This window comes from Centropristis striata, chromosome 3, assembly GCF_030273125.1.
Source record: "Centropristis striata isolate RG_2023a ecotype Rhode Island chromosome 3, C.striata_1.0, whole genome shotgun sequence".
NCBI lineage: Eukaryota > Metazoa > Chordata > Actinopteri > Perciformes > Serranidae > Centropristis > Centropristis striata.
Window position 1 is genome coordinate 20,895,158 of NC_081519.1, and position 121,896 is coordinate 21,017,053.

Genomic DNA, 121,896 nt, shown 5'->3' on the forward strand with positions numbered 1-121,896 from the left:
TTAAATTCCCATTATCTCCCAAGGATTCTGATGATGTTTGACAAAGTAGACTGCTCAACAATAATCCCTGAGCACATCACTGATCTTGTCACTGATGCAAGGTCATACTGTGACACAAATTATTGGCACAGGGCGAATACAGATCTACTTATCAAAGGCTGCAACTTGTTAAAGCAGCCAGTCAACTATTCAACACAGCAGCGTACGTGTCAGGGTGAAAAAGCAGCACAAAGGTTTAACAAGAGCAAGAAAAAAGTATTTTTTTTGTTTTGAGAATAACTTAAAGCCCAACATTGAGGAGAACCAAAATCTTCAATATCAAATGATTGATAAAAAGAAAGATGGATGAAGGAAATAAATAGTAATTTGATCATCAGCAGTTATATTGCAGTTCAGTTTAATTTGCTTTTCTGCAGTTTTTACATCAAAATGCTCTTTATGAAAGTCTTTTATTTTATAATGCCATTTTACATGTTACATTATTTCATGTCGCAGATGGAAATATGCAAAATAAAAGCAGCAAAAACATTTGCAATGCTGATTTTTTTTTTAAAGTTTAAAAATGGAAATGAAACACAATGCAATATTTTGCTCATCCTTTTTGACATTTATTCGACGAAATGTTCTACTAAGATATATCTTATATTAAAACAGACTTTTGTTTTTGTAAATATACACTATTTTGTACAATACACTATTTAATACATTCAGGGTTTGTTTTTGATATGATATGACATATAGACATAATATGAACAACTCAACTAATTTGAATGTTATTGAACCATTCAATGGGCTTTATCAGTGGTTATCAGCCTATAAATATGGACAAGTAGGGGTCTGCTCCACCTGCTGATGCCAGTAGGCCATTATCAGTCCATTGAATAGGCTGTCATAATACCTTGTGTTCTTTAGCCTGGGCCTCTCCTGGCCATAGTAATTATGAATGAAACCATAGTGAGTGTGAAAGCAAGGGGGAAGCAAGGAAACAGAGTATAAATCACAATAAGTCACCCCTAGTCATTTACATGCATACATTTTTAATTTTTAAACTTGCTTTTATAATGCCTAACCATGAGTTTCTAGCCCTAACCTCAGAGAAGTGGTTTTGTAGTGTATTTGTTGGGAAACTTCAGCATTTAAACAAAGCATAACCATTTTGTTTTCAGTGAGCGACCATTGAATGGGCTGGCAAACTTCTCAGCCTGCCAGCAGGTGGACCAGGCCTCTACTGCCCATTCAGATTGGGCACTGAAAACGCCCTATTCAATCCCAGAAAACATTCAGAACAGGTTAGAACTAGATGAGAGAGAGAGTCATACTTTTGACTGACAGAAACATTTAGGTTACCTAAACCCTTTAGCAAATGAAATGAACATATTTTGAATTCATTATTCAAAATTGACGTGCTTTTATTAGAACAATGCTCCAACCAGCGTCTCAATATAAGCGCTCTAACTTCCAAGTTTTGTAATAAATATTCATTATGTGTGCTGAAGTGGGAAATAAGTAGACACAAACACATTTGGGGTGGTATTCTATACGGAGAAGGGGGTGGGGGGAGGTTTTGTGGAGGGGAGACTTCATCAGATCTTCATCTGAACACAAAGAGGCGAGACAGAAACTCAATTACTGGGAAATGGAAGTCTCCTGTCGTGTGACAGTGACAGTGTGGGGGGGCCGCGACTCCGAGATGATACCATCAAAGTCCTCCTTTATTTTGCTCGAAAGAGGAAGAGATGCTGCATCCCCAGTGCTGCCCGAGGGCATGCTGATGTCATCTGCCTGTCACACACAATGACAGGAAGCGACGCTGCTGCCGGGACGCAAATGAGCAAATGAATGGACTGGTGGATTCATCAGGTTCCTACAATGAAGCTGGTCAAGGCAGCGATAATGGACAGAGAGTGCATTAGCATTTTCCCGCACACTTGTGACCTGATATGTGCTATGATATATCCTGTGCTCAGGATAAGCACTGCAGAGCCTTTGGTGAATCCATATTGCTTTTCATTAGTGCTGCTGTGATGCTGTTTGGAATTCACAGTGCAATATCAGACGCCAATGTATCTGGGGGTTGGTTGGGGTGGTGTTGCTCGCTGCTCATGCTCCACCCTTGATCCTCAGAGACACAATAGAGCTGCGAGACAGAAAAGCAACTTCTTCTTCGGAGTGTTTTTTGGAGGCTCATGCAAATCAGGCTAATCGTGTGTGTCTTTAGAGGACTTTGTTGTGAAGACAGATTTATCAGCAGGGCCTTTTGTGAGTGTCCCCCAGCCTCCAGCACCTTTTGGCTCCAGCACAGGGAGCAGAGACAAACATGTGGACTATCCAGATTATACCTCATTTGAGATCAACAATAGCCACATTAAAGCATTTAAATGGAGCCCTGAGTCGTCAACCTTCACACTGGTGACAGGTCACAGATGCACGGATTGTTAACTGACCGCTGCTCGTTGAAGCAAACCGCAGGATAAGACGTTATAAGAGTGATTCTCCCTGATAAAAATAAATCCCTACCACTGCCAGACAACATTTAATGAGATGCAGCCAGATTGCTAATTGACTTCCTGAATTCCACGTAGCTTATATCTCCATGGCAACTAAACCCGCCATCTCTTTTCATACATGCAGGACAAGAAGAAAAGTTTTTTTTTTAAAGCCTCCATTCACTCTGTTCTCTTTTCTTCTCTGAATAATACATCGGTGATTACATTTCAACTCCAAACTATGAACTGCTAATGTTATTAGAGGAATAATGAGGTTTAATCAATGCAACACATGATTACGCAGATTTTATCAGTTAGGAGCGTGAGTATTAATGACTGAGATGTACACGGCAGGATTATTAAGGGAAAGAGTGTGAGGTGAGGCTATTATAAGAGGGAGGGGGAGGGAGGAGGAGCAGGAGTGTCTGGCTCCCTGCTGACACCAACATGGCCCTCTCTGTTCTCTGTCAAAGTGACATCAACCAGGCCTGAATCACTGACGCTGCCTCTGTGAATCCCTCTCCCTCACTGACACACTGACCCCCCCTCCCATAGATCAGATCATGTGTCCACGTCAGACAGAAACAGGATCCAGGATGTCTCGTCCTGCTCGGGCGACACAGGAAACTAGCTTCGCAGGAACATGCTGTAAATTGCACGAGAACACGCTGCAGACATTAGTTCCTCTAAACAAACGCTTGATTTTTGCTTTGCTCCACTTAGCTTCCTCTGCTCATGTTTACATCAGGACAAACCTGGGTTTTAAAAAATACATATTATATTTCATGCAGAAGTTTTCAACCCCGGTGTCAGGACTCCATATAGGGTCAAAAATATGTATAAGCAGCTGTGTTTGTGCATTCCATAGATTTATATGATTTATTTATTTAAAGGGGCCATTCAAGACCTTAGACATAACATACTTTAAGATACAACAAACACATTTTGTTGACAACAATCAACCCAGTAGCAACAGATAAAATTAAAAACAACTAGATAGGAGATTTTTTTAAAAAGAACACACCTTATTTAAAATTGTCAATATAAATAAAATAACATAAAATGGTATTGCACGGAGGATATTGCAGCAGAATTAAACTGCAGATAGTGCTACATTATATGGCATAGTCTTCTGCAACTTATTGGAAGTAATTTCATTTTGCAATTACAGATAGTTGGGGGACTGAAAAGCTAAAAATTAAACATACAGTTATCAGTACTGAAGCAGAAAAGGTCAAGATATCCTGACATTAGTGCCCGGGGGCCAGTTGCAAATACATGGAACTATTCACTGTCTTAAATGTAACTTTAAGTCAGATTTGAGGTTGTTGTATCCTGTTCAGACTGTAAAGCCTTTAAGGCAAATTTATGATTTTGAATTCTGGACTATATAAATAAAATTGACCAAAAAAATGACCTTGGTAAAGACATCCAAAAGGAGCTGTTGTATAATTCTTCCCTGTTAGTGACAGATATATCTTATCCTCTTGCACAATGCATTAAAATTAGATACTTCATGGAAAAATGGAAAAGCAACAGCAACACATAGTGGTGCAACATCCATCCTTGTGCAAGGTCAACACGCCCTCTGAAAACTTTTTTTCCTTCCTGGTGAAAAGTATCTGCTGGAGAAATACAATGCAGAAAATAGTGTGTATCTTTATTTGTTTGTCTTCAAGCAACCACCTTATCAGGCTGCTCCAGTCTGTTGCAACCTAGATAAATAATAACAGAGACAAACGCTACAGAACCTCAATGGAACCAAACTGAGATTGAGCCAGACCGTCTGAGCCGAGGGCTCTGCCATGAACGATCAGTACCACCAGGAGGCCCGGGAGGGCTACCTGAACATGCTGAAGGAGACCAAACGGACAAGCGGAACACACCGGATAAGTTTAGAATGACGTGCACCACGGAAACCTGGAGCCATACCAGGTTATCATGGTGAGAGGCCAGGCATCCATCCCTCATCTTAGCAGAGAGTCACTTTTTATTTCAGCAGCTGAACAAGGCTTCCAGAGAGGGAACAATCATTTCACTTGTCACTACTACCTGACTATCTTTTTCACTTGTTTTAATAAGAGGACTTTGAATGTGAAACTTTTATAAATGAGACTACTCTGTAGAATAACTTCTGCCATCTTCAGTACGGAGCAAGTTGATGGTGTAACAGATTGTTGCAGTAGAGCAGGCTCTCCGCTCAGGCTTTAGCCAGGGGGAGAGGTGGCAAATGAGGTCAATCTTAAAATTAAAATTAAAATTAACAGACAGGCTTACTAAGACTGGTCTAACCTGACAATCAAAGACCAGTCTAAATCAAAGACTAGTTTCAAGACTACTTTGGATGTTCTACATTTCCTATACATCTTATTATTAAGTAGCATCTTGACATTAAACATCTTTTAAACTGACGCCTCCAGTTTGCTGCCTTAAAATGAAGCTCATGAATAGTTTCAATACGGAAGTCATGATAAGCTTGACCTAAAAGTGGTCATGAGAACACCACTGCTCGGCAAAGGCAACATGGATGCCACCAAGGCTAACAATTTAGCAAGCTAGCGAGCAGGAAACGTGTTGAGGAAATACATCAGGAAAGAGTTGAGGCCAATGGGAACATCAACTTTTTGCTCAGACAACATTTTCCATAACCCATTTAGCACATCAACTCATTTCTGACAAAGGCAAAAACCACCTCAAGTGAGCGTAAGGACAGTTTTGCACAGTTGAGGATCTAATTTAATTTGGCCTTTTTTTATTCAGCTTTTCTAATAAGCTACTCTGAAATGTGCATAAAATGAATGAACACTTGAAGCACATAACTGAATTCATAGGAGCTGTTAGGTGGCTGCTTGTTTCAAGTTAAACCCAGAGATTTCAGTGACTGCTGGTAACCATGCTAACTGTACATATCAAAGATGGTGACCACTGTAGTCTCAGAATATGAAGAACACAGACATTTAAATGCTTACAAATATTAGACTAAACTTTCACTGATACAACATGTACTTGAATTTGTATAACAACTGCTTAACTGCTTTGATTTGGCAGATTTGGGGGCCTAATGACAGGGTCACAGTCCAGAATCACTGCTGCAATGTCTTCATTATTAAAATGATTTTTTTCAGCCACTGCCTGAAAATGTCACATTTAATAATGTCATGACAGCTCAGTGTTCATAATGTCATGTGCAATATCTTATGCAAATGTCCTTTTGTACCATACAGGCAGTTATTTGTGCTTACACATTTTGTTTTCATCATCTTATCAGATAATAAGAGTGTGTGAATTTTCACTCTGACTAATGCTCCGCATATTAAAGAAAAAGTGTGAAGACACTGAAGCAAATGTGAAGGATTATTTCTATCAATTCCCATTGTTTCTTTTTTAATCAGCCCCAGGGCTTAAGACTTGATTAGATGGGGCTCTGGATCTAAAGTTATTGATTTGTTGGTAGACTCCCTTACAGCCACTTTGTTGGTTATTACCACCCCCACCTCTCTCTGCTCCCCTGTGGGCAGCGTTTGCCCCTCTTCCAAACATGTTGTCACCCCCTCCAATGGATCCCGAAGACATTTAATTGAAACGGACAAAATAACACCCCTGTTATCCCGTGGGCCCAATTCTATTAGCTTCTTATGCACCTCCCCTGAGAGCGGTGTGCAGCCGCAAACCAAGTGTAGCACGGGGGCATCATTCACACCTTCAGATCTCATCTGAGAATGCTCATACAGCCTGCAGGCCCGGTCATGTTTTCCTATTGTAATCCGGCTGCTGTATGACATCTTCCTTATCGGAAACCTGATGATGTTGTTTATCCCCAGCATCCATTCACACAATAATGAATTAATATACAAACATCGCTGTGTGTAAATTTGAGCTCCCGCTTGTGCTCCCGGAGATCTGATATGGCGATGCCTGTCGACCTATCAGCCCGAGTACAAGCGGAAAGGCAATTATTTGCATGATCACACAGTCATTGTGTTGCATCCAACCACAGAGAAATTTAATTATCTAATGGTGAATTCTTACACAAGAGAAGTGCAGCAGCTCAGGCCCGTTGTTTCTTCCTGCAGTGCTCATTCGCCACACAACATGGTCAGCTGCCCTTTCAAGTCTTGTGTAGAAGATAAACTCCTCAACATGTGATTCAGACTCAGCTCTTAGCTTGGTGGTCAAGCAGCATTACAAGTATTTTACCTATAAAATAACGGCTTAGAAATCGTATTAATGCCACACCGACTTGTAATAGGGAGAATGGTGATTCTGTAATTCCCACTCTATGCACCATATATATAACGCCTGTTTGCACACTATGAAGGGAGTGGCTTAACAGCACTAACACCAGCAGCTACCACCAGTCACTGAAAGTGGATCCTATTTTATATAGAAAATGCTTTCCTGTTTTCCCTCAGATGTCCTCCAGGTGCTCTTCCTTGACTATCTGTGATTTACTGAGTTTCAAGATGGACAAAAAAAAACTTGGGCCTGCATGAGTAGCATCACAGAGTATTGTGTCATTTTTATCGTTCTGTTTCCACGATTAAAGGCCAGAACTATGCCAGTACCTGGGAATATTTCAGAATAAAACCCTTACATTAACAAATGAAGGGATTCTGTTCACAGAAATGCAAAGGGTTTTTGTTTTGAAACAGAAACACGAAGTGTTGAGTAAGAAAAGGAAGTACTGGTACCTGAGGAAGCTGAGATCCTTCAATGTGCGCAGCAAGATGTTGGAGATCTTCTACCAGTCTGTTGTTGCCAGCGCCATTTTCTTTGCTGCTGTGTGTTGGGGCAGCAGCATCAGAGCCAGCGACACCAACAGACTTGATAAAATTATCAAGAAGGCTGGCTCTGTACTCGGTCTCAGGCTGGAGACTTTTGAGACTGTGGTGGAGAGGAGAACACTAAACAAACTGCTGGCCATCATGGACAATGATCAGCACCCTCTCCATCACACAGTAGAAAGACAGTGGAGCACCTTCTTTCACAGGCTGCTCCAGCTCCGCTGTCATAGGGACAGATACAAAAAATCTTTCCTGCCACATGCCATCACACTGTACAATAACAAATAGCCTGGTTCATTACATACTGTCTATGCACTTTATGTGTTTTTTATGCACACTGTTCATTGCACCTTATTTGTTTCATAGCACCAACATTTTTATACTGTATATTAATATTTATTCTGCACTGGAATTCTATTCTACTCCTTAATACATACTCCTTCTTTAGACACTTTATATTTTATTGTATTTTTATATTTTTATTGCTTGAAGTATGCCTAGGTTGTTCTTTTTATTTAATTGTCATTGTCTATGTGTGTAATGCTGCTGCTACACTGTAATTTCCCAGCTTGGGATAAATAAAGTCTATCTATCTATCTATCTATCTATCTATCTATCTATCTATCTATCTATCTATCTACTGCCTGAAATACATATTCTGTATCAATATGACTGTCAAAACATCATGTCACTGTCATTTCATTTTTGCAGAGAAGTGTGCCACACGGAAAAAATTGGCAAGGCCCCGATAGATGTTTTACAGCAGCTCGGTCGGAATGTGTTCCTGGTACAACCTGTTGACATGAAAAGAGAAAGAAATAAAAGAAACAAGTTCTGCCATGCAAAGTAGATAGTGACACAGTTGTGGATTTTCACTCCTGTCCCACCCCAATAGTAACAAAAATTCCTGTCCTGTCTGAATCCCAAAAGATCAACTCCTGTCCCATCCCATTCCAGTGTTAAGACCCAAAATGCTCTTGCAAGGGCACAAAAACATAAAAATAAAAATAAAGGTACCTATACTTTTTCTAATGAGGGCCAGCTCTTGTCTGTTAGTTGTAGTATTTGCTATAGAGCTTCCACTGACAATTAGTCAAACTTCCTCCCATCCCCTAGCCTGGCTAACACCAGACCAAATCTCATTGGAGATTAGGTCTGGACACCTTCAATGTATTTCTCCGTAGAGGAGGTGTGGTTTACGATCCTCCGGAGCCGTTTATTGGACGCTTAGAATGTCTATCAAAGCGTCTGTAGGTAGCTCTTAGCCAATCAGATCAGTTATACCAGATGACGTAGTAGAGCAACAGAGAAGGATGTTTGTTGTGTGTGTGTCTGTGAGAGAGTGTTGCTTGCTGCTTTGCTTCTCCAGTTCTCGCTTTCTGCAAGATTATTTATTTTCACGCTTTATTCCCCCTCATGTCATTCTGCCACACACATCCACTGATTTTATGGGCAATAAACAAGCTGCTGCGGGTCTCTGGGGGCTCCGCTGTCCCCCGATTCGGAGCGAGATCACCGGCGGTGACCGGCGGTCTCACGGGCTCGGCGCAACGAGCCGCAGAAACCGCCCGTGCGGCGCTAATAGCCCCGCTACCGGTGATCTGGCTACCAGCCGAGGGACAGCAGAGCTGCCGAGAGACCTTTCGCCTTTCAACTTTCGCTCTAAACTATTTAAAACACCATCTACAGCTAAAGAGAGTTTCGCGTCTGCAGCAGCCATGTTGGATCCGGAAAGCTTCCAAGTGCCGAGTAGTACGCGTCATCGTCTCACCGTCCCTCCCCGCTCTGTGATTGGATCCCTAAAACAGGGCTAAGATAATCGCCTAGTTGCCAGACCGCCTGGAGGTTCGAAATCAAATTCGAGCACGCAAGGCAGTCTGGGTATACCCAGGCTACCCATCCCCCGGGATCCCTCAGGAATCCTGTGACCCACAGCATTCAAGAAAAAAAGTCAGTCTCTTATGCACATACCTGGCAGTGTGTCCCCAGCATTACTTGTTTCTAACGTAATGCCAATCACTCATTGCTGCTAACTGTAACTGCTGTTAGCTGTATTGCCGAGCTGCCAGGGCAGGGAGCTTGGAGTACAGGGGTAGTGTTGGTGTTTACACGGCTAGCACGGCAACTTTGGACCGCTGGCGGGAGTAGGAGGAGGTGGGGAGCCTCACTGGTGTCATGCCAAAACTGGTACCAGGTCTAGTAGCATCTACAGACATCATGGCAAATGTGACAAGACCAAAAAGGCATTTACAGAGGAAGCTGGGAAGAGAAAAGTTGAGGGTGACCGAGCAAGAGGCCGCCAGATAAAAGCAAGACTGGGACTGGCTTTTAGAACATCACAAAATGCTTCAGATGGGCACTGAGCTGGTCTTCTTGCGATTAGACTAATGATAATATTTGCTGACCTACTCTTGTGTTGCACTTGCTTTATGTTTGACTGTAAGCAAAGTTGTCGACTAGTATTTGTTCATAAGTAATGTGATCATAACAAATGCAGGGGTGCCAAATTGCAAAAAGTAACAATTCTATGTAATGTTGCTTTAAATTGTGGTAATGTTTAGTGCACAGGTGTGGAGTGCACAGACTCATCTGTGCCTCTGGTTGTCATCAATAAAGGATAATACATTTTGTAATACATTTAGACTACAGTGTTCTCATCTCTGTGGTCACAAAACACTAAGCTGCAACACACAGCAAAGCTCATGCACGCTTGTAAAAGCCACACATGCTCTCATCTAATGATAACACTCCATCTTTATCAAGTGGTCCAGCAGTAATATTACTGTAGGCAGAGAGGGAAAGCTTATTCCCCATTTCCTCCTTTGTTAAATGATTGACGGCCGTTTGGCACCAGTCTCCCATCTCAGCTCAAATCTCATAGCTGCAATATTTGGATTGCTATGGAAACAGCTTTCATACTGTGAGCGCCCCCCCCTACTGCCTTCATCCAGACACTACGGTATCTCCCAGCCTTTATTGGGTGAGAGGATGCTCCTTGTCACTCTCATAAAGAGTAAATGATTCCACGAAGGCATATGATGAAGCTCTGGGAGCAGAGCGATGCGCTGTCTCTAGGGGGGAGCGCCTACGCACAGAGCAATCTGCCACAGGAAAACGCCCTCTCCAAACCTGCTGCTGATATTAATTACGAATCCAAAGCTTCGGCTGTGCCTCCAGCGCTTCCTGTGTGATGCTGGGAGGGGCTACCAGACTGGCTCGACAGCAGCCACGGGGAAGCTACAGATGTTGCTCACACATTCTTGTAGTAAAAAGCGGGAGAGGCTCTGGCTTTATTCTGATCTCTTTGCTGCAGGTGGATTGGTAAGAGCCCAGCCAGTGGATGTCTGAACAGAAAGCTTTCATGCAATAAATCACTTTCGATCATCGTGCAGCATGTACTCAGCCAAAGATTCTTCTGTGTCAACTCTCATGATGTATTCCTGCAATATAGCCTGCAGTATATTATAAATAAAAAAATATTCTCAGAATCCTTATCGGTTGTATGACTGGTTCCTGTAGGAGGATCTTTATGTGTGCAATAGCACTATTTCATTCAATAATCTAATGCCTTCAGGGTTAAAATAATACATTAATAAATTATATTTGTAAGAGCATATGCCAAAGCAGTGCAATCTGTATTCTGAGAGATCTGCCATGCAGGGACTTAGTGGTATTATCGGATTTTAGGGTTCAGTACCTCCTCATTACTAAAATAATGTTTTGGACTACAAAACACTGAATTTAAATAGAGTTCAGCCTTTTGGGAAATACACATAATGTGCTTTTTCTGAGAGTAAGATGAGACTGTGATACCACTCCCATGTCTGTGCTTTAGCATATGAGGGCAAGACACTAATATTTCAGGGGTTTCTAGGTAATGTATATCTGGATAAAACCAGAAATATCTCTTCCATGTGCTGGTCATTGAATACAGTATGATAAGCAACTTGAGACGTGATAATGGAGTTGGAGTTCAGAGGTGACGTCTATGACTGGATTTTTTTCTCTTAGGCTGTCCTCATGAATGTTTCATAAGATTTCCTATGAAAAGTAGTGCACTGAAATTTGTAGGTGAAGTTTGATCGTTGATTAAGAAATCTAAAGTTAAAAGCATCAAAGGTCACCTTTAGGCTGGGTGTTAGGGTTGGTTGATGTGTCAGCCCTTTGATAGTCTGGAGACCTGTCCAGGGTGTACCCCACCTCCAGCCCCCCCCTCGACCTAAGTTTGAATAAGCAGTAAAGGAGAATGAATGAATGAATAATACGAACTCCCTCATTGGAATATGATGTTTCTCTGCATATGAATGCAGCACGACACAGCTAGCTGCTGGAAGTTCAAAATACATGCCTCGAAAGCAGACCTGGGCATTGGGCGGCCCGCGGGCACATTTCTGATGTTACTCAGAAATTAGAAATCAATGTAACCGCATTGCTTATATTTTGAAAAAAATAGCAAACATTAGCATTAGCACTAGAGCTAACAAGTACTTTTATTATAGTTAAGACAACAAATATAGCCACTAATATATATGACAGAAGATAAAAAACTTTAACAAACCTTGTTCTTGTCACCCAGCCACTATAGAAGCCTTTTGATACTTTATATCAACTTTATATGGATTACTACGCACTCGTTATTATTTACCGTTCGTTTTTCATTTAACCTTTCCACCGGTTATTTCCTGTCACTACCTTTCAAAATGAAAGCACCCATTTCACACTGGACGGCACCTTTTCAAAATAAAAGCATCACAACATTGTAAAAAACCTAGAAAATGTACAAACATGAAAAACAAGCTATATAATACAAAAACACCAATAGGAACCTTGCTAAAGGTAATTTACAGTTGAGTTTAAAATAAATGGAATAGTGATATAGTGATTGGAGTATTTACTACTTTTTACTGCTATATTTGATTTACTCCACATTAACAGTCTTATCATAACATGTATTCCTATCAGTAGCAGCTCAAAACCAGATAATTTACTGTAATTTATAAAGCGATTACATTAATATTGAGCAGAATTTAGTTCAGAGTTTTAGTCCGGCCCCTGCGACCTCCGTGGTATTGGTCATGTGGCCCCTTGGGAAAATGAATTGCCCACCCCTGATCTAAAGTGAATTTAAGTGATGAGCGTACTGATTCTCTTCACAGTTCCTTCAAGTTGATATATGTAAATGCAACGAACCATTCAAGTTTTGATACTGGTTACGGTTTCAGAAGCTCTGCGATACTTGGATAAAGTCACTGGAAATCTTCAGTGCATTACCAGTCGTCAGTTACAAATTTACATTAAGAAAGATGAATCAGATGAAGATGATCATTTAAATGCAAAGACTCAGCATCTCACTTGTAGCCTATGTAGGTAGGTTACGTAAGCGCAATGTAATGTTACAGAAAGGTCACTGACCAATGATGTAGCAAGGAGCACCGTCAAGAGAAGCGTTAATTTGATCTTGTTCAGTGAGCAGCTGTCAGGCTGTCTCGACTCATGTCACTCATTGTTGTCCTGGTTTGAGAAAATTATTCCTGCTCATTGACTGGTTTTCCTGCTTCCTTGGTTTTGAGGCACTACACCAACGTAGGCCGCGTGAGTCAAGGACGCATGAGCACTCGGTACATTTGATAGGTTCTCCCAGTACATTGCTGAAAATTTAAAAAGATGTGTTTAGAAAGATTTGTTCATTCGTCTCACCTCTCACTAGCTGACTTATTAACAGGGTGCATGTTTGTTTGTATAATCTTTACACACACATAAATTGGGTGGAGTTGTTACATTTTAACGGCAGTACAGTTCTTCTTCGTGCCTTTTCTGGTCACAGTGTTGATTTCCAGATATGATCAGGGAGCACAGGTTTTGTAGAGGTCCCTGTATCGGCATAATGCCGTGCTACACTTGCAACCTAACTGTGTCACAAGAATTTTGGAATGCTGCGCAAAATCATTGCACCCAGCTGTTGTCCACTTATTATTTGTTCCAGCTTGTAAAACAAACACAATACAGTAAGTCAGTTAGGAAGCTTTAGTGCTTCAGAGAGCATGCACAATACCAGGACCTTGAAACTAATGAATCTAAATGGAATTCAGCCATCATTCATTTGATTATTTATACTTTTTTTTCTTACTTTGAGATGTTTAAAAGTGGTGGTAAGCATACTGCTTCATGATGAATTGCAGACAGGTTTTACTTCACAGCTATTTTTTTTTTAATTATTGAATTGTTTGAATAGTTGTTTTTTTTCCCACCCAATAAGGGCATACAATATCAATGTCTATCTTATACCTTAACCTAACTAATATTATATGATATTTCCTGCATCGTCTTATGTGTGCAGTATATATATATATATATATACATATATGTATATTTGCGGACCAGCATCTGTGGATGAACATCTTCCAGGTTGAAACGCACACATTCGATAGCATACTGCTTAAAAGGGATTGTGTTTTCTCTCCATTCACTTCAAAGCTGACAAGCAGCACTTTAATCCACCCTGACAACGTATTGTTTGTTTACATCACATGCCGAGTTTTAGCCTGTGCTTTATTCATGTTTGTAGTCAGACTAACAGAACAACTCATCTAATGTCATAACTCAGTGTTATTTAGGAATATTTCAAAGTGTGGGGTCCTGCGCTGCATTTACTGTATATATAGGGTTCAGATATCTCTGTTTTTTATTAATTTTCATAAATTAGGTTTTCTAATTATTGTGCACACCATTGTGTTGGTTTATCTGTTTCATTTAAGAATGGCTTCTGCAAATAAACTCTTGATATTTTCCCTTTTTTAATTTAATCATTTCAGGATGGCCTTTAAAAGACTTCTGTGGAACAAACTGCCTATAATAAGAGCCCATCCCTGCACGTACAGTATGTGTGGAGGCTGTAGTGGAGCAGCACATGGCGGTGTTCTGGGACTTCGACAATAGTGTTGCAAGGCCAGCCACAGCAGAACAGAATAGAGTTGTTTCCAATGGAAACACCTAAACCAAAGCTACCTTTTATGAGGATACTAGCCCAAGCATAACTGAAGGCAGCATCTACATTATCAGAGGCCACTCACTGAAGGGACAGTCTCCTCTTATTCTATTAATATTAAAAAAGACACAATGTTCTTCAGAAGTGCTCCTCTGTAAATTTCATAGAGAATGTTGAGGCACTTTGGAAGTTTTCAACAGTTAGCAAATGTTCGCTTCATTTTAAGGTTTTAAAATGGCACCTCCCACACTCCCAGACTTTCTATTGGATTAATCATTTAAATTCCAGTTTGTTTACAGAACAACAAGGACTCCAACCTAAATGTGAGACTAGATCGTTTGTCAATACCACCCATAACAACACATATGAGCATTCATGGTACTACGCAGCATTCTTAAAATAGCACACGCATCATTATACATACACGTACGGTTCACCGTTGTAAAAAGGCTGCAGTTTCTGTGATTTTAGGCTACAAAACCACTGAGCTAGGTTTAGTGCAAAAATCTTCCTGGTTAGGCGTTATAAAACATTAAATGAATGTACTTAAATGCCGGAAGTGAAGTAGTTACGTGAGCATCAGAAGTTACGTAAAAAACGAAAATTACGCGAAAAAAGCGCGTTTCACAAACCGTGAGTCACATAAGTTATGTCAAAAGCATAAGTTAAGTAAAAATTGTTCACTTTTGTTTTCACACAGGACACGAATCCCATTCTTCTGGGTGAAAGTCCTCCGTTAGTTCTTCTTGTTTTTTCACAGTCCGGGACAGTGATAACTGTTAACATTGATTTTGATCTATTGTAATTTTTCAGGTATTTTTTTTAATGACTCTCTTGGAGGCTCAGCCAATAAAACTGCTACTAACACTGCTATAGAATAATTTATATTAATATAATTTTCCATTTTCACTGAGTACAATTTTTAACCAACATCAGTCCTGATCATAACTACCAAATAGTAATTTTTTCTCAAAATTTCAACCATTAAAATGCCAGCCACTTTGTTTACATAATGCCATTGTTGTGAAATAAAACATACACATTGTTAATCTGTTGCTCTCCCTGGGGTTTCTTCTTTTTTTCCCCTCTTTTTTTATTTTTTCCTCAGAGGGTCAAAGGACAGAGGGTGTCGTACCCTGTGCAGTCTGTAGAGCCCTTTGAGGCAAATCTGTTGTTAGTGTTTATGGGCTGTATAAATGAAATTGAATTCAATTGAATAGAATTAGGCTTTTTTTTTGACAGTCTTGGATATGTCAGCAATTTCCAACAGCATTGATTTTGATGTCTTGCATAAAACACTGCAGTGCTCCATAATACAGCACCAATAACCCTGTTTGAAACCAGGGAAATAGTGAAAAATACAGTTTTTAAGCCAAGATTTTAATGGGTTTTTTTTTTTTATATTTTTGTCCCAAGGGTCTGAGTTTATGTATTTTGGATACACTGTTTATTATTCAAGTATTACAGGAGCTCAGGTTGTACTTTTAAAGTAAAAATTAAAAACATAAATAAATAAAACCCTTAAAAAGTAGTCAAAATGTGTGCCATGTATATACACAGCCAAAACTATTTTTAAAAAATGAAAAAGCAAATCATACATAAGTAATGCAATCATAAGTAATCATATTACCTCACATCACATATTGTCTTGTATCGTATTGTGTTGTACTGTAGTGCTGGCTCAAGTATTGGATTCATAACATTTGAGTCATTAATCTGTAATAACTTGCCCAGGGACAACAGCTGAAAATGAGCTCATTAACTAACTCTGGCACAAGAAACTGGGGGAGGGTTGGTTCGAGGTATGTCAAATGTTGGCTGACAGGACCGCAGATTTAAAAATAAATGTATTGTGGTACGAAAGAAAATAAAATTTTCAGTTCTTTAGTATGGCTATAAAATGTGGAATAAACCCCCATCCTTGTGAGGAGAAACTGCTTTAAGTGGTGAATTAAAAAGTGTCTGTGCAGCCTGTATTGCATATAATAATAATGAAGCCACCAACTGTGCTACAAGAGGCTGGGGGAGGAGCAGCTGAAGGAGGTGGTTATTCACATCAGTGGACCACCACAGCTCCCTTACTGTGATAAAAAACACATGTTAACTGTTTGTTTGTGTAAGTGTGAAATGACACTGCAAATGCACTTTAACATATTGGATCATCACCGTGCTATTCAGTTAAAATAAACATCAGTAACAAGGTTATAATGATATAAACAAAATGTTCCAAATGGGAATGAACATACATGTTAAATCCTTTGAAACGCCTTTGAATTTCGCTTTAGATAAATAAAACACTGCGCAGCATTGTTATGGGCTTTTGGCAACACAATCCATCTTAATTTCTGGTGAAAGCCTATGGGCTGGCTGGAATAGAGCGGCAAACAGCACACAGCCTGCATATTTACTTCCAGCTCATTTATTCTCATTATGCAGCCCTGCAGACGTCAATGAGGGGATTTCTGCCCCACAGTGATATTCCATGATACAGAAGGAGAGAGATGGGGGAACACGTCAGGAAAAACAAGACGGAAGCGGGCCGACGGGGGGTGCATTCATTCATGCTCTGCCCGTGAACTTTGACACCTTTGACAACGTAGGGACTGTTTTCAGAGCCTACGTTGACGGCACCAGCTCATTCTTTTCCCCTCGCTCAGTCTCCATTGGAAATTTCACATTGGCTGTCACGTAATGAGGCCCTGCCCTGTCTAGCTGGTGAGGTGCCATGATTTCATATCTGGGGTTTACTTTCCTCCAGTAATTATGGTTTATGTGGTCAACAACATGTCACCTGAGATATAATGAAGTCAGAACATATTATTTCTAAAGGAGGGAAAATACTGGAAATAAAAAACTGAATTAAAGGGGATTTTAGAACAAGCATTACAAAAGTGTGGGTTGCAATCTAACCATTGTGTGAACAGCAATTTATAGGTTAGTGAAAAACTGAAGGATAATTACCTGGGAAACATTTTTTTATGCTAGTGCTTGCTGAAAAATAGGCCGTGTTTTAATTAAAGGGGACATGTTTCGTTAATTTTCAGGTTCATACGAGTATTTTGGGTTTCTGTCAGAAAATGTTTACATGCTTTAATGTTCCCAAAAACAATTTTTCTCATACTCCCTATGGCTGCAGCACCTCTATTCACCCTCTGTCTGAGACACTCCGTTTCTTTATGCCCCCTGTTATGTACACATCATAGTAATGTGCCAGGGACAAATGACCATGATGAGATACCCAGCACAAACTGACATCAGTTTAGGTTGAAAGTAGAAAAAACTTTTAGAAACAGAGTGTTCAGAAATCTCAGGGTTTTGCTTACATAGATTACTTTTATACACATTATCTGCTTCATTTGAAACTTTGGTTATGTTACTTTAAAGTGAACATCAGACATTACCATATATTTAGCATAAAATAAGAAAAAGAATGTAGTCCCAAAAGCTAATTAAAAAAAATAAAAAAATATCCTAATTCTTTTTTGTTTGTTTTTTATCACTTTACGAGACAACATAGAATAGCATAATAGGTCCCTTTATGGTTTTGTTTTGGGATCATTATTTTTCCTCAACAATGGCAGCATTTGCACCCTGAACAGAAATGTGGTTTGTCATAAAGCCCCTGAAAATGTCATTAAAATCTCTAGTATCTTTCTGCTTACAGCTGTTAAAGCGTTGGGATCACCTGTTTCACGTCTTTATCTACAACAGCTGCTGTGTGTTCTGATTCTCCCTCAGCTTCAAAAGTAATCCACTGACTTTTCTTTCCATTTTGCTGTGTTTGGGATGTTTTTTAGGCAACACCGTTTAAGCAGAAAGCAATAAAAATAATCAACACATTGCCAAAAAAACCCCTCAAATGTAGGGAGGCCAATGTCAAGCAGACAAAAGTTGTTCCTAAATGAGGGTGAGTCTGGGGTTTGCTTGCACTTTTGTTGAGCCAGGGAGGAGGGGAAAAGTTTGAATGTTGTGTTTACAAACAGAAAGCAACAATGCCTGCATACTATGCCTTTGAGAATTCTAACTTTTTGTTTGTAAAAAGTCTTCTTGGTCATTATTTGTCGAGAGGTTAACACTCCAAGCAGTCAGTTAACTTGCTCAGTCAAGAGGTGTAGTTCAGTTGGATTTGATTGACAGGGGTCAGGCCACTTTAGCAACAATTCAATTGTCATCAGATTCTGATTTGAATTGCTAAATCCTGATTGATAAAAGGAAGTATGTGACATCACACCTTTTCAATAGAGCCCCACCCACTTCAAACACGTGAGTGCAGACCAAGATAAAAATATAAAATATAGAAATCTCGTATTTATTTTATTTTATTTATTTATTTATTGGTTTTGTTTGACAGGGACCATGCATAGAATAGCTTCTATACCAGGGTTAGCTAAATAGCTAATTTTCACCTGTAGTCCCTGGGCAGGATGTTCAAGCACAGTAAAAACACAGACAAGATGAAAAGACAACAGGATTAACATTACAGGTAAAAGAAAAAAAAAAAAAAAGAAACTTAGTGAAAAACAAAGATCAATGATCACAAGCTTGATTGTCTTTCAGCCATGTTTTTCCATATTCCATATTTTTGGTATGAAATACCAAAAATAACTACATTGTGTGTTTATGAATTATAAACCATTATAAACACCACATAAAGGGTTTTCAGGGCCTCTTGGAATGGCACCATCTGTAAAATAGAAACATAGTGAATTAACTTACACATAATTCCACCTTTTAACCTGGGCCCCTGTAGGGTCAGCTGAGAACTGGGCCTTGAGCTACTGCAACACATTTAACACTTATAGATGAGGCAGTTCCTGCTGAAAAAAGGAAGCAGATGTTCCACCAAATCTAATTAGATTTGATAAGAGCACTCACTGTAACATGGAGCACCTCACAAAGATATCTTGTTACATTTATTGCTCAGTCAAGCCATTGTGTAATCCATTCACTGTGATTATGATACCCTAAATCAGGTTATTTGGATTCAAGTCAATCTGTTCATTTCCCTTCTTTGTGTAACAGAGAGGTCCTAGTCTTCCCTTTGTGTTGCCAGTTGGATGAAGATAAAACCACTTTGGACAGAAAGAACAAACGTCCTGGCTCACAACTCTGTGTTCTGAACCTGGTTAACTTTTGACCTCTCCATGTTCAGGTGTCTTCCACATGTGAACCAGTTAGCCATGGAAGAATCCCTATGGCTCTTACTTAAACAGATAGATAGGGAATATGTTAGAATGAACGCTGGTACATAGATTCTGTGCTTTGGGCTGTAGTAATCACAATACTGATACTGAGGTCATAGGTTTTGAAATATCCTCAATATTTAAAAAAAATATTAAAAAGGAGTAATAATCCAACCAGTATCACCTCTAAATTAGCACATTATATCTAGCTTAATAAAACTATAAAGTAAAAACTCAAGGTTGCCAACAGGAGGTGACTCCATTGGTCAGTCTGTAAATTAGGATCCCATTTTGAGTAAAATAGACGATAAAATAGAGTATGCTTTCATCTTGTGACCAGGCGGCAACCTCTGTGTCTGAGCAGGGAGGCAAACCAGGAAGTGCCTTAAGCTGCATTCTACCGAAAATTCCAGCAGGGGGCGCTAAGTTTGGCTGCAAAAAAAATCTGTCCATTCATTTCAGTGCAAAATGAGAAAACTTCTCACTTGATTTATTACCTCAGAATTTTTTTAGGACAACAATATAGTCTCAATCGCGAGTAAAAAATCTTCAAGACAATTTGATGTTAATAATGTAAATAATGGCCCCATTTAGGAGAAAATAGAATATAAAGAATCATACAATGAAGGCAAGCCGTCATCAGGAGAGAAGCAGAGCAATACGTTTTCATGGCAACGTGTCAGTAAAGTCATATATAACGTTATATAGATATAAAAAAAGGACATTTACCGATTTTGGTCTCATAACTTTGACCCTTTCACATTGTATGTCACTTAATGACAGTTTATTTTAACGTTTTGTTCAATAAAAATGTCTTGTTCAGCGTTTGGTTGGACTAACAGACACTCGAAGGAGTCGCTATTCATTTTTGTGAGGTAAGTAACATACATTTTTTTTTGTTTTTTGCTAGCCAAAACTAACATCCCAGTTAATGCTCCAGTTAATGCTAACATGAATTAGCAGCGGCTTGTCTCAGTCAGGCTGAGGTGTGGAGGCATGTAGTCACTGATCAGATCCCTCTCCTCCTCCACAGTCCAAATATGGTCTGTTCCCCATATCGGAAACAAGATGGCGACGAGTGTAACGCTGAACTCCAGCAATCCACAAACCAATGGTTGACGTAACAGTGCCTACGTCCATCATTCATATACAGTCTATGCTTGTGACACACAAATCTCTACCATAGTTCACTTTTCTTAGAACACTGACCCTTTCACTGTATTTTCATTTCATCAAAGATTATTGCAACATGTTGGTCACTTTAAAATCCCTTGCTCCCAGTTTGATTGCACTAAAACACTCAAAGAAGTTGGCTATTCATTTTGAATTATGAAAACACCTTGCTAACCAATATAACCTATAGTCACTTCTGGCTCCAAAAGCCAAGATGTCGAAAGCCAAAATGACAAACTTGGGCTTCAAAACAAGGGTGTATTATAGGAAGTTAATATGATACCTGAATATCGCACCTTATTAATTCAATGAGAATTGCTTGATTGGCGCATAAGACAAAAAAGGTGGTTTGGCCTGTAGACTTCACACTGTGATGATGTCACAGATTTTTTCTCAGCTTGAGAAAAGTTTAACAAATAAAAATCCTCATTGATCAAAAATTCTTAATAAAAAGAGTTATAATTAAGCCTGTCAACAATTTTCATGCATCTATTTTGCTACTTTGAGGGGGACTTTTTACTGCAATTCCGTAAATTGCCACTGGGAAAAACTGTCTGCAAGGCTGGGCTTTGGCACTGAATCCTGCTCTATCATCCATGCTTCGGAAACACGGTTGAAAAACCAACAGTTAGAGCGACTACGTCCATTTCCTTTAAACAGTCTGTGGTTAAAACAGTACTTATAGTTATATTATAGCAATTAATGGTGCAGCAAAACTGAAGGGTACTACTAATAGACATGGTTCAGGTTCACAGTAAAGCTCATCACGGAGCACAGCACAAGTGACAGCTGTCATCTGACACTGACATTCAGTCCCTGATATGAGTGGAGGAGATGGATGTCAGCAAAGACATTTATTAGTCAGCCCTTATATCTAGAGAAGATGCCTTGTGTAAAACAATAAAAAAAAAGAGATTTAATGCAAAATGTTTTCATTTTTGGCCCTAGATCCATTCAGCAGATAGGGCAGTTTTCTAAAAAAAACAAGGCGATATAAATTCAACGTGACCCACTGAGTCAGAAATGACAGTAAATGAGTCTCTGAGCATGACGGGCAGTGGTGAGAGGCCCTTCCCACCCCGTCATTTCCAGGTTGGAAATCCTCTCCAATCCTGTCTGCGGGTCTGAGGTTATTGGATAAATTGATTTCTGGCTGACCTTTACTGCCCGCTCCTCTGATGCAAAGAGTTCTTAATGATCTTGTGCTGTCAAAGGTGCTGAAATCACACATCCCTGCAGAGACTATTAGTCTACAATACATGTGCTGGCATTATGATGAAAGGAGTGAACAGTGTTGATATGCGGCAGGTTGACACAACAATGTGAACACCTGTTAATGTAATGCAATCCAATACAATAGCCATGCACTGAATACTACCTTTGTCAAGGTTGACATTTTCAGTTTTGTAGAGACTTCAGACTGATGTTGAATAAATCTTATGTATGTATGTAGCTGTTTTACATTGTAAGACATAAACATCTTCCACTAGGTATATTTTCATGATGCATTAGCATCTAATAAAACATTACCATAAATTATGGCATCAAAATCTACTATGTAATAGAAGAGACCAGCAGATACATCAGCTAAGCTAATATTGTTGGTAAAATTTTAGTTATATCAATATATTTTAGCCACCCCAATTTAGACGCATGCAAGAATTCCCTTCCTACTTTTTTAAATGTACTGATGGAGGTTGTTTAACTTGATTAAGGCTGCCAAAATTTCTAGACTTTTTTATAATCAACATAAACCTGAGAGTGCTGCTTAGAGCTGCTCACTCTCATGCCACTGCTGCACTTATCTCTTTATAATTCACAAGTGTGGTCAACTAATGTTTGGCCTATGTCATATGAATACTAGTTGATATTATTCAGTCACTAAGTGGCATGAGTCACAGGACTCATTAATTTTATGAGCAAGTATTAGTTCATTTTAGTTCATTCTGTTGGTAGAAGTGCGGATTACACAATGCACATGTAAGTTGCAAAAGCTCATTTTCAATTCTTCTGTGATTTAATGTTTAGAGACTACATTTCTAAAAATCTAAGCCATATTTTTCTCTTTTTTGGCTCTTATTTTCTCGAGCGTCCCCCACTCTGACCTCACCTACCTAATTTTCTTTCCGTTCCTTTGCTCATCACTCATTGGTTCTTTGTTTCACATCGTTTATTTGATTGAGTTGACTTGAGCACTCCCTATTTAAGTCCTGCACACCCATTTAGTCAGGCTTTTCACCTTCACATGGGGTGGCAGTATCGGTAAGGAGTCCTCACACTTAATATTTCTTTACTTAAAGTTAAACTGAGAACTTTATTTGTCCTTTATGATTTACTTGACTTATGTGACATTAATTTCTAATGTCTAATACTTGTTCTGTAATTTTATTTTTAATAAATAAATCTATGCAGATTCCCTACTTAAATTAAATAAAATCACTTTAGGATATTTGAATACACTCATTTGTATCCACAGATAGTACAGTTGCTGAGTTAAATCTTTAAAGTACATTTACTTTACTTTACTTACCATTCTTTGTGTTTGTGCACTGGTTTCAAAATCAAATCACTTGTGTAAGTTGCATAATGAACCACAATAGCCATTTTGAAGTGTAATAAATTAAACAGAAGAGAGTCATCCTAATGTTATTAGTAACACCTATGCTTTTTCTGCTGTGAAGTCTGTCTACTGTGAAAAAGATATATTTCACAAAATCCACTCAGATCTAGGGTCAAATGCTGCTGCCAGTGACAGATATTTACTTAACACATATTAATTAGAGGGGAACTTTTAAAAAAAAGAAAGAAATATAAGATGATATGTATCACATTTTTAAAACCAAATATCGGCAGCTGTATTGGCCTCAAACATCCTGCGTCAGTGGAATACACATTTGTGTAAAGTTAGGTCAAAACTGTTTAAACATGTATTTGTCTGTCCAGAGTGAAGGCTACTCAATAGCTTACTATCAATAATGAAATAATTAAAAAGTACTGATCTAGCAGTAGCTTTGGTAAGAGAAATGGAGGTCCTTGAGTAAGGCAGAATTGAATAATTTCAGCTCAGTGACCAGCAAATGGTTAAATTTCAGCTCAGTGACCAGCAAATGGTTAAATAGCTGCTAGGCAGCTACCAGTGGACGATGCAGCCCTGAGGCCAGAACACATTTAGGGGAGGGAGGGACATTTATTTTTTCACAGGGGGTCCCAACTTGAAATGTGGTTGTACAATATGGTAACAACACCAAAACCACTACATGACATGGCAATTCCAACTATTGATAATTCATTATCTTTATGCTTAATAACCCATGTTTTGGTACAAAAACTCATTACAAAGTTCCTTATCACTTACTCCAACCTTAACAGGGAGTTCACTCACTTTATGTCTGTGCCAGAGCACATCATGGTGTAGCACTAACATTTCCCAATGCAAACATATGAATGTTGCTGAAACATCCAAAGCTGATTTATTCCACCAAAAAGACAATCGACAATGGTGGTTAAACTCAGGCTTGGGAGTTATGTTGTAACTCCCAAGCCTGAGTTTAACCACCACTGTCAACTCTAATAGTTTTGCGCAACAGACCATCATTCTGCATAGATACTGACTGAATTTTTCTTATTTACAAGTTCATCTGAAGGCTGAACTTGTGGTCTGCTGAGAGTCACACCCGGTCCCCAGTGAACTGATGACAGTGGCATGGCTCCAGCCGCAGGGCTGATTTAAGCTTGGTCTTAAATCTTGATTTTGCCCCCCCCCCCCTCCTCCTCCCACAACTGGATGCATTTACATGCAGCCACTCTTACAGTCATGATCACCAACATACATATTTGCCAGTTCTTGCTCCCAAAATTCTTAGTGTGCCGTGCTTAACCTTTGACCTGGTGGGTCATCCATCTTGCAGTTACATATGTATGACCTTCTTCCTCCTAAATCAGGCTGCTCAAACCTCAATGAAGTCACGTTATCTGTATGACCCCGAAACACCATTTAAAAAAATTTATATGTAATAAAATGGTCAGATATAGGGGTGTATAATAGCATAGGTGAGTGGGTAAAGGTGGTAGTGACAGGCCTAGGCTATGGCTAATGCATTCCATGGACTGGTATGAGACACATGCTGTGTTCCAAATAGCTATTTCTCTTTTTACTTTTAGTATATACTGCTGCTGCTCTTACAAAGCACAAACTGTTGCTTGCAGTATGCATACCATTGGGACATAATACTTCATCATAACATTGCACATTGAACTTTGGCCCCTCTGGCTTATGGATTATGGGCAAGAAAAACCAATAAAGCATTCTGCCTTGCATACTGCAAAATATAGTAGGGCATCCTGGTATTTCTGACATACTGCATTTGTATGATATACTAAATCTTAATAAAAATGAATTAATTCAAACAATCAGAATTACCAAAATCAAAAAATGTAATTAAAACAAAAACAAACAAAAAACAACAAATAATATACCCAGTGCAGATATTACACGATACTATTACACCGTAGAAGGGACATCAGCAAGTGTCAAGTTCATTACTGAGCATAACCTAAACCAGGGATGGGCAACTGGAGGCCCGGGGGCCACATACGGACCGCACCCTCACTTGAAGTGGCCCTCAGTTCAACTACGTGCATTTGAACATGAAATTTTAAAAGTGCAGTGTAAAAATGCACAAAGTCACTTCTTGCAATTGATGTTGGCCTGCTGTTCTTGCACTGAAAAAAAAAAGAAATCACAGTAAGTGGTTATTTTTTTTATTTGCTTCAAACCTTTTGTATTCCTATTTATACTGTTAAACATGCATTTGAGCATGAAATATGTTAATTTACTTCACTGTAAACATATTTAAAATAGCAGTTTCATCATATCTGGTTAAGTGCACGGTCCTATATGTGGCCCTGTGGTATTGTCCATGAAAAATTGTGGCCCCCTCCAGCATTTAAGTTGTCCATGCCTGCCGTAGAAGATAACGAACATCAGCAAGTGTCAAGTTCATTACTGAGCATAACCTAAACACTTGTCCATCACGCCAATACGCGACTGGACCTTCACTGAATTGAAGTGCTATTTCCTCTCATCCACACTAGAGCAGTTGAGCGCTCCTCTCTCCTCTCCTCCGCCTCCTCCCACTAAAACCTGCTCATTCTGAAGCTTGGGAATAATGTCGCTGTCACTGTTTGGGGGGCTGGGGAGCGCTTTAACCCGGTCACAACGTGGGGAAGTTGCTCACGGTTTTTCTGCGTTGCCATGGGGTTTTGTAAAACCTATTGACTGCGATAGGGTCCCTTCTTTTCTTTGAGTCTTGTCTTTGTGGAGGAGGAGGAAGAAACCGCTATTACTTTTTCTTCCAGAGGCGGGAGAGGGGGGAGCGATAGTAGCATCCAAGGGAGGAGGGAGGGTCTCCGGTTCAGACCAACTGCGAGGCGAAGCGGCGTCACGTTAACAGTTAAACCTCCTTCTGCTCCTCTTCTTCCAGCGGTGGAGAAAATTCAACTTTCTCAACGGCTGCCGCGACCTGAGTTGCACCTGAAGGTGAGTTTTCACGTTTTCCGTGCTTTTATATGACCTGCGAAAAAAAGATATAATCTATTTTCACATTTTCCCCTATGAGTATTGTTAGTTGTGGCACTTGTTACAAATTTTAGCTATCTTTGAACACGAAGCTCTCAGTTGGTGCCATGAACCGAGCACCTGTACGGACCGGCAGGTGGTTGATAATTAAAATGTAAAAAAGGGGGATGAAAAGAGGTGAATAATGTGAAGAGAAATGTTGTCACGACTGCTGTCATAATATATTCAGTTTTTCATGTGTGGAATAGCCTAATAACTAGACTTGAGTTAGTCATAACCTGTGATATGGGAGATTCACCAGTGGAGGCTAACCAGGTTAAAACACCTAGCAGAGGCAAAATTTGCTTCTTTTTTTTTCTTTACAGAAAATATTACCATAAAGCTTTCAGACCGTTTTAAATAAACTAATTAATAAAAGGGTATAGAGTAAGTTTTAATTCAGAGTAGTCTGAGAATATATATTTTTCCTTTTTTATGAGTGCCTGTGATGCCTGATAATAATCACAAACTGCCATCCTTCTTATTTATCACTACGCTGCCCATTACCCAGTAATGATCTCAGCCTGCTTATCACTGCCTCTCATGCTGAATGCTGAGCCGCAGAACTGAATCATACCTTGTCATCCAGTGTGGTGAATAGCATTATCTCTTCCTCTATTGGCAATAAATAAGGGATAGTTCTGTTTAGCAGGAAAAATGCACAAAGAGACATCTGTGTAGGAACCATGCTGAGCTACAGGCAGATTTAAAAATATTTCAGCAGATTTATTTTCATATTGTGAAAAGGTAAGTGGTGTCATGTGGCACTAGAAACGGCACTGAAAGTCTATGAAAGGTTTTTACTCCAGGGAGTAAGAAAAGGGAATATCTGTCTGTCTGTTTTCTGACAAAACAATACATTGTAGAGAGAAAAAGAGACATCCTCTTCCTTTATTCCTTCTTCACAAGTGAGGAAATTGCTCTTCATTACATGCATTTGTGTTGAATGAGTCTAATGCATGCATGACAAGATTAGAATAAGTCATGAGGTGTCAATGAGTGCGATTAAAGCCTCATTACCGTGGTGTTTAAATCAGAAGATTGCTGTTGTGGTTACCTATAGCTTTGGTTAATGATGGGAATGTTTGTGCATCAGGCTTGCTTGCTTGACGTGTTGCATTTAAAGATGAGATATATCTCACATGGCTAACTGATTCCCTCAATATGAATATTTACAAGGTATGCAAATTTTTTACACACTCTGTGGAAGTGTGGAAGTGCTGCACATTTAAATGCTAGTTTCCTCAGTGTTGTTGTGTAGTGTCTCATTACAGATTATGCCTTTGAGGGAATCCCAGGAAACAGAGAAATGTTTCATAGTTTACCCATAATTTAATATTTGTATTCCTTTTGATGCTTTTCTTGTATTGTTCACAATAATATCAGCTTGGCCTATATATTGTCTGTTGCACAGTTTGTGGTTCCAAAAATGAAGATTGTGTTAAACACACTATGACTCCTGACAGAACTTGCAGTGCTGCTACTCCTAATACTGAGCTCACTGCTGCTTAATGTTAAACACAAAGACCTTCTGAAGGTCAGACAGCCATTAGCAAATGTAATCATCTCAAGCTGCTCCTCAAGAAGAGGAGCTCCTATTTGTGTTGTCCCCTGTTCATCCCATCAGGGCAAACTCATAAGCCAGTCCTCATAGCCAGATTTATCCCATATCAGGTAAGTTGGCTGAATTTAATTTCTAGGCCAAAGACAAGAGCCTCTAATGGCACTTGTCATCACACGTGGTCCCCAGCCTCTCTGTATTCAGGGCAGTGGTGCTTTGTGTCCAGAAGTAGGTCGAATGCTTCTCACCAAACAATTTGAGCGAGAGCCAGTAATTGGACAAGCAAAGTGTCGACCATCTCCCAGCCGGTCCATGTCAACCAGCCCTCTCACCACTTAATATGCAGCTCCGACCTGACGCATTTCATGGACCTTTTTCATCCTTTTAATCATTTAGATTACAAAATGCAGGAAACAGAACATCCTTTGTAGCTGCAGACGGACTCATTCTTCATATGTTACTGGCTGCCATACTCCGCTACTTACAAATGTCAGCTCATATGTCGAAAAACAACCAATCACAGCAACTGTAATCTCTGCAAAGAGATATCGGCATGCAGAAATCTTTCGGCAACTGGACCACATTTTGGTTTTGGAAGTTTCTGGTTTCTGTTTGTACCCTGCTTGTAGTGTGAGTAGTTTTGACCAATCACATTTAAGCAGGTTTTGTTTGACTGCAGGTAAACAATCCACGTTGCGGGCAAAAGAAGTGGAATGCATTGGCCGAAGTGCAATAGATACATACAATAGATGTTTGTAAAGAGTAGACCAACATCGTACAGTACAGAATGGATGATCAAGGTGACAATATTACAGATTGTAAGCATGTGAAGGATATGGATCCAGGAGGATGTCTAGCAACTTCAGCTATTGCCAAACATATGTGAACCACCAGATCTACTCTACACTATGGCGTGGATAGACTACACAAACACACAAGGCACAACTCAACCATACTAAACACAAGAAGGAAAATAGAAAAGTGAGTGAGAGATAAGAGGAAAGGCTGAATCTCCTGAAGGATGAAGATCCAGATCCAAACGTGGAAACAGGCACATACAGACAGGAGAGAGAGACAGAGGTCAAGCATTTGGAGTAAAAGGAGACAACAAGTATGAGAAATAGAAATAGAGAATGAGAAGAAAGAGAGAAATAGATAGGTGCATAGCTTGGAAGCATGTGTGCTTGTGGGATTTAAACAAATGAAAGGTTAGAGAGATGCGGTGGTTTTCAGAAAGTTTACAATTCTTGCTGGCGGGACAAACATGAACTATGGTTCTCGGATTAATAGATTCACTGAGACAGAGACTGACCCCAGGCCTACACAGATAATGCTAACAGGCCTGAAGTAATCAAAGAATGAGCAACTAACAGAGAGTTCAGGTAAAACGATGATTTGCAAGTTTGAATTTAAATATGTCAACAGAGTCAGATTGTCTGATGTCCGCAGGGAGCTAATTCCAGAAAAGGTGAGCACGGTAGGGAAACGCCCTGCAGCCTGCTGACTTCTTTTAAATCTGGAGAGAGAGTGGAGCACACAGGATGCAATATAAGGTTTAACAAGATTAGGCTTGCGGTATTCAGTGTTACCGGTGTTACATGGTGATCAGGCACTGATTACATGAATGGTTTACATGATTTCCTATGACAAGTAAACCTCTGGAATTCAGACAAAGCAACCAATGTTAAAAGCCACGCAGGTCGTCCATTGGGTGGGTGGAAGGGCAAGTGGCTGGCCCAAACCCCTGGTCTTTCAACCAGTTGTGACTCGTGTCACAATTTGATTAACCTGTGGGAAAATTTAATCACTGTGGCATCCCTCTAAGAGATCAGACTGGTATGAAGGAGCAGCTTTGCTGTGGGATGTGGTTATCATCAGAAACCTAGTCCTAGTCACACGAACAAGTGATAAAAACACCTGAACTCACACCTTGCTGTGCTATTTTATCTTATCTTTCTGGCAATATGGTCAGGGGCAGGAGGTGTATCGATGAAATAAAACATTTATTATGTTAAAGATTTCTTACCCGTTCATACAGGTGGGTGTGTTTGCCTTGCAACAGACATGTTTGCACTTACAGTATGTGTGTGCACTGTGTTGTCCTGTGTACATGAGAGAGGTAGGGCTTGAGAGTGAAAAGGAGAAAGGGAGAGAAACAGAGAGCCCTTTCTTTGTCCCTGGTCTGTGTACACCTGGTCTTTCACAGTGCAGACTGAAAGATGTATGTATCGAGCTTCAGTGTGGCCGAGGCCCCCAGCAACAGTGATACGGGGGTGCAAGTTGAGCCAGGGAATACTGGACTGGAACCTGATTTCTTTCTTTATTTGATTTAGAAGGTGATACATTCTGTCTGACTTTATGAATCTGAAGCACTCTAAAAATGTTTCTTATCTGTGCACAGTCTGTAGTAGATGCATCTCTTATCAGCATCAGCGATGTAATTTCAGGCTATAATTCGGTCTGTCAGATGGAATCTGGAGTATCAGATGGCTATTAGAGATTGGAAAAAGCATTTTAACAACAGTGAGCAGGAGTGAATTGCTGCATCAGACTAATTATCCATTTCAAGCCCCTGTGTTATCACCTGAACTAGACTGTGTTGCATGTGGTGATGCAAAAAGTGAAATGTATGTACTGAATTCATCTCACAGCTGTGTGAACAGGTACCCTGATCCATAGATATAGAGTATAAAGCTAAACTGTGATAATGACAAACACTGCATTGATACAAGGCGGTGTTGAGATGTTAAGAGTGTGTTTCCCAGAGCGGCTGGCAGATGTGGTGGGAAGGTGCGGAGCCTAGCAAGTACCCAGGCCCTAATTGAGGTTCAGCTCAGGCTCCAGCACTACAAGCAATTACAGTGACGACTCATGCTCCCTGTGCTGCAGGCACAGTTGAGAGTGCTGCAGTGGTGGTGGCGTACCTGAGCCCTCCTCTTTCATGTTTGTCACCGATGACAGCCGGAAAGGCACTTTCTAGCCAGTATGTTCTGGAAATGTGTTTGGCTACATGAAATATTCATTTCCTTGCCTGCTCTCCGGCAGTGTGCATATTGATTCACCAGATTTTTTTTGGATGATACCTGTGAATGGTTTAGAGGAGAGATAGAAGAGAGTGTTCCCTCTATGCCAAGCCTCTGATGAGGGGATGGAGGAGGAGAGGAAAAGATAAGAGGTGCTGATCATCAGAATCAAGGTTTATTTCTTATTTAACAGCCCACTGCGTCATCGGGGCCACTGGGTGAACATGATCAATGGCTTCTCGCGCTGCACGGACAATTAATCAGTAACGTTAATACTGAAGGACAAACCTGCAGTGAGGTCAGCGTTATCTCATATGTTCAGTGCTCCTTTTCCCAGCAGGAGGGAATGAGGGGTCAGCAGCCAACACTGGTGATGTGTTGTGCGCACATCCCTGCCTGAAGCTATAGATTGGCCCATAATTGTCCTTTCTCAAAGCTGGAACAGACATATTGTTATTTGCTGCCAGCTCAAGCACTTTCATGTCTTTCATAATGCCTTGTGTTTACATGTCATCATTCATAAAAAAAAGCCTCTCTCCTTATTGTTGCGTTCAAGTAACAGCATTTACTCACATTCTCCACTGGTGTTATTATCCTTTCCTCCAGGCTGTTTGTGAATAGCTGTTTATGGGAATTTTCCATCCTCTATTGGATTCAGTGCAAAGACAGTGATATGGGCTGTTATTCTGCTTCATATGGCTTTAGAATTGTAATTTTAATGTTTAATTAATCAAATTAGATTACTCTCACGTAAAAACCATAAGCAATAAAGAGAACCAATAGGATGTTGTATTATGAGGCAAATTCTAATCCCAGTGTGCATTGCTGTTAGCTTCAAACTCATTTTCCAATTGTGTTGTCCCCATTCCTGCTTGCCTGCTCAGATTTATAAAGCTGCTGTTGGATCACAGGGTACATAACATCTAGATTCAATGTTTATGTTAAAAACCTTTTTGAAAAGGCCAATACAACCATAAGATTCTCAAAGGAACAACCAACCTGACATGTATGCCTCAAAGAGTAAGAAGTTATTGCCCCTAAGTCACTGAGATACAGGGATGATTTCCATTTCAATTGCTGGCTCAATTTGGGATAACTCATGCATACAGAGGTAAGGCGAACAAAGAACGTAGGAATAAAAGTGACAAATGTAGAGAATGGAACAGAGGAGCGCGGTATCACTGGCTTTGTGTCCCATGAAGGGTATTGTGTTTGGCTGCTTGGATAAGGTTACAAGGGGACCCCTGGGACATGGAAGTGAAGGGCACAGAGTATGGAGGAGGACGTATGTGACAGGCAGGGGACACAGAGGACGTACCGGGACAGAAGTGAAACAGGCCTCATACTATGATGCTGGGATGCTGGTGCCTTTTTCCAGTTCATTTGATGGAATTGTCCCAGTGCGGTTTCCCACAGCCCAAATTGCCTGTTTTGTCCAAATGGCAAAACCAAAAACCTCATTCACTTAACAATTATATAAAACAGCAGCAACTGATTCTCAAAATTGTTTTACTAATTTTCACTCAAGATATATGCTTAATCCCTGAAACACAGTTTGTACAGATAATTATGGGGTTACATGTCTATGAAGTTATCCAATTGCCTAAAAAAAACATTTTTTTGTTACAGTCCTTGAAACATAATACCTTTAGGTATTGGCCAACATTTTTAGCATCAGAAACTCTCTAATCCTTCATCTTTGACAAGATATTTCCAGATATGACTTATTACTTTGATCATTTTAGAGGATTTTTTCCACTTTAAGTTATGTAATGGCTGCTTTCTTTTAAAGGGCCGCCCCCTCTTAGTCAACTATTGGGTTGTTTCGATGATTGTTGCCTAAGATTTCTTTGTTGATTTTTTTTCTTTGCTTTTTTCATGCTTAAAAATCGATTACCAAGAAACCTATGAGAACTTTTTTGGTAAACAGAAGGTTTAAAGTGGTGCTTTTGGAGAAACTCAGTTTTACAGATCTTTCAAACAATGAAAATGCTAACATGCTAATGTTTTGCATGTATATTTACAGTATTCACCACTAGCATGAGACGCAAAGCACAGCGGAGACTGAAGGGAATGCCATTAGTTCTGCAGGTACTCGGTCATAAACCACAGTGTTGGACAAGTGAAACTGTTGACCTGATGGTGAACCTGGATAGAAAGAGATCGCCAAAGTTAATGCAATTCATCCTGAGGGGGGCATGAATGCCTGCACCGAATTTCAGGGCAGGCTTTTGAGACATTTCATGGTGGTGCTAGACCAGGGTTAGGGTTAGTCAGGGGATAAGGAACACCGCATAGTTCACCCCACCCCGAGTTCATATGGAAACTAGGGCTGCCATGATGGATTTTCCCACAGTTTAATAAAGATTACATCTGACATTTTACAAGAAAATATATTCATTACTTTGATCTTAACATTAGATCCTTAGATCTCCAGTTCTAGTGCTTTGACACCAAATTCTCTGCGATCATTGTCTCCTGCTACTCTGGGCTACAACTCTGTTGCTACTGTATGGAGTGGACACTTTCAGTTATATTATAGTAGCCTCTGAAAACTGTAGTTACCTGTAGCCAATTCGCCAGGGACTGCTGCGAAAAAAATTGTATTCACTATTATCCCGATATTCAACATCGATTTATTTAGCTTTTTTTAAATCACAATCTGTGATAAAATACTATATTGTCCCATCTCTATTAATTTCACCTGTGTTTTCGCTGCTATTACAAGCCAAAATACCAAGGTCGATTAAGGTCAGATAGCCTAAATACTTGTGGGCGTTCCCGGTGGCACACCTGGTAGAGCGCGTACCACAGAGGCATTGTCCTCGTAAGCGGGCGGCCCGGGTTCGAATCCGACTCGGAGCCCTTTCCCGCATGTCTTCCCCTCTGTCTCCCCCTTCACTCTGTCCTATCAATAAAGCCCAAAAATGGCCCAAAAAATATCTTTAAAAAAAAAAAAGAGATGTGGTACCATACAAATGTGTGCTTGATCATTTGCGCGAGATAATGTGTCCCTTAAGTGCTGTAGCAGTCTCTGTAGGAGTAGGTGAGTAATATGTGTCAGTGAGACAGGACAGCAGTGCTCTATGTCCAGAGGCTTCCCCTGGGACCTCATTACACCGTGTTGGGCTCCGTTGGGTACTGTAAGTGGACTGCTGGGAGCCCCAAGCCAGTGCAGCTCCATGTGTGTTGATTTGGTGTGAACATGCAAAGCCCAGTGTCTGCTCTGCATAGTAAGAGCCTGTTTACTGGCCCAGTGAGGCCCGGAGTCAAGCACAGCACTATCCTCCAAATGGAAGATTAGAGAGCAGATCAAGCATGATTAGAATCATGAAACAAAGAGGATGTGCTGCTGGGTGGTCAATTTGCTAAGTGGACTAACACATGAGCAAGAAATATAATCCTGTTTAGTTTTCTGTTGCAGCAGTTGCCCAAATTGTCATTTAGGTTCGACAACAAATTACCTCATCTTGTCATCCTAATGGGAATACAACATTTTATAGACCTTTTTTAACAATGTAAAACTGTAAAAAGAGGTAAGTCTTAATGCATTGTTCTGGCCATTAGCTTCATTTTGCTGCAAGGGCACAGCGGCTCTTTTTATGTGTCAGAACTTAATTGTAATACAATTTTCAGCAGTTTTAATGTTGTGATAGTTTGTGAAAGTCTTTGCAGTCGTCCTTTAGGGTCTTCTTCAAAGAGCCAGAACTCAGCATGTCTATTTCTTAATGTACTCACCCCCAGACAGAGCAAATGTTGAGTGAAAGAATCTTGCCAAGCTGGTACGAATCCAAATTAATTCATCAGCTTGGGGGAGCGCCACTCTCCTTTTTTTTTTTTTTTTTCAAGTGTGACCCGCAGACCACCAGCTATGAACTGCAGACCTTCTTGACCTCATTATTTTTACAGCTCCAGACTTTTTGGGCAGAAACCAAGACTTGTTTCAGAGCACGTTTTTTATGGCCTCGTATCGGATTGCAAACGATCACACCTTGTAACATTTTCTGCGGTTTACAGTGGAGTTCTAATGAGTATCGGGGGATGGTTTTGCAGGCAAAATGAGACTAGTCACAGGGTCTCATTCTGGGTTAGGTGGAGCTATTATGATGTTGTGACTTAAAGAAAATAGCTTGACGCTAAATTACTAAGCATTTTACTCACAAATTGACTCAATGGAACACACAAGAGGGCAGTGGTAGGGGTAAATACTGTTTAATTGCATTAGCTAATCAGTGTAATGCAGGCTCCCCTGAACATAACTACTAGAGTAAGGCTAATTCTGAGAGTAGGGCTCATTATGAAATGCCACCCGCTATAATTGGAATGATTTTCCTTTTAGAAAATAGCATGCAAACACTTTAGAACTCCTTTTCAGAGGAAATTGTAGTAGGTAGATTACAATATGCTCTTATTTTGTTTTTGTTTATATTGTATATGCATTTGTCATAGTAAGATAGATTGTAGTAGAAAAATAGTTTCACTGTTAGACTGACCCAAAGATCTTCTACAAGTCCTTCAAGGTTTTCCTTGAAATCACATCGATGCCTTTTTCTTGTACAGAAATACAGCTGCAGGGTCTTTCTATCTGCCATGATCCCAAGAGTGAGGAAATGCTGTCTTTTTGAATGAAATATGTGTTTCTCCAGAGCAGGAAGATAAATACGGAGTATCTGTAAACTACTACAGTAAAATGAACCTAAGCGAGCGGTGTAGGGAAATAATGATGACATTGTTCTGTCACAGAGGCAACGCATGATTAACAGCCAAATGCTAATTTACAATGTTGGAGAATTGCAGAAATATTGGTGGGGAAAGAAACAGATGTTTGTTTCAGATTAATCCTGTTGATATTAAAAGGACTTTTAGATAAAAATAGTGCCCGGCAGCTCAGTAATAAGTTTGTTTGGTTTGTATGTGTACATTCATCAGTGTAGACTCCTCTTATCTGGGGTTGCAATGGTATTACTCTTCCTTACAAATGGTTTTAGGCAGACTTTACAAATTGCTTTATGCTTAAAGAACAGAGACTACAAATAAGAGGACAGAGTGATTTTTCCTCAGCAGAGACAATAAAACGGCCTCTGGTTCCTGAACAACAGCAGACATCTGTAGGCTACTATCGGAATCTGGGTTAAATCTGGTTTGGGTTCACTACATTTTGCAGGAAGTTCAGGCCCTGGTTCAGGTTCTGTCTGAGCCAGAATTTTTGAGCTCTATAAAAATTTGTGTGTATGAACAAACCCCGGTATCATTTCAGTATGAGAGCTTTGCCAATTTGAAATGGCTTAAAGGCTTGGAGCGATGGCTTTGAGAAACAAAAACAGATCAATAGAGGTGATCCGAGAGAAATCCTACTTTGATATCCTGGGCTTCAGCCTGGAAATGCTCTCATCACTCTTCATGTGACATCTAACAGTGGCTTTTTTTATCTGGATGGATTCTCACTTCTCTGTGGCTTTCTGCTGACCCTTCCGGTTTCCTGTAGTGTGTCAGTAGCTGGAGGCTGTGTGTCATGTTCCCGGTAAGGATGCCGGGGTGGTCTTCTGTTGTATGAGTCAACTTCAGCACTGCGACTCCGTGAGATACGGTACTGTAGGCAGCTTGTTGTCTTAAACATTGACATTTGCATTTAAATTGACTTCATGCTGCCGTGATTTATTTTCTTGAGAGAGTGACAGAGTTTTGTCGGCGGCTTTGCCTCTAATTCTCTTGCATCTGCCACAAGTACGATAACAGAAGCAGGATTATTATTCAGTGAAATTGTAGTCAAACTTTGTTTCATAGTGTACTGTAGCCACACACCAGCCACAGACCATGTGTGCCTCACAAACTCTCTCAAACCTGCAGATTAAATTCTACTCAGTCATGCGTGAGAGCTTTTCCCATGAATTAATTGCAGTTAAGAAAAATATTTCTTCTTATTGGAGAGAAAATACAGAAAAGTGGTCCTATGAGCTTTTTGTTCACCTTTCTAGAACCAAGTAGAATCCTACCTTTGTATCGGACTGCCGATATTAACCCTATCACATAGGCATGTAGTGATATTTGGTTTGTGTTGTCCGTTTTGCCCTGAGAATTGCACAATTTGCTGTGATTGATTGCGATAATTTGATTTCAATAGCTTGTAATAATGGGTATTTGATTGGAAAGGGGAGCCTTTTGGGTACCCATAGAACCCATTTTCATTCACATTGAGGTCAAAGGTCAAGGGGATCCCTTTGACAATGGCCATCCTATTTTTTCTTTATCACAATGAAGCCTCAATTTCGAATTGTTAATTAGACCCCTTCCTGACAAGTTACTATGACTTATATATACTTTTATTTTTTGTTAATTGTATTCATTTTTTAAAATTAATAAATATTTGAAAATAAATCGTTATTAATTCTATTAAATTAATATCAATTTAGCAAAATATATTTTGCAGAAAATGTGTTGTATTTATTTATTTTTATTTCTTCAATAAAATGGTCAACAAGTGACTGATGGTTGGGAATGGTTAATATTTTATGTATAATGCATATTAAATATTCTTTAAATCAGTTATTTGTTTGAAAACACAGCCTCCTGAGTACCTTTGCATAGTATTGGTGCACAATCCACATAGAAAAGGTTAAATGTTTAAAATTAACTATATCAGCTGTCATATTGATAATTGGTGAATATTTCAGCTCGAAAATCAGTATCGGCTTTAAAAAGCTCATTCTTAGAATGAAGGTAAAGTGCACACTGTGTAACTACAGTATGGGACTCTCAATTCAGATTGAACTGTAATGCACACTGACATGTGCTCTTACACATTTTTATGTGTAGAGTACCCCCCGTATTTCCAATGGCATCTAAATGAGAATAACACCTGTTTGGAGTATGTTCTCACTTGAATAATTACATGTATTAATCTGAAGCCCTTTCAAGTCCTGTTGATGTCACTACCCTGATTTATCCACCTTACAAAAATAGTGGAACAAGAGGCTGCCAGCACTGCAGGGGTCATGATAATTTAGGGGGCCACGGGGCTCATGGGATGACAGTTTGACACAGGATGTTTGCAGGGATCCCCTCAGAAAGCAAGTATAATTGACACCATTAGCCTTGAGGTGTGTCAGTTCCCTGACAGCTGATGGATTCACGTGTGCCTTCCCTCTGCTACAGATAACAAATTCATACCTCCTGTTTTTAAACCATTTTACACCTCAGTAATCCCCTTCTAACAACCACTTGGCCCAGCTGAGCCACAGTTTGCACTCTGTGTCATGGATTTGCGATTACCCTTTTCAGAGTGGGAAGTGGGTGAAGCACTGGCCAACATGCCCTCATAAAAGTCTGTCCACAAGTCTGATTCCCCCAGGGTGTGTATTCTTGTCTTCTTGTTGAACCGGTGCTGTACAGGCCCCTCGGCTCTGCTGTGTGGTGTAACTCACCTGCTGCTGAAACATTTGGATCATATCCCTGAGCAGTGAGCAGTCCCTGGTTCCTTGTTTGTGGCCAAACCAGTGTTACAGATGGCTTCGCTTCCTCCTGTGGTTCAGTGGAGGAGGTGTGCAGAGTTTGAAGGTTACGGGCAGGTCTTCCTCTGTTGTTCCGTGTCGAATGTCATTACCAACACACGGAGGGCTGTTTAATACATGAGCCCCTCTTTTTCTCCACCACCTGCAGCGTGATGGGATCTTAGCTGGGGTCGAAAGTGTGCCAGAAGCAGTGCTATTAACCCTGTGCATTGTGTCTTTCTATGAAGGGCAGTCCTCTGGCAGACACTTCCTCTGTTCATAATAGAACAGACTGCATTCCTTCCAGTGAGCGCGGACATACTTTGCTGGCTCTCAAAGAACCTTCATGCAGATTTTGCAACAGTGGACACTCTTTTCTTCCCATTTATAGAACCCTCATTTTTCAACTCTGTTGAGAGCAAAGCTGCTCCTCCTTTTGGTTGGTTTCAGCCATCTTAGTCACGAAGAAAACAACATCCTTCCTTCTATTCGCTACACGATCAGAGTGTAAAGAACTATTCAAATAGAGTGAAAAACAATGAGCGTTCTCCAGTGTGTGTGGGAGTGTGTCTTAACTTCACAAAGAGAGACTGATGCTCAGTTTGTAAGTTGACAGAGGCATGTTAGCATCACAGTGAAGAGAGGAGGATTACTACAGCAATCACAGCAGTGGTATTCTTTATCTGCGGTGTGGGGAAGATGTAGTACTTCAGGAAAGCTCTTTCTTTGAAACACTGTGTTTGTGATAACAACACGTCTTGAGAAAAATATCTACAATTCTGATACATTGTTCAAATACACTGCTGTTGTCACTCAAAAATGTACACAGTTTAATACTTATTTCACAATATTAGTCTATCATTGGTACACATTGATACAGGCTGGTGTTGGAGCTGTAATCTCAATTCTCATCATGGTTTTCTAACACAGATGGGAGAACAGCTGTGAACGAATTAATCAAAAAAAGATAAAATAATCTACTAGGCCTGAACCCTCCCACATCATTTTGTGGCAGCATGCTTTCTACCATTGAGAGATAAAAACAACAGTGAATATATGGTGTGAGTGATGCATGGATAATCTGTGTTGGGAAGGTAAAGTAACAATTATGTATATATTTGATTCATTTCTAGTAAATTATTTAAACTGGGCAATAGATCTGAAGTCCTAGAAACCTGACTGCAATGTGACTGATTATGGTTATAGATACTGTTGATGTTTTTTCAGGTTTGATATTAAGCATTTTGAAGTTGACAGCATTCCCACCCCTGGTGATTTAAGAAGGAAAATATTACTGAACTTCCAGCATTGTAAGATGTTCTTGTCTCAAAAATGACAACCTGCCTTGACATGGTTGGCAGGTTGCAGGAATGGTAGACACAGGTTGCTTAGAGCACTGCATTTTTATTTGACTGGCAGACGAGAGATGGTGCAAATTTAATAAAGAGACCCAATCAAAAACAGTGGTCCAAATGTGAGCCCATGCAGTCAAATAAATGGAGCCTGCATTTTATGTTTATGCAAACCACATTTACATTCATCTGAAACCGGTCTGTTGCTAAAAGCCATGTAGGTTCCCCATCAGGTGGTGGGGAGGGTCGGTGGATGGCACCAACCAACCCAGAACTTTTAACATGAAGACTGGTGTGAATGTCCCATTGCTGGAAGATATGTCCATCATACATTTTACACTTTTACTTGGAGTCATACAGTTGCACAGACTGGGACTGGCAGTATATTCTACTATTTTTAGATATTTTAATGAACATTTTTTCTTTTTTTCTTTTCTTTTAAACGCTACTCATTTTACAAAAGTTAAATAAAGCTAAACGATTCTGCCACCTTTTATTATGCTACGACTTCATGCAGCGAATTGAATGATGTTCTTAATAAGGAACTGCAAATTCTACATGCCTGGATTTCTTGTAATAAGTTAGTCCTTAACAATCTCAAAACAAAAAGCATTTTAATAGTTACAAGACATAAGTTATCTTGTAGCCCAAAGCTGGATTTACAGTTAAATAATGTAACTGTGGAACAGGTAGAGACTGTTAAACTACTGGGTGTAATGTTGGATTCTAGGCTTTCCTTCAGTAATCACATTAATCAAATGATCTTAAAATGGGAAGAGCTGTTGGTATCTCTAGGAAATGTGCTTCCTTTGTTGCTCGACCCCTCGTGTCAGATTGTGCAGAGTTTGGTGTTGTGCCACCTAGATTATTGTTCTGTGGTCTGGGCATCTGCTGCCAAAACTGAGCTCAAAAAGCTGCAGATTGCCCAAACAAGGCTGCACAGTTGGTATTGGGCTGCTCCACCCAATCAAATGTTAGCTGCATGCATGATACAAGATTCCCTCTCATGGCTGATGGTAGATAACAGGTTAGCATCAAGCACTGCTGTAATGTTTCAGTCAGTCTTGATCAATAAAGCGGCTGACTTTTTATTTAAACAAATTGTGTGTAGAAACTCCGTGCACAACTATAGCACTAGAGGCTCCAGCAACGGTCAGCTTGAAGTGCCTCACCCAAGAACAAAGGCCTTCTTTTATCTATAGAGCAATTACTCTGTGGAATAATCTGCCTCACTACCTCTGTTGCACTGAAAGTAAACAGGTATTTAAAAAGAAACTGAAATCTTATTTTATACAAGCTGTAATTTTTAAATGATGTTCTTACCTTTTCATTTCTTTCTTTTTTTTTTTTTTTTACCCTTTTTGGGTATATTGTGATTGACTTTACCCGTAAATGTATAATATGTTGAGAATATGATTTTCTTCTGTATATTCTGTGTAGTTCCTGTGGACCCCAGGAAGACTAACTGGTTACTAAGGTACCAGCTAATGGGGATCCTTAATAAATAAAAAAATAAACCTAACGCTGTTCTTTTTAACTAACCTTAACCTGGTTCCATAAACTGTTTTTAAAGTGTTTAAAACCATGATCTTCACGTGTTTACAATACATAGCGATCATCATAGAAAATACATTTGTGACATTCACCATATTTGTGATTTGCATAAAACATTACAACGTTTATTGTGGTGACTGGTTGGTCTGGATTTAGAGTCGGCTCTCCATAAGCGATCCTAGCCTTTATGGTGTTGCACTCCAATGTGTCCTGTTCTTTTAGACGGGTGTTGTCTGGAAAGATGCCAAAAGGAGGCATTCCTGCACAGCAAAATATGAAAAGTAACTGAATGTAAGCTATACTCTAAGCCTAAAAAAAAACCAATATTCATATGTAATGCCTTTGTAATCACAAACATTTTGATTGCTAATTTACTAATTTAATTATCTGTAGTTAATTTCTATTAGATTTATTATGTAATTTAATTATCTGATGCTGTTCCATATAATTACTTACTCCCCAGCACTGTTATTTATCTACTGTATAGAGACTGTCTGAGGTGATTCATATTATATGTAGCAGGTGGAGCATGCTATTGCTGGGAGTATTGCCAGTGGAGTCACGTCTGTCTGTCTCTTTTCTGTGAATTGTGAAATAGGAGGCCGGCACTGATGAAGCCAGCCATAAGCATAGCTCTAGGTGGGGGATTCCATTATAATGCTCAGCCTGAAGACCCCACACTGGCTCCAACAGGAACCAAAGGGGGATTTGTTTTGCTCAATAAGTGGTGAAAATGGTATCAAAATGTTTTTTCCCCCACACAGTGGCTGATTTATAAGTCTGCACGTCTCCAGTTTCCTGCTGCTGTGGTATAAAGCAGTAGATGGGGCCATTAAACTGATGGCATAGCTTTGCTTCTCTGTCACTGTCGGTAAACAGTTCCCAGTTAGAAAGCTGGGGTCGGCAATTGCTGCTTTGATTTTCTGAATTTGTAGATGTTTTTTTTTTGCACTGCTTATTTTTGTAACAATGGATTTAAAGCTGAGGACTTAAACAGTGTAAAACATTTACATGAAAGAGAGGAAAAGAGAAGAAAACATGTTTGATCAAAGCTGCATGTGCTTCAGTGCATCAAAGGGATATTGTTCTGAGCCATTTGGTTCCCGTCTTGACCCAGTAAATGCAGCAAGGCTGCTATCTACAGAAGAGCACGTTGGAGAATCTTTCCCTGTCTGACCAGAGCCGGGGAGCTCTGATGCCCAGAATGCAGAGCACAGCAAGTCCACAGCCATCATCATTAGAGCTGTGCTGCTGTGGACAGTAATGGCTGTCCCCGTTCTGCTGCCTCGGCACATTCAGAGGGCTCATCTGAGACTTGAGGCTGTGAACACATGTATTAATTCAAGAAAGATGAATTTACGGTTCCTGTTCCCACTTTAAAGCAGGATGCAGGACGTAGAGACCTTTGTAGCGAAGAACCGCCACGAGTGCATTGGTTGTGACGTCCTCTTTCAACCAGCCTCAAATAATGAAAGGAGGCTAATTGGGGAGTTTGTCCTCGTTTATCTTCATTTAAAGGCTGGAAAAAATGGCGTTGTTTACTCATTTCAATATTGAGAAGGGGGGAGCGAGGAGGAGAGACAAACAGTGGTGGCAGTGTTAAACTGGGGGATGGGGCTGGTAAAATGCTATTGGATCTCTGGACTCCTAATTGCATTTTAAGTTATTTCAATCAGCCATTTGAGCAACTTAAACAGAAAATATTCCAGCAACAAAGAGATGGCGTAATGCATATTTCAGTAAAATGAAGATTTATCACCTCTATTTCTAAAGAAAGTGTTAAATGCAATACTTGAAAATCAATACAGGGTCATGACAAGGCACATTCATCAAGTTTGTTTATTTCTTCCGTCATGGTGAAAAGCTTTACATGACCATCTTTTTCCAATTACATGCAAAAGCGGACATAGTCTAACCCCCTTTTTGTAGTGATTGTAGTGGCATTATAGATTTTCAGCCATCCAAATGAACTCTCTAGTGAAGGGCCTGCAGTCATTGTGCTTAGCCCGTTCCCTGGTTTTAGGCACAAGCATTCCCCCCTCCAAATGTACACTTTACAAATCAATAAGCTTTCACAGTAATTTCACTCTGTGTGCCCCTGAGAGCTTGTGGTAAATCCACTGTATATCGCAGATAGAATTAAATCAGAGCAGTTCCCTGTTGTCCTTGCCACTGAACAGCCTACTTAATTGATGTCATGGCAGAAACTGTATGTTTTGTCATGACTTCATATATTTATCACTCTGTGTAAGCCACTTGGTTAACCAAAGGTGATGCAGAAAGGCTGTAGTAGTTTTTTACTTGGTTTGGTAGGATTTATCAGGAATTTGCCCCACATAGTGCATGATTTACGTTTGATCTCTGAACCCAATGTGATTCTGGCAAGTAGGGCGTCATTGATGATGATTAGCACAATGGCTGTGCTCTGTACCTGATGCTGATCAATACTCATATTGCAGGAGATCAATACCTCATGTAGAGCAAAGGCTGGGACCCGCAGTGCTGCTTTTTGGTTGCAGCATGACCAAAACTGTACTTCTCGGGCTGATAAAAAACGTTCGGAAGGCAATATATTTCTTTATTTTTGATTATCAAAGAGCAGGGTATTGTACAGTTTATTCAGGGTTTATCACCAAGTATTAAAGTATCAGCTTTTGGCTGCCAAAACTACAATATGGTTGCCATCGTTCATCCCATTATATTCTAAGTAATTTACATACTATGCAGAATAAATGTGTTCGTTTTTTATGTTGACTGGTTTGTCGAACCTTCACCCCAAAGGCCAACAACCTAATTTGCTTCACCATTGAAGCCTGTGTGCACAAGTAAATGCACAAACCCAAGTGCAGAGCTGTCTGGTTCTGGTTCTGACTGTATTATTTATCTAATATCACTAATGCAACACATTTTAATGTGGTGCACATTTTACTGCTGTTCCTTTGTTAAATATGTGAAAAAGTAGATGCAGCTGATGCCAACCAAAGGTGAAGAATTGTTTGCCAATTTCTCAACCTGGCAACTGGTACTGTTATTCTTTATTTTCTCATCTGCATTATGCTGCTCTGCCAGCCTATAAGTATTGTGATACAAATCATTTTTCATTAAGCCAATATCCGTAAATAAAATCAGCCTGCTGCTGTATCAGCCAGGCCCCTATTTTTGGTTTTAATCCTATTACCTTTTCTTCCTGACTAATAAAGCTAATCTCATTAATCTCACGAAATGGCATAACCAAAAACACTTTATAGGGTATGCTGGCAGAAGGAGATAGTCACCTTTCCAAGGTAGTGTAATTGTAACTAAATCTCTCTACATGTCCTCTGACAAATTGTCCTTTGATAGCATTGCTATACAGTTGCAAAGATAGTGATTAGATGTGTTTTTAGACATGCTTGGAATTGTTATAAAGGTATTGGAATAAACATAAAAGGTAATCATAATGGACCATACAGAAATATTGTGTTTATCTCTTAAAAAAACAACCTTCCTTACATCTCTGCTTACAAGTAACCAAACTATCTCCAATCAGTATTTAATGTATTTATTGTAAAATAGAAACAAACGCAAATTTAATTCAACAACAAATGTCTCCAAAACTAAATGTACTGAATTGGGTTTATGATTGCTTGTGGATTGACTGTTTCTAGTCCACTTGCATTCTGATCAATGATTTTTTTCCCCCCAATAACCTCATTCTGGATTAGCAGCAGAGCACTCAGGCACCACTGACTTGTGAATCAAATATGCTTTTGCATGCCACATATGTTAGGAAGTTCGGTCTGTCAATCTTTTTTGATTTATAAGTGTGTCATTCTTGCCAGGAGGCATACTGGATCCAAATTTAAATCTAAATTGAAAAACTGAATTTAACTTTGAAACTACTTTAATCCAGACATCATGGATCCGTGCACACGTCCGTGTAGTGTGTAAAAAAACTTTACTACACTTAGTCTGCAGAGTTTACTTCTTTTGGTCCATCTTCTCCAAGTTGAGGCAATATCTGGTGCAGCAACCTGAATTGTATGAAGTAGTTTCTAAAAAATGTGTTTGAGGTCATTTATATTTTAGCTGACCATCATTGCTACTTTGATTTGATTTACCCAGTTTCCTTCTCTGGGATATCACTGTTGGATAATTTGAGCAGTTCAAAAACAGTTATCAGTTACATTCATTCAATCACGACTGACGGCTGCCCACCTTGTTTCTAGTGCCTGAGTAATCCCTGGCCTCATGTTTCCACACATAAAATATTTCACAGTACAGTAAGGTATGCAGAGTTAAACATTTGGAGTTAAACACCACTTATATTGGATAGGTCCTTAACATCAGTAGGTCCTGAGTTGTGGTATTGGGATTTGGATCGATACATAGTTGTTGTTTTTTTATTCATCATTTTAACATTTTTTTGTAGATTTCAAATCTACCAATAACATGATTTCAGTAATAAGAACTGTTTTGAATGTTGTGCATGTTTCCCACCAAGGCTGAGGTTCAAAGCAAAATCAGTCAAGTTGTTACCTTTCTGCTATCAAATGACCAGAGTTTTAGCTCAAATATGAATAAGCAAAATAGAAAAATATTACAAATTTCATCCAAGCATAACAAAACATGTCCAAAACTAAATCTATTGACATAGGTTTATGATTGCTTGTTAGACTGACTGTTTCTAGTTCAATTGTGTTTTTTTTTCCAATAACCTCAATCTGGATTAGTAGCTGAGCGCTCAGGCACCACAGATAACTGGTGATAGAGAATCAAAGCCACTTACTGAGGTGTGTGTGCATGTTGCAGAGATGCAGTGTACCAACCATTGTTCATCATTAGGCATGAGGAAATATGCATTATGCATGATGTAGTCATTCTGAATGTTACACATAAACTGTTAAAGGCTTTGAGATGAAAGCGAGGATGTCAGACAGTGAAGAGCCTGTCTCGCACTGGCCACAGATCCTGCTGCGACCACAGCACGAGACAGAATCTGAGATCAATCAAAGCCTTCGTTAATGGAGCCAACAACAGAAAGCAAATCTGCTTGGTCTCTCACCAGCTTCCTAAAAAGCAACAAGGTGGAATACATTAAGAACTTATGTCTTGTGAAAAAAAGACAATGGAAGTGTGAATTGTAACTATTTAGGGTCTGTAAAAGGCACATATATATTCTTGTGTATTGGTTTTGTCCTCTGTCACACCTAGAAAAGGTCATAAATGAAGCAAATTCTGCTCTTATTGACTTTTTCTATTTGATCTAAACTCTCCTCAGTCACACACCAACCTTTGAGTAGGGCAAACGATATTTAGCATGCAGTATACATATTTATCCATGTTTCAAACTCTAACAGGCACGAAAAACAGGCAGAAAAAAACAAGATTGCTTTGTTTAAAACATGTTAAAACATTTTGCCACCCTTTCTTTTAATCCGTGGCTTTATTTTATATATGTCTACATACAAACAATTACAAAAGACTGAACTCCAAATGTTTTCAAGGAAAATCTACTGTCAAATGTTCCCTCCATGCTGCCCAAACTTCAATATGTCCAAAACAGAGCAATTCCTAAACCTCCCTTTAATAGAGTCTTTCAGGGAGGCACAGGAAGAGGAACAAATGCCTCTATTCAGTAGCGTCCAAAATGCTAATGCCTTCGGCTCTTAACACGTTTATAAGGGTTCCCATGTCACGACATGGCATAGTCCACCCTAATGGGGGCTGTGACTGGGGCCTGCATGAAAAAGCCAGACACATAACAGAACATGAGAAATATGACAACAAGATTGCTGGTTTCCTGGGGAACAGGGCATCGGAAGCTCCTATTTTCCTTCTGTAAGAAGCACATAAGCATGTTATGTCACTCTGAACATTGAGGTTTCTTCTCTTCACAATGACTTTGGTCACTGAAACCTCTGTTTGGAACCAAATATGGACCCTGACATTTAAAATATCTATTAAAGATGCAGGCATTGTGTGGTTTTGTTACTGTAACAGCCCACGCATCAGTTTAGTCATAGACTTTGTGGACTTGTTTAAAAGGGAAAAAAGAGGCAACAAAGTGACCGATAGCACCGGTGCTGTCATTGGAACTGTTGGCCATTCCTGAGAGTGATATTGAATTCCAGTAACTATGTGCTCCCATATGTAAATCATGGCAACACAAGGTTCTGTATTGAAGAAACTTTCTGCGAGCAAATAAATGAAGGGCAGGCAGGGTTTAGTGATTGCTTGGAAAGTAATTACTCCTTATCTGTATGGGTGCTGGAAGGCAGTCTGCAGAGCCAGGCTCCAGCCTCTAGGCCCCTTTGGATTGATATTATGTCAACCGCTCAAAAGGTATTTCTCCAGTGACATTCTGGTCAACCGGTGAAAAGGTTCACTGCTGTATTGGCTAGTTGGAATGATTTGACAACAATGTACATCAAACTTTTATCTTAACTCTTAATTCAGTTTTCAATATGTCATTTCATGAGCCAAAGCGTACACCTGTTTCAAACAGACAAGTGTTGACAAGACAAACATTAGATTGACATTATTGATCTAGTCAACTGATGAGATGGAATCTCTCAGTACTACATTTCCAATAGTCCTATTGATAGAAAGTACATGATAAACATCTGTGTAAATAGACAACAGACCGACAAGCTGCCATCAACGCTACTTAAACAAGACTAGGTCAAAACCTAGCATATACCTGACCGCCTTTGGCCAATGCGATTTCATGGGCATGTCTTTCAGGAAAAGTTCATGTCAATAACTATTCCTGTAACATGCATATACATCTGTATATAATTGTCATTGTATCATCCAGGAACAGCTAGTTATCGGTTCACGGCGTGAAATACCTTTTGAAATTAAATAAGAGATGTAAAAGCACTGTCATTATTGGGCCAATAACAACATCTTTGAAAACTGGCGCGTGCTGTGGATGTAGAAGAGGATATTGGACGAACAATCTCGAGCAGCCAACCCTGCTCTTTTACATATGGATGTATTGTTGGCATACCACCATGTACCTGTCCCTGTAGCTTCATCCATCTCAACCTCTTGGGTCCTGAGTCCATGCTTGCACTGTCATAGCATCGTCCTAAATAAATGCTATGGTGACATTAACAGATTAAATTTACACCCGGTTTGATTCTGGATAAAACTAAAAAGAAATGTGTAGTTAATATTTCAGCCTTAGGTAATCATCAATGCTACTTTTCAAACTAGAGTGAATTACACTGTGTGAGTGCTATTCCTATGTCTTTCCTCAAGCATTATCAATGTTAAATCATATAAGCAATTCAGAAACATTAATTACACATACCAGTCAACATTTGTGCGGTGTGTCGACTTCTGTTTCCACTATCAGTTACATTCATTCAGTCATGGCTGGCTGCTCACTTTGTTTCTAGGGCCACAGAAATTCCTGGCCTCATAAAATGATTCTAGTCACAGTCAGGTATGCAAATTTTGAGGAAAAAAGCAATTGTATTGGATAAATACTTGGTATTGGCAGACACAATGAGTTGATATGTTGTCCCTCCATCCAATTCTCATGAACGTGATATCTCAGTAACGCCTTAAGGAAATTTCTTCAAATTTGGCATTAACGTCCACCTGAACTCAAGGATGAGCTGATTCGATTTTGGGGAAACTGAGGTGAAGGCCACTGTAGCCTCACAACATACTTTTTTGGTCACAACTCAAGAATTCATGAACAAATTATGAAAACTTTTACACAAACATGAAAGATAAAGTGATATAATGATTACATTTTTATATCCAATGGGTCAAAGGTCAACTTTGACACCATAATGTCTGCAGAAAACACTGTTTTTCTGGACATTATTAAACACCATTATTAAGAAACAGAAGGGGGTATTGTGGCCATATTTCACATTTGGTCAAATACTGAAATGCTGACACTAGTTCTGTTTGGTGGAAGCATACAACTGGGATTCAGTAATTCTAGTTTTATTCATATTTTTTAATATATTTTTCAATATCCAAGATGTGCACCAATAAATGTCAGTCTTGGGGTGTATTGTCAGTTTTATTTACTGTATGTCAATAGTCTACATATTTCCCACCATGTCTAAAGGCTGTGATTCAAAGCAATCTTGTACTGCAATTTCGTCAAACATTGAAGCATTCTGCGATATAAAAATGGACACTATTGTGCCGCGCCATCACTGATGATTGCTAAGTTGCTGCTACATCCTCTTTGATGACCCACCTTTGTTGTAATTTTTCCACAGTTCTTTTCTTATGTAATCCTGAAAGTACACTGCATAATCACCATGACATCACTGACATTGCTTTGAATGTGGTGACGAGTGCATCAAAGACATAATTAGATTGAGGTTGCTGGCACTTCCAGTCACTTTTGTGTTGTTTGCCTTTGGATGGCCTGTTGTGGATCTCACAATGCTGTGTGTTCAATCATCAGTTAACCTGATCATTCAGCCACGGCATGATGGAACAGCCAGGAGGTCAGCTGTGTGCCCCGCTCGCCATTGGTCAACCTGTGACTGGGATGTGTTCCAAACCACAAAATAAATCTATTTTGTGCCACTCTTTGAAGTAGCATGCATGATTACAATACACCTTTTATTTCCCATGGCTATGGATACAGATAGCATGTCTACATTAATGATTTTCATCTCAATTACCTCCCCTCACCCTGCCCTGTTATTGGTTCAATTCCATGCTAAGCAAATCAGATTTTATCCCACTCAGTGCAGATGCCAGACCGCAGCATAGCAGCTACAGTACTTGAACATATACTCAGAACATGAGGACGCCAGCCGCCTTTTGCTCTAACCGCTTGATACCTCTTGAAACCTGAATTAACTCCCTCTTTGCTCATTTGAAATGTAGAGCTTTTTACTGCTGTTGTCTCTCAACCTCCCATAGCCTAACCCTTCATACAGCATGTAACGTTAGAAATCCAATGTTTGGCTTTACCAGGGCTACATTACTTTAATTTTTTATATGCTCTGAAAGATCAAAAGTGCATTAAAAAAAATGAATGTTTGATAAATGACAATATGCAGCCAAGGTCTACACTCATGACTCATGAGTGTTATAATCGTCTCACCATAATCATCCACCAGAGCTATGAAATGCTGTGTAGATGTGTCTAGGAGAGCTGATGATGTGTGGAGGGATGTTAGTATCTAACTAATAAACTGTTGACTGACAATAGGGGTTTTGTCCGATTAATACTGGTTGCCCCCATAAAGCTTATTGGAGAGTTTAAAACTTAGAGTTAGCAGTAATTTTTCTGCTTTGTTTGTGGCTCTCAAGACTGACAGCTGGGCGGTGCTCAATGTGGAGAGCTACATGACACAAGCCACTACACTCACTCAGTCACTTTATTAGCGACCAAGGTGTACCTGATAAAGTGGCGCTGTGGTCTCCTGCTGCTGTAGCCAATCTGCTTCAAGGTTGGACATGTTCAGAGATGGTCTTCTGCATACCTTGATTGTAACAAGTGGTTATTTGTGTTACTGTCAAACCAGTCTGGCCATTCTCCTCTGACCTCTGGCATCAACAAGGCATCAAGGTTCACTGGATATTTTCTCTTTTTCGGACCATTCTCTGTAAACCCTAGAGATGGTTGTGTGTGAATATTCCAGTAGATCAGCAGTTTCTGCCTGTCTGGCACCAACAACCATGCCACATTCAAAGTCACTTAAATTGCCTTTCTTCCTCATTCTGATGCACAGTTTGACCTTCAGCAGCCTGTCTTCACATGCCTAAATGCATTGCGTTGCTGCCATGTGATTTGCTGATTAGATATTTACACTAACGAGTAGTTGAACAGGTTTACATAATGGCTGATGTGTATGTCCGGGCCTCACATTTCCCGGACGGGTGAACTTGGGTTCACAAGGGTTGGCTATCAGTAAGAAAAAAAAAAAAATAATAATTAATCGCTAGTTTTGTGCTAACAGTATGCTAATGTTATCAGTAACACATTTTTAAATGTTCTTATCACAATGTCCTAGACAGTGTTCTGAGCTCTCCAATATATTCCGGTTTTACTTTTCAATAAAACATTTTGGGAGTTTCTCTGTGTGTATTTTGAATATAAAAACGGCCAAGTTAGTTCTCCTCTATGTGACTTTTAGTACAACAAACAGCAGACCTCCACCCACACACACAGAAAACACAAAGCTATATTCTGTCTTCAGGCAGAGCTTTTGATGTTAGCCTGACAAAGGCACCAGCTCCAAAAGCCCCTTTCACTTGGTTTTCTAATGCCCCATGTGTCCTTTCAAGTCGTGAAAAGATAACTTTCTGGGTGTGCCTCGTGTTTCAGCTTGAAGCAGGCATTTGTTTCATTTGTTCGAGCATCCTTTCAAGTGGTGGCAGCTCTTCGAAACATTGAGAGCTTTAAGCTCTTGATTTGGCGAGACACTCCACATCTGCCATAATGGTTTGATGTTGGCTAGAGATTTCTGCATTGTGCTGTGGTTACATTTCCTTTTTTTATGACTTGTTCCACCTTTATATCACTGTACTTTACCACAGAAACAGTAAAATAATGATGGAAACCAGCCATTTTTTATTGTTGGCCATTAATAATTACTCACAATGAAAAAACTGTACCTATATTGCCCCAAGTCACCAGGTGCTGCTTTATGCTCATCCATAAATTTCTCAGGTATTCTGTCATTTATTAAACTCTCTGTGTCATTCATTGTAGAAAAATGTCAGGTTCCTCCAGGCCCCCCACCCCCCAGACACAGTGAATAATTTATATTGATTTTATGTTTTTATTAGCCACTACTACCCTGAGCCGCATGTAGCCCATGCTGGGCTTGATTTTCCTAGAACATATGTAGCATAAAAATATAACTAGACGCAATCCATCAAGTGAAGCCAGAAGGCATATTTGCGTGGTAGTGCAGTTTCTGGTGTACTTTATAGAATCGTGCCTGTGGGCTACTACACCTGACGTGGGCTAATTGGCTATCAAGAGAGGCTCTGAGAACAATAGGGCTACATGTTTCCCACCACTGCTTTAGGAATGCACTGATACAACTTATCCAGTCCTGATAGTTATGCAGAGTACTGATCCAGTATTAATGAATAAGTTGTATGCTGCACTGTGTTGAAGTGACTGAGTTCAATCTATGATCTTGACATTGTTTTTCTAACTGTGTAAAAAAAACAATTTAACAAATAAATACATAGATATAAATTTACTCAATTAATTATAATAATAATTACTAAAATCACATAAAAACTAACTAAAAATGTATGGACTACCGGTCCAGGTTTAATTAATAAGCTGTTTGCCTGATTGTGTGGGAGTGACTGGGATCATTCTTTTATATGTATCAGGCTTGACATTGCTTTCCTAACTTTGGTAGACAAAATGTAACAAATGTAAGTATTTATTATTAAAAAAATAATAAATAACGATAAAGAAATAAACTGAATAGATTGTATACATTGTCATGATACACTTTTCAGCTATTTGCGCCAGCATCAGCCTAATATCAGATCCAGTATTGCCGCCTTCTTCTAATCTGACACATTTTGAAGGCAAATATTGTAGAATGAAGGATATCCCAGTGTTGCTAAGGCAGACTAACATCCAGACAATGTTGTCAGCCCACACACACACTGAAGCAGACCTGCCACTGTTCTTTTTATGTGCTCAGTGAATGGCCATGAGGCTGAAGCTTGAAAAGTTGTGCAGCCAGCCTATTGATGAGCATGTCTGTGTAAAAAACCCACAGACGAGGCCTCGCCCTCAACACCCCCAACGCTCAACACACACACACACACACCCACACACACACACACACACACACACACACACACACACACACACACATCTTTAATTCGTCTCAAATATTGGTCTGCCTCCTCATCTCTTGCTGTGCGTCCATGTGAGACGGATCCCACCGACATTTTCCACCGCAGGATTAACTGTGTAGCGCGACGGGCTGCTCTGCCTCGGTGCACCTAAAGGGCTGACCCCGAGATGTGTGTGTGTGCAGAGGTAGCCAGCAGGACACTCCTTAAAAGGCCATTAGATCCTTACTGCTTATTATGAGTGGGCGTGCAAATAAATGATCTGCCCTGCTTTCTCTTGTCATAGGACTATAGGCGGAAAAAAGCTTGTTTTCCGGAAATAATTAATCCTACTTGTTGGCATAATAAAATTGAGCAGAACATGTTGCCAGTGCCTTGAGTGTTTCCTGATGAACCCTCTTCTGTGGCAGGTGCCACTGATGGAGATCATCTTCTCATTTTACTTTCTGCCTGCAGGACCTTTCAATTACATTACATCTGAGCCACTCTCTCCAGAGAAGGGGATTGGATTCAGGCTGGAGTATAAATTAGTGCGAGCCGGTTTGTGCATGTGCACGTATGTTTGCGCGCAATGCTGTGTGTTCAGGGTGTATCTCAGAGCAGAGCCAAGCCCGGTAACCATGCCTACACATTTTACGAAGAGAGACTGCATTTATCTTAATGAGTTCATTCTCAAGCTGATGTTTGCCTCTGTATTCTCTGTCAGCTGTGTACACACTCTAAACAGCTAGAGAGGAGAGGCCCTTTCCATCGCTAAAAGTCACTCGGGTGAAATAGCTTATTGATTCTTGGGGGAAACATGATTAAATTGAGGTCTAAGTGGACACTTCATCCTAACTTGTCTACAGGAGAGAAGAACGTATATGAGCCAGTCTGCTTCTGTCCAAGTTCTGGTCTACTTTTTTCTCTTTGATGTGGTGAAATTAATCGCTTCCTTGTATTTTTTTTTGTAATTCTCTTGGCAGACCCATATATGCTGACTTCACGTTTTAAAGAAAAAAGAAAAAACGAGCTACACAAGCATAAACGCTTAAAACTCTTGTCACAGTGAATCATGGGTAGGAATGGGTATTTTTATTGATACTACTGCTCTTATCGATACTACTAAACGGTTCAGCAACAGTAATGTTTCAGCAAAGTCACTTTATAAACTTGAAGAAATGGAAGTATTGTATTCATGACATCACAATATTGAGTGAGAGAGCAGAGCAAACCTCAGAAGCAGCTTGTCATTACAATGGCAATGGCTAGTCCACCTTAAGGGTCGGGCCACCCAAAGTGAGCCTAATCTAAACATTTCACTTTAATTAGACACGGGAACTTGGCCTGAGTCTAGAGGAGTTTTTTTTTTTTTTTTACATTTATTCACCAACAAATAGCCCAAACATTACACAGTGCACTGCTGAAATATCACTTTCTACATGTTTATATGTTTTTGTTGAACAGGTGTATAGATGAAGTATTTTACTTGCAAAGATTTTAATGCACTTACAGTAAGGAGCTTAGTTGAAGGAGCTTGACTCGACTGAGAAAGCAGAGGAGATGCACCAAAGCATTAAAATACTGATAAAGGAACCGTTAACAAATACCATTTTGCAAATCATGTTTTTCTTTTAAAAAAATGCAAAAATGACACACTCTATCATAACCAGAAACCATGAAAACTGGATTTAGTCATATTTTTAACATTCTTAACAGTCCATGAATGAATCATATGTGATGAACAATTGGTCAGTAAAATCTAGACCTAAAATAAATTGTCCTGTAAAAAAACGAATTAAATTCTGCCCTCTGTAGTGAATTTGAATTACTTTCCTGAGACCGACGGACGTGACAAAAATTGTAGGAAACTTGGATTGAACTGCAGGCTGTTTGACAAGAGAGGCGGGACGTAGAGAGGCTGAAAAAATGTAAATAGTAAATGGAGCTCCCATTTTTTCCAATATTGGGGACACTTGAGGGAACTTGAAAAAAATTTGTGTGTATATATATATATATATATATATATATATATATATATATATATATATATATATATATATAGTGAGTAAAATGTGACAGGGGGCAACAAAAATAACAACAACAAAAACTTGTTCAAAGGGTTTTAAATGAAGACTATTTTGTATTATTTTGTTTATTTGTACAAGAGACGGAGCCTTTGCTTAATTTCTCTGTTTGTATTAGTCATGTTTGTTAGGTGTTGTGCAGCCAGAGAGGAACAGACGTTGTTGTGCACATTGTGTTCAGTAGGTGTGCTAATCAGGAGTAGAGATCCCCTGATCACTGCCATGATCACTGAGCGCACCATCTGTGATGCTCTGATGGCCGGCAGTCTGGCTGAGAGAGCTGGATAACAGTCTGGTCCAGTCTCTCCCCTGTGCTCTCTCTGTCCTCACAGGGCTGCAGACAGCTCTGCCGCCACACTCCCCTGTGAGTGTGCTGTTTTACTTGTCGTGAAAAACCTGGAGCCACTTAACACTTGCTCACAGACACTTCTTAAGCTACAGCATTGTTACAGTATAAAACATTTTGAGTTCAGATAAACCACAGAAAGTGTACAGCCCCCCTATGGATGTTTTTTGATTTATCTGTTTTTTGATATCTGTTGTTTGATCGGTTTCTCTGTAGTGTGGTACGCTGAATAAATCAGCTGTCAACGTGGATCTGGAAATAATTGAGGAGACTGTTAAAGTGCCACGGATAATGGGGAATTGCACATAAATGTGGGCAATTTCATCGCAGGAATTTAGTCTGTTTTTCATTTGCAGTCACAGGTCATAAACAGTACCAGTCACATCTGTGGCAATAATGCTGAGTTCAAACAGAGTAACAACTTGTTTGTGATGGAATTCCCAAACTGTGACCTGAAATAAATGTATACACACAGTCACGTAGCACACTGCAGTAAACAACTTCACAATGCGTCAACCCGGGACAAGTTTTCATCAATGCCTAAGCGATCAGTATGAAGATAGGGGCACCTGTTACCATGACAACTTATAAACCCATACACATAAATGCATTGGTTTTCATATTGATTCAGAGCTCAGAGAATAAAGCACACAGTATCAGCCAAAGGCAGGTCGGCCTGCTTCTATCTGCCAGTGCCAGGTTAGAGGCTTATTGACCGTTTTTGACAGACTGAGTAACAGACGACTTTTTGGTGAAATGGGCCGTATGCCCAAAGTTCAATTAAAAGCTTCACGCTGTGTGTAGTAAGCATATTTGCCAAATGGTGGGAAAAATGTAAATCAGTCTTCGTGCTACCTCAGCAATTTGGTTGTCCTTCAGGGAAATTGATGGCTCTTCCTGAGCTCATTTTTTAGAATTCTGTGCGTCGCTTTATCATTTGTCTTAATCTGACAGGTTGATTTTAAGGCATCACATGAAACAATAGCTACATTTTGAGGTTTTAACGGGCCATGCAACCACCTGCATTTTTCTTTCTCAGTGTGGGAGCAGCATGGCTTTAGTTTTGAAGGGGTTTGGTGGTTTGTGCTATCCTCTCACTCAGTCTGGTCTTGCCCAAGGGGGGCAGCAGGTCAAGAGTGCATTATTTTAAATCAGCTGACACAATACGGCTGCAGACCTCCATCTTGTCATGGTCAGATAACATTTAGTGATTGCTGTATGAGGGAGATAAGAGGCGCATTATAAATTAAAGATGTTGTAAAGATTCTCTGTGAGAGCACAGTGGATTATCTAATTTTAAATTGAATTTCTGAATGAGTTGTTGTTCCCAAGGGTGTATGCTCAAAAACCATATCAGACTGGCAAATGTGACAAATGACACACCAGGTGCCAGTGAAGCATGGTGACAGGCAGCAAGAAATAAGCCAGTTGAATTTATGGGAGTTTATTGAGTTGCACGATCTGCTTACACTTTCTCCCTGACTTCCTTTATGGCATTTTAACAATTGGTTCAAAGTGTGAATAAATGTTTGCCTTCTTGCCTCTGTAAGTCATGTCCAAATCAGTGAATCAACTGGGCTGGAAGTGTGAATGAGCCAGGGGAGTGGAGAGAAAGGGGAAGAGGCTTTCCCCGGGGCAGTGCCCAGGACAATGTCAGGTTTGTCTGGCCCGAGTGCATGAACACTAAGCTTTTCGGAACTGGCAGCCCGCCCCGGTACCTACCCATCTCTCCCGGCTTCCAGAGCTGTCCAGCCCCGGAGCACTAAGCATTTGTGCAAAGTTCATAAGGCTTCCCTCTGTTTGTGTGGTCATAATGGCAGCTCCATCCTGTTGTAGCTCAAAGAGTGCTTATGGGCTCTAAGGGCCTTGCGCTGGCACTGCAGAGGGGTGTGAGTGTTCTCAGTTACTGACTTTGGCTGACTGCTCTCATTGTGAAAAGACCAGTGTCCCCCCGACAGCTCAGAATCTCAGCCTCCAGTATCACAATTTCCTTCATCCTTCTTCTTTTGCCTTTTAGCCCAATTTGCTAAATGGAAACCTCAAGCTAGATAAAACAAAAAGTCAGTCCATTCATTTAGAAAGCGAAGAAAGCTACATCTCCGAAGTTAAAGGAATAGTTTGGATATTTTGAAGTGGGGTTGTATGAGGTAGCCGTCCATAGTGAGTATATTACTTACAGTGTTGAAGCAGGCAGGAGTAGCGGCATGGAAGCTAAGCAATGTACCGCTGAGGACAGGTAGCAGCAAAACATATTTTAACCACCGGAAAAAAAATCAACAATCAATTGTAAGTGTACGCTATATAGACCAATTATTTGTTTACAAACATTGACAATGTTGGTTACAAAAAAAAACCCAAAATGGACCGCCAATAAAAACACTGATCACGAATAAAACTAAGTGGCAAAAGAAAGACTACTTTCTCACAGGACTATTTCTTTATTTTACTATCGCAGTTGTCACTCGGGGATAGGCAAGAATAAAAAAAATATATATAAAACGTAAAAGGTAATATATATGTATAAAATGTCTTCTATTAGTTATAATTATTAGACTTGTATTAGTACCTTTCCAGATTTGTCAGCCCACTGCACAACACAACATGTTCAAAACAGATAACACCTCTTCCTGCTGTGATTATAATTTTCCTGTGTATCAACCCTACTTCTGAATCTTTCTGCAACCAACGTCCAATCACAATCATGTGTGACGCTAGAGTGATGTGCTCTGATAAGGGGTCTATCAGGGACTTCTGATTTGGGTGGGGCCGATGTACAATGCCATCATCCAGTCATCTGCCACTGAGCCCCCACTCACTTTATCCACACTAACACAGGGCATTTGAAATTCTGATTTATCGACAATGTGCAGATTGATTTATCTGTATCTGAAGGTAGACACAAGTTTCTGAACAAATCCAAAGTAAAAGACAATTTGTCAGAAACCGAGCTACTATATTTTGAATTATATTTTAATTTCAAGGACATCATTAAAATTTGAGAAGTTACATTTTAGTACCTTTTTGGTAATAGTCCGTAAGACAACATAACAACAATGTCATAATCTACCATGATGTTTCACTGTGAATATCATCATATGCCAACTGGGTGGACATCGCCCAACCCTACTGCTAATTGTTCCAATGTCAAAAATCCTTTTAGTTTTGAAAACAAAAACCCATTGTCCTAAAGGCACAAAAGTCCCAGAATACAAGTCCAGTTTTACTACTTTCCAGACTTTGTTAACATATTGCTAAATTAAACAGTTTTTTTTTTATAGTGTGACCACTCATTGGTTTGGGTTAAAATAATCTCCACCACCTAATTTTGAGTTGGGGCTTCTTTTTTAGTTGGCTTAAATACGTTACACTGCTTCCCCGTCCAGAGCAGTACATTGCGTAGCTCCTGTATTCTCTACAAACTGTGAGCGTGCCGACCACCATACACTGACTGTGGATAAGTGCTTCATACAATGCCACTTAAAAGATCCAAGCTAACCCTTTAAATCAAGATGATTTATATTCAATATAACAGGAAAGACAGGCAATGTGCTTCAAAGTTAATGAGTCAGTTGAAAAAAATTGTAATTTTAAATTTAAATGACCCATAACAAGCTGCTAAATGACTAAATATATGTACCCAGTCCTATAAAGGTACACATTCTCACCTCCACCATTTCCCAACTGTCAGCATTTGTGAGGCCCGAGTGATAATAACCTTATTTGTGGCTGCAAGTTCCCTGGAAGCAGAAATGCCTTTGGTTGGTTTTCTACCGCGGTTACGACCCACATCAGCATAATTCAAGCATGACCCTCCTCCCCCCTTTCATTTTCTGCCTTTCTCCCCGTTAAAACCCAAGTCTCAGCCGAGGGTCCACACCATACATCATCCAGACTAGGGGGGGTTGTTTCCTCCCTTCCCCCTCATGTGTCGTGGGAGAGAGACTGCGGCTTTTTTTTGTCGGGCTGGTGGAAGGCTCTTATCGACAGTCTCAGCACTCTGCACACTGAGCTGTCCCCTGACATGTCACCCAGCCTCCTCTCAAGTTCATCTATGTAGTCATGGTCTCTGATCACCAGTGTGGAACAATCAAGCTCCACTTAGATCCAGATGCATGCTAGAAATCAAACACAGATTCATTGATTTTTCAATCCAATATCCTTTTACAGCAGGAAGAGAAGAGTTCCTTAGTGCTCAAACAATACCAGATGAATGCTGAGCAGCAATCTTCAGCAGCATTAGCTATTAAGAAGATTGCAGAAGATTGCAGCAGGAGCAAAACTTAACAGATTTTCACACAGCAGGTGATCTGTGCTCCCATATAGTTGTATATCATTCATATGTTTTCTTCAGTTGCAAATAAACACTTTTCAGTGCGACTTCAGGTACAGCAAACGTCTTTAATGACGCTAAAAGGGGGCGAGATGGAACTTGCATTCCTCCACTCTCTTTTGTACACACCCGGTGAATAGCCTTTAGATGGGGCTTTGTGGGAATGATTGTCAGTGGCTTAATGAGCGTCTTTGCCAAGCTGGAGGCTTTGGCAACATATGTGACTACAGTGCCTCTGTTCTTCCTTCTCCAGCCTGTATGACACAACGTGCAACGGGCTCAGCACTCTCCATTTTTCTGCAAATCTGATGGTTACCCTACTCATGGTTTCCTTTTCTTGTGGATGTTGTTACCTGGAAAGGAATAGATCCTCCTCTCATGGGGGCCAGAGCTGAGAATGAAGTAAAATCTTGTGAGTATCCCGTAGTATCTAGGGACGTCTCAAAAGCTTTCGCAGCAGATTTAGGTTAAGCATGTTTTGGTTTTTCCATGTGCAGGGGAGTGTCGATTTTCTTTTTCTACAAAAGCAAAAGAATTCATTGGCTGATGAGTCACATTGTAAATGAGTTGAATTGCTGGTTGTATTTTTTGCTTTTTGTCAATAAAAAACACGGAGCTTTGTAGCATGCAGTAAAATAACTGCCTTTTTTTTAATTGATTATCTAAGTGTTAAAAAAATGTCCCCATTTCTATCAGACTACATAAATAACAATCGCTTTTACAGATAATCAGATAATCAACACTTTTGCAACTGTCACAAAAAAAATCAACAGTTTATAACAATGAAAATGTTTACTTTGTGAGGCGTTTGTTGTCTTCTGACACAGTGGGATGAATTACTTGAATTGTGCAACAGTCATAAGTGACTTATGGGAAATATGTGACAAGTTAAAAGTACCATTTTTCCAAGGCTCTCTGGAAGAAGACACCTTGTGTCTCAATGGGACCTTCCGGGCTAAATGAAAATAAAAATCTGTAGTTTTTGTAGCCATTGTGCTTTTATTTTATTGAGTGCAATCCTATAGTCGTTGGAGTTATGGTAATAAATCAGAATAATCTGTAAATAAACCAAACAAACAAACAAATGTTAGTGAGATAGACATTTAAATAATACACTACACCACTTTATTGATCTAGATTAAAGCTCATCTTTTGTTTCACAGGAAGTATCTAGTATATTTTGTTGTCAGGATTCATAGTTTACAACTTAAAGAAGCCGGAAACGTCACTGTGTTTAAACTGGAACATAAAATGTAGTACAGTATGTCAGGATCAGCTCTGCAACACTGACTTAACACAGATCCACGTTGACTTAATTATCTGCTGGCACTGAACAGTAGTGTTAACAGTGAATATCCTCAGTATGACGATGTATAAATTGAGATATTCATGAGATAGCTTATTTAACAGTTGTTATGGGGTTAACAATATTACAGTGAAATAATATTCTCTATTTTATACTATTTATTGTTGAAATTATGATTAATTGTGCATCCATTTAGACTCATTTAGTTGAACAAGTTGATGGTTTTCTGAGCTGCAGTGTGAGCTACGACAGGTTTCCATTGTGTTACCAAAACTATTTTGATTTAGTCAGACACATTCTTGGTCTTGGAAGCATCTTGCTTCCATATGTTTATGTTTGAAGAGAACTGTGTCAAAGGCTGGTTATAATGTAACACAGACAAAGAGGAAAAACAAGAGAGGCAGAAAGTGAAAGAATGATGTCTTTTCCTGTCTTTGGTCTTGTCTGAGCTGTTGGGAACAACATGTGCACATTATGATCAAGCTGTGAATAAAATACGCCCAGTCTATTTGGGACACCAAACATCTTTTAAAAAGAGGGTTATAATGTTCAGTTTTTGTTTAAACAGTTTTGGAGACATTTTGATTCCACTGTGAAATATTTTTTTTTGTTCTGCTGTTGAACTGTTAATATGTCAGTACAACACAAAACAGTTCAACAGCACCACTAACTGCTTGTTATCAAGTTGTCAAAGCCTCCATTTAACAGTTTGAACAAAACAGCATAACCTTAATAAAGAAAAGATTTATTGCAGGGCTGGATTAATCTGTATTAATTTGGTTTTAGCGGCCCTAATAAACTGGCATTAGAGTGTATATGTTTTTAATCCAACTTTGAAAAGCATCATTTTGAGTCACAAACACTTGATTATAGATTTTTTTTCTTTTTAAGTTGCCTTAAAATTATTGCAATTGACAGACATCACATTTTAAATTAAAAACTAAAACACATTGGGACTAAATCATAGATTCAGTGATTGAGTTGTTATGATGTTTTTTTATTGTTGTTGTTCTGTGTGTAGTGAGATTCTGCCTTGTCATATTTAGTCTAGAAACTTGAGTCTGGTCTTGAGTTCATCCTATTGGATTTGTCTCAACACAACCTCAATTAGACCCTATTAAGTGATGGAGAGGCACAGGAACTGGGCCACATATCCGACAGCTGTGTCAAACAGCTTACCCACAGTAACACTGTCCAGATGCTTGGCTCCATCGCGGAACAGGAAATTCAAATACTGAATTACAGTCAGCAGAGCAGCTCTCATTTCCCAAGCTGAAATTTTGATTTCACTGTATGTATATTAGACACCTGAAAGGATTAAAAATGGATGAAGCAGGACAGGTATTTCTATAAAAAGGTGGTTTTGCTGCTGCTGCTGCTGCGTGTGCTGTAGGGACATCAGGAATTCTCGGTTGTTGGCAGAAATAAACTCCTCCGGGCTCTGATGGAGGTAAGGATTTGGGATATAAGAGCCATCGATCATGTCTTGCTGTGGCACAGTTTCGTCTGGGGAAATTGCCAGCATCAGTCAGACGAAGTGAATGAATGTGGAGTGGAGCACGCTGTGTTAGTTCACACAAAATAATATTCCAGTCCCTGCAGTCCAACTTGTGAATTCATCTCTCTGCTGGCTACTCAGCGAGGATCACACACTAATGTGATTATTGTCCTGGGCAAGGGGCACTCCTGTGGGACTTCAAAGAGAGCAGATCAGAGGGAAAATGAGAAAAAGCTGTAAGCTGTGATGCACACAGGTGCAGTGCACTTTCTTAAACCCCTTCCTCTGCTTTAAACATATTAACAGGTTCAAAGTGAGGACTCTGACACCATCTGTAGCTTTAGCCTACATACAGTAGCACATCTATTCTGTATGATTTATGATCATGTCGTGTGACATGCTCTGGTGATCAGTTTAAGTGTTTTCATTGAGCAGATAAATTATGCAAAAGACCAGAATTAAAAGTCATAATCCGTAGCAAAAGGAATGTCTGGTTTATCTATGGAGAAACTAGAGTGGGTTTTATTCACTCCTGTTTTGTCTGGTTATTCTGAGTAGAACTTCATATTTTACAGAGACAAACAGCTTTCAGACCCACAAAAGAACAACTAATTAGGTGCCGGGGAGCCTTCATGCTCTTTGTTCATGTAAAAATGAACAGCTTTTAGGAAAATGCCCATTACTGACAAGATGAAAACCTCTAGTGGTTTGAAACCTCTTCACTCCTCTTCTTGTTTGTTTTCTCTTTTTGGTTAAGTGAACTACATCATACATACACTTGTTCATGATCATCCAACAACTTTTGTGTCTTTTAAATTCAAAGTCTCTATTGAGAGTTTTGAATCTGTCACATTTTTTTTATCATAGTGAGTTTGCCTTTTTAGTCTAATAAATATCTAATAAATATACAAAAGAAACTCTATGTCAAAAAAGGACATATTCTTTCTATTTTCCTTAGTTGCCATAAAATTGCAACCATCCACCTTCTGAATTCAAATTTCTCTCTTTCACTGAACTAAGACTAGATGAATTACCTTGTTAACTGTTGACTAAAAACACTTATTTTAACCTCAACAGAAACAAAATGAAACTCACTAAAACAGTATTTGTTGGTCTTTACACTGTTACAAAAACATCAACTCTGGTTTGATCTAAATAAACCAACATATGCTGCAGACCATAACTGTATGAGGTCATTATTTTCTACCCTCAAATACGACCTACTGGAGTATCCTAAATGAGAGCCCCTAATCAACATGCTCTTCTACCTAAACATAACAGTGGCCATGTTAAACAGGTTAACAGTCACAGTTTCTTTAGGTTTCGACAACAAAATTACTTGTTTAACATTTTTTGAAAGATTAGTGTTTGTTTGACCCATCCACAACCCGTCCTTTAGTGGACTTTGTTGTTCCTTATACTCTGTATCCTTGCTTTCACTTTTGCTTTTACACCGTGTGTAAGATTAGATGAAGCTGCTAAGTACAAATGAGAAAAACCCATGGGGTTGGGGGAAGACTGTCTAAAATAAATCCTTAATTCACTCTGGGAGGTTTTGCTATACAAGCGGGCAGCTTACTTAACAGAGGCAGAAAAAAAGGCTCCCACCTCCCATTTACTATGTCAGTCACCAATAGCCAATTTAATCGTCTAAACACTAGCCCAGCATTTGAATGTTGATTTAGAATTTGAATATCAATGTTCTAAATTAAGCTTTGAAGCTGCAAACTATACCATACAGTCCTGTAGTGACATAAGGATCTGTAAGGTCACTACAGGTGATACGCAGGGTATCCCACTCTCCCCGTGGTGAGATTGGGTCATGAGGGTCATTCTTCATTAGTTCATATTGAACACAGGGGTCACAAACCCCACACTTCATCACTGCAGCTGCTCTTTATCTTTCTCCAACTGAGCCTCACCTGAAAACCTCTCCTCACTCCTCCCCCCTCGGCCTCCTCCATCCTCCTCCTGTCACCTCTCTGCCCAGCTCGAGTCTCCAGTCCCCTCATCCCGCTAAAGCTACAGAGCCCTGAAATATTAATAGTGAGATAATTGAACTGCCATGCTTTCTGAAGTGCAGTAAAATCGCTCCAAATCTCAATTAGACAAGCATATTATCTAATATTGCTCCCACTTCCTAATCTCATTTAGCGTCTTGTTTCTGTTTTTTCTCCTGCTACTGATATTTTAATAATAGATGAATTGCATAGACACGCCAGTGGAACGCTGCCAAATTGCCAAAGGTCAGAATACAATCTATTTCAAATTGATAATGGGTAAAACTAAATCTCTGAACACAAAGGGAAAATTAAATTCTACATAAAAAGTTTTGCCACTTTGCAGCTTTGTTTTTCACTGAGAGCAAGGCAGGGCGTCAGATTTGCAAGCTAAATGAGCAATTGATTGGACTAAAAGAACAAAACGACGACCGAAGAAACTGCTCTCATTACACACTTCAGAAGCAACGCTAGTCAATTGGTGCTTAGTGTTAATCAGCTCGGCCTTTGTTTTAATTGTTCCTGAATGATCAAATGGGAATCAGTGTGGAGGCATTATCAGGACTGTGAGAGGGGCGTGTGGAGCTGCTGTCTTCCTGTCTCAGGTCTTTAACGGAGAGAATATTTTAATCCAGCCTGACAAGACGAGGATCTGCTTAATCCTATTACAGGCTAGCACATTAAACTACAGTAGGCCCACACTTCTCTGCCTGTTGTCTTTGTGTGAAGAAGAAGCAGATGGTGCCAGCTCAAGGGCCCACTGTAGTGAACTTTGAATGGTTGCGCCTAGACCCCACCCCGTTACTAAACAACACAGCCACAAGTTTGAATGCTCCAGGAAACAACTTGTTGTTGCAGAACTATTTCCCATTGAAATCTCGCTCATGTGATCTTTACAGTGTGTGATCATTTCTATAGATTTGCAAATGTGCTTATAAATCAAAGTTAAGGTGTAATGCTACACCAGATGGCTGAACCATAAGAGTCAAGAAACCGACAGAGCTTGCCAATTGTGCTGTAGAAGTGTGCCAAAGTCAGTGAAGCTGCACAGGGATACAGTATACAATGGCTTGAGGAAAGCTGAAAGACTCTAACAAGAGCATTTAAGTGAAGGAGGGATGGGCAACATAAGCAATATAAACACAAGATGCCCATTGCCCAGCATTTTCTTGATAAGAAACTTAGATACGTTACATTCGTAACAACATACTTACATCACTCAGAGACTAATATTTTTCAGGACAATTGTATTGCATTTTTTGGAACATTTTTTTAGGGCACTGCTTGTTCTAACATCCTGTTGGTCAGACGTATGAGGGGTGCAAACGGCAAGTTTCATTCTGATACAATATTATATCTATTAATGATTGATGTATCTTTACAAATTCCATCTTAACACCAACATCTTTAATGTAAATAACTGTTAAAAGCAAAGCAAGAAAACATTCTGCTTAAAGCCCAGTTTGCACACTCAGTTCCTGACAGTGACAGTTCCTAATGGGGCTCTGCTACATGAAACAGAATTGGATAGGTGATGTATACTGTTAATTAAGACAGGAAATACAATCTACATTCATCACCATCCAGTAAAGCATGCAGGGAGCAAGCATCCACACTCAGACACCAGCAATTAGACCCATCCCTTGTAACGAGACAACCCCCCCCCCCCCCCCCCCCCCCCCAACAACAAACTGGACCGCATGTGCTTTCTCCTCATAAATAGAAACATCATTCATGTTTTTGCTAATTTCATGTCGCCAACAGATGCTGTTAAAAATAGTATTTTTATTGAAACTGAAACAAAAATGACCCAAGATACAAACTTCCAGCCTGTAAACATGTCACACTGTGGGGTTTAAGGATATATATATATGGTGTGATGGCCCAATAGTCTGAAGAAGTGATCATTTTTCAACCAAGTCTTTTTTTCTTCCTTATTCTGCCCATTTCTTAATCACATAGTTTTCACACCATAAATCATATTTATTTTTGAAAAAGGCCGATGGCAACCACTGAACTCCAGTGTGTATTTTTGGACTATTTGACATCGGACCCATAAATCTATGCATTGGGCCAATGAGCAGTCCCCCACAAGCTTTAAGGTTAAGCTAATTACTCATCATGTAGCTGATGATAAGACTTGGGTAAGTTTGACAAGTTGATAGTTTGAAAACTGTCTGAGTAACTTTTTAATGTGATGTGAGGCATTAATGATGATGGGAAAATGAGGTTACAACGCCTTTGTGCCAAATTTGTCTACATTAGAGATTTGGTGTTGTTGACAATGAGGAAGTTTGTCGGAGCATGCTCTACATCTGTCACTCAGAGAGAGCTTTAAAGTACAGAGACAGATCTCGCTTGGCCCACATGTCTTCATTTCTCTCTCGGTGCCCCCTCCACCGCAGAGCTTCTGTCCCCTCTGAGCCTTGGCTAAGTAAGGTTAGGGTTCATATTGGACTTCCCACAGTGAGCAGCTTTTAACCTCCTGCCAGCTTCATCAATCTCAGACTGGTGTGATCGCTGCTGAAAGGGGCGGGGATTAAGATCAGCCTGCTGTCTGTAAATCAGGCGAGCTTGAGGGAGGCCCCCTCTCGTGTGCATCGTATAGTTCCAATAGGCACCATACCCTATGAATGTAGACATCATCACTTGCAGCAGTTAAACCCTAAGAGCGAACCTCCCTCAACCAGATGGCCGAGCCAGTTCTCAATAAATGTTTAACGAGGGGAGAACAAATTTAATCAGAAGGCAAATCATCAAGCACAGTTTGAACAATGTAATCCATCTAAGGTGGTGTTAGCTTGCTAAAGGATTTTGGCCAGCCCAATAGGACAATGAGAAAACATTGTCTTCTGGGGATTTTACCCCCCTCCTCCTCTTAACCAGGCCAATCTTACCAACAAAGCACCAGCCAATTAGCACAAAGCCCTTAACTTTTGATTTTAATCTGTGTTTAGCAACATAAATCACCCTGTCTGGGAAAGACTGAAACAAAGGAAAGCCTGAGGCATTTTTCTGGATGACTTATAACTCTGAGACACCAATCTTCAGTTGGAAATAAAGTCAATAGGCATGAATTGTGATGGAGTGGGGTGGATATATGTGATGTATAGCACACTCAAAGTCTTGAGCCTTGTTGGTGATGCTGTAGGTGGGTGGAGCAGGGGTCACAAGGGTTCAGAAAGCCGGTATTGAGTCACAGACAGAGTTAATACCATTAACATGAGGCATGGTGGAAAAGTTCAGAGTGCACATTCATCTGAAAACAGATCTACAGCAAATGAATGAAATCGACCCTTCTGTTCTCTGGTCATTTATTTAATTACAGCTTGTGAACAGGAGTTTGACCTCAGTGTTTCTTATTGAATTTCTTAAGAAGGAAGCCAGAGTTGATTCAACTACCATTGTGAACAGACAGCTCTTCTCTAGATATGATATGGCTGGTTAAGCACACACTAGTTCCTGTACATGTCATGGTTGCTACTGCTTACTCAAATTGAACAGTTGACAACCTGTTTTCCATCTAATGGCCAGCAGGGGGCGACTCCACTGGTTGTAAAAAGAAGTCAGATAGATAGATACATGACCCTTCTCACGTCTCACCTACACCTTCGTAAACAGTCTCATAATTAACTTATGGTCTCAATCTGATATTCATTTTCTAAATGATTTTCCCATTTAGAGTAAAATAGACGATAAAGCAGGGTGTGCTATAGGGCATGGCTACCTTGTGATTGACAGGTCACTACCACAGTGCACTGTGTGTATATGTTTTAGAAATTTGTGCAATTCGGCATATAGTTTTGATGGCCTGGTTGTATGAGGTACTTACCGACAGCCAATGTACTACCTGTGTGGATGATGGTCTGCACGTTCCCAGTTTGCTGCAGACAGGAACTGCAACAAAACATATTTGAAACACATAAACAAAGGCCCACCCCAAAAAATGTTATACCCGATTATGTGTATGCTATATTCAGAATATATCCACTGATTTTTGTTGCTATCCACAGCCGTTTAATTTGATACTACTTTTTCTGAACTATAGAACTCCACTGTAATCTTATGCCATTCTTACCAAAACAGCTAAGTGGGCTTAAAGTGTCTTGGCCTAAACAGCACACCACCTTGGATATTAATAATTGCAATTACAGGACTCCTTGCATGTAAACCAGCCCTGTTTTAAATGAACACCAGCAAAACTCATTGCATTACAACATCCCTATGATTTCTAAATCTAAAACTCTAATATTGAGCTATTATTTCTCTTTATGGTGTTTGTTAGCTGTTCAGCTAATTACTCCAGCATGACCCACTGAGCTGGGACCCAGCCAACACGAGGAAGACTAATGAACTGACACCCCAGAGAGGGTGTACAGAGCACTGCTACAGACACTAAAATTCCCATACATCCCTCTTTCACGTCCTCCTCCCTCCTCCACTTCTGCACTCTGGACCGATCATGTGCTCATTATGGTCTAGACTCTGGTCTGTTAGCTGGAAAATGATCCAGTGCTCTGTACTCTGCAGCCTGTCAGTGTGTGAGTGCAGACAGCTTACTCTCTCTGACTGTTAACTATGTACCATATTTATTCCTCACACCCCTCGGGCAGCAATATTTGCTGCAATAATAGATAAATGTGTAGCTGCATTGTTAATCTCTTTGAGTCATTGTTATCAGAGAAATGCAGGCACAGATGAAAACAGCAGCACGATTAAATCGCCTGAATAGTATCTTAACTTTGATGGTAATTTTGATTTCAATCTTGGCATGGTTTAGAGTAAATGCCTTTCCTCTCAGTAATGCTGAACATCTGCCATGCATTAATAAATCCACAGGCTCCTTCATTTGTTTATTTATTTATTTATTTCCATTGTCGCATGGAAAATACACTTTCCGTTACACACTTCCACAGACATCAAACTACAAAACAAGCCGAATCCCAGGGGAAGGGGATGATAGCAGGCTTTAATGTGAATATTTCTTTGTTGCAGCAAAATTTGAACTAGAGTCCCTGTTGATGCAAATGAAAATGTGCGGTGTGCCTGGTTATGCCTGGCTGAGCAGAGAGCAGTCGGGCTCCTAGTCACGGGGGATTTGTTGTGTTTGGGGTTTGCCTTTTCCGTCTGCCAGCGCGTGGGTGGATTCATGGGGGCCTTCTCCGTCTGTGCTACTCTCACAGGTACCGCATCTTCAGCGTACCACAGAAATGAACTGAAGACCGAGGAGGAGAGAGCACTCGTTTCTTGAGGACGTCCAACATCTAAGGAGACACCATGAGGTTGCAGAGGAGCCCGGGATTGGTCGCCCTGCTGGGCTTCATCACCTGTATTTGTGCCTTTCATATGACTACAGCCTTCGACATCCCACTGGAGGGTGAGTCCTGACTTCTTTTATGCAGGAGGCCAACATTTGATGCAATGACTGCTATAGTTAAAGGGACAGTTCACTCAAATATTTTGCAGAATTCATAGTGATTACTTTATGTCAAAGAATTTAAAATTTAAAAAACGGCAAAATTGTTGAATTTCCGGGAAATGGGGACATTGTCTTTGAAAAGATAACCTTACTGTTGAGTTTTTAATTTAATTTTTAATGATTCCATTCCCTTATATTATGTGGCAATGTAGACACTATCTCAGAGAAAGATGTCTCAAAATCTGAGTAAATAAACCCAAAACCGCCTGGATAGACTGAGAGATATCTTAAAAATATATGATGAAATCTGGTATCTTTTTCATATTTTTGGTGAACTGACCCTTCAAGTAATTGCCTTTACACTGTAAAACATTGTAAACTGGTCAACAAGATTTCCAACTTAAATAACAGAATAAGTCATTAGAAAAAATTAGAGCATTTCTAAAAATGTGAGACATACACACAAGTTTTTGCAGTTGCAGTGAATTTACGCTACAAAACCACTTCTCTAAGGTAAGGGCAATAAAGTTCCTGGTAAGGCGTTGTTGAAAACAGTTTGAAAAGTAAATACATGTACATACATGCCAAAAGTGAAATAGTTCAGGAAGACGAAGTGACTAATGGAAGTGACATAGTCACTAAAAAACATGATGCACATGGACACAAATGTGTTTGACCCATCCACCACCACTCCCGCCCACCTTAAGAGCAACTTTTGTGCTTTATACTCTGCCTCCGCATCATTCATAATAACTACAGACATAACTACACAGGGAGGGAGAGGACAGTCTTAAACATAAATATGGGTCTTATTAAGCTGCTTGTAGAAATGATTTATGGGGTTGTTTTTTAGGGGAGGACAGTCTCAAACCTGTACAACACAAAATGTTAGTTAACTGTACTAAATTTGAATAATTTGTTCACTTAACATGAGAAAAGATACATTAAAGCTTACCCACACATTAGGAATTCTTCACTTAACATTTGAATACATGTTAGGTACATATGTTACACACAGCAAGTATGCTCTTGTATGCTTCCCAACGACATTCAGAACATTATTAAAACAATGCAAGCAAACATTTGCTGTACGAGCTAGGTGATAAGGAAAAAAAATCATATATAACACTGATAACACCATCCCAGACCCATGGTCGTGGAACAGCTTAATCGCACAAGTTCCTCCCAGGTCACTTAGATGCCTGTGAGCTATCAATGGCTGCTAGCACTGTTAACCACTGCCATTTCGGCTTAGCCATTTTTGCCTGTGATGTCAGAGGTGAGAGCCATGTGACGGCAATCTCTGAATGTTGTATAAAACACCTTTAAATTACAGGAGATATCAAAGAATGGTTTCTGGAAAGCAAAGCAGGCTGGGAAGCACGCTGTCCTCGCAATGTTTTTGGTTGAGAAACGAAATGTGTTTAGTGAACATTAAGAGTAAATTCATTCTAGTCATCATTTCAAGTCAGATGGAGTTCTGAAATTACTTATATTGAAGTTAAATGAACCTGAGTTTAGTCACACATGTTTTTATATTTGGTTAATAGTAAAGGTTTTGTTGTTTCCACCAAATACAGTGTAACAATTCACTTTGAATTGGCTTGATTGGGGCACAACAGACACACAACTGTTAACACAACTTAGTGAACACATTTAAAGCTACTTCAAGACATTCATGAAGCTGCAGCGTGCACAGTATATAAACAAGGACAGGTCATGTAAAAGAAGTCTTCCATTTGTTAATGCTCATCTGCAGAGAACTTGTCCTTGGTTTAGGATGAAGTGCTTTTATCAGGATGAAAAAAAGATGTCGAATAATTTAGTGGCAGATAAATCACACCATAGAGAAGTGTTACAATCATCAAGCGTTCTGTGAATGGAATATATTTACAGCTATTATCTTGTTTGAATCAGGTTTTTTGTTTCCTTTGTGTCGGATCTGCGTGTATCCCAGTTTCCTTGGAAACGCATATCAAACCTCTCCCTCTAAATTATTCAGAAATATCTCTTAAGGGTTTGATAAAGAACAGTTCAAACAGGTTTTTCTCAAAAGGCAAATGTTTTTTGGGCTCACTGATGTCAGAATATCTTTTTAATTCAGTCTTCTGTTCTGCATTACTCATGTGTGTGTTTAAAAGGGTTTATACAGAGAATGCTTGTGACATGAAGAGATAATTCCCAAACTGCTGACTGTTTTGTTTTGTTTATTTCCCCCCCTGCTGCCATGGATTTTGTAGTTTTAGGTCATGTAAACAGTAAGTTCACTCTTCCATAACGTAGCTGGTATTACTGACATCCTCGGCTCTCTTCTGTTAATCTCTTTGGCTCGCTGTTGAGCACAGCAGCAGCTTTACTTACCGCCATATGTGTTGGATCTGAATCTCATGTGTCATCAGTCATGACTCCATAATACTGGTAGCTTGTAGGACTCATGGCATGTCCTCATTTCCCTTTACACTTGATCACACAGTGACACTCATTGTGCTGTTTGTTCCATGCTCGGCACATCACAACTATCATCATGACATCATACGAGACCAAATGAGAGTTTTATACCAAAATAGAGTCATTCTGAAAAAAATACCGTATTCATTTAACTGGCAAACCATCAACTCTGTAAACAAATGTGTTTTATTTATTGTCATTGTCACTATTTTATGTCAAATCATATTTTGGAATAGAACTCTGTATGTAGAGACATGCAATCATAAACATCATAGTACATTGGTTCCCAACATTGGGGTCATGACCCCCCAGTGGGTCCCAAGAATGTTCACAAGACGATTGACCATCGTGCCTCACTAAAAACTTGCTTTTATGTTCTTAGGGGACAAAAATGTCCCTGTCAAAAACTACCATAATATGATGTAAACAATATTATTATCCACTTTCACTGATTTAAGGGTGGGATTAGGGGTTTAAGGTAGTGTCCAACAAATATAGGTAATACAAGTTGACTGATATTATCGGCCAATCAATGGCATATCAGTGTATATGCTGTCTGATATGTACCGTTATGAAAACTTTTTTACACAATATACAATGCCGAAAATGTTGCTTGGCTTGATTTAGAAGTGGTGTTATCTATTAATTTTTTCATAATTTATTTTAAATGGTCACCAAATTACTATATATTTTATTTCTATTAATTTTCATTTTCTCAGTTATTATTTATAGAATTGGCTGACAATGTAGTACATTATTTGTAGAGTGGTAAAAAATCAGTGTGCAATCAAAAAATGTCTAAATTGGCCACCATATCGGTTATCAATGTATTTCTCCCTCTAAAATTAGTTATAACATCGGTCTCGAGAATCCCATATCTGGTTCTAGTTTAAAGGGATGTTTTTCCTTCAAAGTCTGGTATTATATGAATTATAAGCAAGAACATTGATATGATAAATTAAAAACTGTAGTGCTCCATATTACAGCTGTAACCCTGGTGGAAACCAGGGAAATGTCATGTATTTGCCCCATAGGGCAGACATGAGAAAATGGCTCAATCTGGAGGAAAAAGATGTCCAGAGTGAGACAAAAGGGTTCATGGGATACATGAGAAAGACAAAAGAATTATGTCAGGCCAAATTCTGTAATTTTTCTCACTGTCTTGTGATATCCTGGTTACTTTTATTCTTTCTGCTCTCAAATACAACCTGCAGACATTGCTTTGTTTCGAGGGGTCACAGACCACAAAGGTTGGGAACCACTTCTGTCGTAGCACATTGACTGTGATCATTACAAGTAGAGCACTGTATTGAGGCCCCGTGTTGTGTTTCTCACATATCCGTGCTTGTTTGTTTGTTGCCCAGTTGAGCAGCTGCCCATCATCACAGCTCAGTCGCCCAGCTCTCTCATTGCCTTCCCTTTTGATGAGAGCTTCCCCATGACGTGTGAAGCCAAAGGGAATCCCGAACCAGAGTGAGTACTGAGCCTTGCATCACTTCGGAGAGAATGTAGAGCTTGTTAGCAGCCAGACACACACCAAAAACAAACAACAACAGTTTGTCATCAGCGCGTTGTAATTGGGTGCACTGGTTCAGATCTCTGGAAAACGCTGCAGTCTTGGCTGAAGGACTTCACATTTTATTACTGGCTTTCTTTATGTAGATTCAGATGGACGAAGAATGGGCAGGAATTCGACCCCTCTCTAGACCCCCGCCTGATGAAAGAGGAGAATTCTGGGACCTTTGTGATACCCAATAATGGGAACCTTACAGAGTACCAGGGAATCTATCGCTGTTACGCCTCAAACAAACTGGGGACCGCCATATCGACGGAGATTGAGTTCATTGTGCCCCGTGAGTAACATACATCTGTGAGTGTGTGCATATGTGTGTGTGGGGTGCTCTGTTACAGTGCTTTCAAAGTGATTCAGGGCCAGCAGCCCTGTGTAATGGCTGCACCTCTCCATTGTGAGCTTTTCATTGTATTGGACGTGGCAGAAAGTCATTGAGGCTCCCGAGCTCTCCACCCCTTGCAGCATCTCATCTATAGCACCACATTGGAAAAAAGGCATCGAGTGTGATCCAGCCTCTCCGTCATTTCCCTTGCTACATTTTTCATTTTGTTCCCAAAACACAGCACATCAATTCTCAAAGAAAATCCACTCCGAGGGGGACTTTGTCAAAATTTGGCCGGGCTTCAACCACTCAGCAGCAGTTGACAAGCCACACACTGTAGTAGTAGTGATGTCTGTTTTGTTTCTGCAGGCCAAGAAGTGAAAAATATCATAGAATTCAATCTACTGGATGATACAGAGTCCAGAAAACACATGCTTTGCCCGTCACTAAATCCAAGCAGGATATTACTGCCATCTTCTGGAGTAGATGAGAACTGCACTGTATATTTTATTCATTCATGTCATTCACTCACTGTAGCTTCTGTCTTTTCTAGATGTTCCAAAGTTTCCAAAAGAAACGCTTGATCCTGTTGTGGTGGAGGAAGGCCAGCCGTTTATTTTAGAATGCAACCCACCTCAAGGAATACCACCCCTCCAGATCTACTGGATGACTATCAGTGAGTGATCCACCTCTTATTTACCTCACTGATCTGAAGTTGAGTCGGTCAGTACAAACTCATGCTGTGCAGACAGACTTTGTTCAAACGCACAGGGCTTCATTTGAAATGTAATTGCTGATGCCAAAGTTCCCATAAGTGCTGCATATGCCAGGCTGAATTCTGTGGAAATGTGTGTAAAATGATCAAATAAAAAAAATCCTCATGTAGCATTTGCCTTTAAAAAACCCATGAAGTCTTAGTTTTTAATAATTAAAGATAAAGCTTAAATGAAGAGCTTGATCAGAATATACTGTATATGTGAAACTGTCAAACAGTATGGAATTAGATGGTTCTGAACTTAAAGGCCCCTAATGTTAGTGGTGGAAACATATTTAGACCCTTATTAAACACGTAAAAATACTTTATTGCAAGTAGAAGTCCTTCAAAATCCCACTTCAGTAGAAGCGCAATGCATTATCAGCAAAATGCACTTAATGCAGTAAAAGTACCCCGTGTCTCATATTGTGAATAAATTCATACACCATTCAATACATCAAAACCTAACCAGCATATTTATGTTAAAGTAGGTTCTAGCTCTTGAAGAATTATATAGCCTGATGGCTATAGGAGTGAAGGATCAGAAGACATCAAAGTACAAAAAGAGTTTGTATCGTGAATGAAGTGGAATAGAAGTATAAAAATACTCAAGTAAAGTGCCTCAGAATTGTACCTTAATACAGTTCTTGAGCAAATGTATTTAGTTAGATGATATAACTGCTTAACAGGTAGAAATAAAAAGTAGAGTTGACTTTGTCATGCCTGATAAATGACTGTTTGTGTGCTCAGGTCTTCAGCACATTGAGCAGGATGAGCGGGTGTCCATGGGCTTGAACGGAGACCTTTACTTCTCTCACGCTGTGGAGAAGGACAGCAGGAGAGACTACTGCTGCTTCGCCGCCTTCCCAAGAATACGAACCATCGTTCAGAAGACAGCCATGTCTGTCGTCGTCAAGACAAGTGAGTGTCACTTGAACGTCTTTGTCTTCACTCGAGTGCTGTTTTCCTCTAAACCCTGCATGATGCAAACTTAGATTTTATTTCAGAGCGCTGATCATTTCCAGCATGTTCATTGATGTCCAAATTCATAGCAACACTTCAAAAGCCATCCAAGTGTCACGATGTCTTATTTATGTGCATCTGCTTGCTTTGTGGTTTTGATCTGTTTGTCGTGATGGATCCACGCCGTCCTCATGTTCATTGTTTTTTGTTTCATCCACCTCCATTTCAGAGAAAAGTGGCGTGAGTCCTGAAGCTGGTAAGTTTGAAGTTTTTAGAGTAAAACACACTTGCGCAGTGTTTCATCTATGTGAACAAGGCAGGTGTGTGTATAGAAATGTATAGAATGAAGCCATCTGCTTTCTACTATACTGTTTAAATCTCTGCTTTACCTCTTTAGCAAATGCAATCCTTGAGAGAAGACCCTCTCTTCTGACGCCCTCTGGTGCCAAATCAGAGTCACAGCTGGTCAAAGGAGAAGACTTGAAATTGGAGTGTATTGCTGAAGGATTGTAAGTAACAGTCTTTTTTTAATAACCTGAGCTTCTTACACATTTTAGTAATATTTGTCCAAAGTTCTAGGATTTTTCCCATGTTTTTATATCATGTGTTTTAAATAGCTTGCTGCTTTAGACTCACACTTTGTCCCCTTTTCACTAGTCCAACTCCACAGGTTGAGTGGGTGAAGATGGGCCATAAACTCCCAGTTAAAGCAAAACTGGAGAATCATGGGAAATTGCTGATTGTGCCAAGAGTAGAACAGGAAGACAGTGGGAAGTACATGTGCAAAGCAAAGAACTCACTCGGGGAAGCTGTCCATTACTTCATCGTGAAAGTAGAAGGTATGTCTGACTTATTGGAAATCATTTAATAGTTGTCACTTAAGTAAAGTTCAAAAAAGGTACATATAAAGCAGAATCAGTAGCTCTAAAATCAGTCTTTGATGATCCTTCAAAAGCAGCAAGATTGAGTCCAGTGTTGGAAGAAGTTATCAGATCATTTACTGACTCAAGTTATGGTATAAACATACTCCATTATAAGTTAAAGTCCTCCATTAAGTAAATTACTGCAGTAAAAGTAAGTAAAAAATAAAGGAACACATTAAAAAGATCCATGTGACTGATATATTATCATATATGAATTATTAGCCTGTTAATACTCATACATCAGTGTGGAAGCAACATCCTACTGTTGTAATTGCTTGAAGTAAAGCTAGTTCGAAGTATTTTCCAGTATAAACTGTTGGCTACTTTTAGTCAAGTTGCTCTTAACCTGAGGATCAGGTCCCTCCAAAAACACAAGATAAAGGGGTCATATGATGATCACTGGGACAGGAAAGAAGATCACTGAAATACTGATTAATTTGTTGAAGTACCGTATCCTTTTAAAGTATTGTAGTTGAAGTATACAGTAGTAGAACATGCAAATACTTGAATAAAGTACATATACCTCAACATGTATTTAATTTCTGCTAATAGAACTCCTCACATCCTGCAAATTGGACCTGTCAGTTTAGAGTACATTGTGTATGCGCAGGAGTTGGATGTACTTTGAATACAAAGGAAGTTAGTTGTATAGACATCCCTATAGATGGAAGCTATTATAGGTCATCATTTGATAAAAGAATAGCATCCATTAGTCGCCTGCGGATGATGATGCAGGGAGGACTAAGAGACTATCTCCTGAATAAGCCTGGAGTTATTACAGGAGTCAAATATCCTGTCAGTAACCACAATATCCTATGCTTTGAGTGGTTCTCTGCTCTGCTGGACATTGTGCTATGTGTGAATAAATTACAATATTAAGAGAATACATTCAGTGGTAGAAAGTTTTACATTCTGTCGCAGCAGTGATTGTGGTGAGGCAGTAGGCAGCTGAAGAGCCTCTTGTGCCTCAGTGCCTTCATGTCGTGGACAGACCTGACAGTGTAGCATAATTTCAGTGGAACTCTTGTACTGATGATATATATTGGACAACTGTTCCTGCGATCGTCTCCACTCGCTGTAAATGCTTGGTGTCTGTTTTGTAATGACATTCATCAGTTTGATAATATCATGCTGATTGTGTCTTCCAGAGCCTCCAGAGTGGGTGCTTGAGCCCGAGAGTCAGCTCAGTATGATCGGCTCAGACGTGCTCATCAAGTGCTCCGCCAGTGGGACTCCTCAGCCGACGATAACATGGAGGGTGAATGGGGAACCTCTGCAGGGTCAGTCCCACAACCGTCTCACTTCAGACTCACTTCACTATTTAAATCCTTTTCTATAGAGGGCTGGGTCTGATGACTGATTTTATTTTAAAGCAGCTACAAGGAACTTTAACTGGTTATGAAACAGTCTCAATGTGATACGGAAGTCTCTATATTAACTATATAAGCAAAGAGACAATCGTCGGGAATTCTTTGGATTCCCAATGAAACCAGACCATGCAAAGTTTGGCGGAAATTGGACGGAAGCGGAAAGAGATTTTTCATTAGAGATTTTTATTTTTTATTTTCTATTTTATGGTGGGGCAGGTTGAGGAATGAGAAAAAGAAAATAATTGTCTGAAGGACAAACAGAGTTGAAAGGGACAGAGAGAGCATGGGCGAAAACAAAGAGCCAGCCTTGGTTGCTCATTCAGCACATGGAGAGAATTGTTGGATATGAAAGGGTTCAGTACCAATCTCGAATTGACCATCCTCCTAGACCAGGGGTGCTCAAGGTTTGGCTGACAGAGTGCCAATTTAGTGAGCCAGCATATGATTTGAAATTGCTAACTTTACCTAACAGCACTGGCATTAATGATAGAGTTGCAACCAGTAGCTTTCTACAAGCACTCATTCCTAATTTGACGGATGATTCTGAGAGGGGGAGCAGTTTGATGCAGTAGCTGAGTTATGTTATTAATGTAAGCTATTGAAAGTGACAGTGCTGAAATGGACAGCCGAAGATTAAAATATAATGCATGCATTTTATGTCACGTTGGGGGTCCACACAAAATGTTTCTGAGTGCCGCATCGGCTCACAAGCTGCACTTTGAGCAACTATGTCCTAGACAGGTATGTGATACGTCTGTTTTATTTATGAAATATGTTTTGACATCAGTATATGAATTAACATTGGTGGCTACAAATTATTATTAATCCTACATAGCCACAAGAAGAGTACATAAATAAATAGCTGAAAAAGTTTTAAATATAAGTTGTCTTTCTCTCACTTGTTTTCAAAATGAATGCATGTTCAGTCAGATCAAGATCTTTATGACACAAGTTGCCACCAAAATCATCACAAAATGAAGGTTCCTTGTTGCTTCAACACAATGGCAAAAAGATCATGTTTTGCTTTCCTTTTTAAATAAAACTGAATTCAGCTGTCAGAGTTTCTTGAAAAAATTAAAGCTGGGATTTTGAGTTCAGTATTAGGCTGCACATTAAATACATTTTTTAAAATAAAAATCACTATATTGACTATTGCAATATCCACATTGCAGGATACACAATGTTTGTTATAGGGAAAATATGTTTCAAAATACCATGCTGTCTCTACTAACAAATCATATTCTACAGACTAAGAAAATTTTGTTTGTTAGAGATCCTCGCAAAAAATCACACTTCTTCAATGAAAATGAGAATAACTCTGTAAAAATAATCATTCCCTTCAATATTGTGAATCATATTGCAATTATCAGTCAAATCAATTGCAAGTACATACCACACAGCCCTAATCCAGTCTAAGGGGAATTGTTACTCACAATCAAACCCTTTTACAATGCGTTGCCCGTGATAACGATGGTGATTCTGCAATAATAAATACATTGCAAGACATTAATATATCATACATCATGATATCTGTGTAGCATAAAAATAAATACCACTTAAAATAGCAAAAAGCTAGAATTTTGTATTTATCCAATGCAATGTGGTTTCAATGATTTCACAACTGAGATGAAACAAAGTGCATAAATGATTCTTTAACACTCACTCACACACACACTGGCTGCAACTTCTCCATATGTGGCATCATTCTAATGTAAAAAAAAAAAAAAAAAGCTATAAACTGCAAGAAAGCAGAACAGTTCTGGGTTGAAATGTCAAGAAGTAATAATATTAATAGATTTAATTTAAAAAGTGTCTTTCAAAAAACGAAGGACGCTTTATATGAGGCATGAAGAAAGATAGTGACCCTGGTACATCAAATTGGTGGGGGAATCTGTTTTGAGCGCCTGCATGTTTTAATAAAAAAGTATCAATATATGGCGCCAGTGTATCGATAATACATCTCAAGAGGAAGGAATATGATATATTCCTGTTTCAATATTTTATCCCATCTAGTGTGTACATACAGTGCTGCAGTATGAATGGTGATGGTGTGTTTACTGAATGTATCTTTGGTCTATTCCAGGGGCCCCTGCAGCCAACAGGAAGGCGTTTGATGACACCATAGTTATACACAACGCCAAAGCATCTGACAGTGCAGTCTATCAGTGTGAGGCCTCCAACAAACATGGAACCCTTCTGTCAAATGCAAACATCATGATTATGAGTAAGTACTTGTAGCTCTGGGAGCTCATCATCATTTCAGTTTCACCATCAAGATTTTATCAAGCACATCTAAAGACCCTGTTCTCAACTGTATTTGTTTCAGTGTTTGTAAGTAAGTGTCAGACTTTGCAGTGAGACATTGGGAGACTGCTGACTGATGTGTCAAGCCAGAGAGCTGGCGCTGATGTTGGCATATGCCCATAAAGCAGTGAGGAGCCCAGGGAAGGAGGGCTGTCTACAAGCTGGTCTCCTTCATTCCGGCTCGGGGTTCTCCCTGCGGAGCTACGAGCCCAGTTCCCTGTCATTTATATGCTAACAAGTTCTCCCTCAATTCCATACTGATTCCAGGGCCGTGAGATAAACATGTGCTGCTTTACAAGTGCAGATAAAAAACAGACTGTTGCTTTCTGTCTCCCCGCACAAACGCGGGGAGTTTGTTCTCGGTGACATAGGAGTTAATAAAGCTGGACAGTCGCTGAATGCTAAGTCCCAGCGGCTGCCTTTGTAAACAATTAGGAGAGACAGACCATTTTAATGGGAGGCTTTGGCTACAACTGATAAGGTGCGCGCGCTCGGCTAACTCATTATTTCATTGTTTTCGTCTTTGATTTCATTTTTGCATTTACACATTCCTGACAACCTGACAGCTGATTCATTTTTTGACACAAAGGAGCCGACAATTAACGCGAAGCGTTGTCGCCTCATTTAACCCACGATTATCTGCCTCATTCCCTTCGGTTCTGTCTGGTTTCATAACTGCCAAACCTGAGCTCTCTCTGTTGTTATTACTGCCTGAAAGTCCTGAAAGTACAGTGGTTAAAGGGACAGGTCACCCAAAAATCTAAAATATAGTTAGACCTAAGTATGTTGCTGAGTGATGGAGACATCAGCTGTAGAGATATGTGCTGTCTCTTGAATGTAATGAAACTATATCGAACATGGCTTGTGGTGCTCACATGGGGGGAAAAATGCATTTTAATACTCAAAGATAAGAAATGCAGTTATCAACGTTTATATTGATCAAAAAGCTTGGGACAAAATCATTCCTGTTCAAATACTGTTTAAATAATCCGTTTATAGTAATCAGTCTGCTTACAGTGATCATTTTTAGTCTTCTCACACATGGAAAAACATGGAAAACTATGGTAATGCTATTTTTATATTCACTTGTTTGACCTCATTGTGACATGCCTGTTTTCTGAGACCACATTAAAATCATCGGCAAAGTTTCCTCAGGCTGATGTGTAGTCTTCTTAGATGAAAAGAAAACTTGTCACAGCTGCTCGTGATCAAAATGAAATAATGAAAGAATGACCTCATCCACTTATAATGATCAAACTGACCCAGACAGACGTGATTACTAAAAGAGATTTCTTCTTCTACAAGTCTGTGGATAATCTTGAGTCATGATGTCTGGAATGAGTCACTGCTGTTGAGTTTTTCAATGTTGTTTTGAGTTTGAGCACCTCAAGCCAAGTGCCATCTCATCCCATTATACATAATATCTCCAACACTCGCACCAAAACAATCTAAGTTGATAAATATCACCACAGGTAAGACGAAAAATGTTTTATTTGGGAGTGAACTGTCTCTTTAAGGGCCACACCTAGGTTTCCGAATGGTGGAATATCCAGATTAGAGCAACATTTGCTTTCCTAAAAACCTCAGATTGATGATGATATTCTGCTGCATCATCTTTACAGATCTGCCCCCGATGATTTTGACCACAGAGGGGGAGGATTACTCTGCTGTGGAGGGGAAGGGAGTTATGATGCACTGCAGGGTCTTCAGCTCTCCTCCTTCTACTATCACTTGGTAAGTGTGTTCCTGTCTCTGATACACCAGCAGAGAGCAGTAGATCTCAACTGTTAGACACACACAGTCCCTCTGTATACAGTGTTTTTCTCTAAATCACACCAAAGTAACCCTGTCACTCAACACTAATGTTCTATTCAGCAACTTTTATTCCTTCTTTGCTGCCTCAGTGTGCTTGGTACTTTGAGACTTAAATGAGTGTTTTTTCTGAATGTTTTCCAGGAGCAAGGATGACTCCCCTGAATCCGTGGTGGGCCCGAGGTTAACCGTTCACGACAACGGGTCTCTAGAGATCTACAGCGTGGAGAAAGACGACACGGGACAGTACACATGTTTAGCTAAAAACACGGAGGGACGGTCTGCCATTGACGCCATGCTCTATGTGAAAGGTAAACAGTTTGACGTGTAAAAGTGTTTGCAGCAGCTCACAGTCCTTGAAATGTAACTAATACGCTTGTGCCTACGGAAGATCCCACTAGAATAGTGGTGGCCCAGGAGGACCTGCAGATCTTAATAGGTACCACGGCCCAGCTCTCATGCCTCGCAGAGTACGACAAGTCCTTCAGCAACGACTTTCAGCTCCTGTGGGAAAAAGATGGCATGGAGATAACCCTCAACCACACTGAGCATTCAAGGTAGGATCCTTTTTAAAAAAATTTTTTATATATATATATATATATATATCGTTGCAGACTTAATCCCAGCTGGAAAGTCATTTTATTTTGCAGTTTTGTCAATCAATACTGTGTCTCCATGTTGGTGCCAACAGATACTTTGTGGAGGATGGGCTTCTTCAGATTATCAATGTAAGCCACAGTGACCAGGGGGTGTATACATGTGTGGCAAGGACCCCAGTGGACCAGGACCAGGCCTCAGCACTGCTCATGGTGTTAGGTGAGCTGACATACCAGGGTCGGGCAATATGTTGAAATGTTCCAACTAATGTGAAGAAAGATAGTCGCACACTCCTAGCCTAGATGCAAATTTCTTTCTGGGCTTGGTTTTGGTCTTCTTCAGGGTACTGCGGGACAAAACTGCACGACAGACATTAAATAAAGGATAGGACAGGGTTATTAAGATTTTTCCCCCCTTAAAAAAATAAGTCTCCTGAAATATCATGTGTCTTGATAAAGGAGTATGGAGACTTCTTTTAAACATTGTACTACTCCATTTTTCAAACATACTGTGGCCTCCTAATATGTAGCTTTTTTGGTGATATATTGTCAGGCCAGTGCTGTTTATTAGGCACCTTTTTCACTGTGATTTTTAAACAGTATGAATTGGGCACCTACGACACTCCTCTACAGGACAGAGACACCTGTGTCCTCTCCCCTATTTGATGTATGTCGAACTGGTCTACCCCCTGATACCCTGAAGTAGACTGTTGTGTAGAAACATTGGTAATCTACTTAAAAAAAATTCTCTTTTTTTGCATCATGGCTGCGAGCCGGCCATCATCAGGCCGGCAACTGGTGAAATATAGTCCCCCAACCCAGCCGTAGTATCAGCTGTGGACATGTGTTTCTGAATAAAAATTTCTCTTTTCCACCTAACTAAAATGAACTTAATTGCTTTGTTACCTCTTTTTAAAACACACTTCATTCAAACTAGAGCTGCACAATTTGAAAAAAAAAAAACCCCATCTAACTGTGATTATTTTGAGTGAAATTTCAACTGTGATATGGAAATGATTATTTTTCTCATTTTCATTGGAAATTATATCAAAAATAATTATGGTGTGATGTTTTGAGGGGATCTGTTTCAAACTGAATAAAATATGATTTTCAGGCTCGGACATCTTGCAGCACCACAATACATTTAGAATCATGACACATATTTAGCCTCCAACAGAGTGAAAATGAAGAAACCACCACTAATTTAATTGATAATAATTTGAGAGCACATTAAAAAACATCATTTCTGAACTTTTTTTTTAAAGAAGAAATATATATTTCATTAAATCAACCCAACACTAGTTCAACTTATACTTCCTTTTCTCGTAAATTAATCCATTCAAATATTGCTCCTGCAATTTATTTAATTGCATATTGTGATTTGGATATCCGTACTATTCTGACAGTAACCAACTCTGGTGTGGTTGAAATAAATCCTTAATTCATTCAATTCAGTCGGATGTGAATATTTTCTGCTTCTGTTTTTCCCCAGTGTATCTTTCTGCTGTTGTTGACCTCTTTGTGCTACTGTGTTTTATGTGAAGCACTTTGTGACTTCTGCCCTTGAAAGGCGCTGTATATATATATATATATATATATATATATATATAAAAAACTCTTAATATTGTTATTAACATTAGCTAGCTAAATCAAAGTCTGTCGCTGAGTAGTCTCACAAAGTCAGACCTATCTTCACTTACCGGCTTTATCATTTACAATTGTTCAACTGATCGTTAACTCAAATATCTAATCAGCCAATCACATGGCAGCAACTCTATGCATTGAGGTATGTAGACATGGTGAAGAAGAGCTGCTGAAGTTCAAAGTGAGCATTAGAATGGGAAAGAAAGGAGATCTAAGTGATTTTGTTACATCACTTTATTAAGTAGACCTTGCTAGCTAATAAAGTGGCTGCTGAGCGTATAAAGTCTCTGGTGGTCTATAATCTATGGGAGATGCAGCATATTTTTACATGTAATTTGGTGAAGTAAGGAGTTATTTCAACCAAAGTTCCTTGAGTGATTCTTAGATCAGTAGAAGGACTATCAAAGACAGGTTTGGTGAGTATTATGTTTCTGTTGACTGAACATAAAAAGATCATAGAGTGTATATATGCACTCTATGGTCTCCACACATAGCCACCAGAGGTCTCGTGGCCATTCTTCAGAGCCAGATCATTAAATCAGCAAAATCAAGGACAAATATTTCTCAAGAAAGAACATCAGAGATGTACTCAGTCAACCGCAGATAGACAATTTATTCATCCATTCGCCCAACCCAATAACTTACGAACAATATTACCGTTCCGGGCCAAAGGAACAGTGACCCCTGATGCTACATTTCTGTATGACACATATGAATGAATCAATAAGTCAAGAAGTCAAAGCAGAGCATGAACATGCAGACCATGGCTTCATTAGTGCACTGCTGTCTCTGACAGTCAGCCTTTCCAGATACACTTGACACCCTGAAGTGTAAAATAAACAGTGGCAGCCTCAGCAGCGATGCAGCTCGTTCCACATCCTCTGGCTCTCAGGATGATTCCATTGAACGTTTGTTCCCATGGACTTTTTATCATTTTATTTTGCTCCAGAGATTGATGTGTCTGTGATTTTTCTAAAACCATGTTGTGATGGCTTGCAGATGCCCCTGATGCTCCGGAGTACTTGGTACTGTCTGAACACAAGAGCAAAAGTGTGAAAGTGAAATGGATCCCTGGGGACGATCACAACAGCTCCACCACAGGTAACAGGAGCATCTGTGTGTGCAGGTGTCAGTACATACTATACACTGAATCAGTGCTTATCACAGTGCTAATCTGACATACATTTTGGGACATCATTCTGCATGTGAATAGATTTGTTTGATACCATCTTGTACAATATGAGTCTATTATTGATTCATCCGAGCATGAATTATGATTAGTCTCCCTTAGGGATATACAAGCCCAGAGCAGGGTTTGAGGATTTTTTATGCACAGCTGGTGGCTAGATAAGCAATCCTTTGGCAAGAACCATTGCAGTGAGGGAGCACTCTGATTGTCTTTCTGCCTGTCAACAGAGTTTATTATCGAGTACGAGGAAAGCCAGTGGGAGCCGGGGACCTGGAAGGAGTTGCTCAGAATACCCGGGAACCACAACTCGGCCGTGCTCAAGCTCCACGGCCACGTCGACTACCGATTCCGAGTGTCTGGTGTTAACGCCGTAGGGAGGGGTCCTGCCAGCGAGCCCACGGAGAGATACAAACCCCCGGCGGCAGGTCTGAGGCTTCCTCCTTTCATTGTTTGTCATACTTCTTGATAAGGTCCTCCAGGCCTCTTGAGCTGCCAACACTGCTGCTCTGTGAACTTTAAAACACTCAGACCTGCTACATAATTGATTCCACTCTTGTCCAATCTGTTCTCTCGTGTGCCTATTTCACTGGAGATTTCATCCACTAACAATAGCGACAAAATCTATATTCCTTCTTCTTCTACAGCTCCTGACAAAAACCCTGAAAATATCAAAATCGAAGGTCATTTGCCACATGAAATGGATATCACCTGGGAGGTAAGAAATACAGTTGGCTCTTTTATTATCCTCTTACTGCAAATTCTGTAATGTCAGCTACCTTTGTACTGTGAATTATTCACATCTGCTACAGTTTTTGGAAGTCAAAGAAGAGAGATGAAGTTTTATCAATGTTTCATAGGCAATTACCAATAGAGTTTAATTTAATAGAAATGGCCCACTTTTGATATTTCATTCTGTGGTTCAGATCTTTAGAAAAGTCATTTTCTTGGGATCACTCTGAATGTGAATGTGAAAGCTGCTCAGTTTCTTTGATTAGAAAGAGAAAGGAGAGCTTTGAAAGGGATTTTTTTTCTTTAACGAGAACAGTAATATATTCAGCTTTATTGTAAAAAGATAAATCTCTCCTTCTCTTATTATCTGGTTGCCCTGTCATGGTAACATAGTCCCCGAATCCTGGATTCATGAGCTCTCCCACTGTTAATGATTTGCTTTTGCGGATAATGGTATCTCATTGTATTTCTCGCGGTCTGACTTCTGTGAGGAGATAAATCTTTTCATCTGCGATGTCTTAGCAAGCTTTATATCAAAAGAAAGCCATACTGCCAGACCAGGTCAGTGTTCCATTGTTTTAGTAGATGGCGGGATAAAACACTGCCAGTGTTCCAAGCAGAGTTCACTGGACAAGCTTGTCATATTAATTCCCACGGAGGCAGTGACATTGAGCAGTGAAATACAAGAAGCGTCTTATGCAACTGTGAAGGTCTCAATGAAACCCTTCACACAATTGCTTCTTCTTTTTGTTTTTGCTTTCTTTTTCCTTCCATTTTTCAGCCCTTGTCACGCATTGAGCACAACGGGCCCGGTCTGGAGTATAAGGTGAGTTACAAGAGACAGGATGTGGAGGAGGACTGGAAGGAGCACATGGTGAAGAGACACTCATTTGTGGTGAAGAACACGCCAACCTTTGTGCCCTATGAGATCAAGATCCAAGCCAGGAACCATCAGGGCTGGGGCCCCGAGCCCAGGCTAGTGACCGGCTACTCAGGAGAGGACTGTGAGTTGATGATTTCTTGTGATCCTGTGCATACACTTTTTTGTTAAAATTAGCAATGGATCAAACAACTAGCAGTAAATTGAAAGGGCTTGTTAATAAGTAGTGCTGGACCCGCAAAGAAATATCACCAAGGAGAAGCATTTTAGCATCTTTTAAAGGAGCAGTGTGAACAATTAGTGCTGGGCAATAATTCAATTCACTTGCTCTACGGAAGGCCTTTTGCATCTTATGTTATCTGAAGGCCACTGTAGGTTGCTTTACACACTTCTCTCAAAACACATTGACATATAGAGTGTTTCCTGAAGAAATTTTTGCATCTACTTTCTCATTGCTATTTTTGGCGAAAAGAGATTCCTTGTGGATAACCAGGTGATGATGTGTCTGAGTTCTTGGTATTGAAGTTCACTAACTTTCCACTCACCTCTTTCTGCCATGTGGCTCAGCCAAAGTGCAAAGTAGCCAGTGCAGCTTTAGTATATGATCTAATGGAGAAAGATGTTATTTAATTCAAATATTTCTTTCCCTTTCTGCTTAACTCAAGTGGACTTTGTGAAATGATTTATTTATGAGTTGAAATGTTTTCAACTTGAGAGTTTGACCTAGACTTTCAGTTTCACACTTATGTACTTTTGTAAGCAGCCTGTACAGAAGTTTACTGTGTTTCCCGTGTTTAGCTTTCTTCTGGACTTGCCCCCAGGAAGTAACCTCAGGTCATGACTCTTCTTGTCGTTGTGTCCTCACTCAGATGTAGTGTTATTAAATGCAGTGTTTACACCCTGTAGCTCAGTGACTTTATCTTTTCCATTAGTTGGTGTGATAGGGTAGGTAGAGTCCACTGATACAATTCCCTAATATGTGCTTCTGTAAAAGCAGATGTAGTTGTTATCAGACTATTGAATGGACGTTTATCAGTGGTTATCATGTCATAAGTATGGGAGAAGGGCCTGCTTTACCTTCTAGTAGGTCCAGTAGATTGTTATCAGCCCATTCAGTGGTTTGCTCCACCTTCCAGTAGTTCCAATTGGTTGTTATCAGCCCATTAAGGTGCAAGTTGCAGTATCATTACATTTCACTTTCAGTTCTTGTTCCAATAAGGGCTGCAGTTTTGTTCAGTTTAGGCTACAGTAACAATGAAGACAGCAGGGTGAAAGTTACGTTAAGCAAAGGGGAAAGCAAGAGAATGTAGTATAAACAAGAAATTGCAGTTAGTGTGGGTGATGGGTCGAACAAACCCAGGACTGTCAGCCAGGAGACCCGCATTTGTGTACCACGTGAAACCAGAAGTAAACAATGCTATTTGAAGTAACATCACATTTTGAGGTAACCAACATAACTATGTCACTTCCAGTTTTAACCATGTCAATCTAACCATGAACTTTTTTGCCCTATTAGAGAAGTAGTTTTTCAGTGCCTTAACCTAACAAAAACTAAAAGTGAAACGAACAATACAGCAATTGGCCATTGAATGGACTGATAACAACCTACTGGACCTACTAGAAGGTAGATTAGGGGCCTGCCAGCACTTATAATCACCCATTCAATTATGTGTTAACGACCCGATCAGGTGTGTTGTAAATATGTGATCAGTACATGTAGCTAGTAGTATAATAATGAGCTGTTTTCAGGAGAAATAAACCCTCTGTTTTTCCTTGACTTACTTTTAGAGGCTTCTGCAGATTCTAATGTGTGTTTGCCTTTGCAGTTCCCTCTGCTGCACCTGATGATGTAGCTGTGCAGGTGATGAACAGCTCAGTGGTCAAGGTTAGCTGGACGCGTGTACACAAGGACAAGTTACATGGACATCTGGGAGGCTACAGGGTAATACCTCAAAAACAGACCTTTGCTTTTCGACACAGCTTAAAAGGAAAGGCCCTGACCTTGTTCTAAACGTTTGCTGCTCTCACCCCACTCTGTCTCCTCTACTTGACCAGCTCAATGTTTTCCTGCACAGAACACCAGAGAAAAACACAACAACTCATTCAGCATTCTGCCACAGATATACATATGTGTGATGTCTTGCAGCCGCTGCTGAGCCGCTCTGTGTGTCTCTTTCCCCATGCAGATTAGCTGGTGGCGCCTGCGCAGCCTGGTGGACTCAAAGAAAAGCCACGGAGACAAACATACGCTAACGTTCCCCGGGAACCGGAGCCACGCAACAGTACCAGGACTAACACCCTTCTCCGAGTACAGCCTCATCGTCATGACCTTCAACGGGCGGGGCAACGGCCCCGGCAGCCATCCCCTCAACTTCAAAACCCCAGAGGGAGGTAGGATTGTGGAAAAACAGCATGGAGTGTATTGATTCACAACTACAGAAAGGAAGATCTAATAATAGCCAAGGAAAGTGGGTTGCAGAATTCGACTGCTTACTGTGTGTATTACCTTTTTGCCCCCACAGTCCCTGAGAAAAATCCTGTTTTCAGGGTCACAGATGTACTGAAGCACAGTGTCTCTCTTGTCTGGGCCCCGCCGTCGGAGCCTAATGGGATTCTCACCGGGTACCTCCTCGAGTATCAGCTCAGTACGTATCCCTGCGCCTCATGCTTAACTAACTCAGATATAATGGTGATGCCCTGGTGTTGCCATGAGGATCCTTTACCACTTGTGTTTAATAACATCCCTCTGTTCCTTTTCAGCTTGTACCCTCTTAAAGGAAATTGAGTATATACAAAACACACGGGCCATATGTTTCCCTTTGGAAAACAGCCACTGCATATCCGAGACCTTAATAGCCTCACTATTTTAAATTCATAGCCTCTCCCTCCATATTACATTGTGTTGATACAGACAGGTATTTACACTACAGGAGGATGTTGTTAAAAGGAAGGAGGAGGATCTTGGTGATTGTCTAACCCATGATCCTCAGAAAGGGAAGGAAAATCATTGTGCTGCTCTAATAGGGCCGGGTCACACTGAGATCACAGTGTGTGTATAGGAAACATGTCAGGGTGATGTCTGCTGGCCCGCGTGTCACAATCATGGCTCAGCTTGTGCTGACCAAGGCCACTGTGTCACAGTCTGTTATGGCCCGGCTTTACTGACCCCATCCTGTCCGCTGGACCAGAGCTCACACTCCCGGGGGACACTGAACGCATCCCACATGTGCACACACTTTGCCGTCCTTAAACAAAAGTCATAACGGAGCCAATGACTAACTTCCAACAAACGTCTCAGTGCCGCATTTCTCGGCTAATTGAGTTTGATTTGGCGGCTGCACAAGAGGGCCAAGTGTCATCCAGTATTTCAGGAGAGGACGTTTTCATTGTACCACAGCAATAAAGCTGATGGGCTCTTTGAAGTGTGACTTTTTTTTTTTTAAGTCCCCTTGAGGGAAGTCATGTGCGAAATGTTGAGGATAATGTAGCCAGCTGTCAGTGTATCATGAGCGACACAAAGGGAATCTCAAGCTGCAGCACAGCTGTTTTAGGGCGACGCCCATCTTCCCCCGCAGCCTATAATAGCTTCACGTCTCACAGGTTTCACATGCTGGCCTGTCAGAACACCGTTTAAACGGTTAAACTGACCTGCTTTGAAGTGGCACATTACCGTGTGAAACCTTTTGATCATTTAGCATGCCACAAGAGAAGATCAGTGAGTTTATCAGCACACTGGCCTACTAATAGATGTGGAGGAATACGTCCAGTAGATGTGGACACTTCGGTAAAAAGTAGCAATGCCACAGTGTAGAAGTACAGAAGTATTAGCATCAAAATCTACTTATCCAAAGTAAAAGTACTCAGAATATTGGAATGTTACTATTTGATAGATTATATTTATGGATGCATCAATGTGTTAAATATGATTTGAATACTGCAGCTGATAAATTTGGGATTTTTTAAATCTGTTTATCTGTATTTTGTATATATGACAATATATTGGTGGGCAATTTATGAATTTATATTTTATATTCTTAATCTTAATCTATAAAGGTAGGAAAAATAAATGTAATTGAGTAAAAACTAAAATATGTCCCTCTGAAATGTAGTGTCATAGAAGTATAAAGTAGGAGAAAGTTGACACATGTAAAGTACAAGTATTTCAAAAATGTACTTAAATGTCCAATATGTAATCTTCTGCTGCTAGGGTTCTCTCATTCAAAACAATAAGAAAGGGCATCTCCTGGTTAGTATTCCTCCAGTGTTCATCATGCAGGAGGATCAGGAGGATTTTCACTGGGAGCCGAATTATCCACAGAGGTCTCCCACTCTCAAATAAACAGACTGATAAACCTGATAAACCTGTTAAAAACATTGAATAAAGTAGCTCCACCTTAAAAATCAGTGTTTCTCAGACATTCGGCATGTTGACACAGAAGCTGCAAGCCAATATGCTGTGAACATTTGCTCAGCTTGTTTCTCTGATAACTTAAGATCCGGATAAAAAAAAGATTTAGCTGAATGTAAAGGCTGAATGTATACCAAAATTCCCCTCTGCACTGAGTGGGTGGCATGTGCACACTACTTGAAAGAGCTGCTAACCCACTCTTAACCCCAGGGCAGAGTAGACCAGCACACAGTAAACAACTAGTAGCCCCTCCTTTCTGGAAGCTAGTCACACTACTTGACCAGGCAATGATAAAAGTCACAAAGGTAAAAGTGAGGGCTTGCACTCCATCCATTCTGTCATGTCATTGGTCCATAGCAGCTAACTGCATTATGTGTTGCTGTGTGGCAGAGTATCTACAGTATTCTAAAGTTAAAGACTTAAGAGTGTATGTGAGGGTTCTTTGTCTTTATTTTCTGCGGCAGATTCCATTCTGTGTTCGAGTTACTGTAAAATGGACCAAGTTTGCACTGCGCTGATGTACACGAGTGGGAGTTAAAAATGACCTTGGATTCAATTCATTCAGTTTTTCTTCCCATTTGAGCTGAACTCCCAGTAACTGTCGGGTCATTCGAAAATTTCACTGTTGTTAAGTCTTGGTCCGTTTCACACTGCGCAAGGCCAACCATACTTGGCCCAGTAGAGCTGAAGAATATTTGGAAATGATGTTGTCTGAAGCCAGTGGAAGAGCCAAAGTCTGCAGCCTTGAGCCAGTTCACTCTATAAGATCATGTGCACCAGCTGTCAGGCCTGAGTGCCTCCGGATAACAGCGAAAGTATCCATCCACGGGGTAGAATGTGATGCTTGTGGCCTCTTCTCTGCAACAGCCTGGATTGCATAATTTACCGAAAATGGACCGTTTTTGTCCTTAGAAACAGAAAAACAACAAAATAAAAATGGTGATGTCTGATAACAGCGGGTGGTGTCCGTGCAGAAAGAGAAGCAGACCAATACATTCTTGTCATTGTTTCTGTTGCGTCCTACCGCAGAGACGTAGCACCTCTTTCACAGCAAAGGTCACCTGAACACCTGCTGTGTTTGTTTTTGCTACAAAGAACATAAATGCCACCTCCCTACCTACTGTGCTGCTTTACGTAGTGAAAAATGAGATCCCATCACAATGTAGACAAAGACAGCACTAATAAATTCTAGTTGTGAATGTGCACTCTGTTTGTTTGTTAAAAACAAATAACATTTTAAAGAGGTTTTAAGCCAAACAAGCAAATGACAAGTTGTCTGCCAAAAAAAGCAGATGTGCAAGCAAAATGACAAGTGACATTTGCTTTCTTTGGCATCGCTGAAATGTCTTGTGATTGTAGGTTGGAAGTATTTTAAAATGCCTGAGTTTTGTGCTTCACAGCAGAGTGCAAGCTGAAAGATAAACATCTTCCTATGTGGCAAAATACACAAATTACACAGTCGCTATGTGGTAGAAAGCTCCTCATAATACTGCATTCAAATGCTCCTCGGATGGTCCTGTTACCAGAGTTGGGAAGTCGTTCTTCTGTGTGTTCATGAGCTTTAAGTCACAACATGGTTTATTATGATTTATCTTCCTATCCAAGTATGCTGAAACAGTTTTAAGCTTTTTATCAGTGATTCTGCTATGAGTTATGAGTTCTTTCACACAGAATGTGCATTAGAATAATATACATCATTTTGAGTTTCAGTGTTAAGATTTTTCTGAAATTTCCCAATGAAAAAATTAACCTATCGCATTGTGATTTGAACTTTTGAGGATCATAAAATATGCATAAACAATGCAGCAAACTGGTTCTCCTTTTCAACATTGAATAAGGCAGCACAACACATACAAGTCCACTCCTTTGGGTCTTACGTTTTACTATGAAAGCTCTTAACCAGCATATTGTCAGGAACACTTTTGTGATTTTCCTACCAAAAGAAATGCTCTGTAATTCATATGATATCTTATGATAGCCGCTGACAAGACACAAACATTGTGGTAACATTGTGAAATGGAGGAGTGTCCCGTTGGCACACCTGGTAGAGCGTGTACCATAGAGGCACTGTCCTCGTAAGTGGACTGCCCGGGATCGAATCCGACTCGGAGCCCTTTCCCGCTTGTCTTCCCCTCTGTCTCCCCCCTCACTCTATCTCTTTCAATAAATGTCAAAAAAAAAAAAAAAAACATTGTGAAATGCAATTATTTGTTTAGGGTTAGGCACCAAGCTACTTGTTTTTGGCTTTAAGTTCTTGGTTGTTCAAGTTCTTCAAATTTGTTACTCCCTTACTTCCTGTTTTCTACTAGGCTTGAGCTGATGGTCGATTGAATTGACAATCGACAATGTTTTGAATCAATTGCCAATGCCTATCTAGCTGTCAATGCTTTGGCGATTATTTTGCCAGAAAAACACTGCCATGGGGAATTTTAAGGGGTACATATTGACAGATTGAGGAAAACGGGTCCCAGAGCAGCACCAATGCCAACGCGGGTCTCGAACCATGAACCGCTTACATCAGGGGCTGGGGGTTGGATTACTGTGACCAGCAAGACCAACTAAAACATGTATCATTAATATATTCTATTTGTTTAAGTGCAATGTAATTGATACCAGGTAGTCAGTGCTAGGTTGCTAGTTAGACCTAGTGGGCTAGCGTTAGCTGACAATAAAGGCTTACGTTAACATCTGAGGTTCAGTGTTAATAAGAATGTAATTAGTCTCCAAATCGATTAAGACGAGCAGCACAGATGTGTTGTACATGTCGTGTTTGGACACCAATGTAGGCTCGCAAACCCAGGAGCAGCATCTGTAGAGAGACGATGTAGTCTGCCTTTGTTGTTATTAAACTTGAAGTTGGCGCTTGCATTTCTGGGAAACTGGAGAAGTATATAGTTGATACAGTTATTGTAATGACGTGGCTCTGTAGTAAGGTGAACCACCAGCCCCCCGACAATTGATGATGCTTAGAGGGGTCGATGGGACGATGGACTTTAGCACAGAATGACCCAACCCTATTTTCTAATGACCGATAGATTTCCAGTATGACACCCTTTATATGCATAATATTTACACTGTTATTTGCTCGCATTAAACAAAAATAATCCCTTTCTGTTGCCATCTCTACATCTAGTTAACGACACAGAGGAAGTGGGGCCACTGCAGACCGTAGACATCAGCCACCCCGACACCACCAAGTGGATCCTGCGTGACCTGGAGCCTGTGAGCAAATACAAGTTCTACCTGCGCTCCTGCACCACGGTGGGCTGCGGGCCTGTGGTCAGTGAGGAGTGCACCACCACCCTAGAAACAAGTGAGTGATGGAGGGTCCACAAAACAATTGACTAGGTGGTGTATACGCGTGGATAAGCTCCTGGGTGGGTGGGTGGGTGTTTGTGGGGAGACAATGAGAACACAGACGAGCTTTGAGGTGCAGAATCGGCCGGGCAAGAGTCAGGCTGAAGTGAAGCAGGTGACCAAGCTATTTCACTATTTCAAAATGGCATTGAACTAGCAGAATATGATCTATGCCTGGGCAGCCAAGCTTTTCATATCTCCATGTAAGTAATTTTTGTGGATAAACAATTTCATATGGGTGTAGTGGAGGTTTTCATTTGTCACTGTCATGAGAGAGCAAGTGCTTATTGATTGGACAGAGAGCGTGAGCTATGAAACAATCAGCTAAGAAAGAAAATTGCTTTGAGCAGGAGGGAAACTGAAGGTTTTGATACTGAGTTGTGTAATCATGAAAGAGTTGGTGGGTAAGTAATCATAATGAGCCGGCTTGTAGCATGTAATCTTTTCTTTTCAATTACATATCATTTGTTGAGGACTGCACGCCTTACTTCAGCTGGCTCAGACTCAAATCAAGCGTCTGTGAGATTGGGGGCGGCGGTATGAACGACTGGACGGGAAATGAAACAGGAAAGCGCATGTGGATTCACCTGAGCATCAGTGAAATGGACTGCAGGAACAGATACTGTCAGCATAAATAATTGGGTGGGGCGTTTTTTAATAAAATAAAGCACCCCGAAAGAAAATTAGTACGCCATTCAAGATGTGTTATGCAAAAACAAAAAGGCTCAACTAATGCTGAAACACACTGCAGGTGTTGAATATGCAAGCGATTACTTAGTGCTTACTGGAAGAATCCTTACAATCACAGAAAGAAACTTAATTGGCTCTTAGGGGTTGTTTATTTGCGTGCTGGAAAGCCAGCAAAAATGATTACAGGAAGAAGGACTCATTTTTTATGTTTTGAATTTAGTGGAGCTCTTACATGTGTGTGTGGGATACTCCAGCATGAAAGTTATTGGTGGCAGCTGTACTATCACTATGTGTCTGTTAATTGTCCTCTGCTTGCTTTCTCTTACGCCACTAAAACCTGCATTGCTTTGAGCATTGCCTTTGATCATACAGTGTGTATTGTGCAAATGTCTGCTTAGCATTGTCTGTCTTTTTCTTTCTTTCTTTCTTTCTTTTCTTTTTTTTTTGCAGCTTCCACTTTGGCTCCCACTGTTGGCCCCAGTATGTAGATCTGCGTTTATGTTGAAACTGCGGCATGTCATACCTGCACATACAAACACAAACTACTCTGGAACATGAATACTACCTTTTGATTGGGCTGTACAAAATGTTACTTTTTAATACTTAAAGCTTCTATTGAAGGTTTCAGACGCCTGTCGACATATTTTATGATGTCATTCAAAAATCCTCTAATTGCCTAAAGTGATTAATTTGCTTACACGAGTCTTATTTAATTCAATCAACTTTCTTCAGTTAATATATTTATTCAGTTATTTTGTTTTTAGATGATGCTGTTAATTGTCCCTGTTTATACGTGCGTGCCTTCCTTTTCAGATGGACAAAAGCAAATAGACAATGAAAATGTTTTTGAAAAGGCTATCCACCAAGAATTGTGAATTTAAGCACAAAATTTGTGATATGTAAATTTAGGGAATTTAGAGAATCATTTCATTGTATGTGTTCAATTCAAGATTCGGGTTGGTTTGGATCACAGGAGGCAGCAATCCTATAGCCTGGCATCATCAGACTAATTCTCAAATGTGTATATATCTGGAATCATTTTTGATTTCCAAGTCTCATTAGCTGTGCTGTCCATGAAAGTCTAATGTTGCATTAAAGAAAATGCGATATAGGGACGTTTCCATCAACTGTTTTAGAGCGAATAAACAAAGCTGCATAAACATCAGAAGATGGCAGTGAAATATACTGCTGTAGGCTAATATGCCAGTAAACAGCAAAAGAAAAAGAGATAATACGAGAAAGAGAACAGTAGAAGAAGAGATTGAGCAAGAGAGAAAATAAAATGAGGTTGGTAATCAGACAATTTTGGCCACCCATGAGAGAAAATATGTCTTCATGAATTAGATTCAATTTGGCATTTTATAATTGTTCTCTTCATGTCAGAGCAGAAACAGGTAATCAGTCAGGAGTGTTCAATGTTCGCTACGTTAGAACTTTTTGGGAAAAAGTATTTCTATCTCTCATTGAGTGCATGCAATTCTTTAGCTGCGCTTCGAAATTCGTTGACGCAAACACGTCAACGTGCACAGACAAAAGCCTGTTCCATTTGAGTTATACCAATGATTGTAAGGAGTCTTGCCTTGCCTCGGTGAGACCCAACTCAGAAGGACCTGTCCTGTCAAAGATCCTTGACTTTAGGAAGCACCAATAGACACATGCAAGTTGGGGCGGTGCCTTATCCATTTTAAACAGGTAGCCTGATCACAATCTTTCAAGACTTACAGCTAAACAGTTACTAAAATGTGTTTCTGAAAACATTTGAGGCAGAAAAAGGCAACGCAGAAAAGCATTAACAGAATCTTGATTTATATTTCAGTAGCGCTACCTAGTTTGATAGTTTGATTTGAGTTTTGTTAGTTGCCATTCATCGTGTCAAACCCGCCTCATGTGAGATGAATGGTTGTGATGGGCCCACCCAGGGCCAGGCGAGCTGGAAACCAGTCTGAGTAGAAGAGCAACCAGACGTATCTGTCAGAACAAATAAAACAATATAATAATACTAATAATATTAGCGGAGCCTAATATTCTTATCTCCAACTTAGTAAAAAATACCAGGTTTCAAGAGAATTAATAGACTTCCCAAAAAAAAATATGTGCGGCTTTGGAATATTGATTTGAAGCTTCACTGCATTTTGGAATTCTGTTTTTCTAATTATGTTGTATGTGGGTATGACATGCTTAACAGTCCTGATTATTGTTTTAGGTAGCAGGTGCATGCTTTAGATTTAGAAACGTGGATTGGTGTGGATGCTACAGGGCTGAATTAATCATCAGGGTTCTCAAACAGGTCGACACATTTTATTTTTCCTGCACAGAATTAAAAAGCTCCAAACACCGGGCTCCTCTGCAGATAATTGACCTTGTCTGCTGTTTGCCCTTGCTATCAGCACAGAGCACTCTGATGCCTCCTTTCATTAGAAAATTGTCAACTTCTTCTGAGATAAAGTTTGTGGCTTCCTCTCTAATAGCAATGGTAATGAGTAACCCAATTATAAATTCATATTAATCTTGGCTCATTAGTGACTGTAAACGAATATTGACTTTTATCCTAGCAACAGCAGACTCAGTGCAACATGTCTAACTCAAGCTGAGGAAATAAATGATGCTTTAAGAGCCAAACCCAGGAAGAGCATCAGGCATCCATTCTTCTTCCTATTAATGATGTGCAAAAAGAAAATTAATTCACCCTTAAAGATCCAGTCAAATTAAAAGTCGGAACATCTTACCTTGTGTTTAAAAAAATGTATAATGTATTTTTTCAATTCTAGAGGGTGTTTGACAGTTGACATGACGTGTTACTAATTTTAGACTTTAGTTGGAAATAGCATGTGCTAACAGTAGAAGGTAGCGCCCCGAACTCTATCCAGGTTGATAACCACAAGGTCTGTGTTTCTTTTCAGGCAAGTCAGCTTCCCCCTCACCTCCAAGCACTCCAAAGTCCCCAGTGACCAAACCCACTCGTTCCACCATAGGTAGAGCTGCAGCACATTCTGACACAACAGGCATCAATCCACAGAGACAAACAAAAACAGTGAATATAGAAAGAAAGAAAATAGCAGAAACCAAGGGCATGTTTTGACAGGACATTATGCAGTTACTAGGTGACAAGATGACCCTTAGACTCATTTGGTTTCAGCTCAAAGTAAACTAATGACGCAAAAACAAATATTTATGTGGGCTAATTTATGATTTATTTATTTTTTATATAGTTGGTGAGTGTGGTTTCCAGTGGATACAAAAACTGAAATGTAAAGTTACAGCTCCATTTTATTGTTTGCTATAAGGCAAGAGCATACTATGGAAACCTACTTCCACAAATGTGATAAACATAAGAAAATAAAATGCTGTAAGTCATCAAATGAGACTTTTTTGAAATAATGACTTACTATCTTTGAATAATAACACTTATTGTTGTAGTAACACACTTAATTAATTGAGATTCTAAGTCATTATTTTGCGAAACTGAGTGATTGTTTTGCAATATTTTGAGATCATTATCATTTTTGCTGAATCATTCGTCGTTATTTCGATATACCAACTCATTTTGTAATTACTTTAGAGACACTTAGCCATTTTTTGAGATACTACATTATTATTTTGAAATACTGAGTCATTATTTTGAAACACTATCTTATTTTGTTATTTTTCCTAGTGGAAATGTGCTTCCATACAGCATTGTGATGAAAAATCTAGTTTTAATTTCTCTGCCGTACCGCGGGGGAAATCTAAGATACTAGATCTATATTGGAAGCCGACAGTGAAGCTGCAGAGTGCAGTCACTTGAAGGGGACAAATATGTCTAATTGTCAGTGATTGATTTGTTGGGCCTCGGTCCCCCCTGTACACGTGAGAGTATTGACCCAACAGTCACCTGACATTTCCATGTAATCTTCAATTGGGTAAACAGTAACAGCGCTCAGGGACAAGAAGTTGTCCGGGGCAGCATCTGAGCCGAGAGAAAATAGTGAGGATGAACGTCCTGCCGGGCCGTGCTGGGGAGGTGTGAGCTCATACTGGGAGGGTGATATTTACAGGACACTGAGATAAGTGGATAAGTGGAAGCTGTTGAAATCTCCCATATCAGAATATTTTTTGGCCTCTCCTTAAAAAAAAAAGCTTCTGACTTTGAAGGGGCGTCTTCCAGGGCAGCAGCTCCCTGCTGGGTGAGCAGCTGCTTTCTGCAGCATTTAATAGCAAGCTGAGGAGCGCGGTGACAAAACACGGCAGCCAGGCTCGGGATATTTTTAGTTTCGGGGCCCTATGTCAGTGGAAGTCATCGCAGTTCCAATGATTGGAATTACCATAGTTGCAGACTAATCCATCACCATTAGCCAGAGAGTGTCATTGCTGTGGTCGGGATGGGCAGCGCAGACGCAGGTGTCCTTGTGTGCCAAATTATCACCTGAGCAAATAATGCACCTGAGCTGGAGGCACGGCAGAAGATTTGCATGTTTGCCACGGGGAAATGAAGTGGATTGTGCTTTGTTGACTGGCTTAGACAGCTGCTGTCAAAGCACACTTTCTCCATACTAATGATGCACATCATTCACAACATTATTAGATTGTTTGTATTCCCAGTTGGGTATCAAAAGGCTACATTACATGATATGTCTGAGGCAGAAGAAGCTTAGAACAGATGGGATTTTCTCTTGCTTTCATAGCAAATAGCATGCAATATAATTATTAAAGCCCACTAATAATTGGACGCTTCAAAGAAAAAGAGTATAACCAGGGCTGTTGCTACTATTGATGACATACTGTAGAGCTCACATCCAGTGCTGCTTCTGGGAATTAAATCACACATTGTAGGTTTCAAAGGCTGATTCAATTTTTTTTTTTCCAAAACATTAGAGCTGAAACTACTTCATTAGGCAATCAACAGAAACAACTTTGATCATGAATGAATTGCTTAGTAATCAGTCATTTATTATATATACCACTCAAAACTCAAACCCATCTAGTTCCAGCTTTTCAAATGTGAAGATGTATTGATGTATTTATTTATCAGTGTGCTTACATTTAAAAATAATTAAATAGAATGTTTTTGGGTTATGGGCTGAGTTGAACAGAATGAGACATTTGTAGGCCTGACCTCTAGCTTCAGGTGCTGGGTATTTTTCACTATTTGCTCACATTTCTAAGACTATAATAATTATTATATAATAATCTAAAAAATATCAATGGGCCCTTCTAAACATCATCATCATCAGACGGCTTTTTGGCAAAAAAATGTTAATCCCAACAGAACGTAATTTAAAAATATACTTACAGTTCATTTAATGCCTATGAAAAAAAAGAAAAATTCTAAATGTTTATTTTGTGATTCTGGCTATTAAAAACATGTAGGTGTAATTTGACAACAAATAAAAAAATAGGAAAGGTCAAAATTATTTGGTCTCAGCTTCTTATATTAATATTTTATGGTTATGGACAATGCAAGACATTTGAGGACATCATCTTGGGCTTTGGGAAACACTGATCGACATTTTTCACCATTTAATAGACATTTACATTTAGTCATTTAGCAGACGCTTTTGTCCAAAGCGAATTACAGGGGGAAAAAAAGGGGAACAATCAAGGTATAGTGCAATAAGAGCCATTCGTGCAGCATTCTTCAAGGAGTAGAATTGTCGTGTGGTGCTAGGAGACCAAACAACTGATCGATTAATCTCGAAAATAACCAACAGATTAATGAACAATGATAATATTTGTTAGTTTCAGCCCTTAATTTGAAATCATCACTGTATTTTAAAGTCCTGGCTATGGCCCTATGTATTACAGACAGTTAATGAACTAGAGTGGCTATGAAAAATATATTTCTTTATGTATTACAATAATGTAGAACATGTGATTATCATTGCAGAATTTTGATGACAAATCTCCCTTCAGATCTCCTTTTATCTTCATTTCCATTCCATATGCACATCACTTTGTCTTGATGCTGATGAGGGGTGTCCCCCTCTGTCATACATAATTGATACCTCCTTACCATAGTGTTAGGAAACAGAAGAGCTCTCCTCATAGAAGGTGAAGAGCAACATCCTTTATCTCATAATGACAACACTCCAAACCTCTCCATGATGCCTTTGATCTGCTTTGTCCTTTACTAACCATTCTTTACCATTTCTGTCTCTTCTCATCTTCTCTCACTTCAGTCCCGGCCCTGTTGAGTTTTAGCTCAGCTGTTAGCGACAGCTTTGCAAATATCAGCTGGATATCAGGAGGAGAGCACACAGAGTTTTATATTGCATATATGAACAACCGTAAGCTCATCTTCACTCTTTTTACTATCTGGGTGTCGTTATAGAGATAGAATCACTTTAGACGTGTTGTGTTTCATTCATACCAGTAGTCGTCATGAGTACTAACCCATCCTGATCATTCACCTTGTGCACAGGTGAGGGTGTCTGGAAGATATCAGAGGCCTTAAACACCTCTAAGACTTTCTACGTCATTGACGGGCTCGACCCTGGGACTGAGTACACTGTGCGCCTTATTCCTAACAGCTGGGTTGATAATTCTAGTATATTTGAAGCTGTTATCACGACCGAGTTTACAGGTGAGGAGGGAAAATCGGAAGAACAGAAAGAAAAGAAAACTTATTGACCTTTCATTGAACAGGCGCGTCCTTGAGCAGTGATCAAGCCGCGGCGTGTGGTCTTTAGTGGTGTCACTAGGATTTAATTTAGCCACGCGGACTCGCCGAGAGGAATTACATTTGTACAGCGTTCCTTACTTGATTAATTAGACAAGCAGGATTAGCTGTTTAATATTAATATTGGAGCGTTTCCATCAGCAGCCACCGTGCCACCTTGTGCTTTTTTGCATCAGATAGGCTGTGTCGATGTAAACATTCAATCAAGTGTCCTGATGAAAAGGTCAAGGCATGTCAAAGTCACCTGGTATTGTTCTCCTCAGGTCTGGCCAGCATCCACGGAGGAATATCCACCCAGGGCTGGTTTATCGGCCTGATGTGTGCCATCGCTCTCCTCACACTCATTGTGTTGATCGCCTGCTTTGTCAACAGAAATAAAGGGGGGAAGTATTCCGGTAGGTGCTCCCTTACACGCACACACACATCAACCTTGCTTGAACAGTAATTGCTGCTCGGAGCATCATGATATTTCCACTTTGCTGTTTGTTGCTATGAAAGAAATTATCAATCACATTCAAAGCCATTATAGGGAATATGTAAGATGTCTTTTTCTTCCAGCCACAGAATTATTTTAATGCAAATTTATACATAAAACAGGCTTGTGTATTGATAGGAAAATGAGCATTTCTACTGTATGTCCAGCATTTGAATTTATTTAGACACGCAGCTTTTTTTTCCCATCGACAATCTAAACAAAGTGCAGCCTGCAGCGAGACAAAATGCAAATGCTGCACACAGGGTGGCTGAGCAGGGAATGATGACATAAGCTCTGTGGTATCTCAATGTTATTCCTGCTATTGGGGACATGAGAGTCCTTATCGGCTTTATTATTCACAGCTAATGGCCATCAGGTTGTCGTCTGGGCAGCAATCGCTTCACTCGTCAGCAGAAAAAAGAGCGAGACGCAGCTCTGTCCTTTGTTTTCTCATTAAGTTCTCATTATCACCCGTAGCTCCAGCAACCTTTTCTTTCATTCGCCCGATGCCGTTTATTTTTTTCTTCTCTTACATCACATATAGATCCTTACTTTTAAATGTGTCCTGGATCTGAATGCAACATTTATGTAAAAGGAACCATTCATTTAAAAATGTTCTATACATGATAAAGCCTGATATCTATGTAAAATTACATTTCTTTTTACAAATATTTGATAAAAATGTATTTGAATTTGTTAAAATTGTGTATTTTTTTTCAAAGGCTTGCACACAGAAGTGCAAGAAAGAGAGACTTATTCAAATAAGAGAGCAGTCAGGGGACACAGTGATCTTCATTGGCAGCCGTCTCTTGAGGAAATCGCTGATATCTTCTTTTCATTTTGTGAGCAGTAAAAGAAAAAGAGGACCTTCACCCAGACGTGGAGTCCCAGGGCATGAATGACGACACATTTTGTGAATACAGGTAAGCGTAACCCTCGGAGCACTATTTCACCACATCACTGCAATTCACGTGCAACATTGTGTGAAATTCTCTTCTGCTGTCCCCTTCTCTCCGTAATTCTCTCTGCATTTCTCCCCTCGCTGAAAAGACAACCCAGCATGCATGAGGTTCACGTGGAGCCTTACTCGTCTTCTGTTCAAGACATTTGATGGCCTGAGTAACTGTAAAGTATGTGGTGAACAGCAGTATCATCCCTGAGCTGTTTACACATCCCTGTTGTCCGAGTGGTAGCATCCCTTTATAGGAAATTGTGATGGTAGATAGGGTGTTGTGTTGTTGTTTGTGATAGACATTGCATCATAAAAGGGAGCCGCAGCGGTGCTCGCATGTTGCCATTTTGTGTCCGGAAGGAGCTAAACGCAGGCCGCCCAGCGCACAGCAAGAGGCGCAAACCAATCAGTGTAATTGAAAGCAGCTCATCTCCGGGGCAGTAATATCTGGGCACGTTTCATTAATCCTTTAGTGGTCCAATTCATAACCGTCTACCGCAGTATGAGTCCCAGTGTAATTCTACAATCAGTGGGATCTGCACAGCACAACAAACGCTGATGTGATGAAGTCAAAAGTGGCACAGTGTGACAGGATTTATTCTCTGTCTTAATCATAAATCATTCACAAAGTTTGTGTGTAAAGTCCCTACAAAGTTATTTAACCACTTGTGATTTACTATAGGGGATTTGTTTGATTAAACATATAGGAATAATTCAGAACTTTGGAAGATATGCCTATTTGCTTTCTTGCAGAGAATTAGATGACAAAATCCAAATCACTCTCATGTCTGTAGTCAGCCCGACCTCTTCAATCAGCATACAAATAACACATGCAATGCATTCACCAAAATCTAATTTCGTGCATATGATACACCGAAGCAAAGCTTAAAACACAAAAGTTGCACCTTTGTGAGAGTACAGTGTTCGTGTCCCATGTGTAAAGAAAATTAATTAATTTTAATTAATAGTAATTAAATCACTTAACCTATGTGTATCATGTTTTACATGACTAAGTTACTTACATTAGTCATGCCTTCTTCGTAACTACTTCACTTTCAGCATTTACATGCGTTTATTTACTTTTTACTATCTTTTATAACTGCTAACCAGCAACTTTTTTGCCCTAAACTTAGCGGAGTGGTTTTGTAGCAATAATTCAATGAAACTTTGCGATTTCCTGCAACCAACAAATTTGGGTTTTGGCCTATGCATTGCATGTAATTCGAACGTGTAAAGTTGTGTTATTTGTATGCAGATTGATGAGACCGGGTTGCTGTAGTATAAATGTAAAGCTACCTCCAGCAGACAATTAGTTTCAAATAGTGCAGAGACTGCTAACAGGCAGGAAGTACTCCTTAGCTTGGGACCATAGACTGTGTATAAGCAGTGGATGTAGTTGCAGTAACATTACCCATTGGTTCGTGGCCTCCAGTTTCCGAGTTAAGGGCTGCAACGAGCAATAATTTCCATTATCAATGAATCTGCCAATTATTTTCTGGATTAATCAATTATTGGTTTTATTTACAAAATGTCAGAAAATGTCCAAGGTGATATCATCTTGTTTTTCAGACCAAATATATTCAATTTAATATGATATAAAACAGAAAGAACCAGACAAAACATCCAGATTTGAGAATGCCAATTTTGTACGAAAATCACTTGAATGATTAATCTGTCATCAAAAATCAAAATAGTTGGCGATTATTTTCTGTTGAACGATTCATCATTTAGCCGACTAATGGTTGCAGCTCTACTCAAGTTTGGCATGTTGGTCGTCACCATCTTGGTTTTCTGGAGCCAGAAGTGAAGGATAAGAGGGTGAAGCTAACTAAGCAGTTAGCAAGCTAGGTTAGCATGCTGCAAAACTGAACAACCAAGTGTCTTTTGGTCCAACTGAACATTGAACAAGACACTTTTAGGCAACTGAAGTGTTACAATTAGTGTTAATGATCTGAAAACTTACTGTGAAAGGGTTAAAATTCTAAGAAGAAAACACGGAAAACACCATGGTAGCAACTTGTCAATCACAATGCAGTCCCGTCCTACAGCATACTCACTAAATGGAACCATAATTTACAAATGAACATCATGCTGTATTTAAGAAGACTTGAAACTAACGATTGAGACCATAAACTCATTATGAAAATGCTTACTGAGGAAATAAATCAAGTGAAAAGTGGGGTCATTTTTACTGATTTTTTTTTTTTTACTGATGGTAGCTTCATATTTGCATTCCAGACTTGAGAGTGGTATCGATCCTTTCATCTAACTCTGAGCAGGAAGGCCAGCTCAAGTTTACTTCCCAAAATCAAACTTTCTGTAACTTCCAATCTTTTTAAATGTCTTCATGACTGTTTCTTTACATACTGTATGCATACACAGAGAAATGTGTGTTTTGGAAATAGCATCGTCCTGTCCTTCAGTAAGAATACAACCTGGTTTCACAGTTTGTTAGCAGACTGTAAACAAGCTGCTGTGGGTGTAGTCAACACCAAAAAATAATAATAAAACAGTAAATTGTGCTGTTAGTTCTGAACCAATCTCAGAACCCATCAGCTTTCAGTCTGATGACAATTTAGCCTCTGAGGGCAACAGACAATATTTCTGCAGTTCCAGTGTAGCCAGCAGATATCTCTGCCTTCATCTTCTGTGCGCTGCTCATTGTTTACAGTGCTGTTTACACACGCAAGTGGAGTTGAAGTTGAGAAATGATGTATATGTTGGATATATTAATGGAGATACGGTCCCTGGCCTGGATTTCTATCCAGCCTTGTCTCTTTGCTGTGTGTCATCCCCTTCTCTCTCCCTCCTTTCCTGTCCTTCTTCAGCTGCTCTGTCAAATAAGAAAGGCAATAAAATCCTAGATCCCAAATCTAAAAGCAAAATCATGATCAGACGATACAGCCGGTAGGTTCCGAGATTACATTTCGGCCAATGCGTTCCGCCTCTTCTTCTCTCCACACTGACATTTTATCTGCAGTCACCCAAAGCCCACTCAGATATGATTGATCAATACTACTCAGACTACAAACGGACACCAGGACGATACAGAAATGTTGTCTTGTTGCCTCCAGAATCAGATCCTACATTTTTATGCAGCCATCTGTTTACAGAGATCAGCTGTAAACTAGACACTCACTAAAGAGTAACTCCCTAAACTAGCAGGAAAGACAACATACGGACACCCAGGAAATAACATAACAGTAGCAAATACTTAAGATATAATTAGGCTGTTTGACCCTAGAAAAACAGCTGGTGCAAGCTGCTCTAGGGTGACATGAAGTTCATGTCAAAGGTTGTAATGTCACCAGAAACACTTATCAACCTAATTAATTATTGTAAAAGCTCTTCATTTTTGTAGTCTGGCCATTTAAATGCATCAGAGGACCAAAGCCTGTGCCGCTTTAATAATCAGCACCAGTCCCATGTCCCACTCAATATCTCATTTCTCCGACAGTCATCACTTTGTCAAATGCATCGATGCACGTACAGAGTAAAGATTAATATTGTCTCTGTGCATCTGTGTGATTATTTCCTATTGGTCAGCCAATGTCAGTCACACAGGCTCATTGTAGAGGCAGTGATAGCTGGAGCCCGCACCCCCCGTCCTCTCCAATAAGCCATAGAGTGAAGCCATGGGTGAAATGAGGTGATTCTAAATCCACTGTGCCTCTCTTATAGCGACAACGACGAGAAGCCACTGAAGGGCAGCCAACACTCGCTGAGCAGAGAGATCAAAGCCGGGGACAGCGGGGACAGCCTGGTGGACTACGGCGACGAAGACGTTCAGTTCAACGAGGACGGCTCCTTTATCGGCGAGTATGCGGGGCGAAAGGAGAAGAGAGTGTCCGCTGAGATCAAAGCCACCGTTCAGACCCCGGCATGAGGAGCGGAACCGCCATCCATCCTCTCCCGGACAACGTTTTCATTAAACCCGCTGGGAGGAACAAATGAAAGAGGAGACAGACATTATCCATACCGAGCACAAGTTTTGTGTCAAATGTAATGCGTCATTGCCAACTGCACACTGCCACCCTCATTTTATAAAGCTCTGTTTTTGTCAAGTTGCAACAGAATGACCATTACTAAATACTGTGTATATATAGTGTATATTGTACGTGCGGAGTGTCTTTTTTTATAATTATTATTACACAAAAAATGTAGAGGGCTTGGATTTTCTTTTTTGTTGATCTCCATTACTTCAGCTACAGTAATGTTTGTACAAATGTTAGGAACATTTCACTCTCCACCGCACATCATTATATTCAGCTTTGCCTCTGATATCATCTTGTAGCAGGCCACAGATAAGTGGGGATATCAAGTTGGTATTTTTCAATTGGAGCAAATATTACTGACCTTTTATATTTGAAAAATGATGCATTAAATATGATGTAAGATGTGTATAAAGGTTGCTTATTAACTTATTTTCTCCACTGGTTTTATACCTAAATAACAAGGAAATTTACATATCATATACAGTGATTGTTGAGTGATGAATTTCCCAGTGATGTTAGAAGAAAATATAATTTAGATATTATGTCTTGTTTAGTATTTAGAGCCATTGGACAATATGAATTACACACCTTCTTCTATGCTCTGGCCCATACACTGCCATACACTGCTTTAGATATGGGAGAAATATTTGAAAAATGTAATCAATTACACATTATTTATCTGATTATTAGAAATTGTTGTGTAAACCACTTTTTTTATCAGAATTTATATTAAAACTACGAGTATGATTACAACTGAATCCAGTTTGTAGACAAACTATTTTACAATGCAACCCTTTGTCACCCTTTCACCCAGTTTTACAACATTAATTATGCATTTAAAACAGTGACGGTCAAGTATTTGAAATCATGAACCGGGCAGCAAATTTTCTTTAAAATCACATGAACCTGTGCATTAGAATTCCTCGGCTGATGGCTTATATCAGCATCACTGAAAATGGTAGTTCCAAAGTTTAAAAAAATGTATACGATTGATCAGCATAATGATAATATATTTCCCAAAACATCAAACTATTCCTCTAAAACAGTACCCCAGTGATTTAGTATTGTACTGTAGAAATTGCGCTGAGATATGTTTCAAAATTATTAGAAAAATGTAAACCCAAGTCCCAAGTTTGAGTCTAGCTTCAAAAATGCTGGATCCTACATTTCCCATAATTAATTTATGTTTCAAGTATGTCGAATTCCAAGGCCATAATAATGCAGTCAGTTGTAGTCTCACAGTCCAAGAGGAGATAACCCCAGTGACATCACTTTGACATCATCAGTTATTTTTTTCTTGACAAAGCCCCTCCAGAGCCACAGAACAGTATACAACTGTTTGTAGACTGAGTAGTACTCTCCATGATTAATGAACAGATTTTCATATGCGAAGAGGTGGAATGCCCTTTACTTACAGACTTAAACTCACCCTGGGTAAACTAGATGAGCTACGTCACAATTTCTAAAGCAAATCAAAAATCAAAGATATCTGAAACTTCCAGCACAGAGCGGACTTGCCAGTACAGATATCACAACAGATATTATTGTAGGTGTCACAACCACTGACAAGCTAACAAACAATATGCTAACTGCTCTTACCATTCTGGTATGTCCGCTAGTCAATCATTTTGGTGCACAATAGACTCCTCATCTGAGTCTGGAGGCTCACCAAAATCTCCTCTAATAGAGAAAATAGACCTCTGCGGCTGGCTTGCACGGCTCTTTTAACCTAGAATGTGAGCAGCGTCGGTGGGTGGGACACACGCCAGATCCAGAATTGGTATGAGTAGATCTCTCTACTCTTCTCAATTTACTTTTTATCCATTTAAAATAAAATATGAATCATAGCGTAAAGTGTTTTTACTTGTGTCTGGAGGGGGACTTTAAGAAGAAAGTGCAAAATACCTGTAATAGATTATAATCAGTTTACTGTAGTGGGGTTGCATGATATTTGACATGTTCCTGCCATGCTGAGATCAGCCAATAGACTGTGTTCACTGTTACATCTGTTTTAACAAGCCTTACTGTTACTTTCAGTATACTGCCACTCAATACACAATCATTATGTTGCTCAGCATTAACATTAGCACGAAAAATCACAAGAATTGCAATGTTTTGTAAAAAGAAAATTCAACCATTGCATGTTAAGAATGTTAATTGGTGTTTTTTGATGTCATTAAATTGCTTTACTTTCTTACATCTGGGTAACGGTCTGACTTACTGTTTGGTCACAGCTGCCACTAATGGACGACTGTTAAAGTTCTAGCTGCAGCACTGTTTGTCTGCCACCATGAATGAGTCCATGATCGAATAAATCTCCGCCTCTACCTTCAGTCAGCAGTAAAATATGACTTGACGGAACGCAGCACCTGGTGAAACGTCCTCATTCCCTCTGAATAAAATAGAAGATGTTTTTGAAAAATTGTTACCATTTGTAGTACGACTTTAACAGATGTCGTGCCAGGGTCAAGTCTCTGTCTGAGTTGAGCTTCTTGTTTGATTACTTTGGCTGCAGGAGAGAATCATGAGAAATCAAAGGAGTGGGCTCAGACAGGCACTGGATCACGGAGCGAGGGCTGTAATCATGTCTGATGGTTGATAGCAGGGAGTGGAGAGTGTCACAGAGGGTTCTCACTGCGTGGGTCACATCTGCCACAGGTACTCTGTCATCACTCAGCCAGGTTTACCTGAGCTGGGCTTCAGCTTTCACAAACACACGACCTTCAGGTGTTGATAATGAACCCTCTGGTTGCCATTTTGAAAGTCCTCGGCTCTTTGGCAACAATGCGAACAGCTGGACGTGTCCCTGCACATTCCATCAGTGTTGGGGGGAAGCTACTTACACAGCTTAATTCTGTGACAAACAATTACTGCTCTCTGGAGAGAAGATGAATTACATCACAGCTAGAGACATACAGTTTGGACAAAGCCTCTTAGAGAAAGTACTTTGAAAAAGACAATATGACAAGGATTTGTCTATGTTACAGTAATACAACACTTACATGGCTATATATACACATTGAAAAAGTCATAATTCCTTCTGTCCATACTGGCTGTGAAGGGCTTACTTGAGGTAGACGATAAAATCCTGACAGTCCTTACTTTCTGTAAGAATGCATTCTAAATTCAGCTGAAACTAATCTGGAGCTTCAGCAGCCAGAGTTGCTGCAGTATCTCCTAGAATTAGAGTCTTTGGAAAAGCTTCATAAACATGAAGTGACAAGAGGAGTAAAAGTAGACACTGGGGGGAAGCCAATGCAAAGGAATCTTAAACGTGCATTCTATTTAATAGCCAGCAGGGGGCAACACCACAGGTTGCTAAAAGAAGTCCAATTGTATAGAGAGAATAATGTATGAGAATGACCGTACTTCTCACTTGATGTATTACCCCCAATACTTTACGCCCCATCCCAGATTGTAAACAAGATTATCTGAAGAAAACGTGGATTTAAACAGTCGCCTGTTCCTTCTTTTTCAGTAAGTACATTTTGTCTTAAGCCTGTCTTCTGCTCACCAAAATGAACATCCCAATTAATTTAACATGAGTTACAGATGCCCTGCTAACTCGTCTAAATACACCAAAAACCGAGATGGCAATGGCCAAAATGCCAAACTCAATGTTTTGAAATAGTAGTCCACAAACCAATGGCTGACATCATGGTGGTTACGTCTACATTTATATAGGATATGGTTTGGTCAGAATCTGAGCTGAAGACTAACACTTTCCCACAGAAATTAGAGTGTATGATGCTAGCTAGCTTATAGCTAACGTCTGCACAATCGGTACACAGCACATTTGTGCGAGAATTTCTTCTGTCTGAACATACCTTGACAGATAAAACATGAATGAAGGCATAACACGACAATAATGCTGTGAAAATGCATAATACTTACCTTATAGTACAATAAAATTAAAACCTATCCCCAAAGCTTTTGTAGGAAATACCCATCAGTGAGACGACGAATCTACCATCCAGTTGGAGATAAACTGTAGCACCAAGCTGTTGAGCAGATGTATACCAAAACAGCATGCTAACATAGTGGAAGTTAATATGTAGCACGTTATTGTAAATTTATGGACTGCAGCTGCTGTGCAGTGTGACGTTGCAGTACTGAAAAAAATGAAAATATAGATCTATCTTTTGTGTGTATCTAACTGATTGGTGCTACAGTTTTCTCTAACTGGATTGGGTTCACATACTTTTATTGCCAGTGTCAAAGATGTGTTTGCTTTGAAAACTTAAAATACTGCCCTGGGGATTCCTCCTGAGGAGGTCGGGGAAGTTAAGTTTTCCTTCACACAGGAGGCCACACAGTACTTGTCCTTAATCAGCAACCTTCAGATGCAAAATGGTGTTTCATTCAGCTTGGTGGATATCTGCAGACAGACATGTGTTACACATTTTCACAAATGTAATGTTAAAACTAAAGTTCTGTTCCATTTGAATTTTAGACAACAGATCCTCCATCTGTAAAATCACCAAATCATTTTTTTTTTGATTCAGCATTCATCCACTATGGGCCAATTCCTCATGTTTTTGTGCGAATATGTTGTGAAGACAAGCAACCTAAGAAATGTAGGTCTATGCACGGATGGAAGAAGCAGCTCTAAATACATGAAGTATAAAGCAGCTCTGAGCCAAGGCAGCCTCTCCCACTCTCACATCACTTCAGCATTAGGACGAGTTAATAATCCGTGTAAAGAAAAAAATGACACAGTACCATCCACAGTGCAATAATGAGTCTTTGATGCTCATAACTTCCCCAGCCCTTATTATCATAGCATTTAGCTTTGTGTGTGTGTGTGTGTGTGTGTGTGTGTGTGTGCGTGTGTGAACCTATACATACAAAAGTCCATGCTACTGGAGCAGTACATGTGACATCAAGTCTTTTTTATTTTAATTACAAGACTGAGGAAGTGACACAGCACATTGCTCGTGACTTCATGCATTAGATATTAACATATTTCCATGAAAAGACACAATTGCCATTGCCCGAAGGAAGGTGCTACAAACATGAAAGTAAGTGAAAATAAAAGGAAGTGAAATTGTTCTCTAAATATTTACAAGGAGCACTGTGCAGAGGGGGATGTGTGCTCCACACTTGGTCCTAAATAATATCCGTACAGATATGCTGTCAACATTTTAGCTTGTTTAGGCTACAAGTTTACCGTGAGCAGTGTCAGCAGATTGGAAATGTTAAACCATCATATTATCATGCTAACACTATTATAACCAACCTCAGTTTTTTCAGAGCAAGCTGGCGTAGCTATGTTGCTTGGAAAGGGGTGTGTGACCATAAGTCCTTCAGTCACATCTGGAGTTTATATTCTACATGAAAACAGTTTAGGCCATAAGCTAAGCTAATTAAGCTAATTAAAAAAGTAACTGGGCTTACTGGTGCATTCAAAACTCCACATACCTTAATGAAAAAGTTTAAGCAGTGTTGCCATCTGTTTCTAATGAAAGTAGCTCACTGCAAAAGTCACTTAAAGTTAAAGTTAAATATGTATGATGTTGCAGTCTCACTCTGTACTGTCCACCTCGCACAGCTCTCTTTCTCCGTGTTTACATTAAAGTCAAATCGAATTTTAAAGCAAAATTGTCTAATATCGTATTAATTAAAGAAAAGGTGAATTAGGGAGGTTTCAATCAACTGGTTTGGATTGAATAAACAAAGCTGCATTAATGTACTTTGGTCTGAAGATGGCAGTGTAATGTGTTTCTGTAGGCTAATCTGTCATTAAACAGTAGGAAGAAGAAGAGATTGAGAGCAGGAGAGAGAAAATTATTTTTTTTAAATCAGGAAGGTAATTTAGGGCTACACTGTGGTGTGGTGGTTAGCACTCTTGCCTCACAGCAAGAGGGTCACTAGTTTGACTCCGACCTGTGGCTCTTCTGTGTGGAGTTTGCATGTTCTCCCTGTGTCAGCGTTGGTTCTCACCGGGTACTCGGCTTCCTCTGACTATAGTAATTAGTGACTATAAATAACCCATAGATGTGAATGAAAGCGTGGTTGTCTGTCTCTATGTGTTAGCTCTGTGATAATCTGGCAAACCTGTCCAGGGTGTACCCTGCCTCTTGCCCAATGTCAGCTGGGATCGACCCAAGTGCGGATGAGCGGTTACATTTACATTTACATTTAGTCATTTTGTAAGTCGCTTTTATCCAAAGCGACTTACAGGAAAAAAAGGGGAACAGTCAAGGTATAGTGCAATAAGAGCCACTAGTACAGCAATAAGACCTAGTGACAATTCTTTAAGGAATAGAGTTGTCCTGTGGTGCAGTTAGGGATAATGAATGAATGAAGGTTGCTAATTAATCCGTGTGTCATTCATTCTTTCCATTTTCAATTGGCAATGAAAAATCAAATAATGAAAATTGACTGGTTATTTTGTTATTTGTTTTTTATTATAACACAAAAAACAAAAAAAATGCTTGTTTCATATTCATATTTCAATATTAGGCTCAGATCAAAAATACGAAATGGAAAAACGGGCACCAGGAATTCATTTGATTTGAATATTTAATTTGTCGGGTATACTAGGGTGACCAAGCGTCCTCTTTTGCCCGGACATGTCCGCTTTTTACGTCCTGTCCGGGGCGTCCGGCCGGGTTTTATAAATTCACGAAAATGTCCGGTGTTCACTGTTTTTCATAGGACCAGTACACGTGCACGTAAATTGACCGGCGCTTTGAACACAGTTTTGCGAGACGTAATTACCAAGAGGCTGCCTAGTGGGCGGGTCAGCGCCGCGCACACACACAGAGAGAGACAGAGAGCAGAGCAGACAGAGGGCAGATCGAACAGCGGAGCAACATTGCACGGGAAATGCCGAAGCGTAAGTGCAGCTTCACAGATGAACTGCAAAAAAAATTTCCGACATACCGTCCCGGTCGGGAAAGGTGGGAGGCAGAGTGCACCGTGTGCAATGCTGGCACATATGTCTCAGTGTCTAATAAAGGTGCTGGAGATCTCAAAGCTCAAAGCTCAAAGACAACTAAAGATGAAAAGTATAGATCCTTTTTGTTTGTTAAGTTAGTATCTTTGTGAGACTCTTCTATTATTTATCTCATTGCAGTTATTAAGAGATATATTGTTGAAGCTAGAACAGAAGAGTTCATATTTAGAACATTATTTCATATTATTTATTCATTTATTTGAAAAGAGTCTATGAGAGCTATTATTTTGTTACAAGTTTTTACAGATTTCATTTTATTTTATTACAGAAGTTAATTTTGCACCACTGAAGCATAATAAAGCATGTTCATCAACCTCCGAGAAGCCTGTCTGAATTTGTGTCTCGAGGCCGTGCCGATTGTCCTCTTTTTTGGAAATCAAAATATGGTAACCCTAGGGTATACGTGACCCGGAAGTTTGACTGCAGTCAAGTGAGCCGTCATTCTCTTCTCCGTAGTCAAACCAACTTGTTCACAAATTTTGTTTCCATCTCCCTTTAAGCGCATTAACATTTTTTTTCCATAAAAGATGAAAAAACACTTCAAGCTAGTTTTATCAAATGTTGGTGTTGCCATCAAGCTGTTGCTCTCTTGCAAATCTTTCAAATCCGCATTTAAAATTTGTTGATGGAAACACATCTATTGACAGAGACAATTGACCATTTTCTACTTTCTCGTCTTTTGTCTGATGGCCTGAAAAAAAGTTGGCAACAATGAGTTCAAGCCCCATCTCTGAGTCATTGTCTGTGGTCATCCTCTGCCTGTGTGCCTGATGGAAAGGTCAGATAATCGTACATTGTGGTGTTTTTGGCATATGAGACTAACTGTTTCTCTCTGACTCCAGTCTTCATGCTAACTCCAGCTCTCTTATGCACTTTCATGTTGAATGTTGTGTGTTTGAAGTATGATTAAACATCTAATCATAATGGACCAAGCCTGATGACTCTGAATGAAATGTTATGACAGGTCAACATACTTAGACTAAATGTAATAATCGGTAGAGTTGAGGTTTCTAAAACTGTCTCTGCTCACTGTGTTTGTGTTTAGAAGCCTTGCAGCACCAGCTGAACCTTGGGTAAAATGACATCTATGAATGTCACTATCTAACCAACACACACACACACACACACACACACATCCCCATTGTGTTGTGTGCATTAGGGTCATGGGGGTCACATGATTAATTTGACGATGATGTATTCTGGTTAACTCCTATGTGACACCCCCGGAGCAGCACTTAGGATAGAGGTGAAAGGATTTGCCCATAATGTGAAAGCCATAAAGTACAGTATCATATATTTAACCAGTATTTTATGCACCACAGCCTATATATAATTCCATGACCCCAGTCCATTACAATGGCAATGTCAAAGGCTTAAAAATGCTCTATTGTGTGTCCGTACCTCTAATGGAATTCACAGCGGGTAATAGAGGCGAGCGTCTCTACGGGCATCGCCATTTGCTGAGTGATGAATAGAGGAGAGGGAGGGTCAATGACTTAAAGCACAAGGTGGACTTTTAAGAGCTCCAATGACGGGCAAGAGCCTTTATTTCAGGCAAAGCGCTCCGACAGCGTTTCATAGAAATCAGAGTTATAAATAATACAAGACTCAAATGAACGTCAGAATTGCCTCGAAGGTCTCACAGTGGAAAAAATGGCTGCATTAAGTAAAGAGGAAAAATGGACTCCTTCCCCTGCCATATCAATTTCTTCCCATGTTGCCAAAAAAGTGCCGTAAGGCCGACATCACAAAAGCAAAGGAAACAGTGGATCCAATTATCATTTCACAGTGTAGGAGTGATAAAACGTCTGCATGCTGTTGCCTCACTCCAGACGACTTCATATTCCTCGATGCAGCGAGACATATTACAATCTGTTTCTTCAATAGACAGACACGTAAAGCCACTTACTGGCGTATTGTAGCCTACATCAGAAATTATAAGTGCAAATCAAACCAGTGGATGTCTGGTTCATACAGTCAGGTAATGAGAAATCCTTGCGTTACTGTGGCAGCGAGGGCTCGGCGCTCTAAAGCACAGATTCATTTGGAGCGCTGCTGAATTTCCAGTGCCAGCATAGTCCTGTGACTCTTTCAAAGTGCTCAGGCTTCTGGGACATCTGAGGGACTGATCTCAACATATCGCGCTGCAAATGAATTGGTCTCCCAGGTCTCCAGAGCTGTCAGCAACTCACTTTGTGTTAGAGCTTCATTCATCAACACATTTTTCCCTGTGAGCAGCAACTTTTGAAAAAAAGTAGGTTAGAAATGTAGCAAAACTTTTTTTTTTTTTTTTGAAAGACGTCCTTTTTTAGATGCTTTGAATATCCCACGTGGCACTGTGAAACATGTGGAACTAAACCATGTCAGGTTGCTATATTCTTCAGGTGAGGTGTAATATCAAAGTTCCTTGAGAGATTTGTATGTTTTTGTCAGTTTGATCATCGAGCAGGTTAGAAGGCTGTCACATTTCAAAAGAGAGAGGCATTTGGGCATTTACACAGGGTCACACTTTATTTTGAGTCCCTCTTATCCTGTAGATAACTAATCTATTAATTCAAATTAATTATAAGAAAAAAATATTATAATAAAGGAAAAACAATTTAATCATAAACATTAAATTATTAATCCATTAATTCATTTTTTTTGGAAATATATTTTAAATATAAACTTAATTGTTCATTTTTGCATATTCAGCCGATCTGTTGTACACTGACTAAAAACATTCTTGGTTATATTAATTATTGTGTGAAATGTTTTAACTGAAAGCACACCTGTTGAAATCTAAATAATATATATATTTTTTTTTTAAACTGGAGATGTAATTGGTCAGTTAAGATTTATGGCCAAAAACATATTTTTGTTCATCCTTGAGTCCAATTGGATGCATATACCAAATTGGAACAAATTGCCTCAAGGTGTTACTGAAATACTTCACTAAAAATGGGTTGGACGTGAGGTCACATTGACCTAGACGTTTGACCTTTCACCATCAAAATATTTACCCTATTAGACAGTTATGTAAGAGTTTGTAATAATTAGCACATTACATATTAAGTTAATGCCAAAAATGTGTTATGTGAGGTCACATTGACCTTTGACTACCAAAATAGAATCCTTTCATCCTTAAGTCCAACTGGATGTTTGTGTAAAATTTGAACAAATTCTTTTAAAGCATTCCCAAGATATTAATTCACTAAAATGGGTTGGACATAAGGTCATAGTGAGCTTGATGTTTGACCTTTACCACCTGTACCCTATTAATTATATAAAAATATCATAATGGGGGATGCTTGAGTTATGCTCAAAAATTAGATTACTTACTTCTTATTCTTCATCTTCCAGACGATTTTAAAGAACTACTCATTGGGAGTTAACTGTGGCTGAACAGGAAACCCAGGACAGAGCTGTTTTTTTTCTTCAAATAAATGGCCCACAAAGTAACTATATCTCATAGTTTAGTAGAATAAAAGCCTGGGATGTAACTTTGACTTAACAGGAAGCCCAGTCTTTCAAATTAAACGCCTCACAAAGTTACAATATCTTCATAGGAAGGGCATGAATGTGAGGGAATTTTCTACTTTAGTTTATTATAGTGCACTGAAATATTTCAGTTTTCTTAAAAGAAGGCCATTAACTCTCTGAATGCTCTATGCATACACAAATCATCACAGGTATATATTTACTGTAAGATATCCTGTGGCAGACAGTACATTCCGTTTGAGGGTCAAACAACATTTCTCATCATATACTTTATATTTTCTGACAAATGACAAACTGACAAACCATAGAAATAAAGCAGTCTGCCGTTTCTCTGAATCTTTAGAGCTAAGTTAAACAGGCACTTAAATACACTTCTTCAGATGAGGGGCAGTTTGAACATTCGAGCATTTACATAGCTTTTATTGTATGATACTTGAGCGCTGACGTCCCTGTGACCCTACTTGAGAAGCAGTTGTGAGGGTAATGATGATTATACAGCAATGTCAACTGTCTGGACCCAGCACTTGATGATGTGTAATCCAAACGCTCAGGCATCACATTTCTTTCTGGGGAGGTGATAATTTACTGGAGAGGTGTGGGAAGCCTGGAGTGCGAGAATATCCTGCGAGAGGGACTGTGAACGGGCGAGCACAGACTGACGTATCTGGCACAGACAGATGCTGAATGTGGGCTTGGCTGCCACCGATTTGGGAATGTAGGCTACGGGGGAACACATGGCGGGGCAAAGGTAGCAGGGGACCCAGGGGACTCGGGCAGGCAGATGGGCCTATATTAGACATCTCAGGTAGCTCTGCTGCTCCCTGGACGCAGCCCAACACTGCCAGGTCAGAGAGTGAAGCATCGGCCTCTTCAGATCCAGGTGGCTCCATGTTTGACCTCACTTCTCCATTCATCTGCAGCCACGTGGTCGCACCTTGTTCTGCACTGCATAGACGAGCTGAAAGAAAAGACCTGCTCTCCACCGAAGAAGAGGAGGAGTCTGGAAGAGGCAGAGACAGTTTTATTTTCTGATACATTTATATTTTCTTTTGACTTTTTTTTGGCACAGTTACAGTCGGAATTTAGAGTTGCATTAATTGATTTTTAACCACCTAAGGAAGAACAAGCAAACAACACAACACTGACATATTCAGTCTTTTGTGTGAGCAAACAATTACCTTTACACACTAAAAGTAAGATACTGAACAACATAATTTGAGTGGTGTAATGTAGGTCCAGTATTCATTTACTTTTAGCTTGAGTTTGGTCACCACCAACTCCAGAGGGAAATATGTAGCCAAATTTTGGTTGTGACTGCTGAAATCGACAGGGGTGTTATTGCATTATTTTTGTGTTGTTACAAAAAAAGCTACGCTGATCTCATTCACTTTTTGTTCTAAAACTAACAAAACCTAATGCAGTATTAAAAGTCTATATAGCCCACTTATAGCCTATAGAGCTCAACAGCTGAAATAAGCTAAAAGGCCCAGGAAAGTAGCTTAAAAGATGATAATTATTTGTGAAAAAAGAATAAGCAATAGGCTGTTCTTAGCATGTTGATAAAATAATTACATATATTAATGCCACTACGATTGATTTTTTTTCTCTCACAGTTTTCAGTCACAGCAGAAACGGCTCTAAAAGCTGTTAAAAGCTCCTGCACACTACCTGCTCAACACCAAACAGCAGACAGACACAGTTAGCAGCAAAGGTGATATGTCAGCCTTGTGCTCCCAACTTGTTTCCACTGCCCCCAAGTGGCCAATAAAATCAGTAATTGCAGTTTTAATTATCAGCATGGTCTCTACTTAAAAGACTAATACCCTCAGAAATGTGGTTGATCCACAGGAAATCATAAAAACACTGTCACAGCATATATTATATGTAATAGCTACATTAGTGGATAATTAGAGAAAGTCAAAAGTTCAAACGATGATTAAATCCCATAAAGTTCCTCCACAGTAAATACTCCCCATCTCTGTGTAATGTGGACTGATACAGGGGGAAAAGGGGTAATCCAGGAATTGCCCGCGGCTGGTATTCAATAACAATGCAATTTCAGAGCTGCTTGTATTATTTATTGAAGTGCTGTTGAGGGCACTGAACAAATTTTCTTTAATGTCCAAATGGCTTCTTGCAAATCCTGGTTCACAGTATTTTGCTTTGACAATTATTACCCTGAATACAACGTCCTCTGCAAAGGACAAATAGACTCCTCAATGTAAGTGTATGGCAATACATATGTTAATATATTGTATCTGTTGTCATAAGCTTTTCAGGGCATTAGCAGTTTAATTTACAGGCCATCTGGGAAGTGCGATGCACATAGACAAATTAGAATATGTGGGGGTTTGATGCATACGTTAGCAGCTCTCCTTCAAATAAAGTTGTATTGCAGTGCAGCAAGGGATACTGGGAAAATGTGTGGTTTAATGATATTTGTGATTTTCAAAGCTGGGTATAAAAGGAGGAAAAATCACTCTTTGCTAAATCTGAAAATGATGTATCAAATGTGCAGAAATCAGCATACAGATATCCAGATATAAAGAGCTAAATGTGCAAAACAGGCTCTGGCTTTTTGAACAAGAAATCAATCCAGCATCTGTGGTCCACTGCTGCAATTTCCCTGGCACCATACAGTACTTTACTTTTACTTTGCTGGGATGCTGTAATACTTTCCCATAAATATTATGCCATTCACATACCATGACTGTCCTCCCCCAAAAAACAAACCTATTTGTCAATTGCACAGCAGCTTATTACGACCCATATTTACATTTATAGTTAGCAGCACCCTCTAGTGGCCATACTAATTATGAAGGACGCCAAGATGGAAGTTATGTTATGGAGCGAAAAAGCATAGTTGGAAGTGAGAAAACGAACCAGTGTTCATGTACTGTGTGAAAACAAAAATCAAGGTGTGTAGTTAGGTCTTTTGATTTCAGTAATTAAAACATATCTTTCTAAGGCTAACCATGTACTTTACCCCCTAACCTTAAACAATGAAAGTGCAAACGTTTCATAACATTAACAATATGTTCAAAATGTTGAGGTATGAGGAAGAGTTGATCTCTTGCCACCAGTAGAAAAACCAGGAAACTCTCCAGTTTGAGGGAATGAACAAATCAAGTATGTGGGTTTAGGATTTGGATGCCATGTTGGTACCTCATTTCTGACACGTGTTGTAATGTCAAGCAATACACTGAAAAAAGCAATACACTGAAAAAAGCCGCTGTTGTTATCTCCAACAACAACTCATCCAACTAGGAAATGAATTATCTGTTGATTAGGCCTTAATTATAGTTTTGTTGTCCATGGATATTTGTGCTTGATGAAAGCATGCTAACGTTAGCTGCTGCTGAAGGGGAATTATCTCTCAGGCTGAAACAAATTACTCTTCAGCTTTGAGAAGAGAAGTTTTGTGTTTGACCAAGT

At 39.8% G+C, this 121,896-nt stretch overlaps 1 protein-coding gene across 2 annotated transcripts; it reads left to right on the forward strand.

The window, feature by feature from the left end:
- Window positions 1-26,008: 26,008 nt before the first annotated feature.
- Window positions 26,009-110,217, forward strand: chl1b (cell adhesion molecule L1-like b). Of its 2 annotated transcripts, XM_059328908.1 has the most exons (27): window positions 26,009-26,150; window positions 69,746-69,939; window positions 72,222-72,239; window positions 73,794-73,902; window positions 74,092-74,282; window positions 74,878-75,000; window positions 75,829-75,999; window positions 76,271-76,297; window positions 76,439-76,550; window positions 76,699-76,880; window positions 78,113-78,244; window positions 80,418-80,558; window positions 82,261-82,372; window positions 82,595-82,761; window positions 82,842-83,007; window positions 83,142-83,266; window positions 85,690-85,791; window positions 86,107-86,304; window positions 86,524-86,594; window positions 87,390-87,612; window positions 89,315-89,430; window positions 89,675-89,879; window positions 90,011-90,133; window positions 95,030-95,209; window positions 102,862-102,993; window positions 103,924-103,996; window positions 107,707-110,217. In XM_059328908.1, exons 2-27 carry the CDS (start codon window positions 69,840-69,842, stop codon window positions 107,909-107,911), a joined length of 3,504 nt encoding a protein of 1,167 aa, XP_059184891.1. In that variant the 5' UTR covers window positions 26,009-26,150; window positions 69,746-69,839; the 3' UTR covers window positions 107,912-110,217. The 2 variants fall into 2 exon arrangements, with proteins under 2 accessions (XP_059184891.1, XP_059184893.1); XM_059328910.1 differs by lacking the exon at window positions 76,271-76,297.
- Window positions 110,218-121,896: the final 11,679 nt, after the last annotated feature.

What these genes read in the sequence shown, in the direction of transcription:
- chl1b (XM_059328908.1), top strand. Translation starts at nt 69,840, where the DNA reads ATGAGGTTGCAGAGGAGCCCGGGATTGGTCGCCCTGCTGGGCTTCATC. An exon ending in AAAGGGAATCCCGAACCAGA is followed by an intron (nt 73,903 to 74,091) that starts GTGAGTACTGAG and finishes TTCTTTATGTAG; the next exon opens with ATTCAGATGGACGAAGAATG. An exon ending in GATTGAGTTCATTGTGCCCC is followed by an intron (nt 74,283 to 74,877) that starts GTGAGTAACATA and finishes TGTCTTTTCTAG; the next exon opens with ATGTTCCAAAGTTTCCAAAA.